This window comes from Rhipicephalus microplus, chromosome 6, assembly GCF_043290135.1.
Source record: "Rhipicephalus microplus isolate Deutch F79 chromosome 6, USDA_Rmic, whole genome shotgun sequence".
Taxonomy (NCBI): Eukaryota; Metazoa; Arthropoda; class Arachnida; order Ixodida; family Ixodidae; genus Rhipicephalus; species Rhipicephalus microplus.
In genome coordinates, this window is record NC_134705.1 from 62,118,819 (window position 1) to 62,262,997 (window position 144,179).

Sequence of the window (144,179 nt, forward strand, 5' to 3'; positions counted from 1 at the left end):
CTGAATTGTTGGGAAGAAATGTTACCGCATTACTCAGCCCTAATTGACGCCCGTTGTCCGCTGAGTTCTGTACACATTATTGATGCTTGGTATCTCGTTGACCAATCCATTCATAGCCAGCGAGAGTATTCCATCAATAAAACGAGATCACTGGCTTCTTACAGCATGGCTATTAGTGTGAACCTTTTGCAAATGTGTGCATTCGCTTTGTGCACATATTGATATGTAGCTCGAAACAAACAAAACAAACGCGCGAATCACTGGGCCCATCGTTCTTGCCTTTTTATGTACGCATGAACTGTCAGGAACGGACCATTATTCTGTTTTGTACTTCATGACGATAGTGTAGGTCACGAAAACTTTGTGCTTGAAGGTTCACTCAGAATAAAGGTGTGTTTTACTTGCTGCTACCTTCTTTGAATTGCCTTTACCCATTGAAAGTGACGCTCCAATTTATTTATGTCGAAAAACATTGAATGCTCCACAATCCCCGTGATACACGACTCTTGACCATCAATAAATAGGGTGAGATCACCTCGTGTGCATCCGAACACTTTTTTTCGCTGTCGCTTAGTTTCAGCATGCCAGCCTAGAGCCGAATACAAGCAATGTGGAAAAAAAAACTGCGCCAAAAAATCTTGCCTGGAAATCCTTAAGCCACAAGAAAAAAAGCTCTAACACTGTGAAGTTTATTGCCGAATGAAGCCTTGAAGCTAGAAATTCGACAGCATGCTGATTCCACTTTGAGATATGCTAACGCTAAAAAGCAGTGAAGAGGAAACTTGGGATAGGCGAAAGTCGGATGTATGTGCTAAGGGACAAAGAAGGCAAAATAACTACCAATATGAATAGGATAGTTAAAATAGCAGAGGAGTTTGACAGATATCTGTACAGTAGCCGAGACAACCACGACCTTGACATTATAAGAACTAGCAGTAACCCAGATGACACCCCACCAGTAATGATAGAAGAAGTCAGAAAAGCTTTGGAGAGCATGCAAAGAAGCAGAGCTGCTGGTGAGGATCAGGTAACATCAGATCTGCTGAAATATGGAGGACAGATTGTGTTAGAAAAACTAACCACCCTGTTTACGAGGTGTCTCCTGACGGGAAGAGCACCAGAGTCTTGGATGAATGCTAACATAATCTTAATACATAAGAAAGGAGATGACAAGGACTTGAAGATTTACAGGCTGATCAGCTTGCTCTCTGTACCTTCCTCCTGAGGGATATACAAGCTATTTACAAGGGTAATTGCTAACAGAGTAAACAAAACATTATAATTCAATAAACCAAAGGAACAAGCAGGATTTAGAACAGGCTACTCAACAATTGACCACATTCATACTATCAATCAGGTAATAGAGAAATGCTCGGAGTGTAACCAACCACTATACATAGCCTTCATAGATTACGAGAAGGCGTTTGATTCAGTAGAAATATCAGCCGTCATGCAGACACTGCGGAATCAGGGCGTAGATGAAGTATATATAAACATTCTGGAAGAAATCTACAGGGGATCAACTGCTATCATAGTGCTTCATAAAGAAAGCAACAGAATATCAATGAAGAAGGGTGTAAGGCAGGGGGACACAATCTCCCCAATGCTATTTACCGTGTGCTTACAGGAGGTTTTCAAAAGCCTAGTATGGGAACAGTTAGGGATAAGAGTTAATGTAGAATACCTTAGTAACCTGCGCTTCGCCAATGACATTTCATTGCTGAGTAACTCAGGGGACGAACTGCAACTCATGATTACGGAGTTAGACAAGGAGAGCAGAAAGGTGGGTCTTAAAATTAATCTGCAGAAAACGAAAGTATTGTACAACAACCTCGGAAAGGAGCAGCGCTTCGAGATAGGTAATAGTGCGCTTGTAGTTGTAAAATACTATGTCTACTTAGGGCAGGTAATAACCGCAGAGCCGAACCACGAGATTGAAGTAACTAAAAGAGTAAAAATGGGGTGGAGCACATTTGGCAAGCACTCTCAAATTATGACAGGTAGATTGCCACTATCCCTCAGGAGGAAGGTATATAACAGCTGTATCTTGCCGGTACTTAGCTACGGAGCAGAAACCTGGAGACTTACAAAGAGGGTTCAGCTTAAATTGAGGACGACGCAGCGAGCAATGGAAAGAAAAATGGTAGGTGTAACCTTAAGAGACAAGACGAGAGCAGGGTGGATTAGGCGACAAACGGGGGTTAAGGATATCATAGTTGAAGTAAAGAAGAGGAAATGGACATGGGCCGGGCTTGTAGCGCGTAGACAGGACAACCGCTGGTCATTAAGGGCAACTAACTGGATTTCCAGAGAAGGGAAGCGGGTTAGGGGGAGGCAGAAGGTTAGGTGGGCAGATGAGATTAAGAAGTTCGCGGGTATAAATTGGCAGCAGCAAGCACAGGACCGGGTTAACTGGCGGAACATGGGAGAGGCCTTTGTCCTGCAGTGGACGTAGTCAGGCTGATGGTGATGGTGATGGTGGTCATGTTTATCTGTATCTGCGAGTACGCTTCGTGCGTGATTCATGCGTGAACAACGCAGGGCATGTTTGTGTTGTGTATGTGTGTATGTGCGTTGTATGTGTGCGTGTGCACGCGCGCGTATTTCATGTGCTTGTATTTTACGCCGGCCTTTAGACATGTGACCCTATTCTTTGAGGTTTGTAAGGCATTCGTTTTACTCAGCTAAAATTATAGGTTTATCTTTGCAGTCCCATTGTTCTCCTTCTGCCAGCGTTTAAGGAAATCCCTTTTTATCAACATAAGCTGTGCAGAAGCGTAGAGAAAATCACTGTGCTTATACGCCAACGTGGATGTGAGGGACTGTCACCCAAGTTTATTCAGGAATGTGCTGGTTAACGGAGAACAGAGTGTGCTTTTTTTTTGCTTCCGCTTATATGACAATGAGAACTTCCTCTTTCATCTCCTTTGGCGAAGTGCTGCAGCCGTCTTGTGCCACTAAAAGTGCGTCATTTCAAGAACATATATTTGCTGAGGTTCGGTGTTTCCGGTGACAGCGACTCTGCAAAAATAATAAAGTGACAGCAATGTGAAAATACAGCTTATTTAGTTGAAACATATAATTACCCTTGTATACATTTTCGGTTAGTGTCTTTGTCTTCGTGTTAACAAAGTAATAACAACTTAAAATAATGATCTCAGTGTCTCGTATATATTCGGAATTTCACGGGAGACTCAACATTATTGTTATCAGCCAGACGTGCATCAACGTGACACGATTATCCCTAAACTAAAGAAAAGCCAGTCGCGTTTACCTTTGTTTGTATTGTACGGTGCTGTTATTGCCAGGTCAATTCCCAGCTTATTGTGCCTCTTTTCCTTTAGCATGGATCAATAGCAAAACGCTCCCTCATTGGGTACGCCAGCGCGCATTTAGCGCCTACATCCTCGTTATCTTCGCTGCAACATGATTATAGCTTAAAACCATCCTGCGTTCACACAACGTAGCATTACGTTGAGATAGCCAAAAATCATGTGCTTGCATTCATCCACAAATGAAAAAAGAGTTCTATATTTTATGGCGCACAACATAAGCGTGAGTGAGCTGTCGATGTCAACGAGCGAAAGGGAACAACAAGCTAAGTGCACCGAACGCTGGAGCATTTGTCGAGTATTCCAAGACAAAACTTCCTTCTCATTATCGATCTACAACATCTATTACCTAACATGTATAAAAACACTACAAAAGAATGAGGTAGAGACAACGGCACAGGGCAGCAGCAAGAAGCTGTAGCCACTGAAGACACCGTGGCGGGTCGCCTGAGATTTGGCTGCATAAATTTCAAATGACAAAGTATAACTCTAGCAGAACTCGTTGTTAGCCTATAGTGTGTTAAGGGTGCTTGAAAGTCGAGGTTATGCGAAGGAAGAACACGTTTACATGGAAGGGGAAAGGAACAAGCGCAAGTACGCATGCCCCTTGCCCCATATTGTTCTATTCGAACGTATTCGTTTCCCGTGCAACCTTTTACTTTCAGGTATTAGAAGGGCTGCCGTGAACTCCGGCTCACTTTAAACATTCAGGTTTTGCCACTGAATAGTTTTCAGAGTGATGTCATTGATGAGCGCATACACACAAAACAGTTATTGATCTTACTTGTTCTCTGTGGCTTCATGCTTGGAGAACCCGTCCTCTAGCGTCTTCTCGAAGCTCTCTGGAAGCAGCCAGGATGCGCCGGCGCCCGCCAAGCAAAGGCCTGCCGACACGATGCTCGGCACCCACGATTGCGTCGCTTCACCCTGTGAGCGATCAAGAAAAGTAGAACGCGACAAAGTCAAGAAAAGACGGACTTGGTACTGTTTGATGCGAGAAAAAAATTCACAGGTGATAGGAATGATATGGCTCAGTGCAAAAGGATTCGTCGGCGGTGGCACTGAGCGCGGGCTCTTCGTTTAGCAGCGACGACAAAGAACAGCGACCTACTACTTCACAAAGAATGCGTGAATGCAGCAACATGCAGGTCGCGCGGTGCCGAATGGGCGCGATTGGTATACACATACGTGTATACGTTGGTAGGCCCTCACATTAACGGGGCCCACAGTGCCATAGTGTCGGTCTAAACGACGTCCGTTAAAGAACTACAGGAAATAAGGAGATCTTGTAGTGCCACGCCGCACATAGAAGACAGTTTGCTGACATCAGAAACATATAAAGACACACAGCCACCGTAACGTGGTTAGTACAAGAAAGGTCTTCTGTAAGAAATAAATCTCAGTAATTGTATCATGACTCTAAGTTAGATGAAACGCAAAGAATGGTTCAAGAAGCTGCATGACTTGAGCCAATTCGTGAAAGATGTCACGACTGTTTTAGCACAAGTAATGTGCATTTGCCATGTTTTAGACAAGTCGTTAAAAAAAGTGAGCTATTCCGCGATACGGCGACGACCATTAAAAATGCCACAGAAAAGTGCCGGGCCACTAAAAAATAAACTGCGTTAAATATTAATATGAGACTTACAGTTTATCGCATCACATGTTCGTTGGACCATGGCGGCTTAGTGGCTGTGTTGGCTTGCTTCCTCGCGGGTTTGATTCGTGACCGCGGCAGCAGCATTCTCATAAAGACGAAATTCAGAAGCAGTTACGTAGATTTTGGTGCAATATAAAGATGCCTGGGCGGTCGAAACTGATCGCACTGCGGCGTGTTTAAATCTCTAGGTAGTTTCGGCACGCGAACCCCCAGTAATCAATATGTAGCCATTATTTTTTTTTGCTGTGATTTCCGTGCGCAGACAACCACGCCAATTGAATGCTTGACAACACTTACCAAGTCATCGAAAAACGGCGCAAGAGCCGAGCCAAGCCTTCCCAGTGTGTAGCAGAAGCCCATGGCTACAGAGCGCACCACGGTCGGGTACGTCTCGCTCAACTGGACGCGAAGCACCGCACCATTCACTGACGTGCCCACTTTTCCCAGCATGAGCAGGCCCAGCCGCAGCCACGAGTATTCTGCGGAAATGAAATGTCGCGCTACATTTGCAACGCCACACGCGCGCAGTGAAGTGGCGTTGGATGTGTAGCCAGCTCATTTGCGAGGAGTTGAATGCGGAGAGTTGAATGTGTAGTCACCTCCTTAGCAAACATTTGGATGATGGATGTGTAGTCAGCTAATTTGCAAAGATCTCAATTTGACGTCACAAATTCAGCACTTGAGTCATGACTGCGACACTCTCTGGCAAGCAGACCATCGCACACTCACTACGAATGGCGTTGGATCAAACGCCCAAAAATTACACGCTCAGAAATACCAAACCAACTGGGCAGACAAGAGCCTTCCATCGTAGATCAATAGTAGTGCACCCTACGTGTAATTTGAAAGGTGTGGGTTCGAATCTTATTCTCATGATGCGGGCACATCTGTACGTGGCTTCAACTCTCGGTCGCAGGAGCAGCGTTTTGCTATATCTGAACGGAAAATCGGCGAGGCAAATCACATATCTGAAAAAAAGCTAGTTATCAAAAATGAATCCAGGTTGCATACAGCAGACACCTACTTGAACATTTTGACAAAATTGCAGCGCCGCACTACAAAGCGTGTTGCTTCCCAGGAGAACTATCGGAAGCCACGCAGTTCGTGGTATGTCACGGCCGCCTTAATAAAATCTTCAAATGACTCTTTGCTGTACAGAACTGCGGGTCGTTTTGACAACTGATTTATTTTCTTCAGATATGATTATGTTTTATTGTACTTCGGATTCAGTTAAGGCACGCCACGGCACCAACCGACAATCAGTGGCGCTATGTCCCCAAATTCTTGTGATTCCCACTAATGGAAGGTGATCTTGGTCCCTTTTATTTCCTTTGAACTTACGGTATTTATAATTAGTACATTGCGGTCGAAGGCACCACCTAATGTACGAACCAATGTACCTTGGGCAGATTTTCTGCTGGTTTCATTCAGTTGTTCCTTGCGTACAGTAAGATTTGCAATTCAAATATCAGTGCTGCCCTCGTCTTTCTTCCCCGGTGTCAGTCCCTGTATGAAGGCGTAGTTTTTTCCTTGAATTAACACCACTTGGAATTCAGAGACGTGTCTCTTCAGCTCTAGTGAGGAGTGATAGTAGTCACTCCTCACCAGAGCAGAATCTCACGTATTTAGTGATACTAATCACTCCTCACTATAGAGCCTGAGTTCACATACATGCACTTACAAAGTTCTCAGGAAAATATACGACCAACAACGGCACTAGACACATCCGAAGTAAATGCCTCGAGCCAATCGACGGACGAGATATTCAGCCCCTTACTCCTGGATAACTTCCTGCTTCTTCTGACAAGGTATTTCACTTTGTGTCACACAATTTGGAAGCAAAACTGCTTTGTCCCCATGTGCCTGCGCAAATACTTCAAGACAGACAATCTGGAAGTTCATCTATCGTACACCTCGAGTGCTTCATAACTTCCAGCTCCGCCGCGGGTTCGAGATATTGATAAAGCTGCACTCATAATGACCAGCGTCATTCCCTTGGTATATAACCTTTACTAAGCCCATAACAGCTCTATAATACCGTAGTTACGACGCCTCTCAACGAACAAAAAGCACGGAATTATCTATTTTTCATCCCAGCAACATTAGTTTAGTGTGCTTTGTTTATCATAAACATTTATTGCTGCGCCAGCTGCTTCATGTACCTGTACTTACCAGCTGGCACAAGCCAGAGGGCGACCATAACTAGCGCCGAGAAGCACATGGTGCCACAAATGGTGTACCGGCGACGGCAATACTTGATCAGCACCACGTTGATCAGCTTTACCGGGTACTCGGAGGACGCACCGATTGTGAAGCTCACGTATGGATTTCCTCCTGCGGCTGCCGTGGAGACCGTCATGTGGTACCATACTATGCTGGAGATTATCCTGCATGAGCGGCCAAGACACGCAGTGTGCATTTAACGGCGTTGTGTTTTTGGCAAAGACACACACAGTAACAATAGAAAGAAGACATGACGTTTCTCGTCTGCTTGTGAGCTTCCCACGAATAACTTATAGCGCGTTGCTCTCGGTGCAGTTAGTTGCGATACACAGAGTAAATTTAGCATGAAACTCATCGATGGTTTATGCCGGTTCGGCTGAGTCACTTTAGTAGACTTGCGTGGGCGCCAAAAATACAAGTGTATGGTGAGCGGGTAACTTTTAACTGCAAGCTAATCAAGAGAGACCGTATTTTGAGCTATAGTACCGACAAACTGACAAAAGGCTTCATTTTAGAAGGAATACCGTGAGAAGTACCAAGCTCGTTGTGTCAGTACTCATGAAATTGCACTGACAAAGAAGCCCTTTGTTGAAATTTTTCGCCAAGAAATGTCAGGTGAAAAAAGCCAAGCATCTGCCAGCTTTCATTGAGATATTTTCTTTCGCGACAGGAAGCTAGGGCCAGGCTTGAGGATGAAATGACGTAAAGAATGGTTTGCCAACGTCAAAGACCAGTTACAGAGCCTGATTTTTCGCATGCGGCCGCTCAAGTGGTCAGCAAAATGCACTGCACTTGGCACATCTATTGAGAGGCGTACTTTGTGTCTTCTTTGCGCGACCATTTTCTACGGTTGCGAAACCTGTTACAGTATCGCCGAAGCACAGCGTGCCTTCGCGCTTCGGAAAAGCGCCAAATAGAAGTCTGGCTGTTGCTCTTCGAGCAGCTTAACATGAACGAACGCAAAACCACATATAGCCTTGAGCACGAGCTCGCTCGCGCCCAAGAGGTCTTTTTTCTTATGTTCTTCAAACGCCTTGATGATGACGAAATTGAACCGAGAAAAACAGAAAAACTAGATAACAAAAAAAGAAAGAGAGTATTAAAGAAAGAGAAAAACTAAGAAGGCTGCCCAGCTCCATCCTTTCTTCAGAATTCCAACGAGTAATGCGCATGTACTTTAATTTTTTGTCAGAGCGCCACCAGGTGACTGAAATTTGCGCCTCCCACTTTCGCACCACGGCGCGACGTGTTAAACCGTTTGGCCACCAAAGCATTCTTTCTTCACCATAATAATGAAGAGCTATACATATACACTATTTAGCACTGGTGGTACGCAGATCCCTGAGATGTCTTAGCGTGGTAGAAGCTTGTTCACCATCACGCAACAGCCGGCGTCCAAGTCCAACGGTCGCGAGAGTGCCTCGATGCGCGCGCCTCCATTTCGAGTGTGGCCATTTTTTGAATGGGTCGACGTCGTCTCGCCTCACGCGCCCGCCATCGTTTTCGCCCACGCTGTGCTATGTTTAAACGGGAACAGACACCTGCCGCCTTGTCGCCCGTCCTTAAAGAAGACCTTCATATACAGTGAGGATAAAGCGTGACAAGTGACAGCCGATGAATACCTCTCGTGTATGCAGTGTGAGTACTGCAAACTCTGTTGTTTCCTTTCAGATTTCATTTGCTACGTGACGTACTTTTGGTATAATTTTTATAACAGCGCGTAGCAACGTACTCAGAGATTGGGCACGTGTTTTGTTTTAACGGAGGGTTATAGCCTCTTTAGCGCGCACTTATCACACATTATAATCGAACGTTGACCTAACTGCTAACGCAAAATGGTTTTATCATGTTTGAAAAATTCTCATAAATTTGGTGTTGTTTTCGGTGCGTGCCAGGAAATCATAATTTCACTGTCACGGGCATCTACTTTCTTTTCCTCTTTCTTTTTTAAGCGTCAAGGTGTCAATATGTAAATTGTCGCGTATAAAATGAACGCGACAGTTCACTCCGAGTTTTGTTTTCTTGAGGAACAGGAATGACAAATAATTTTTTTATGTTATCCGGAGAAATATGTTTCCAGAATGACCTCTCTGAAAGAACGCCTTTTTTGTGCACTATACGCAGTCATTAATTTTAACGGGGAATTAGTGTCCTTAAAATCCGGCCGCAGACTCACAAAGTGAATGCAGATAATGAAGCGGCATTCCCAAGGTCTATTATGTCTACGTTGAGCTCACCAACTAGAATAAAGGACGGACGGAGGGATCCACGGACAGATGAACGAATCCACGAAAGGATGAACATATGGATAGATGCACGGACGGACGGGCGGGCGGACATATACAACAAGGACGGTTGGACGAACAGATACAAGGACGGACGGGTGGACGCGGACGGACGCACGGATGGACACGCATAGTCGAAGGAACAGATTCACGGACGAACGCACGGATGGACTGACGCATGGACGCACGGAAGGACAGATACACGGATGGATGGACGTACGGACAGATGGACCGAACGAGCGGATGAATGGACGGACTCTGGCACGGATAGACGCGGACGCATGCAAGGAAAAACAGACGGACGCATGGTCGCATAAATGCGTGGACGGACGTACTTATCGACCGACAGATGGACGGATAGATGCAGGGATGGTCGGACGGACAGAGTATGGTCTATTTTTAAACCTGTATGCACGCCATGAACGCTCTATGTACAGGATAAGTAACACCTTTGTTTCGCTCGTTGAGGTCCGTCGGTGACGACGACGTCAATGGCGGACATCATGAGAGCCTAAGGAGCTTCGCGCCTAAAATTGATGCATCACATGAGTACAGTCGCTTCCGCTGCGACTGCTAAACAACATTTTGATGCTTACTGAATTGAGCTGGCATTTTCTCGAAATGGGAAATGCAGCCACTCTACCACAGCCAGCAGCCAACTGGACACGCCCGGCAGTGAGGGTTATTACGTAATGCAACACCTTCAGGCAGGAAACATTTAAATAGTTTTATTGATGCGTGCCTACAAACCTCTAACTAGCATACATGAACGAATATGCGTTTTCGAGGCCAAGTCCAGCAGAAAGTGCCTTTCTTCATGAGCAAAAAGCTACCGATTCGAGCGCTGGTAGTGCGCGCATTGAGGAGTGGGATCAGTAATGGCGACCACTCTAGCTAGCATATACGATGCGCTTGTCTCCACCCTGAACAGAGCGGAAGCGAACGAGCACATCGAGGCACTCTAATGCCGCATTGACACTTGGTCTTGAAGGAAGCCAAAGCGGCCAAACTCACTGGCAATGCGCTAGCCGCACAGCCGCAACGCACGTGCCGGCACACCTGCCGCACCCAAGCGGAGGGTTGAAGAGCGTCGCCAATTGGCTTATTTGTCTCCCGCTTGCGTGAGGCAGGGGTCCCGACGGGGCAAGAGCCCTTCGAGACTGATTTTTCCGCCACGCGAAAGTGGATCCTCTTACCGTTTAGCGACTTTGGCTGCACGAGGCAATACCACTAGATCTAAACAGCTGTCCGCAGATTCAACATGACAGCAAAGGCGTGGGCGGTGGCTCGCATGAGCTCAAATATCAAAGTGCGCGCGCAGCACGATAAATCTTGACACCCTCCAGCAGGACGCGTTCATCGAGAGCTTGGTTTATATTACAATCACCGACAACACTGGAAGTGGACGGTGGAGCAGCAGCGAGTCAGCATGCCCCAACTGTCTCACTTTTGTGCACAGCCAACTGAATCCGCCTTTGCCGCTGCCGGTGCATTTGCTCATGTTGTTTATGCTGGCGTATCTGCCAAAACAACCTTTGAAAATTGCGAGCTGTTTCATTTGAATACTTTGCGTGAGTAACCAAAATTTGGAACGAAATTGAGGGCTCAGAAAGCACGCAAAATCGAATTCATTATCAAGGTAGCGACGACAGCGGCGGCGTTAGGATACATCAGAGGCTGAAAGAATGTGAACAGTTCTACACGCATAGTCGCGAGTTTCCGGCCACTCTGGCATTTTTGTTTTTGCTCGATTTGTCAAGCGTGTATGTGGCCTCAAGGGCGCACTTTAAAGGCCAACCGCGGCGATTTTTCGACCCTGTCGAATAATTTTTAGGGAGTTTTAGAATACCGTTTGCAAGCGCTGCGGGCGATGCGAGCGAAGCGGCCGCCATAAGAGCTTTAGAATAGCGTTTGCCCTGCTGCGAAACACAACGCACGATCGCAGCGACACCGTAGCCTCGAAACCAGCGCTTGCGGGCCACATGCGGGCCGCCATCACCGCACGCAATTACGGATTTTCTGCGTGCGGTCCGCGAACGCGAACGCCGACTCGCGTTACGACGAATGCGCAGTGGCAGCGACCGCACCACAAGGGCTCGCGGTGCGATTCTAAAACCCCCTTTTAATTACCGAAAAAGCGCAATACCCAAACCGAAACCCAACCGAGTGCGCTTCTACGTGTGACAGAGACTTACCTGACGCTGCCGAAACTTCCCTGATTGCACATAATGCCTGCCAGATGGCACTACCCGTCCACGCCGTCCGCAGCGATCGGCTAAAACGCTTACGCTGTTACGGTGATTGATTGGTTGATTGATTGATTGATTGATTGATTGATTGATTGATTGATATGTGGGGTTTAACGTCCCAAAACCACCATATGATTATGAGAAACGCCGTAGTGGAGGACTCCGGAATTTTGGACCACCTGATGTTCTTTAACGTGCACCCAAATCTGAGCACACGGGCCTACAACATTTCCGCCTCCATCGGAAATGTAGCCGCCGCAGCCGGGATTCGATCCCGCGACCTGCGGGCCAGCAGCCGAGTACCTTAGCCACTAGACCACCGCGGCGTGGCACTGTTATGGTGAATGAATGTATGGCGAATTGTGTATGGCTCACAACGCAACAACACTTCGCACCTATCACACGCCCACCCACGCAGAAAAAGGAAATCCGGCACTCAACCAAGGAAGCGCCGGCCAAACCCGACAAGCAGACGCAGCAGCGGCACATTCATTCGGAATTCGCTCGCTGAATTCCGTGCTGACCGGTTGTGCCCTCGCGATCTCCGACGACAGCGCAGCTCTGGCCGACTGAGATGGTCCTACGCTACCTAATGCTGCCGGTCTCCAACGACGACGACAGCGTAGCTCTGGCCTACTGGATTAGCCCTACGCCATCTCCTGGTGCCGACAAGAGCTCTCGCCAGTGCTGCCTCGTCCTCGAACTACTGTGACCGTGTTTCATCTTACCTATCTTCTCTTTACTTCCGTCATCACTCACCGTCCCTGCGCATTTCTCTCTATATATATTGTCACGTGATTACAGAGAGACCACAACGTCTCTTCACAGGAGCAACAGCATTGGACGTCGAGTCGAACCGAACGTTAGACCAAGAGCACAACAAACAGTTCTCTTCTTTTTCAGAAAATGGCACATACTCGCATTGTCGTGGCTCAACCTTGTTCCATGCCTGTGGCATTACCCCCCTTCCAAAAAGAAGTACCGCCCTGATTATCAATGCCGAATAAAAGTTAAAGTAATCACGTACACGCACAAAGACGCATGATGAAGCAGTGTCATGTTGCTCAGGGTTAGTGTGGCTTCATCCGTGATACATGGACAATGTCCGCCTGCTGGGAACATAGAGATCGCCGAGCTGTGTCTTCAAGCAGGATTTCGTAGTTGACATCTATGAGGCGCCGTAGTACTCTATAAGGACCGATGTAGCGGTGAAGCAACTTTTACGAGCGGCCCCTTTAGCGAACGGGGATCCAAAGCCACACCATATCGCCAGTTTGTAAATAACATGGCGATGACGGGAGTGGTACCTCTGCGAGTCGATGCGTTGTTGTTTTCGGATCCGCTCGAGTGCAAGCTGGCGGGCCGCGTCAGCGAGCCGGATAAAGTCGTTGGCATCAGTAGCAATACCGGTCATGTCAGGCAAGAGCATGGCATCCAGCATCGTAATTGCTTCTCGGCCGTGAAGCAACCGGAAAGCAGTGAAACCCGTAGTCTCTTGAAGCGCAGTGTTGCAAGCGAACGTTACGTATGGCAAAACTTCATCCTAGTTTTTGTGATCGCGGTCGACGTACATAGTTAGCATGTCAGCGAGCGTCTTGTTTAATCTCTCTGTCAGACCATTGGTTTGTAGACGGTATGCAGTCGTTTTGCGATGGGCTGTTCCACTAAGCCTCATGACGTCTTGCATTACTTGGGCTGTAAAAGTTGTTCCATTGTCAGTTATAAGAACTGTTTGCGCTCCATGGCGGAGGACAATGTTGTTGATGAAAAAATACGCAATTTCTTTGGCGGTGCCTCGTTGTGGGGCTTTCGTTTCGCAGTACCTTGTTAAATAGTTAGTAGCGACTTCGATCCAGCGGTTGCCATCATGTGACTTCGGGAACGGCCCAAGCAAGTCCATGCCGATTAGTTCAAACGGTTGTGACGGGAGTGCGACAGGCTGCAATAAGCTAGCAGAACGCACAGGTGGGGCTTTACGGCGCTGGCAATGATTACACGTTTTAACGTAATGCTTGTCATCCTGGGTGAGCTTTGGCCAGTCGTAGTGAGTCAGAATCAGGGCAAGGTTTTGTGCGAATCCTAGGTGGCCGGAGGAAGGATCGTCGTGGCAGGCAGGTCAAATGTCAGCACGTAGTCCTGGTGGAACGACGAAAAGGTATTCAGTCGCATAAGGTTCAAACTTCTTTTTGTAGACTATGTCATTGCGGAGACAAAATGACCCTGAACGTCCGAATGCCGATGGTGGACTTGAGCTCTCACCCTGAAGGTATTTGATAAGTTGTTGGATCTCTGAATCTGTTGTTGGGCCAAGTCAGATTCACTAACTGCGCAAAGAAAATGGCCATCGGCATCATCATAGCTCGATGTCGTCGCGAAGGGAGCGTGCGAAAGGCAATCGGCATCAGTGTGCCTGCGGCCCGACTTGTCGACGTGTGTAACCTCAAATTCTTGAAGGCGCAAGCTCCACCTCGCGAGGCGCCCTGAAGGGTCCTTGAGATTGGCTAGCCAACAGAGGGCATGATGGTCCGTAACTACTCTGAATGGACGGCCATATAGATGTTGTTTGTGTCAATGCGAAGTTTGGTGGCGGCATTTTCATCAAATTTCCCTAGTAAGGGTTCACTCTGAAAGCAAAGTTGAAGCTTGGAGAAAGCGGCTCTCTTCTCTGGACCCCATACAAAAGGAGTATGCGCCTTTGTTAAGCGGGTAAGAGGTTATGCGATGTTAACAAAGCTCTGCACAAAGCGCCGGTAGTAAGTCCAGAGACCCTGAAATCGGTAAAAATCCCGTTTGTTAGAAGGTGGAGGAAATGTAGCAACGGCCATGGTCTTTTCTGGGTCTGGTCTAATGCCATCGTGACTGACAAGGTGGCCGAGGAACTTTAGTTCTTCGTAGCCAAAATGACACTTCTCCGGTTTTAGCGATAGGCCTGTGGATTGAATAGCGACGAAGACGGACTGAAGTCGTTGTAAATGTTGCTCAAATGCTTTGGAAAAAACAACGTCGTCTAAAAAGACGAGGCAGAATTCCCTCTTCAGACCGGACAGGACGGTGTCCATCATCCTTTTGAACATTGCCGGTGCAGAGCACAATCCATACGGTAACACTCTCAATTTGTAGAGGCCATCGGGAGTTATGAACGCTGTTTTATGCCTGTCGCGTTCATCGACCTCGATCTGCCTCTATCCGCTGCGTAAATTCATTGATGAAAATTATCGTGCATGTCGAAGTCGATCCAAAGAGTCATCTATGCGTGGGAGAGGGTAGACGTCTCTCTTCGTCACTTTATTGAGCTTCCGGTTGTTAGCGTCCTCTATCCCACTTTTGGTAAATATTAGGCTGTCGCAAATATGGCCATAAAAAGCTGAAATATGATAGAAGACAGAACACACGACTCACGCACTGGTAAGAAAATGTAAACAAAAGAAGCTTCTATTCAAATAAGAAAACTAGGTTACAATATTGTTCGCACAACTACTCAATACCGCACAACGCACAACCGCTCAAGTCACGCAGACTCCTGTTCGCTCGCCGTTCCCGCTTCGTCTCTGGCTCTTCCCGCGCTTTTTCGCTCTGCTCTCTCTACCACAGATCCGAGTACACATACGCGCACGCTGACACAAACACGCACACATCACACACGCACACGAGCACAAATGGTTCCACGAAGTCAGTGGGGAAGGTCCGTCGCTTCGCCATTCGGGGAAGCAGTGTCGAACGTCATGCTGACCACGAATGCGCAAAGCGGCATGTTTCCCCCTTCTTGCATCTGAACTCGCAAAGTGCAATAAAGCGGGGCCGCCGCCTCTGTGTTGACTCGGCGCACGCAGCACTGGGAGGCTCGCCGATCACAGCTGCCCACAAACAAGGAAAACGGCCCCTTCGAGAGACCAACAGACACTCGCACGACACAACACACGCAAAAAGAAGGAAATAAAACAAAACTTAGAAGATTTCAAACAGTCGCGTACCCTCGGTCGTCCTGACAGTCATTAACGTCCTCGTTAACGGCAAAAAATCATAAACGAATTCACACACCAATACACAAACAGAATTGCTTCCTTCGTCGAAAAAGACAAGGAAAGAAAAAGAAAGAGCAAGTGTTTACGTTCGCACAGTTCACTCGGTAAATCTCCGCACGCACTGAAGTTCTCAACAAGACGCCAACGCAACTATGGCGCCCTCGCATAGGGATGGGTTTTGGCGCAGCTACGGGCCAAACGTCTCAGTCACTCCACCTCACATTCGGGATTGTCCGACTCCTCCGCAGACTCTCCGTCGTCATCAAGGTGTGAATGCTGGTTGGTCGTTGTCCAGCACTTCAACTGCGACACGTGTGTAGTGGTCGCGAAGCGGCTCGCCCTTGTTTCGTCAAGGTCGGCAACTCGATAGGTGGCAGCTGGCAACACTGCCGTGAGTACCAGGGGGCCCCTGTATTTTGGCTGCGCTTTGGCAGGCATTCCTGTCTGTTCCGGAGCCCTCGCCATGAAGATCACGTCACTGACACCGTACATTTAGCCGGGCGCTTGTCGTAAGCGGCCTTCATCTTCTTCTGCTGGCTCATGAGGCGCTGCGTACACGTTCGCGCAGCCCGCCAGGCTCCTCCCACGCTGACGCTTCAGATTCAACCAAGTTCTTCAGTGCCACGCTGTGAAATGCCGGTCGATAACCGTGTAACATCTCGAAGGGAGTCTTCCGGGTCGTCTTGTTTACAGCGTTGTTCAAGCTGCACTCCGCCCCACTGAGCCTTTCGTCCCAATCTCGCTGTTCTGCATCGACCATCGATGTAGTAATGACTGGTAGCAGTGTACGGTTCACTCGCTGGACCAGGTCCTTAGCTTGAGGATGTCGAGTGGAGTTGAGCACATGATTTATCCCTCTGACACTGCAAAAGTCTTCAAACGCTCTTGATGTGAAACAGCTGCCCCTGTCAGTAATGATCCGCTCAGGTAAGCCTCTCTCTAATATGAATTCCCGTATCGCTGCGAGCACCAGCTTCGTCGACGTGTCGCACCTCGGGAACACCCTCACGAACTTTCTCAGGCTGTCCACAATCACCAAAAGGTACTGGTTGCGTCGCTTGTTTGGCACAAAGGGTCCTAGTTGGTCCATGTGAGCCACTTCAAATGGCCTCTTCCCACGAGGGATAGGGTTAAAAAGTCCGTCCCGCTTCCCGGAAGGAAGCTTGTTGCTTATACACTGGAAGCACTGCGTTATATGCTTACGAACATAGTTACGCATGCGTAGAAATCAAAAGTTCTCTTGTATCTTTGCTACTGTTCGGTCAAGTGCGAAATGCCCCATCAAGTCGCGGGACTGCACAACTAATGCCTTCCGCATGCTCTTTGGCAGTACAAAATTGTGCCTCGCTTGCTCGCCTTGCCCTATCTTCCGCACAAGCCGTCCGTCCATAATCGAGTAACCTTCGGTTCTTCATCTTTCATCTTTGGTGCGGCATTCTTGTGGCTTTTTCAGTATGGTTATGATCGCTCTTAGCTCCTCGTCTCCCCTCTGCAGGACCAAGACCTGATCGGCAACAGTGAAAGTGATACACACTTCAAAACGGTCCGCAAGGAGTGTACTCAACGTGTCAGTTGGGTCATCGACGGCCCCTCTGCTCAGCGAGTCCACATGAAGCATTCGTGCTCCTGGGCGATGCTTGATTGTAAATGTGAACTCCTGGATTAAGTCGCACCAACGCGTGATTTGCGGTTTAAGCGTTCGCTGTGCGTTGAGGTACACAAGCACCTGACAGTCGGTCACGATTGTAAATTATATTGTAAGTAACAACGGCATAAGTCGGTCCACAGCCCACACTATTGTCATTAGTTTCAACTTTGATGAGTGGTAGCTGCTTTCAGCGTCGGTCATCTTTTTACTCACGCAGTAAACAAGGTGCCACTCGCCGCCTTTCTCTGCAGGTGCATGGCTGCCAAACCCTTGGTGCTGGTGTCAGTATGCAGCTCCGTTTCCGCATTTGGATCGTACAACTGTAGCACTGGTTCGCACGCCAGCTTGACCTTCAAAGCCGCGAAACGCTCATTTTGCTCAGTACTCCACTGAAACACCGTGTTCTTCCTGGTCAATCTAGAAAGGGGCTCGGCAACCAAGGCGTACCGCGGTAGGAAACGTCAAAAGAAACTTGTTAGACCAAAGAATCTCCTGATGCCGTGAACACTTTTTGGCGTTGGAGATTCGGCTATTGCTCGCACCTTCGTGTCGCCCGGCTGCACAGTTCCACTTTTCAGTCGGAATCCGAGGAAGTCAACAGAATCTATCACGAAAGCACACTTGCTGAGCCGGAGTTTCAGATTAGCTCTTCGTAATGTCTCAAGTACCAGGCGCAGACGCGTTATGAGCTCATCCTAGTCTTTGGCTAGTATTAAAACGTCATCAAGGTAGCACATAGCAACCTCACCTCTCAGTGGTCCCAACACACGATTCATGAGACGCTACAGAAGATAATTTGTAAGTCCGAACATCATGCGTTCGAATTGCCCTGTCTCATCAGGAGTTATAAATGCAGTTTTTCTTTTGGCATCTTCGGTCAAAGGGACTTGGAGGTACCCATGTAGTTTGGCCCCGGCAAGGCCCTCGAGCTGGCAAGGGATACTTCTCTTTTATCGTCTGAGCGTTCAGCCGATGATAGTCAACAACCACGCGCTGCTCTCTATTTTTTTGACGAGAATTACTGGGCTCGCATACTCGGAATGTGTCTTAGTTACGATTCCTTCTCTTTTCCACTCTCTGACGATGTCACGTATAGCCTCTCGCTTTGCTGCATTCGTGCGGTAGGGCCGAACAGCCACGGGTGCGTTACCAGGTATCTCCTGTATGTTCATCGAAAGGGCAGGTGTGCAGCCAAGTTCGCTGATATTGACGGCGAAACAATCCTGGTACTCATTTAGGAAGGCAAGCGAGCTCACGACGCTGCTCCTTCGTAACGGAGGGGCCCATTCTAATTTCCTCGCACCCAAACGGCCGTCGCGCCTCCGTAACCAGAATTTGCTCTGGCTTCGCCACGCCACACTCCTCTCTGCTTTCATTTATTTCCATAATCTCGCATCCCGGGATGTCCACCTCTGTCGCGTGGCCAAGTCTTTGTCCTTCACGTAAAACCATGTCATCGTTCCCGCTCGTAAATACCGATACAGTAACCTCTCGGTCCTCCATGCTAACAAGAATTGTGCACCCACAGTTGTTGAAGAGCACTGCACCAGTGACGTTAGACTGCGATGACAGTCTCACCCAATATATAACATTGGCCTGCAGTGGGGTCTCTTCAGCAGTTTTCAAACGTAATTTCGGAGATGAAACAAAGGGTTGGAGGTGTGAGAATGGACACTCGTCTCTAGGCCAGAATTTCAAGCTGCCACCCAGCCTAGCGTAGGTCACATATGGCAGCTTGGTAAACGTGCAACCGACAAGCAAGTCGACCGACTGGGCTCGTCGGGTACAACAAGTATCGGTATATTCTTGCCAACGACGCCATCTATCAGCAAGTCGGCCCAGCCCTTGCCATTCGCACAAGCAGCCGGAACACCCAGGCTGCCGAAACCATACAGAGCGGTAGCATCTTCCAGCATTTCCGCTCCGCACCGCACCGCCGCTGATTCTCGCAGTAAGCAACCGGAACTGCCTGTTTCTATCATGCCAATCAAAGTCTCATTGCCATTCCATTTAACGTGCTTCAAGAGCACGTCAGGGTCAATTTTTTCTCCAGAGACAGCGTTAGTCTCATTTTGGGGCCTTTTTCTTGGCTGTGTTTCCGGATGTGCCCAGTCTTCCCATATTTTAGGCATTTTTCTACTCGTCTTTCCTCTGGGCAATCCCGCGTAATGTGTCCAAATTTGAAACAATTGTAACATTTTTGCTCGCCGTTTTGATTTGTGACAGGTGGCCGCTGATCCCGCCTGTCGTACGCGGACGCACCCTGCAGTAGCGCCTTGGGTACAGGTTGCATACGAGGTGCATCGCTCATCATTCTTCGTTCAGCCGCTGTCCCGAAGTGTTCTCGTCGCTCATGGTCGATCATCTCAAATTCCTGAATATTATGCAGAAGGTCATCCGCGTCTTCGTGCGACCTTCCAAGAAGCATCGTGCATAACTCCAGCGATCGGAGACCGGTCGGCACCTGCTCCCTCGTGTCACAGAAATTCAAGGGCTCCTCTCTGCAAAGCCGCACCTTCTCGTAGAAGTACGCAACCGTGTTCTCATTTCGCTGCTGCATGCGCTCTTGCATGCGCCTTCATCGCTCCGCCGCCCGAGTCTGGCTGTAGAAAGTCCGCCCGAACATCTGCTCGAAATCGTCCCTCAATGAAATTTGGGCAGCTCTCGAACGGTACCAATCTTTTTCTGCCCCGACCAGGTGACACTTGGCAGTTTCGAGCAGGAATGGCGTCGGCCACCGGTGAAGCGTAGCCGTCTGCCGCAAACTTTCCATTCATTCCCGGGCTGCTGACGCGCAACCATCACCGGAAAAGTCTGGAATATTCCTGCTCAAATCGGGCATCACCTGAAACGTGTTGATGTCCGCCTGGCGTGGAGCCCCCGACGATTCCGGCTGAGGAAGCCGCCGCAGCAGGTCCGCCAACAAGCGGTCTTTCTCGCGCAAAGCATCGAAAAGTTCCTGCTTGGTGAGCCCGGCACAGTCGTCGTCATCATGGTGACCACTCAACTCCGGCGATGATCCGTCCAACATGGCTGATGTTATCTCACTGAAAGTGCACGCTCACTGGAAGTCCACCATTGCTTCGTTCTCGCACTGACGCAATCGCACTCCTCGCTAAGATTTTTCAAACTCATTCTGAATGATTTCTAATATCGGTCCAATCCAACTTCAGATGAATATTAGGGTCCTCTATCCCGCTTTTGGTAAATATTAGGGTGTAGTAGATATGGCCGTAAAAAGGTAAAATATGATAGAAGACGCAACACACGACTCACGCACTGTTTAGAAAGTGTAAACAAAACAAGCTTGTATTTCAATAAGAAAACTAGGTTACAATATTGTTCGCACAACCGCTCAATACCGCACATCGCACAACCGCTCAAGTCGCTCGCAATTCGCAAACTCCTCTTCGCTCGCCGTTCTCGCTGCGTCTCTGGCTCTTTGTGCTGACCCGGTGCCCGCAGCACTAGGAGGCTCGCCGATCGCAGTTGCCCATAAACAAGGAAGACGGCCCCTATGAGTGACCAGCGGACACTCGCACAATACAAAACACGCAAAAAGAAGGAAATAAAACAAAACTTAGAAGATTTGAAGCAGTCGCGTGCACGGTAACCGACGCAAAATTGAAGAGTGCTGTTTTGCTTTTTAACAAATACGGCGGGTGACGCCCATGGACTGTTTGAGGGTTGGATGACGTCGTCGTCGAGCATCTGTTTCACCTGAAAACGTATTGCCTCTTGTTAGTTTTGCGACACGTGGTAGGCGTTCTGTCGTAGAGGCCGTTCGATAGGGTGCGTTATAATGCGGTGCTTCACGGTTGGGGTCTGCTTGATTTTGGAAGTGGACACAAAGCAGTCACTATACGTTCGTAAAATCATGCGTATCTGCTGCTGCTGCGTAGTGGATAGCTGGCAAATCACGTCAACTGTACTGGCTAATGCAGTGTTACCTTCGGCAGCAGTGACAATGGAGCGACAGTGGAACATTTTTCGTCATCAATGACTTCAAAGTTGGCGATCGCTGTTCGCTTTGCCAAGTGTTGGTACTGGCCGCTGAAAGTCGTGATCGGAAGCTGAGTTTTTTGATGTTTCAGTTGGACGATAGCGTGCGCCACACAAATCTGCCGAGCCAAGAGCACCGAGAGGATAGTTTCCGCGATGCCATGACTCTTGTAGTCACAGTCACTCTCCACAGTTACCAACATACTGGCTCGCGGCGAAAGTGCAATGGTGTCGTCAGCAATTCGAAGTGTTGTGGTCTGCACAACTGCATCCTTTTGTCTGGCTGTGCGGTTGTTAGAGAACGTTATGAGCAAGTCGCGAAGGTTAATAATGGCTCCATGCTCGCGGTCAAAATGCATTCCGAGAATCCAGGTTTCGGAGCATTCGTGCAATACGACGAAGAAAGCAATGCATGTCGACTCACGAATTTGGAGCCGGGGAGTGCATACTCCCAGCGGTGTCAATAAGTGACGTCCCGCAGTCCGGAGGTTGGGTCCATGTCATCAAGGTGTCATTACCTTTCTTAGCTGTGCAGCGAGCTCAGCGCTTATCACGGAATAATCAGCACCCGTATCTACCAGAGCGGTTAGCGGGTGGTTGTCGACAAGGAGGAGATGCGAGCAGAGACACGTTTGTCGTCGATGGCACACGTCGGTGAAAGTATGTCGTCGGATGTCGGCAGGAAGTTCGGGGGAGTGTCTTGTAACGGTCTATCAACTGCGACCTCACCACCAGAGGTCACTGTTCTCAGTTTCTCCGGCGTGGGCTCGTAAATCTAGGCGATTTCCCTGCAAGGATGTCCGCAAATCTCGATTGTTGGCCAGGTGACATGGAGCGCCGTGGAGATGGTGAGCGGGATTGGCGACGCGAAAGGGTTGGGGACTGCTGGCTTACCAAGTATTTGGCGATAGCACGGGCCCGCTCACCATCTCTGAGTCGACGAACATACAGACGAAAGCCAGGAAGACCCATGTGCCTGTATGCGCACTCATGCTAGATGTGACCTGTTTCACCACAGTGATAACAGAGAGGTTGTTTGTCGGGAGCACGCCATACACTGGATTTCCGTGGAAATGGTGGGTTGCCGTACTGCGGCGATCCTGAGTAGAATGACGGCGCCGTCTGCAGGGTGGACGAACGGGACGGATAGCCAACAGCAGGTGCAGGAGTATGCAATGCTTCCGCGTACGTTAATAGCGGAGCTTCGGCTGGACGCGGGGCCGTCCTGGGTTAGACCTCGGCTGGACGCAGAGTCGTCATGAGGTGCATCAGCTGCCGGACCTCTTTGCGGACGACATTCGTTAGAGCAGTGACATGGGGCTGAGAAGACACCGCGTGCAGCTTTTGCAGCTTCTCGCGCACAATACTGCGCACGAGTTCCATCAGGCCTCTTATAGTCGTTACGTCAGGTGTTGGCAGGGCCAATGACACTGACGAAAGACTGCCAGGATGCTCATACTGATACGAACGCTGCCTTAGCAATCTCTCCGTCACCATGGCTTCGCGGAGGAAATCTTCTACAGTGCTGGGAGGGTCGCGCACTAGTTCAGCTAACAACTGCTTTTTCACTCCCCGCATCAGGAGGCGTACCTTCTTCTCTTCCGTCAATGAGGAGTCAGCTCACCTGAACAGCCGCGACATATCCTCAACGAACATTGCAACACTATCGTTCGGACGCTGATTTCGGGAATCGAGGAGCCGTTCCGCTTGCTCCTTTCGGTCAGAGCTTCGGAAGGTATTCCGCAACTGGTTGCAAAAATCTCCAGGTTGTCATAGTGGCTTCATGGTTTTTGAACCAAGTGCGCGCAGAGTCCTCGAGGTAAAAGTAGACATACCGAAGCTTTCGCTGCTCGTTCCACTCATTGACGCTGACACAACGGTTGTAGTCGTCAAGGCAGTCGTCGACGTCCTCGTAAGGGTCACCGTGGAACGGATTCGGGGTTCGCGGGGCGTTAAAGAACCATGGAGGAGGCAGCATCGATGTCTCTTGGGTGTGCGTTCCTGCCCTACCCAGTACTGCCGAGGTGTGGAAATGGTCCGAATTCAGAAGGTAGACCTATTTGTCGCCTGCTACGCCGTAGGTCAGCTGGTTCTTCCAAGTCGCGACTAGTGTCGGGATCTTGCTGCTGATTGCATTGCATACAACACTACCCCGTACCTCCACCAGAGAATGTCACGTGATTACAGAGAGACCACAACGTCTGTTCACAGGAGCGGCAGCACTGGACGTCAAGCCAAACCGAACGTTAGACCACGAGCAAAAGAAACAGTTCTCTTCTTTTTCACAAAATGGCACATACTCGCATTGGCATGGCTCAACCTCGTTCCATGCCTGTGGCATTATATATGGCTTTATTCCTATCATTTTAATCCCTCCTTACCCCGATACCTTGTGAGCTACTGTTGAGGTGTCGCACCAGATGCAGACAGTTACGGGACTCCCTTTTCTTTTCCCTTTTATAACCACAATCTCTCACATCCATTCGTCACTTGTGACAGGCAAAACTCAACGTCACACACACATTGTTGCCGCAAAACGTGCAAATGAACGTACCCAGTGAATTTAATTGAGATGACCTCAAAAAAGCGCCGGAGTTGACCTTAAAAAGCATTGCCCCCCCCCCACGTATTTAACTGGTGTGTGGTTGCTGCCTCAGGCCGTGAACTTTGACCAACAGGGCGTGTTCCCATGTGCATGCACGCGTACCCATGGAGGGGAGAGGGGTGAGCTGCTGCTAGTTTTTCTTCGCATGAAGTGCGCGTCTATTGCTGTCAAATTCACTCACCCTTGCGGAAGAAATTACGTTTTTCAACTTCATATGCGCACCGGTTATTTTTTTTCGCGGGGTAATATGCTCAGGCAATAGAAGTCGCTAATAGAAGTTTTGCAAACGAACCACGGGGGTACGGTATATCCTGAAAGAGACTGCGGTAAACCGGCACTGCTAACAGGCCCAAACCAAATGCGCAGCAACGAAAGTGACGCAAAATACTTGTTAACAACAGTGTTTATGTACGACTGGTAGCACAGGAATGGGGTATGGGGAATAAAAGATATAGGGAGTGAAAGATTGGAACAGAGAAAATAAAAAGAGAGGCGAGGGTCATTCAATCTGCTTCCCGCAACGAACTCACAAGCCCCCACGCGCCATGCGCAGCTGACTAGGAAAGCTCCCAAGGGCCGGAGAAGGATCGTCATCGAGAAGTGGACAATGGGTTGGATTGGCGCGTCGTAGAAAGCGCGTAAAGCACTCGCCGAACCGTGTAATGTCTGTACGGAAAAAAGTGTGGTACGCAGCACTCACTAATACGAGTTCAGTGGACCTTGATGGGCCCCGCCGCGGTGGTCTAGTGGTTAAGGTACTCGGCTGCTGACCCGCAGGGCGCGGGCTCGAATCCCGGCTGCGGCGGCTGCATTTCCGATGGAGGCGGAAATGTTGTAGGCCCGTGTGCTCAGATTTCGGTGCACGTTAAAGAACCCCAGGTGGTCTAAATTTCCGGAGCCCTCCACTACGGCGTCTCTCATAATCATATTGCTACCTGTAGGCTGCCACAAACCATAGTGCGAATGCGCGTGTGCGCCCGACGAGGAAGATGAGGCTCGCTGGCTGCTCGAGCTCGGAGCCAGACTGGCCAGTGCTGCAACCGCTCTTGCAAATATATTTTTCGAATATATTCGCAATACTTTGTCTCGTTACTCACGTAACATATTTGGTGGAGGTGGAACGATCCCCGTCCTCACCACGCAGCTCCGCAGTGGCCGCATCCTCCAGCTTTCCGCCATGGCTTCCAGTGACAACGCGTCCGCTTCATCATCTGCGGCTTCTCCGACAACCTTTGTCGCCGTCCAAACACCACGTGATCCCGGGACATTTTCTGCGCAACCTGGCCTCGACGTCGACAAATGGCTTCGCCTTTATGAACGGGTCAGTCAAACTCACCGTTGGGACCCTACCATGATGCTCGCTAATGTTCTCTTCTACTTGGACGGAACCCCGCGTGTCTGGTACGAGACAAATGAGTCCGAACTCACCAGCTGGGACACGTTCAAGGAGAAGCTACGTGACATCTTTGGGGACCCGACCGGTCGCCACGCAGCTGCACGACAGGAGCTGGCTACCCGTGTCCAGTCGCCAACTGAATCGTATGTGTCATACATCCAAGAAGTTCTCGCTCTTTGCCGAAAAGTGGACGAGGCGATGTCTGAGGCTGAAAAGGTTGGACACGTTTTGAAGGGGATCGCGGACGACGCCTTCAATTTGCTGGTGTACACTAACGTCTCGACCATCGACCGTGTAATTCAAGAATGCCGCCGTTTCGAAACAGCAAAAAGCCGTCGGGTGCGCCCTCCTTTTTCTCGGTTGCCAAACACGGCGGCTACGTCCACCTGCTCCGATTCTACCGTCACACCGCCCTTTGAGCAGAGTGTAACGCGTATCGTTCGACGGGAACTTGAAGCAGCAAGTCCAGCGCCGCTTCAGCCCACTTCTTTCGAACATACGATACCGACAACCCCTGCGATCTCCGTTATTCAGGCGGTCGTACGACAAGAATTCGCCAACCGCGGGTTCCCTGATGCTTGCCCCATCTCTTGCCCCTCCTCCAGACCAATTCCCACTAATGCACCTCGACGTGACCCATTTGTTGCTCCACGATCTCGCAACCCGGCGGAATGGCGAACTCCTGACGACAAACCGATCTGCTTCCGGTGCCACCGCGTTGGACATGTCTCCCGCTACTGCCGTGCCTCCTGGACGCCGCCACATAGGAGCCAGTTTTTCGCACCTTATAGCCCATATGAAGATCTTCGCCGGTATTCGTCCAGCCGTACCGCCCCTGCTTTCGACACGTCTAACAGCCGCCTTCCTGCTCGTTCTCCGTCCCCTCAACGCCGTCGTTCCCCGTCGCCCCAGCCACGCCGCCATCACTCGCCGCCTAACTTTTCATCGTACCCGACGGAAAACTAGACAGTGCAGCCCCTGGAGGTAGTGCTGCATCATCCCTGTCTGAACCAAACCCTCCATTGACGCTTCATACGAACAAAAATCTTGTCGATGTACACGTGGACGGTATTTCTCTGTCGGCACTAGTCGATACTGGCGCTCATGTGTCCATCATCAGCGTTCATCTTTGTCGCCGCTTAAGAAAAGTACTCACGCCCCCTGCTACCGAAGCTGTACGTGTGGCCGATGGCGGCACTGTTCCTGTCATTGGCATGTGTACGGCTCGCATACGCATCGCCGACCGTTACATCCCTGTTCTATTCACGGTGCTCCAGAACTGTCCTCATGACCTCATCTTAGGGATGGACTTCCTGTCGACCCATTCTGCTCTCATCGACTGTTCCGCTGGTACTCTTTGCTTAGACCTTCCTCTTCAGCCGGATATTCACCCTGAACCTCAACACGGCCTTTCTGCCACAGACTTCCTCCGCTTACCGCCTAAAGCCCTCACATTCACCGAATTTGCCACGACCTCACCCGTATTGGATGGGAATTACATCGTCACGCCGATTCCTGATGTCCTACTGGCACGTGACGTCACCGTCCCTCACTGCATCGTAACTGTAGCCTCCAACCGGACCCGTCTACCCGTCATAAATTTCGGCTTCACAAAGCAAGTCCTCCCTGAAGGCATCCTAATTGACACGTTGCGGTCCTTAGCCGATGATCACGTCACCACTTTCGCAGCCGACGCATGCCCCAATTTTCCTTGTCGCCCACTCGATGCCACATGCCTCGACATGTCAATACGTCCCATGATCGACCCTGACCTTCCCCCAGCGCAATCAGCCGCTCTCGCACGCCTTCTAGCTTCCTACCGTGACATCTTCGACCTTGACGACCGCCCACTCGGCCAAACTTCTCTTGTAAAGCACCGCATCAACACCGGTGATGCTGCTCCCATTCACCGTCGACCGTATCGCGTGTCCGCGTCGGAGCGCCAGATTATTCAAGCTGAAGTGAATAAGATGTTAACTAAAGGCATTATTGAGCCCTCATCAAGCCCATGGGCGTCACCCGTCGTCCTGGTTAAAAAGAAGGACAACACATGGCGTTTTTGCATCGATTACCGGCATCTAAATCGAATCACCAAAAAGGACGTGTATCCTTTACCACGTATTGATGACGCCCTCGATTGTCTCCACGGCGCACGCTACTTTTCATCCATCGACCTTCGTTCTGGTTATTGGCAGATTGCCGTAGACGAGAAAGACCAAGAAAAGACCGCCTTCATCACTCCAGATGGCCTATACCAATTCAAGGTTATGCCCTTCGGTCTATGCAATGCCCCCGCCACGTTCGAACGTATGATGGACTCTCTGCTACACGGGTTCAAATGGTCAACATGCCTGTGTTACCTAGACGACGTCCTCGTATTTGCACCTACGTTTGAGACCCACCTTGAGCGTCTGTCGGCCATTCTCGACGTCTTCCGCAAAGCTGGCCTCCAGTTGAACTCCTCGAAGTGTCACTTCGGCCGCCGACAGATTACCGTGCTGGGCCACCTTGTCGATGCTTCTGGTGTGAGACCGGACCCTGAGAAAATTCGTGCCGTCACGAGTTTCCCAGTACCCCAATCCGCCAAAGATGTCCGGAGCTTTGTGGGACTTTGCTCCTACTTTAGGCGGTTCGTGAAAGATTTTGCGGCAATCGCCCAACCACTTACCGATCTTTTGAAGAAAGGCGTTCCATTTTCGTGGGGGTCCACTCAAGCTGCCGCCTTCTCTCACCTCATAACACTTTTGACGACGCCCCCTATCCTCGCCCACTTTGACCCATCTGCCCGAACTGAGGTCCGAACTGATGCCAGTGGTCACGGTATCGGAGCCGTTCTCGCCCAATGCCAACAGGGACACGACCGCGTTATCGCGTATGCTAGCCGCCTCCTTACACCTGCAGAGCGTAACTATTCGATCACGGAGCGAGAATGCCTTGCTCTTGTCTGGGCGGTCTCAAAATTCCGTCCATATTTATATGGCACTCACTTTTCCGTCGTCACCGACCACCACGCGCTCTGCTGGCTTTCATCCTTAAGAGATCCTACAGGTCGACTTGGTCGCTGGGCTCTGCGACTGCAAGAATACACCTTTTCTGTGATATACAAGTCTGGACGCCTGCACCAGGACGCCGATTGCCTTTCTCGCTATCCAGTTGACCCATCGGCCACCATACCTGACAACGACGCCTGCGTATGCTCCGTTTCTCAACTGAACCACATAGCCGACGAGCAACGCCGTGATGCAGCCCTACGAGCTATCATTGAGCGCCTCGACTCCTCCCCATCGAACCGATCCTATCGCTCGTTCGTACTCCAGAATGGCACATTATACCGGCATAACTTCCATCCAGACGGCCCATCTCTGCTGCTTGCCATACCCAAACACCTCCGCTTGGCTGTACTCCACGAACTTCATGACGTTCCTACTGCCGGTCACCTGGGTGTGTCCCGCACATACGACCGGATTCGCCGTCGCTTCTATTGGCCAGGTCTGGCACGGTCCGTCAGAAGATACGTCGCGGCGTGTGAGGAATGTCAGCGCCGCAAAACACCATCGACGCTTCCGGCTGGGCGCCTTCAACCACTCGATATTTCTACGGAACCTTTCTTTCGCGTCGGCTTGGACTTACTCGGCCCTTTTCCTCTGTCTTCTGCTGGCAACAGGTGGATAGCTGTGGCCACAGACTACGCCACACGCTACGCAATCACACGCGCCCTTCCAACAAGTTGCGCCACTGACGTCGCCGATTTTCTTCTACACGACGTGATCTTACAACATGGTGCTCCACGCCAGCTGCTCACGGACCGAGGCCGCACATTTCTATCGAAAGTCATAGCGGACATCCTACGCTCTTGTGCAACACGCCACAAGCTCACTACGTCGTACCATCCGCAAACAAATGGCCTCACAGAACGCCTGAACCGAACCCTAACTGACATGCTTGCAAAGTACGTTTCCTCAGATCACTCTGACTGGGACATCGCTTTACCATACGTGACATTTGCCTACAATTCTTCGCGCCACGACACGGCTGGTTACTCCCCTTTTTTCTTGCTGTTCGGCCGCGAACCCACATTACCCCTCGATACGACGATTCCGTTACCAGCAGCTCCAACTTCACAATATGCTCTGGACGCCATCAGCCGGGCCGCCCACGCACGCGAAACCGCTCGTGCTCGCCTTCTGACCTCCCAAGCAAACCAACGGCGTCGGTACGACCAACGACACCGCGATGTGCACTTTTCGCCCGGTTCGTTGGTTCTGCTGTGGTCTCCGACCAGGCACGTTGGCCTGTCTGACAAGCTGCTCTCTCGGTACACAGGGCCCTACAGAGTGCTTCGTGAGGTGACTCCCGTCACTTATGAAATCACTCCTGCTGCCTCGCCGTCTTCATCCACCCCTAGGGCCACCGACATCGTACACGTCGCACGCCTGAAGCAGTACCACTCGCCCAATGATCTTGACATCTAGATGCGCCGAGACGGCGCCTTTGCCGACGGGGGTTATGCTACCTGTAGGCTGCCACAAACCATAGTGCGAATGCGCGTGTGCGCCCGACGAGGAAGATGAGGCTCGCTGGCTGCTCGAGCTCGGAGCCAGACTGGCCAGTGCTGCAACCGCTCTTGCAAATATATTTTTCGAATATATTCGCAATACTTTGTCTCGTTACTCACGTAACAATATAGTGGTTTTGGGACGTTAAACCCCACATATCAATCAAATCATGGACCTTGATGGGAAGGCACTAATGTTCCTTCAGTTCACAAGCGCTCAAATAGTGCAGAAGTCTTGAGGAAGGTGATAAGGGCCGCTTGCGCGTGCTTCACCAGGCATGCGTGCGCACGGGGAAAGAGAATCACATCAACAGTGCTGGTGGAGAGTCCCAGTTTGCTGTAAGCACCGAAGAGTGATCTGCGCGTGTCCGAATACTCCTCACAATTGAAGATAATGTGATGGAGTGTTCCAGGCTGCGGGCAATGACGGCAGTTTGGGTCTCCTCGTCCCGACTGTCTGTGAACCCGTTCCGCTGTGCGGTAACAGCCGATGCGCAGGTGGAGAAGGAGGGCACACTCCTCTCTCGAAAATCCAGTTTTTGGGAGTGGGCGTGGTGGCTGCGCTGCCGCAACTCGTGGGTCCGGGTGGCGAGCGGTGACAGAGCACCGTGTGCGAAGCCGCGCGACGTCGAATGTGTTCACCGCTGTAGTCACAGGGGTTTCCGGAGAGTGCGCTTCCTTGGTGAGCTCGTCGGCCGCTTCGTTGCCAGATATTCCAACGTGCGCCGGTATCCATTGCAGCACAAGATCACACCCGAGGTCCTGCACTGCTTCGAGCTTTCGCGCAATGCGCGTGGCAACCGGAGGCCTGCGGGAGTCCTGCACGAGTAGTTGGAGAGCAGAACTTGAGTCCGAGAGAACGGCAGCCGACGGAACTCTCAGTTGAAGGAGGGCATCGGCGGCGAGGTCAAGCGCGACGAGTTCGGCTATCGTCGACGATGCCTCGCAGGTGAGGCGGCACTGATTGTGAAGCTCCAGTGAAGGCACCACACACGCAGCCGCGGCACAACCGTCGTTCAACACTGAACCGTCAGTAAAGACGAGGAGTCGCCCCGCGAGAAGTTCGTCGAAAGTGGCGGCAGTTTTGTGCTGAAGCGCACACACTGGCGTCGTCCGCTTGCTTGCCACTCCCGGTAACCATGTCCGTATCTTGAGAGGGCGATGGTGGCAGGGCGGGGCACTATAGTCATTCACATCCGGTGAGCTCGGGACGAGGGCGTAGAATGCCGCAGCGCATTGCCCCATCCGTGAGTGCGTAAGTGAGGAGAGCCAAAATACCAGCTGCTGTCCGTGGCGCGAGCGTTTCATACGCTCTATGTGATTTAGCGCTCGAAGATCGCCCCGGAGTGACAGTGGCATGTCTCCCACCTCAGCGAGTGTTGGGCCGATTTGAGATGATCTGGGCAAGCTGACACGATGCGCTGCGTCAAGTGTCTCCCAGTTAGAACACGTAAGCGCCGCGAGAGGAAGGCCGTACAAAATGTGCGCCGCAGCCATTCCGTTGTAGATGTGGAGAGCTAGGGGTGTTGTGCATCCTTTGCCGTGAGCAAGGAGCGCTCGAGTGGCGGAGGTAACCCTGCGCGCGTTTCGAAGCTGGTCGCTGACCGCTGGTGACCAGTTGAGGCGCTGGTCTAGCTGCAATCCGAGGTAGGTCACTCGCCTCTTCCAAGGGATGGGGATTGTTTGGAGAGTGAACTTCGGTGTGTAGCGCTGGGCGCCATAACTGGGGTGCAGCAGCATCGCCTGCGTCTTCGCCGGTGAAAGCGTCATCCCCCTGCCCGTGATGAACGCGTCAATTGAATCCAGGACGGTTTTGACACTGGTGCGAATACCCCGGCCACTGGTCACAGGTCCCGTCGCGAACACCGCAATGTCGTCCTCGTAGACCGCCACGCGCACATCACATGGAAGAGCACGGGGAATGTAATCGTCGATGTCAGCCAGGGCGAGATTGAACAAGAAAGGGCTAAGTACACTGCCCTGCGGTACACCAACACTCACGGACGCGGCTCACTAAGGACTCCACCGACGCGCACACGCATGGTTCTGCCGCCAAGGAAGGAAGCGATGTACGTGAAGAGGAGACCGGTCACTCCGAGATCACGCACCGCGTTCAGGATGGTGGAATGTGGCAGGGAGTCGAATGCCACCTTGATGTCTAACAGGATGAGGTACCCGGCCTCTCCTTTGTGCTGTGCCTCCTTTAGCGTTGCGATGACGTCGGCAAGGGCGTCGGCTGTGGCACGCGAACGGCGGAAGTCACACGGCGAAGGTGAGAAAACATCCAGTGCCTCGGCAATCTATTCAAGTCTCCTCAGTGCCATGACCTCGAAGAGCTTGCCCGCTGTGGAGGTAAGGGAAACAGGGCGATGGGACGCTCGCTCCGAGGCGGGTTTGCCCTCCTTGAGCACGGGCATTACGATGACTTCGCGCCACTCTTGCGGCACTATCCCCGTGCGCCACATGTCGTTGTAGGCGACCAAGAGCACTGTGAGCTGGGACTGATAGATGTTGCGAAGCATCTGGTATGTCACGCCGTCAGCGCCAGGCGCTTAGCGCCGTTTGCGCGACGCCAAAACCAGGTGCAACTCCCCGAAAATGAAATCATCAGTGCATAAAGCGCGTACTTGTTTGCGCATGCCGGTGGTGAGGAAAAAGCGGCGAGGTTTGTACCACTCTCGGCGATGGTGCAGCGGGAGTCGGGGAACCTCGGGCAAGCTTTCGGGAGCGCTGAGGCAGAGTGTGTCAGCCAGTAGCTCGGCCATTTGCTGGTAAGTGAGACAATGTGCAACAGCAATAGTGAGGTCTAGAAAACGTAACTTAACGGGGCAGAGGATGGCACTGAATATCCTTCACGCACGCGCGGAGCGTCGTGGGTCGTCCAGCGTGACGCATAGACTGCCCCAGGAGTGGTCGTGCCTTTCCCGTGCGTGTCGGCGACACACGACGTCAAGGCGATTATAAAGTGTCCAGTGCTCTTTGCAGTCACTTTTAGTCGCACGGCGCTGGAGCCTCCAGCGAGCCGCGCGTAGGTCAAGAAGTTTTATCTCCAGAACTGGTGTTCCCACTGGCACAGTGCACTTGCGCGAGGCCGCTTCGACGCAGCGGGCGACGTGCGAGAAGTAGGTGACACCGGAAGGTGGGCAGGCAGGCGAGAGTTGCCGAAAACGCGGCCAGTCAGTGACAGTGTATGTGCGCGTGCCCGCTCGGCGCCGATCAAGTGGCTCTGGGTTGAGGAGGTAATGATCTGAGCCCCACGTGCCTGCCTCCCTCTTCCATTCGTACCGGCAATGGTCACTCACAAGTGATAGGTCTATGGCACTGCTCTTTACGCCGCAACGGACGAAAGTCAGACAGCCCGTATTTATAATAAGCAAGCCTGTCCCAGCAATGGTATCCAACAGGTCTCTGCCTCTACAGTCTATGTGGTCACTCCCCCAAGCCGTATGGTGCGAGTTGAAGTCTCCACAAATCACACAGTCACCTTGTAGGCGTCGCACCAAACGGGTCACGAATGCCGTGTCCCACCTGTGGACAGGATGTACATAAACACACGCCACTGCCGTGTCGCACTGCCCGATGCGCACTTTAAGCGCCAAACATTCAACCTGACTGCACAAGGTGTCAGGAACATCAACAGTGCAACGTGCGAGTTCATTGCGCACGTAGATGGAGGCGTAAGAGCGGGCGGGAGGATGTGTGGGGTCGCAGCACACATCTAAGTCGCAATTGCGCACTTGACACCTCGTTGTACAATGGTAGCTTGAGTAACCAGTAAGTCTACATTCACTTCCGCGTACATAAGCCTCCTGTAGTGCGACGATGTCATACTCGTTGAGCCGTAAGTACTCAGCGAGCTCACTGTGACGGCGGCGCAAAGAACGACAGTTCCACTGAAGGATGCGCGGCCGCCATGCACAGTTGTTACTCACCATGCTGTGTCAGAGCTTGTTGCGTAGCCAGCGCTGCTATGCAGAGCGGGCGAACCGCACAGTCGCGAGGGAGGAAGTCCAACGCGACACGAACTGCGGCCGTGAGCACCGAGATCGCCGAGGCATTCTCTGAAGCGGTGGTGGTGTTCGTTGATGCATGGGCAGTAGAGCCACCAGCGGCCGCCGCATATGAAAACCCCTCTCGAGTGGCCGAATTCGGTGCCGTGGGGTCGTTCTTGCGAACAACTGCAAAGGCCTCGCGGCGTGTCATGGGGCGGGCCAATTGCGCGCGGACCTCTAGTAGCTGACACTCTTGTTGCCAGCGAGGACAGCGGGGTTCTGTGGCCAGATGGGTGGCGCCACAGAATATGCAACGGGGGCACTGCACGGTGCAATCGGCACGCAGATGTGGCCCGCCACAGCGCACACAACGTTCACGTGTGGTGCAGGTGATGTCTCTGTGGCCGTACCGACCGCATCGTTCGCACTGCACAGGACGAGGGCGGCGAGCACGGACCGGGCGTCGTTGTTTGTAAAGTTCGATGTCCTGCGGAGGTTTCCGTCCAGAGAACATGATCACGGCATTGCGTCCGGATCGCGTGCATTGCAGTACAGGGAGCTGCGATGCGATGTTGTCGCGTAGTTTCTCCTCTGTGAGCGCTGGGTTGACGTTGTGGATAACCCCACTGCAGGTGTAGGTTTACGCCTGCCTAGCACGCACGGGAATCTCGCAGATGTCGGAAACTGCGAGGAGGGGCGCGAGCGGTGCTTCCACGGCAACGTCGACAGCGATAACATTGCGGCCGAAGTTCATTCACACGCGGTGTGCTCCTTCAACTGTCACTAATTGTGCGCAGATCGTTTCTTGTGTCGCAGACCGAATGGAATTTTTCCTGGCGGTTGGCCTGTAGAGGACGGTCTCCAGCTGGGAAGTGGACCGAGGGCTCGCAGGTAGCTGAGAGGGTGGGGCACATTTTTGGGCTGAAACCGCAGGTTTTCGTACCCCGTGGTTCTTCTGCCGTGTGTTGGTGGTAGGAACCTGTGGTTCGCAGAGTTTGGTGCTGTTTGGAGCACCTGTGAATGGCAGTGAAGGAAATGGTTCCTCGGGCGGCCCCAGCCCACAGCTCTTGCGAGCAAGGGGGCGCGGCTGGGTTTCTCGAGATGCGCTGGATTTGTTTACATCCCGGCGTGGATGAGAAGACGGCCTTGAAAGAGGTGTACTCGGGACCGAGAGGAAAACTTGTTTTTCTCCCTCGGCTTGCGGGGTAGAGAGGACTGCCTTTTCAAGTGTCCCTTTGTCGTCAGTCACCAAAGGGGAGGTGGAGCCCTGCTCCTTCTGTTCCGGGCTGCTCTCTTCTACAGATGCGTTGGGAGATGAGGCCGGCGTGTTGTGTCACTACGACGAGGAGGAGGTGGGGGACGACGTTTCAGTGATGGGGGAAGAACCACTGCTGGCTGGGTCGCTCTTCTGAGGGGAGGGAGACAGCTCACATTCTGTCTTTTCTGGGTAGCCCACCTCATTACTTCTGCTGGCTTGAATTCCTGTCTCCTGGCACGGAGACCGGTTCTGCAGGATGGCGGGCGTCCCTAAAATGGCGGCGGCGGCTGTCTGCCTTCTTGTTACTGGGCGATTGTTCGGTAGGAAGTTTTTCACTCTTCGTGCCCGTGTCTTGAACCAGCGTTGCTCGCGGTCTGCTGCAGAGGTTTGGACAGCACGCTCGTGGCTGCCTTGAGTCTCCGTGCCCTAGTACGTGCGCTGGAGGTAGGTGAGGGACGCGGCGGGCTTGGTCCGCCGGCCGTTCCTGTGTGCAAGACCTGTGCCGCGGTTTTGAGCAGTAGGTCGCAGGCCTTGGCTCTTTCTGCCAAGTCGAAGGCATAACCTGACGGGAAGCCCTCAGTCAGGCCGTCTGCCAGTAGCGATGGGATCGAGGGACCGTCCAGGGTGGTGCCATAAAAATAAAGTAAACAATAATAAAAAAGGGGGATTGAGAAATCACATGCTAAACCTTGGAGCCCTAAAAAGGGCTGCACTCGAAAGTGCTATTCAAGGTTTAGACGAGAAAGAAATACGCACACGGGAGTGAGAAAGAACTGCCAAAATCAAATTACTGAGGACGAGGAAAAACACGTCTGCTCCGTGCGAGGCTCTCCCGACTCCGAGGCTCTCCGCGAGGCTCTCCGCGAGGCTCTCCGCGACCACAAGCAAAGAAGAATCGTGACGTTCCACAAAAGAAGCGAGTATTGTCGACGTCAGAGAACATTTGCGGGGCGCATGCAAAAGCACAACTGTACCTCACAATGTCGCGTTGTTATCGGGCTGCTCACAAGGTCGTTCTGGCTGCTTGCGCCAGCGAACGCTTTTTTTAGAGGACACGCTCTTTAACGCTTGACCTATAGCTATCAGACAGTCAGTCAGACGAACTTATATTAAACTACGGGCAGATCCTAAAAGCCCATCGAGGGCCTCGCCTGCGACAGGGGCGAAAGGCTGGGGCTCCCGGCGAATTCAAAGACCTGAGTTGGTCGACCAAGGCAGTGCTAGACATGCATTGGTAAACGTTGACCTCGGTGATATGGTGTTTTCATCTTGTGACACATAAGCTGAGGCACCGCCACATAGTGGACTAAAATGTAGCCAATCGGCCACAATCATAGTATCAACTTGCATATTCTACCGCAAGCGGGTCCTCCAATTTGAAACTGCGCTATCAACGCCACCAAAGCTTTAGCACACACGACTTGGTGCGCTAGTTTGCTCTGCTATTAAGTGGGTGCCTAAGTTTCATAACAACTATCAAGGCTAGGATTAATCATACGATATGTGGGCGCTTCAAATTGAATTCGGGTATTACCAGACACAACGCTACAAATTACACAATAAAACTCGCGTACGAAAGTTAGCTGTCAGGGGTCTATTAAGCTGAACCCCCCTAAAAGTCAAGCATGGGTGGAGGCGCATATGACCGGCACATCAAATTTTGATTTGAAAAAAGCCCCTGATCAGCCGCTTCATGCGTTATCTTTATTTGGCTGTAGAGAAGTTTGTCGTACTTAGGTATCTCCTTTACCAATGGTCTTTAGAATCTTAGTTCTCAGCTTAACGGCAGCAAAACTATTGCATTGTCTAAGTGAAATAGATCAGTCGGTATTAGTGGGACGCAATTAGAGTATCATTAAGTAGTTTTTTTCGAAGAAATATTCCTGTTACTGTGGTGGCTCCTCCATACTTATTCAACTTCCTTCACTTCGGCGCAATCCGCTATTTTGTTTTGAATCTTCACATAAAATACATAGCGTTGGGAAGGACTTGTCAATTTCCCAAAATACTTTCTTCTGGGACACTGAGTGTTCAACTTCTGTCTATCGTTCGAAACCTGCGTTTTGTACGTACTTCTGCTTTCTTATTAGACTGGTGCTCTAGCTTGGGACATAGCGTCTTTGTGTGTTCTCAAAACTCCGACATTTTGCTTCGTTTGATAGGCACAGTTTCTGCCAATTGTCACATTTATCTACAATAATAAACATGACTTACAAGTTATGCTGACTAAACCTTCACACGTGTAATTTAATGTTATATCAACAGCTGTTTAAATACCACCATCAGAAGAATGTAATGGGAGCCTGACAGTCATGCAAGCGAACTAATAATCGGTTAGCTTGGCGTTTCAAGGAGCTACCATTGTAATCAAACACACATGCTAGGCCTACGCGCTGTTAAGACTGTGTACCTGCACAAAACGCAGGTGTAGTCGGATGAGATACAACAACACCAGGGTTCAATACGCAACGTGTGTCAGCGATAGACTTACAACTGGAAGCTGAAGAGTGTCGTTATTTTGGTCCACACCTTCGTTGCGAACAAGTCAGCGACGCTTGCTCTGCCAATGTCCCGCGCCTGAAAAGAAGCATTTCGGAGTGGAGGTGACTCCCTGGGCACAGTGCGTCATGGTACTGATGGAAAACACAGAGTATAAGCAGGGCAGCACGAAAGCAACAAGAACACACAGACACAGGAATATGGCGTTCGGTCATATCGTTGCTTTCCTTTGTGGGGCGTGTTCAGTGTTTGCGCTGTTATTTTAGTACAAGAATATAGAGCTCGCATCTGTTGCGAAGCGCTCTATATAGCTAGCTTGTCGAAAGCTCCTTAGCCGTTTTTAACTTGGCTTTACTGCAATGATTTGGTAAGGCATGTACGAAAAATTTCTGTACATTGTAAACAAAGAACCTAAAACTTTGTTTACGAAACAAAAGCAAAGTCAGTACATAGAATAAGCTGAAAACTAACCTGGCTTGACAGCTGAACCCGTAAGCTGTCACGACGCTGACCCTGATTGCGTAGGTTCGATTCCACCCCAAGACGGCAGCATTTGATAGAGGCGAAATGCACGGAACACCCGTGAACCTACATTTATTTGCAAATCAAAAACACCCAGCTAGTCAAGTTAATCCAGAGTTCCGCCCTGCGCTTAACACATAATCTTATCGAGGTATTGGTGCGGCAAACCCCAGCAGCTTTTGTTATTTTTCATGATCAGCATAACGGCTCGTTAATTAGTGCTAACAAAGTTTCAATGCCAGAGATGATGAGCTCATCTGGGCAGATATAACCTGAAAACGCACTTCCAAAGCAAATCCATTTGTTAGGGTGAGCTTGGCTAAAAGCATTGCACAGGCGTCCGAACAATCATGGTGCCGCCAGGAGTCGGCCTCGATAAATCGGTGAACGAGAACACTACAAATTTAAATGAGTTTTCTCCCATGTCTCTCAGAAGTAGGGCGCATAAGAAATTCAGAAGAAAAAGTTCGATCAGTCTAAGATAGTTTTGTCAACTCAGTTTGTTTTTTTTAATAACCAGCTTCGCTTGAATCACGCAAATTAGAGACGTCTTTCGCTTCTTGAGTCCTGTGTGTTGGTGCTCGTATTCTATTACCGCGGGCATTTCTTATTTCCACTTTTGCTTCATTCGGTTTTCGCTTACAATGCCTGTCAGAAGGCTTCGCGCCAACTGCCCCTCATTGTTGGAGAAGGTTCGCTATTATTGTAGAGATTATTGTGGAGCGTTCTGTTAAGATTGCACGCATGATGAGAACACTCTAGCTTATTGTAGAGCTTGCGCGACGACCACGGGATTAAACGGGAATATTCGACGGCACACGTGCAAATGCCGACGCGCTTCACCTTGTCAGTTGATTGACGGCCGACGCTCCGTTCACCGCTATCAGTGTTAGTGTATATCGCTGTAATCTGACGTTCAGTTTAAGGGCCTCAAATTCAGCTAAATAGGCAGTTTTATCGGGGATGTACAGTCTGCTCGCTTTGTTCACGCCCCGCCGCGGCGGTCTTGTTTGAAAGTGCGTTTCTAGCTGGAATATCTTGCCACTTTTAAGCGAAAAAATCTGTACAGGAATCTCCGTGATGTCTTTATCCCAACACCTTTGTACCGATTTATGTTCAATGGAGGACCCGGACAGGATGTATCAAAAGGGCCAAAAGGATGAAAGTAAAAGCAGGGGCAAAAAACTTTCTTTTTTAAATTGCATTCCGGGACACTCCCCGTTAAGCAGTGGCTAGCGGACAAGGTAATCAATGCACCATGGACAAGCAATTGTTTACTTTGTAAAACACCTTAGACAATAGACCATATGTTTATTCACTGCTGGGACGCTGTCTTTCATCGGGACATCCTTCAAAGAACATCAAAAAATATCTCCTCATTACAAGCCGTGGCATGCGTTTTCTCTGTGTGGATGATGAGGACGGCATACCATACGACATGGTTATGTTAATTAGCCTTCACAGCATCTGGCAGACCACAATGGCTTACAGACCTCTTGACCAGAACATACGTCCTGTCCGGGAGAACTTCATTGCGAATATGCGGTACATCACTGAGGCGTATAAACAACAAGAAGAACCTCCCAGCTGGTTAACATTGTTAGAGGAATTGTGCAACCTGAAAAAATTTAATGTGAGCACTTCGGATCAAATACTGGTCCAAGTGTATTTTATCATTCATTTTTCTGTGTGAACACCTGTAAAGAAAAAGAAGTAATAAAAAAAATTACGGCATATTCACGGGGTGAATGATGATGAATAGGCGAAGCTCCGGAGGGATTCATCGATAAACTGTGAATCTTCCGTGTAATTCGCCCAGTCGATCATCATGTAAAGACGTGAGAAACGCTGTGTGTGTATATACACAAATCAACTTTTATTTGTTCTTAGACGATGGATGGCTTGCGATGTCCCTTGCCTCGCGCGCTCGCACATCGGGATTCTGTCTGCGAGCGCGCGCTGCTGCCGCCTTGCGCTCTCTCCGCTGTGCAGCCTTATCCATCCGGCGACTCTGAGCGCGCGCCAACAGCGAACGGATTTTATTACAACGCTCTCCCTAGCGTACGTCGCCGCACTAAATCGAACGATTGCCTTCAACCAATGACACGCGCCATATGTGACATCATTCCTATTTTATAAGATCTCGCGTCTTTCATCAACTACAAGTACCGCTTTCTAGTTTATAACATCTTGCATCTTTTCATCATCAGCTACAAGTACCACCATCTAGTAAACACTACAAGAACTAAACGAGAGGTGGCTACATACAGGAGACGGTACCGCCATCTAGTGAACACTGCAAGAACTAAACTAGAGGTGGCTACATACAGGGGACGGTACCGCCATCTAGTGAACACTGCAAGAACTAAACTAGAGGTGGCTACATACAGGCTACAGGGGACGCACAGCCCACGCCCTAAGGAGCTTCGCTCTAAAAGCCGCGATGGTATAGTGGCTAAGGTACTCGGCTGCTGACCCGCAGGTCGCGGGATCGAATCCCGGCCGCAGCGGCTGCATTTCCGATGGAGGCGGAAATGTTGTAGGCCCGTGTGCTCAGATTTGGGTGCACGTTGAAGAACCCCAAGTGGTTGAAGTTTCCGGAGCCCTCCACTACGGCGTATCTCATAATCATATGATGATTTTGGAACGTTTAAACCCCCACATATTATTTATTCAATCAATCAATCGTTTTGTTTACGTTACGACGTTGTGACACTACACACGGCTTTGATATACCAGTACTTGAGAAGTCGCGGAAACCTTTCACATTTGAATCATAGGAACCCACAGCGCTGTATCTCGCTTCCATTTATTTTAGTCGTAAATTTTGCGCTGATGTTCAAGTGCCACGCATTTTAACCTACTCGGCCACTCTGAGATCCTATTTAATTCTGCTCCGTAGTTCAACAAAACAGGAGTTCACGAGAAGCTTAATCTTCCTGCGAGTCAGTAAGTTGGTCGTAAAGCAAATTTGAAGTCCTTTGCAGCTGAGGAACAATTATAATAGGATCTTTTCACTTGTACATTTTCCACCCGATAAGCGCTGCATACATCCTTCAGCATATGTTTTGATCAACAGGCACTCAGCGCAGGCTAAGCTACAGGATAACGATGGCAAGCGTATACGAGTATGTTGTGGCATGCATTCTTAGTATCTAATAATATCACAGTGTTCTCTAAGACGATAGCCACTGTCAACTAATGAACTATAGAATAATGTAAGGAATTGGAATGTCATTAATGCCTGTGCTTGAAAGCCATCTATAGTGCATAAAAAGTACACAGGTACAGTTTCAGTGAGCTAGGTACGATAAATTCATGACTGATTCCTGTTGGTCCACTTAAGCAGCGTGCTTTTAGATACCTGCCCATTACTGCAATGCAGCTACCTGTCTTTGAGAATGAAGCAACCTCTACGACTACAGATGTCCAGAAGAGTAAAGATGAAGGGAGTTTGACGAAAATGGGCCCTCACTTTGTCAACAGGGCGCACGGTGCGGGTGCGGCCACAGTGAATAGGTCACAACCGCTCAACAATGGTGGTACGGCCTGGAAATGGGAATGGCTAGCGAGCACTCCAGATCACACGGGCAGTGGCATCGATGGGAAAAGAAAGTGGTTATCTTACGCGCAAGAGCAAAGACTGACCTCTGCTTTCTTGCGCTTGGCCTCTTCAATGATGTCGTCAACGACGTGCTTCGGGGCGTTCCTGGCAAACTTTGCGACCACTTGCTTGGCTGCTGGGAATCGGCCGACAGCCATCAGCCACCTGGGAGACTCTGGCAAAAAACTGGGCTGCGCGGTTAAACGCTGGTCTCGATGATCGCCACTCATCTACTGTACTTTTCTACATTGAGGTGAATACCCTCTAGTGACCGCTTAGTAATTAAACATATTATTACGAAAGTTTTTTATTCAGGGCTCCACTAATACCTAAGTGGCGTATTTCTTTACGTCACGGAAATGACGTCAAAAAAGCACACAATCAGATTGCCAAGAAAAAAAAACGTGTCAAGAGGAGCCGAAACCACGGTCCCTAGGTCCGCGACAGCGAATGTCGGACACGCTGTCCAATGCGCCACGGTCACTTTTTTTCTTCATTGCACCATGTCACATCCACACAAAAGCAAGTACATCATAAGCTACTGCACCACGTTGACACTCTTTGGAGGCACCATGTCACATCCAAACAAAAGCTAGTACATCCCAAGCTACTGCACCACGTTGACACTCTCTGGAGGCCTTACAAACGGTCTGTTATATCTAACATTTTCCTCTCACAGAGACAAATTCCCAATGAAACTAAAGTAGTGCTAACTGCACTTATTCTCCTCTGCCTTCTCTCTCATCGGCTGCAGCAGCACCCCTACAACATTCAGCAAGGAACTACAGACATAGGCATACCCTCTCCCGGCGTACCGGGGACGGTAAGTTGGTGCAGCCAACGAGTTTATTCTAGTAACGTTGGGTGCAGCGCCTCCTCCTCGCCGGTGTCATTCTGGAAGCAAAAAAAATAATAACGCGACCGATGAAAGACAAGATGGCGCTTGCACTAACAAGGCGACACGAATGGTTAATTCTAAAAACTTTCCTCCGGGTGAACGGCGCCCCACCGTGATGGTCTAGTGGCTAAGGTACTCAGCCACTCAGCAGGTCGGGGCATGGAATACCGGCTGCGACAGCTTCATTTCTGATGGAGGCGAAAATGATGTAAGCCTGAGTGCTCAGATTTCAGTGCACGATAAAGAACCCCAGGAGGTCGAAATTTCCGGAGCTCTCTACTAAGGCGGCTTTTGTAATCATATGGTGGATTTCTGGCGTTAAAACCCACATATCAATCAATCAGTCCTGGTCGGCGGGCATGGAGGAAGGAAAGCTAAGGATAGGTCCTCGCAAAGCGAGCTGCAGAGCGAAAAGCGTGGAAGAAGTCATGTGCTTTTGCAGGGGGTTATGGGACAAGGTGGGCACGCCGGCGTCTCGCGTCGTCTGCATCGCAACTCGTATGACCGCGTTGTTGATAGCCGGCTGGATTTCTGAATGTGCATTCTTATGCAGCTTATGCACTTCAAAGACGATGCGATGTGTTAGAAACCTACAGTGAGCGTTGGTCTTCACAGTTGTGAGTTCAGTTTACATCGCTTGAGGTTGAACGCGGTCGTTTTCGAAGCTCTCGATCGCAAGCTCCGAAAATGTTTGGCACCGCAGCTTCACTGTTTTCCTTCGGCACTGTGTTGTTGTGTGCCTGAGTGAAGGAAGCCCAGATTTTCAAGACGAGAACGGCAGCGTCTACGGCTCTTAATGCGAGTGGCGGCAGTGAGCTGTTCTTGTGTATGACGGTCACAACTATGGGAAAGCACTACTTCACCCACTGTTCTCACCGGAGCTTCCCGAGTCAAGAAATAGACGTTCCTAAACACAGTAGGATGATTTATTGATTTATTGTGACCCCATCTTTGCTCTAGAAGTGAAAGTTGTGCTACTCGGTGGTGCATGCTTGGATGTAAAAACAGCGCAAAAGTAGACAAAGACCTCATTTTTGTCCAAGTTTTTTTTTATATGATCGCCGTCGCCCGACCGCACTGCTGCGAACGATACTGGTGCGGGTGTTTCGTGACACAAATATTTAAAAAAAATGATTAGGAGGGGCCTCATCTGGCTAAATAGCCACAGAAGTAACATTTCACTGTTACATTGAGTTTCGTACCACGAACTAACCCTCTATGTTGAAGAAAAGAGCCTGTTGTGGAGGCCGATTCGGGCCGCTGCTGTTTTGTGGAAAAAACGCGAAGCGCAAAGCTGCATGTTTATTGTTAATTCACAATATCAGCCGCCATGAGACTGCGAATTGCACACAGGGACTCCAAAAGCGAGTATCGCGACACGTTTGCTCATAATCTGCGCAAACGTTTCGCTTTTGCAGCTCGTCTATCAGATGGCGGCGGCGGTGCCACTCGGCGCGTTCGAAATTGACTCGCGCGGCTCGCCTCCCTCTCTGGCGGCCGTTGCGCATGCGCGAACCCCCGAAGCGTGACCACCATCGTGAGGAGTCCTCTACGCTTCCCTACTTTCGGCTTCACAAAATGAGACATAACGGCCTCTGTTTAAAGTATTCCTTCATTCATGTCGGCGGGTGTCGCCCTCTGGTAGCACTAAAGTGCTAAACATGTGCTAAACTAAGAATATCCAGCAAAGCGACCTGAACAAAATCTATTGAGAAGCGGAGGAACATCAAAGGACGAGCTAAAATCTGTAACTAGTACATCTGGAGTGCGTACCTACCAGCCAAGCAGAAACAGTGGCGCAAGTGGCAGCGTCGCATACAGTTGGGTGGCGCGCCACTCCTTAGTCAAATAGTGGAGCCACGGCAGAAGAAGCATTCCAGTCGTCCAGCCGTTGCCCATCGTCATTGTTGGCATGTAGCGGAACCGCGGTGACACCGTCTCCATAACTTAGTTAGCAAACGACAAAGAAACGCATTCCAGGCATATCATAAGCAAGAACATCAGAACAGACAAACGTCTATCAGCCTTTTCAACAGGCAACTAAACTTCACGAGTGCCAAGTTGACGCGGGGAGCACTGCTTACTTTGCATGAAGCGCGTGCCATTGTTCTTATGTAAACACTTCTCAGAGCGATAAAGCACCCAGTTTGACATAAAACAGCGGTACTATGTACGGATAACTCAGCCACTCGCTGGCGTTCACTTCGTACAAGTGCCTCGCCCGGCAGCACTCGCTTATGATGCGGACACGCTCGTTAGTGGTTACAAGAGCTCAAGTAAGTATTCGACTTTTTTTTTCTGGCAGCGGGTTGGTGTTTTCGTTATGACCGAGTGATTCTTCATAGTATGTTTTCCAATGGCTATCGTGTTTTCGGATTTAGTGAACCTGTTAATGGGCTGAGGCCTTCTTAATATTGCTTGAATGAAAATAAATAAAGAGTAATAATTTTCTCACTTAAGGTGTAAATGACATCTGCGTATCCCGCGACACCCAGGGCCACGACGAATCGGGATACGTAGTACATCGTGACTGAGGTTGACAAGGCAGTCATGGCACTTGCGGCCACCGAGAGTAGAATTCCCCCCAGTATGGTCTTCTTGCGGCCGAACCTGCGCAGATGTGTCATGTGGTTAAAGCGCCCCGAAGAAAACAAGCGAATATTTTGCAAAAGAAAAAATGACTGCTGTCAGATATTGCTGCACACTGTAATCTCCGACTTAAAATATTTTTGAAATGTAATGGCTAAGCAGCGGTTGTCGGTATGTACCTCCCGAATCGCGCAACGGCTTGCCGAGTCATGAGACTGCATAGAAGTAATGTCCATTACATTGCTAATAAAACGGGTAATAAGCACACCAACCATGACTGGCTTTGCGCAGAGACGACGTCTGTAAAGGGCATCTTTACCGGCAAAGTTTCAAGTGCTGGTGTGGCCGTGCGGTAGAATACTCCACTGCCACGCGGAATGCCTGGGTTCGATTTCAGCGCAAACAACAATATCTCTTCTTTGAGTCCATCTGGTGTTTTGCTCACACTAATATAGCTCTCTACGCAGGCACCACATGTTTTGCGACTCGGGCATTTAGCGCCACCACGTTAATATTTGCGAATTTTTAATTCTCTACATTTTGATTTCCTAATCAGCGTAGATTACATGTGTACCGGTACTGCAAGGGCCATACGAGTAAGGGTTCCATCACATACACGACAGGCCTTTCGCGTCGTTCACGGATGTCATGACCTGTTAATCGTGGTCGCAATATATGCCAATTTCGATATTTGTCAGTCATGAAGATCACGGAAACGTGCAGACGTGGGCGGCTAGATAGATAGATAGATAGATAGATAGATAGATAGATAGATAGATAGATAGATAGATAGATAGATAGATAGATAGATAGATAGATAGATAGATAGATACTTCGCGTTCAAAAAGTTCCGGCTACTTACATTACATATGTCAAAGACAAATATAGAAATTGAGCCTAGGCTATTGTTTCTTTTTCTTTTAAGCACTGCACGCAGTACATCAATGTGCGCTAAAGACTCGTCCCGTCATTTCCGTCATATTATGCAGAAGCGAACGTTTATAACAATCTTGTTTGAAGAAAATTTCGGAATAGAGTCTGATAAAATCCGAAACCCTATGCCATTTTGTGGGTCTTTCGTTCTCTATACCAAAGTTGCCTTTGCTCAATTCAGTTGCAGCGCTTTTAGCATGATAGGCCAACGCAAGAGCGGGAAGTACCCATGCCCGAGCACGGCCTCAAGTATGCTCAACCCACCAGTCCGAAGTATGAGATGCTGCCACTGTTCCGACAACCATGCCAGCGAGGTAAAGGCTTTGGGAAGAGGATACCATCCACCTGTTGCCGCAAACCATGTTAAACTGCAAAACAAGTGCGCATAGTTTAGATATAACACGAATTTTCACCAGGCGCTGTTTGCCTTGTTTCTATTTTACAAGGCTTCAGTCCAACTACTGAATGTACTAAGGAGGGAAGAAGGATGAAACAAGCCCAAAGAAAAAAAGGTTCACCAGTCATTGGCGTAAATATAGCGGTCATCAGGAGGGTTCGGACACTGTTCAGGTTGAGGGGATGGGCCCAGCCTTTGCAAGTGTCCCCTTTTTAAATTTAGCTTTGAACGATATACGTTTAGGTTATTTGACATATGAAAGATATAAAAAAGTTACTTGACATATGAAAAAAACTAGCATATGAAACCTTAAAGGCCTACTTATTTCTAGTTTGTATCTGTGTTCAGTCTGCGCGTTACAATAGAAACTGCGAAAGCTTTTCGACCGGTTCAAAAAAGACTAAAGAGAACAATGCTATTCTTCGAAGCATGAGTTGCTTTTTATGTATATAAAAATAGAATACGTATTTAAAAATAAATTAGCTGACATATCTGATTGTGTAACCCCTTGTAATTTTTCTGGATTTACGCCACTGTAGCCACCGCCAGGCGAGCCCTTTCAGTGTAAGAGGGTAAGGGGAATGAAAGACAATAGAGGAAAATAATTACAAAATAAAGGAATTAAAAAAGATGAAAACCATGTTTTCTATATCTTGTCTCTAACGACAGTTTTACACGAGGAGCGAAATAATGCTTTCAAAGCCTATGCCGTGAAATGATTCTGCCAGCGTCTCACAACCTTTTTTTCCGACAAAGAGCGATTGTCAAGTCTGTCTAACCCATTGAAATGTTATTGTCTGGGTGCATTTATACAGAGACAGTCACACAGACGATAATCAGCCATAATTTATTTGTACCTGCAGTTCTTACACGTGAAGCAGTTAGTTATTTCAATTGAAAAAGAGGAAACATCGGCGAACTTCATGCTAGGCCAGAGGCGGGGCAGAAACGACTGCTCAGCTCGCGACATTCCTGACGTAAGGAGCTGAGATTCACTATCCAGGCAGTGTAGACGAGAGTTGGTAAATTTTAATAGTATTGAAAGTTGGGCTATTCAGGGAGTTAGTGCTCGTCTCTGTCCCTGCTGTGATCTTCCGTCTTCGTCGGTCTCGCACTATACTAACAAATGTTGGCGAATTCCGCCGAGTTCCACTACACGAGTGTGACTCTACGGGATAGTTGGTAAGGCAGCGCTCGTCTGGATCCCTGCTGTACTCTTCGAACCGGTATCGCGCTGTACCCAAAAATGTTGGTAAATCCGCTGAGTATTCTGTGCACGTGGGAGTGCATGGGTTTGTTGGTAAGGCAGCGCTAGTACTCTTCCAACTTCTGTATCACACTGTACCCAAAAACGTTGGTAAATTCCGCCAAGTACCCCTGTGCAAGTGGGAGTACATGGGTTTGTTGGTAAGGCAGCACTCCTCTCTATCCCTGCTGTGCTCCTCTGCCTTCGTCGGTCTCGCGCTGTACTAACAAACGTTGGTGAATCCCGCCACTGTGCAAGTGTGACCGCACGGAATAGAATTCCGCCGAGTACCTCTGTGAAAGTGGGAGTGCGTGGGTTTGTAGGTAAGGCAGCACTCGTCTCTGTCCCTGCTGTGCTCTTCCGTCTTCGTCGGTCTCGTGCTGTACTAACAAACGCTGGTGAATTCCGCCACTGTGCAAGTGTGACTGCACGGAATGGTTGGTAAGGCAGCGCTCGTCTGGGTTCCTGCTGTACTCCTCCAACTTCTGTATCACGCTGTACCCAAAAACGTTGGTAAATTCCGCCGAGTACCCCTGTGCAAGTGGGAGTGCATGGGTTTGTTGGTAAGGCAGCACTCGTCTCTGTCCCTGCTGTGCTCTTCGGTCTTCGTCGGTCTCGCGCTGTACTAACAAACGCTGGTGAATTCCGCCACTGTGCAAGTGTGACTGCACGGAATGGTTGGTAAGGCAGCGCTCGTCTGGGTTCCTGCTGTACTCCTCCAACTTCTGTATCACGCTGTACCCAAAAACGTTGGTAAATTCCGCCGAGTACCCCTGTGCAAGTGGGAGTGCATGGGTTTGTTGGTAAAGCAGCACTCGTCTTTGTCCCTGCTGTGCTCTTCGGTCTTCGTCGGTCTCGCGCTGTACTAACAAACGCTGGTGAATTCCGCCACTGTGCAAGTGTGACTGCACGGAATGGTTGGTAAGGCAGCGCTCGTCTGGGTTCCTGCTGTACTCCTCCAACTTCTGTATCACGCTGTACCCAAAAACGTTGGTAAATTCCGCCGAGTACCCCTGTGCAAGTGGGAGTGCATGGGTTTGTTGGTAAAGCAGCACTCGTCTTTGTCCCTGCTGTGCTCTTCGGTCTTCGTCGGTCTCGCGCTGTACTAACAAACGTTGGTGAATCCCGCCACTGTGCAAGTGTGACTGCACGGAATGGTTGGTACGGCAGCGCTCGTCTGGGTTCCTGCTGTACGCTTCCAACTTCGGTATCGCACTGTACCCAAAAATGTTGGTAAATTCCGTTGAGTACCCCTGTGCAAGTGGAAGTGCATGGGTTTGTTGTTAAGGCAGCACTCGTCTCTGTCCCTGCTGTGCTCTTCCGTCTTCTGTCTCGCGCTGTACTAACAATATTGGTGAATTCCACCACTGTGCAAGTGTGACTGCACGGAATAGTTGGTAAGGCAGCGCTCGTCTGGGTTTCTGCTGTCCTCTTCCAACTTCGGTATTGCACTATACCCAAAAATGTTGGTAAATTCTGCCAAGTACCACTGTGAAAGTGGGAGTGCATGGGTTTGTTGACTAGGCAGCGCTCGTCTCTGTCCCTGCTGTGCTCCTTCGTCTTCGTCGGTCTCTCACTGTACTAACAAATGTTGGTGACTTCCGCTGAGTACCACTGTGTGAGTGCAGATGCGACGCTTTTTAAATACATGGGTTCTGGAGAATGGTATAGCTGTCCGTTGGAGTGGGCACTGCCATGTGCATCTTCATTAATTGCAAGTGAAGACACAAACTATATTGTTTCATACAAGAAAAAAGCCAACATGAAAATTAAACACTTCTAAAACAAACTACTCCAAAAATAAGTTATTCTACATGGTGTATATGTTAGTTAAGGAATATGTGAAAGTTGGCATATATTTTCTACACAGACCCAATTGCGCGAAATACGGATGTTCAGTTTTTGATCATTTCATGCAGTTCCTATAATGCTATAAGTGTTGTTATTTTACTTCTTTGGCAGTTTTGGCTTTGTTTTGTGTTGTTTAACGTTATTTGAGTTTGTGGTGCAGTGCTGACTGTAGCCACTGCTGTCGTGTTGAAAGCTCACTGTTCAAGCTGCCTCTTTCAGAAGGCAGCTTTTACCTGTCCGTCATCAAATACATTGATGAGAATGAAACAATAATAATATTATTGATATTATAGTTAATATCATAATAATAATATTGATCCTGTATTATTATTATTATTATTGTTGTTGTTGTTGTTGTTGTTGTTGTTGTTGTTGGCAGAACATAGTGCAGGTATTTCGAATATGGTGGGCTGTTTTTCGTGTGCTTTGATTCATTTACATTTAGAGTGTAGTTATCGCACTACATTTCAAGACCTGAAGTAGTGCCTCCCGGGCATTCCTAAGTTTCAGGATGTCAAGTTTAAACAATGAGACAAGGTGCTAGAACTTCTACAGTTTTATGAATAGCTGAATTACGTGTATTTATGATATTTTTTTGTGTTTCTTCTCTTCGTGTATGTGTGTATATTCATCGACCCCACTTATGTAATGCCCCTGCACGAAGACACTTAGAGCTATTGTAAATTAGTTTAATGAAACACAGAAGTGATATTTTTCTTAGTTGCTACGAGGAGTCACGTGCCGCATGGGTAAGGTCACTCGGAGATCCGTAATATGCTGCGTTCATTGGAAGTAACGCGAAGCACATATTACGTATGACTTGATTTTAGCGCTTCAGTGCATGGGTGCGCAAGCACTTTAGGAAACTGTCATACCGATGCATAAACCAGGCGCATGAGAAGGTGCACTGCAATGGCGGAAGCACGAGAACATAACCTGATATCAGCTCAGTATTATTATTAACAGTGCGCACCACACCAAATCGGAGCGAAATACATACGTAGCAGCGCCATAGAGCATGTAAACAAAAACTTGCTGATTGTCAGCTATCCCAGAACGTCAATTCCGGTTCTTCATTCATCATACATAGCTGACAAAAAGTTTTTGCAGTTCGAGGATTTCTATCCACGGTGAGCATGCATTTTCATTCAGCTAACTTTGTGCAACGAACAGACGACTATGCTTTTTTATGAGCCCTTCTCCACACAGGGGAGTTGCGCTTAGTTCATGCGTGATATCGAGCGTGTATGAGAATTACAACTCACTTTTCTGCAGCAGCATTGGCATGAACGCGCTCTTGGAAGTTGTGTAAAAAAAACGTTCAGTGGGAGTAATGAAAGCAGCATCGACAGACTTTTTAATAACCTCTACGTACGTCATGTATCAGCGTCAACCCTTCGAGAATTTCACCTTATTGTACGGCATTGCCTGTATGTTGAAAATGCTCACCTTTTTTCAATCATTTCTCTTGCTTGGCATGTGCTACCACACTTCGGAGATACGTGGAATTATTTCAAGCCTGGATCTTTCTCCATTGTAATTTTTTTTCTTTTTTAGCTTCCCAAAGTGGCGGGGAAGCTCTCGCGAGCGCATCCGAGCGCGTTTGCGCTGCGGCTGGTTTAAAACGTGCTCCTTTTTAGATCAATTATATTGCTTCGGACATGCTACGGCCCTTCAAGAATACATGGAATTTTTTTCATGCGCGATGTTTCTCCGTTTTTTTTTTTTTTGGTTTCACCCGAGCGCGCGCATGCGTTGCCGATAGTCTCAGTTTTGTCCTGCGGTGTCAATTGCTTCTGACAACTGCAAAGCTGATGGCTGCCTCGTTTTTAATTTCCCAAAGGGTGACAGCTTGTTACTCGCTTGTTTATTGCTCCCCAAGCCACGATAACACCTGTTTCCACGCGGCGCTCAATTACACATACACAACGCCGCCGCGATCGCGTTCCACGTTTTGGCGACTTGGAAAAACTAACGCCGTCGCGTTGGCGATAAGACGAAGGATCATCATTATAGCCTTTTAAATGGTTCTGCTTTACCGGCGGGCGTACAGCCCCACAGTTTTCTTGCGTGCGCTTGCTCGCGCAGTTCGCTTACGCCAAGGACGTGCGCGGCAGTTGCTCTGGGGCTAAGTTGTCGAACGGCAATTTCCCGAATGTAGAGTATTCTTCTATTTACGAAACAGATTCTAAATATTTGAATTTCAGTTCGTCAGACAAAGATTTGCTTATGAGCTCAAACTCGGATGATGATGAAGGAGCGACATCTTTAAAGCGTGCGCAGCGAAACGACCCGGATCGGATCAAAAGCGACTATTCCCCAGTGTTTTGTGTTCGAACAAAAACATTTTTGCCAGAAAATCACTCTGACACCCTTATTTTTGTATGTCTGTGAGTTATCTTTATTACAATGCCTAATTATTTACATAAAAAGCCGTATAAGTGCTAATATAGGATTTTGTTAGGTGTTATTAGGAATAAACCATGTGTACATAACAATAAATCTTATGTTTTGGTTGTTTTAAAGTACAGCAATAAATTAGAGATTGTTTTTTTAAAATTGACTAGTACGAAGAATTTATTTGAGAAAACAATTACACAATTTTCAACTGCATTTAGCAAAAACGAAATTCCACTCCCAGAGATTTAAGGGCATTCCATCTTCACAAATTCAGAGAAGCTAGCTCTCTTAATATTAGTATGCGAGTTCGCTTGATAACAGAACCCTGCAGTAAAACTAGGACAACGTAGGTATTTGACTTCGAAGTGGAAAAGCGCCCGATGAACGATAAAACAATCCTATTGTTTCTTTACAACAAGGTGAGCCCCGTCTATAAGAATGCGGACTAAAAAGATGCGAGGGAGCAGTCGGACAATGAATTAGTGAGAAAATACATTGGTTAAAACAGACAAAATTAGGAAAGTAAAAAAAAACGCACACAATGAAAGAAAGCGAATATGCGCGGACTTTCAAGTGATTTGAAGTAGTTCAGATTACAGTGAAACAACAAATGAATATTAAGAAAAAATACATAAACAAAAACAATTAAATTGACAGTCGCAATGGCCTGCTTTACATATTTGGACACTGTCAGAAACTGCGTTCTCCGTCAGTGTCACTGACGTTTATTCACTCAGCCGCTACTCATCGTAACCATCTCAGCTGCCTCGCTTACTATACGCGCTTGCTCATCATTCACCTTTTTGACCACCGTGGTACGCTAAAACAGCGGGGTGCACCCACTCGTACTAATATGCAGCCCTAAAAAACCCTTCCTACTACGGCAGACATTACTAGCATATTCACACAATCCGCTCGTTCGGGCATCTGCCTGTTTGGTCATCGTAACACACTCTGCAAGAGAAAGGAATCCTGTATTTCTGACAGTGCACCGTGTTACATGCCAGTTTTTTTTCTTGATTAAATTCGCCGGTTCTCTGCCAGTGCAGCTGTTCTGATTTCAGCTGTTCTCACAATTGCACATTTAATGCATTATTATCAGCAAATTGGTGTGTTAGAAGTCGGAGTTTTAGTCCACTTTTCATTACGAAATTTCCGGCGCTGTTAGTAGTAAAGGAGAGAAAAAAAACTATTCAAGCCAGCTACCTCACTAAATCTACGTGTGTAAGGCACGATACCTCTTCTGTGACAGTTTTGCCGTACACACTACGGTCGTAGATCCATGACTCGCATGGTTCGCTGCCATTGGTTGCAGCCGACCTGAAGCATTGCGCCGTGTTGTTCGTCCACACGTGGTGGTCACTGCCGCTGAATGTATCCACGGTGTGGTTCAATGCGTCATTATTGCACCGGAAGTCGACTGCAGACGGCGCCACGAAGACCGGCATCATCAGGTTCCACGTGACAGGCAAGCCCCGGATGAACGCGAACACGAAGATGACCACATGGCAGCGAGAGAGCTTGTCTAGCACGGTGTCCACTGTGGGGGCAGTCATGATCAGGCCCTGAAACAGAGTACAGAAACTTGCGTCTCTTATGCGTGCGCTGGAATATAGGTTCAGAAGCATGTTTAAGGCTAACACGCATGTTCTGAGAGTGTAGGCAATGCACACTAACCCCGATACTACTTCAGCCAGGTGGGAAGCGGCCCTCTGTAGCTCTCTCCTTTCCGACAAACTCTGGGCCGTCCAGCAGGCCTGTGGAGAGGCCAATAGGCTGTCGATTCCAACGTGAGAGTCACCCACTGCGCGCTAACGTGCGTCTTGCCGAACACCAATAAAGTTTCCCACCCACCCACCCCTCTGAAACGGCGAGTGCCGCAAAAGATACATCATTGGCTACGATGAATGGTGGCTTTTATTGTTATTTTGGAGGAAAATGCACTTCGGCACTACGTAGACAGATAGCTCACCAAGGTGTGCAGCACGCTGTCAGTGATGAAAAATGTAGTCGGCCTTCCCATTTCAAGAAGCTCAAAAAAGCAGTTTTGCCCAATACTTGCGTGAAGGATAAGGTCATCTCCACATTTTTCACTGTTGCTCCATCGCTTCTCCACGCAGACACGAAGCCTCATGATTCGAACACTTAACTGCGGATGTGAAATCACTTCTATAGCTATAGCTATCGCACAACGATGACTTTTCAGTGTTCATCTGGGCGTATTTTTGTTTTAAATTTGTGGCGCACCTGCGTGGTCACTTATTAAATACACCAAGGGCCACACCGCCTGCTACTGATGCAAGAAATGTAACCAGCAAGGTGTTTACTGGAGTGCCAACAACAAGGTTATTTTCACAGGCTGTGCAAGTTTCCTGCAAACTAATGACACCGTTAGGCTATTGGAAAAGCGTATACACCACCGTTTGGAATCGCTTTCTGGTGTCGATGCGTAAAGCTAGTGAACCAAGTGCCATTAGACTAAATGCACTTTGTTTGTTTAGACGTGATGCAAACACGCCTTGTTAATTATTGAATGCGAAGTTGGCCGTGCCACTCACAGTTACGAACGTACTGCAAAGTGGCCATATCTTCAGACATTGAGCATTTTAATGTACACGTTCCCTATCCCATGAAGCGCTCACCTGTGGCTCTATTTCTAGAGCAGTGAAAGGCTATAGAGTTAAGAAACGTCCTCACATATTTAATACGGGCATGTTGTTTTGAAGTGGAACATGGCCAGTGTGTTCTTGTTCCTCAACCAGCTGAGTTTTCTCATAACAATTCGCCAGTGAGATATTTTTAGCAACTCATATGAGTACTGCGGAGCGTCTCCTGGGGGAGTTCGTTGCCGTAGCACGTGGGCTTTATGGGCGTAGGATTTACTATACAATAATTGCAATCAGAGCCTGCTTCTGAGAGAGTTGGTGAAGTAATATTTCAAAAAGTAGTAGGCGCGAAAAGACGAAGAGAGGAAGGCAACACTCATCGCCTTCTGCGGTATTCAACACAAAACAAGAGGACGACACAAGCACTATCTGTGTCTTTATGTTCTTATCTCCATGAGCATACTAGTTTCAACATATATAATGCGCATTTCTTGCTGTGCATTGCTGACGACGCCTGACCCCTCCGACATCCAGATGCGTATTCAGTATTTATGCTTTAAACTTAAATGCGCGAGGTACAAACGTCGCTGAAGACTCATGCACGAGCTGCGCAGTTTGTCAAGCATACTGTTTTTCAGGTCTGACTTCAAAGAGGAAACCACCAAAAGCCATCGTTGTAGCTTTAAAACCAGTCCATTCCAGATAATGTGGATGGACATTCACAATAGATGATAGAGAAATTCAGCAACCTTTGTTTGTTTTCGGTGAAAGAAAGAAAGTACCTTCCGTCCGCACCCCTTTCAAGGTACGAGATAACGTGTTGTTAGTTGAAGCAGCCTTCCATAGGGGCTTCATTAGCAAAATAGTGTGTTCAAGAGCACGTCTGTTTGCTGATGAATCGCAACAGCACAGGGGCGTCTGCGCAAGCAGGCGTTGGGTGTGTGGCGACATCACGGACCCTAGATAACGGGGGGGGGGGGGGGGACGGTTCTGACTTTCTCCCACGCTCAGCCGTGCGTGGCTTTGCCGTGTCCAGGGAAAAGGGGATCCTGCGGGTTGAGCTGACGCTAGGTGACTGGACCTTCAAGGCCCCCGGCAGAGGTAACACATCCAAAACTTTTGGCCCGGGCTTCACATAGACGGCACCCCTGGGCTGACCCACCCAGGGGGAATTGGCAGTTGCATCTTCCTATCTCTCTCCCCTAATTTTCGTCTTTATCTTTCACTTTTCGTGGCTGGCGCCTCCAAGTGTTTCTTTCAAACCTTGTAGCGTCCTCATGTTGGGCTCGGTGGTGGGTGGCCACCATCGCCGCCGAACTTTATAGTATTTTATGGCAAAAGTTTCCCCCCCCCCTTCCTGATCGCTCCCTGAAAAGGTGGCCAAAGACACTTTCCTGCCTAAAACACCAAAGCCGACATTCCCAAAGTACCATGTCATCCAAAGTCAAAACGAAAGAACACAGTTCGAGCCATTTCACTTTTTCTCGTTTCCAAAACTCTCACAGAAGGAATAGGCCCGGGTTATAAAGTGACAAAGATGGGAAGTGGCGATCTTCTTCTAGAGGTTCGTGACAAAGCTCAGTATGAGAAGCTGTCTAAGCTTGTAGCATTAGCGGAAACCCCTGATTCAATGGGCCCACACAGGTCCATGAACACTGTACGTGGCGTAATTTCCGATGATGATCTTACTGAGCTTTCTGAAAGTGAGCTGTTCGAAGGTAGGCAGGACCAGAACGTCGTCAAAGTCCAACGAATAACAATAAGGCGCAACAATGAACTGACCCCTACAAAACACGTAATAATTACCTTCAAGGCCAGTGACTTACCAGCATCAATTGAAACCGGCTATTGCAAGCTCCGTGTAAGACCATACAATCCCAATCCTCGTCGATGTTTCAAGTGTCAACGTTTCGGTCATGGATTGCAGAGTTGCAGAGGGCGTGCCACTTGTGCAAAGTCTGCATCTATTTAACACATATCGGTCAACTGGACCTCAGAAACAACTCATTGTTCGAACTGTGAAGGAGATCACGCTGCCTACTCACGATCATGCCCCACATGGAAAAAAAGAGAAACAAATAGTAGAACTTAAAGTCAAATTCAATCTCTCATTCCAAAAAGCACGCCAACGTTTCGCACTACACAACCCATATTATCCCTCCTTCGCAAGTGTGACACGCCGGGGTGCCGCGCATGTCACACAGTGTGTGGCCGCGGTCGTGCTACTAGCGCCCCCGGTTGGAGCAGCCTGTACTGCTCCACCACCTGACAAAAAGGGCCGGCAGACCCCCGTGTCTGCTGAACCTCGGACCACTGCAAGCGCAGTTAGGTCCGAAAGTTCTGTGAATGTGCCTGCCGCGCAGGCACCATCACACACTTGAGGCACCACCTGACAGGAGGTGATGGATACGAGTCCCACTCCTCCGGCGCCTTAGACGCCGAAGGATAGGCGCAACTCCTTGGAGTGCGCCAAAAAAAGAAAAACCTCGAATCACAACACTTTTGTACACACAGCACCACACGACATAAAATGACACAAATACTACAGTGGAACGTCAGAGGACTGCTGAGAAACCTCGATGATATCCAGAAACTTTTAGACAAACATACACCTATGGCGTTGTTCGTACAAGAAGCACACCTGAAACCTAAACACACCAACTTTTTACGTGACCACGTTATCTTTCGGAAAGACCACAATGATGCCATTGTGTCATCCGGTGGTGTTGCCATTATAGTCAATCAAGGGATCGCATGCACACACCTACCACTACAAACATCCCTTGAGGCGGTGGCTGTTCGAGCAGTTCTTTTGAATAAGCTCGTCACCATCTGCTCTCTCTACATACCTCCACAACACCGTCTTGAAAAGCATGAATTCGAGTCCCTCATAGAGGAACTTCCAGAACCTTATATTCTCCTTGGAGATTTCAATGCACATAGCAATCTATGGGGTGACTCTCGCTGCGATGCTCGAGGTCACCTGATTGAAGAGTTCCTTTTTTCTTCCGGTGCGTGCCTCCTGAATCGGAGAAAGCACACATACTACAACTTCGCTAACAATACGTACTCAACAATATACCTCAGCATATCATCCCCATCACTCCTGCCTTTACTTAAATGGGAAGTCGTTATAATTCATACGGTAGTGACCATCTTCCTATTGTTATCAGCACATCAGTAACAAATACATGTTTTGCACAGGTTCCCAAATGGCTCACCTACAAAGCCGATTGAGAAAAATTTCAAAAAATGACTGTAATTACTTGGACTGACATGGCGGCGTTAGGCATAGAGGATGCTGTGTGCTACTTTACAGCTTTCTTGGTTGATGCAGCAACGAAATGTATTCCCCGAACATGTCAGCCGTCAGCAAACGACAAGTCCCGTGGTGGAATAATTAGTACCGTGATGCGCGAAAAGAACAAAATAAGGCATGCAAGTTGCTTAGAGACACTCGCCAACAACTCATCATCATTATCATCATCATCATTGATGAATCGCAAGCATAATTCAATGAATATGACCATTTCTGCACACCTTCCCACGTCAAATTATGATAGAGTGCCTGCAAACGTGTCATATTGACATAACAAAAACAAAATGGCGCAATACACTTGTGTGCGAGTTTCAATAATTATTGTAACCAGCATGTGATTACGTATAAAATATACTGTGGGCAGTATTGTTTCATTATAGGAGAAAGAAGATCGACATCATGGGTTAAAAATGCATAAACAATTTACTGCTGGTTGTGTTCCCTTCGAGAAAAAAAGAAAATCCTCGTGGTGTCGGCCGGAGAACAACCCAATATGAATGACCTAACGAACGTAGCCGTGTATTTGCCAAAGTCATATGCAGCACATTGATGTTACATAGGACACATTTCAGAAGGTTCAGTTCATTCTGCAGAATTTATTTGGTCACTAGTCCAAAGAACTGAAAAAAAAACTCCCAAGCATTTCCCCGAGGGTGAACATGGTTAAGTGCGAATACACGGGGTGATGCTATGAGGGGTATTTATTAATTCGCACTATTATATTTATTTATCACACTATGGTGCCTTTATGGTGTAATGGTTCCTGGCAATCGCAATTTGATCGCACGGGGGAGTTTACGTTAACTCACTGGCGGATGCCAACGGATTTTAACTTTATGCCCCTGACACACGGGCACCCTGAAGTCCTTTAGACAAGGGGACATCTTTCGGAAAGGCGTTCGGGCACAGTGACACACGACGAAGGAGTAACACCTTTCCGGCAAAGATCCTTTTCGCAAAAGCAGATCCCGCATCTACTTTTTTGGCAGGAAGGGAGTACTCTCGCATACAGTGTGCATAATTTATCAATAGAAGAAAACGTGTCGCAACACTGCGGTGCCCTGTCAGTATTTTTTTGCGCTGAGAAAATGTTTTCATTTTCAGCAGCAGTGCGATTTGTTCAAAAGTGAAGGCCTATAGTCTGTCCATACTCTCAAACGCCTGCATTACGTCACTAGCGCGATTATGTTAGGGTTGGCAGCGGCAGTTGCTGTGTCGGGCTCACTCGAAAACACTGCTTAAAGTGGCCGTCGCTAATAACGGCAATGTGTCTTCGAACCAGCGTTCGTTGCGCACATAGGCCCAACTTTCGCGGTTGATGGCTCGGGGTGACAGTGCGGAAGCAGTCAAAATGAAGCTGTTCATGACGAGTCTTTGTTTGAGGCTCATCACTCTTGCCTTTGCAGCGTTTAGCTCATCTTCGATGGAGCCGAGGGCAACAAGAGTCAGGCTCACCTCAACTATTGCTTTATCTCTGTCTCTGCGCTGAGACATCGCAGGACCACAATGAAACGCGGCACGCCGTCACTGACCCCACTGGACGCAGCCATGTAAAAAGCACTACAAAAAACAAAAACAGCAAAACATCGACTGCTCATAGTTGCCAGACGAACTTAAGTTGCTGCTAAAAACGCAAAAAAGCGAAAAAAATTACAGGTATGCGCATTATAAGCCACCAGACAATAAAAAAACGGTTTTATGCTCCGGCGTCGCTGAATGAGATGTACATGCGCAGATTTTTTTAATATTTCCAATCTTGCTGCTTCCACAAACAGCGCCATTTTTTCTGCAGCGTTCTTCTGAGGCACCACCTAAAGCAGTAGTCCGGTGCCGTCTGTCATCAGTTCCACTCCTTTCTGCAAATGGTCCCCTTAGGTGACAAAAGGGGTTTGCTTCAAAGTACTTTACTTTTGCCCGTGTGTCACGGGTATTACTCCCCCTCACGACCCGCTCTCGACGGGAAACTGAGAGCAGAGGAGCTGCAGCGAGCGCAGCTGCAGCGAGCGAGGAGAGCAGAGGAGCGAGCGAAGGGGGAGGGGGTATAAGGCGCTGACACCGATATCAGCGTCGCGTCCGTGGCTTATTCGGTAGAGCGTCGCGCTGCGGCCCACCAAGTCCTCTTTCTTTTAAAGATAGAGAGAAGACTGTGGACGCCGCCGACGGCCGTGGATGGTTTGGGGTCGCTTATAAAGTGTATTCACACTTAAAAAACAAGTCGAGTTCACTCAAGGTCTCTGGGATTTCTTTTATTCTGGCGGCTTGGGTTGTTCCTGCTAAAATGTTGACGGCCCCCCTGAAATCGAGATTGAGCGTGAAGCGTGTCACAAAGGCGAAGAAACTCAGACGTCGAAGTTGTCGCCTGGTCTCAACGCCTTCAGCGCAGAATACACAGCCGAGCAGAACAACGAGGTTCTCGGAAATGACAAAAGCCACCCTCTGGACGGCGAAAGGGTAACCGCTTCTCCGGAAGGCAAACAAGAAACATACAAGACCATCGGTATGCCTCGTGACAGTGACCGAACAAAGGTCACTGTCACTGAGAGCTTCAAACATGTTTGCTATATGGCGGTCTGGCCCATCGACAGCTGTTGTATGCGCGTGCGCCCAGAGCCCGTCTCAAAGGGTTTCCTCTAATGTTTCGGACAGTGTAAGCATGCCAAGGATTTCTCTTGTATCCAGTTTTGAACTGCTTTACTTTTTATGTTTGCATGTCTGGCGATGAGCAAGGAGTATATCGATTTTCGAAAGTTTTATTTTTCTCATCTTAACAGCAGCCGTTGCGAGATTTATTGGTTTCCTTACATTTAAGAAATACTTGCGCTCGAGAAAAGGGCTTTTGCGCTGAGTTAAACAGAGAAGAAGGCTGAATAAAAACTTCTGTTTAAACGTTATGTTTTTGCAGTGTAGTATAGGTTTTCATTTCCCTAGTTATTATATGTTTTACGCGCAAGTGAAACTTAACGGAGAAGTAGGCTGAAGGTAAAATGCCTCTGTCTAAACCTTCTGTTTTTGCACAGTGGCGTAGGTGTTTCTTTCTGTTTGTTTTATAATATACGCGCAAGTTTGCTTTTGAGATTTAATTACGCCATGAGAAGCGTCTTTGATTAATTACTTCCTGTCGTTTTTGTGCTGCCAGTAGCCACTGTGTGCCTTAAACGCTCTGGGAAATGATACAAAACGTTAGGCTGTATTTCCTTCGCACGTAGCAGGTCTGAGTTTGTTATGGCTTCGTTTTCTGAATCTTGATTTTCACGAGTGAGCGCATCGATTGTAAATTTCTAATGAGTTTTACCGGAACTGTAACCTGGCATTTCTCGTGGTCAGTTGAGTGCTCTCTGTTTGTTGTGTCCCTGGTCTTGCGTGGTTCGTTTCTGGCGTTTGCTTGACATGGATCAGGTCCAGAGATTAGTGCAGCCCGCGTTAACGTGTACAAGGGAGCAGATATACGGTCTCTGCGGAGTGCTTTGGTGCTGCCACCGCTTCGAGACCTCCTGTGGCGATAGACGAACTGTTATGATCGGCCTGCCTGGCTTGACGCCGCTTTGTCGCATGAGACATTGTGGCTGAGCCTACCCTGATTTTTTCCGAGTCAGCGCTCCCAGTTATCCCAGGTCGTCGGTGCCCCTCGTAAAACTCTTTGGAGACGCCTGACCAACTGACAGATTTGGAAGAGTTGTTGGCCGTCGAGGCGGCTTGCTCTGTCGTCAAGGTGCCCCGGGCAAAAGGCCCAGCGTCTGAAAACCGTCTGCGGACGCATTTCCCAAGTTCTCCGTGGCGCCTTGATACCGCTGTTTCCACAAGCCGTGGTCTGCCTGGCGCCACATACTCATCCCTGCAACGGTCTACAGAGTTGATTTCCACGTGGGACTCATTGTCATCGTGCTGTGCTGTGTTGTGAGCAGTGTGCAATGTTTTCTCCCTTGCCATGGGCTGAACTGGGCGTGCCTCTTCCCCTTTTGGTGGGTTCAGAAGGAAGCGGTGTTTCACTTTCCCCTTTCGGGGGCGAAGGTGAATATGGCAATTTTCATCGGACTGTTCTGGCCTCCATTGTTTTCTTCCAGAGAAAGCTGTGAAGAACAGGTTATAAAATGCTAGTGCCGAGGCGCTCCCGAGAAGCTTTCACAAGCTCCGAGAAGCTCCCAGAAGCTCGAGGGCTTTCATGATGCTAACCCCATCATGTAGCAACACGCTACCTTTAAATAGTGTAAATAAAAGTTACTGTTAGCAGCTCCCGGCTCGTCTCTTTGACATCTCCCCGAGACTCTGGCTGGCTCCGGTCCTCAGAGACGGAGCAAGCCAGAGCCCCCGAACACATCAAAATAAGATAGTGATTAGTAATATGGACATGCAATGGATATTGCCACAATCTCGTCGCACGTTGTCAAACCCTTTCTGCCAGATGTTTGGCACATACCGATCCGCAGGCATGCGCGACAGGTATGCGGGTATGTAATTTTCGTGATACGTCCATTTTGGTTGTACTGATGGCTATCCGATTTCACCAACATTACATATGTAGATTTTAGACTAGATATGTAGCTTCTAGACAAGCGAAGGGAATATCTGAGGTTGAAACTTTTTCACAACGTATTCATAGCCGAACAGGTCCGCACCACTCACGATACTTTTGCTGACGGCACTACGTTTCACAGCCAATATCATGCCATAAGATAGGGTAAATAAGCTGCCGCACTGACACATTTAAAATCTCATTTTTTCCCAGGACGATAGCGCGATGAAATAGGTTGCCTTCTAAAGTAGCCTACTCACGAGAATGCGTAAGGACAAAACGGTACTATGAAGCTGCTTTGTATTGTTTACTCCCACGTGCCACTAAGTAGTTGACAATGAATTGCGTCATTATTGTAATGTGTAGAAGTGTGAGTATCTGTATTCTGTGTTGACATTTTGTATTTTTTTCCACCCCGTTGTAATACCCTTTTTTTGCTCTGGGTACTGTGATAAATAAATAATTAAGTAGATACTACAGCCAACGCGTCGGGTTAACGTCAATTAAAGTTAAGCGCCATCCGCTGAAGTTGGTTTATGTGGCAGTGTCCAGGGCTACCATCCTCGTGAGCACCAGCGCTTCATGTCAGGTTACCGCTTCTTGTGTTGTTATATTCCATGTTGCTGTTGGTATCGTTACGCAACTCTAAACATCTACTTATAAGAAACATATGCGACTGCTTAAAGTGTGTCCGTGCGTGTACTTGCACACATATTGAGCGCCATTTTGTAACTTCCAGTCTTCGGCAGATATGTTTTTTTTCTTGCCTATTTCCCCTTCAGTGTCTGCAAGCCACAGTTTGGTCGATGAGAGATGGCGCTATGTGCGCATGTCCCCAAATCCTGGTCAGGAGGACACAAGCCGCTTTCAACATTAAGAATTACGCTGTTGTAATCCGCAATTTTAACTTCCCAAATAACATCACACACGAAAAGTATGGACTTCGTGGTTGAAGTACACACAAGGGACAGGACAATTCTATTGCTTTCAGCTCAAAAGCTAACCTTTTGAGTTGAACGCAATATATTAGCTGATTCAAGAAATGTCATTATATTAGGTGTTTCAAGAAATGTCTCCGAAATCCTGCTCAGGGAAATACTATATTTGTTCGATGCCTTCAGTGATGATTAGTATTTTTTAATGGCGCAGAGGCCAATTGATGGTGAAAAAGCGCCATATCAGCTGACTAGAGATATGAACATTGGTATGGTACAAGGGTGTAAAGGGGCCTTAAAATTCCTCGCGCTAACGCGGGTTAAAACTTGGAAGTGATAAAATCATGACGGTGGCGTGAGATATGTACAGTGAAAGTGGATGGCAAAATGTCATGATATTAAAATCATGATGACAATTTACTAACCGCATCCACGACCACAGTACAGAGGTCGTGCTAAGGCCGACCTCGAAATATCAGATGAAAGCTATGAACATCTTTTAAAAACGTGAAAATTGTTTGCAGTTTAAAAAGCGGGTCCCTACCGATGAGCATCCCAGGGTATAGTGGGAGCTGCTGCCGGTATGGCAGTAAAAAATGCTTTTTTTCTTAGAGCATCTAGCTCATTGCACTGGACGAGAATGTAAAGAACCGTGAGGGGTTCTCCCCATCTCTCACAGTATGGTGGATTGCCGGTAGATACAAGAAATGAATATGTAGAGTGTGTATGTCTGGTTCTAAGCCTTGTTATTGTTACTTCTGTGTGTCATGATTTTGATAGTGGTGGCCAATAACCTAGTTGCGGCTTAATGGCATGGAGTTTATTATCTATGTGTTCATCCCACGTGATCTGCCAATACCCCCTGATCTTTCTTTTTAGAAAAGATTTTAAGTCAAGTGCAGGGATTGTATTGATGCATTGGGAGTGGTGTAGTAGGCGGAAGCAGCCAGATTGTCGGCCAAAACGTTCCCTTGTATTTCACGGTACCTTGGAACCCAGCAAACAACGACATGCTGCTTTGATGTGTACAGTGTGCACAGAAGTGAATAAAGTAACACCAGCACGGGGTTCTTGTGTTTTTAGGAGTTTTCAAGGCTTTGACCACGCTTACGGAATCTGTGTATATTACCGCCTTTTGTAATTTTATCTGTTTGATGTGTTCTATGACCGCCAGAATTGCGTGAATTTCTCCCGTGAAAATGCTTGCATCAGGATGAAGAACGCCGGCCTCGGAAAAGGATTGGCCTACCACTGCATATGGCACAGAAGTGTTTGACTTTGACGCATCGGTAAAGAACTCGGGGCATGTGTATTTATGTTGTAGTTCTAGGAGGTATGTATGTATGTGTACAAGTGGTGCGTGCTTTGTGACTTCAACAGAGACGTCACAGTCTATAAGCTGCCACTGCCACGGTGGCAGATATGTTGCAGGAGCCATCAATCTGTGATCAAGAAGAGGCACACCTGTTTCGTTGACCAGGCCTCTTTTACGGAGCGCGTAAGGCTGCCTAAAGGAAGGACGGTTCTAGAACAAGCCAGAACAAGACCAATCATTAATTGTGAAATGGAAAGGGTGTTTCTTATCTGCCTTCACATTCAAAAAGTATAAAAAGAACAGGAAACATCTTTGTAGGTGGAGCGACCATTCATTCAAATCCACGTACAGGCTCTCCACAGGGCTAGTTCGGAAAGCACTTGTAGAGAGGCGAATGCCTAGATGGTGGACGGGGTCGAGAATCTTCAAGGCTGATGGTGTTGCCGTATGATAGATTATAGCACCGTAATCTAGGCGTGTGCGTACGAGGCTTTTATATAAATTTATTAGACATTTCGTGTCACTACCCCATGTAGTGCGTGACAACACTTTCAAAATGTTCATTGTTTTTAAGCACCTGTCCTTTAAATACTTGATGCGTGGGATGAATGTTAGTTCAGTGTCTAATATGAGACCAACAAACTTGTGCTCGGTCTTTACTGACAGATATTGACTATGCAGGTCAATGTCGGGGTCAGGATGGAGGCCCCTCTTTCGGCTGAACAAGACACAAGTGCTCTTTTGCGCGTTGAGTATAAAACCATTCTCATCTGCCCACTGAGATACCTTGTTCAACCCGAGTTGAACCTGACATTGGCACAATGAGATGTTGCATGATTTGAAACCAATTTGTACATCATCGACATATATGCAATAAAAATGTTACGTTGGAGAAACAGGTGCAAGAAATTCATTTTAACTATGAAAAGTGTGCAGCTCAATACACCTCCTTGTGGCACTCCTGTTTCGTGAACAAATATTCGAGATAAGACAGTGCTAACTCGGACACGGAATGTTCGGTTGGACAAGTAGCTTTCGATGATTGACAGCATTCTACCCCGCACACCTAAATGTGAAAGGTCTCGCAATATGCCAAAGCGCCATGTAGTGTCATATGCCTTTTCCATATTGAGGAACACAGAAAGAAAAAATTGCTTATGAACAAAGGCGTCATGAATGCGTGCCTCGATACGAACAAGGGGGTCATTAGTGGACCGAGCCTCTCGGAACCCACACTGGTGTGGGTCAAGTAGATTATTAATTTCAAGGAAGTGCATCAGGCGCCTGTTAATCATTTTTTCAAAGACCTTGTAAAGACAGCTGGTTAAAGCTATTGGCCTGTAGCTGAAAACTGAGGCTGGGTCCTTGCCTTGTTTCCAAATTGGGAAAACGATAGCTTCCTTCCAGGCTGAGGGTAGCTCGCCAGAAGTTCATATCGCATTATACAGATAGGGGAGAGCTTTGTGGGTTTCAGTGGGCAGGTGTTTTAACATTTCATATGCCACACGGTCCGGGCCTGGGGTAGATTTATTGCAGCAGGTAAGTGAGGCTTGTAGTTCAGCGAAACAAAAAGGTTCATTATATGCCTCATGTGTTGTGGGTTTGCGCTCTAATCTTTGCTTTTCTATTGTGGGTTTGCATCTTCGGAACGCTTCACTATAGTGTGATGAGCTGGAGACCTGTTCGAAGGGCGCTCCGAGAGTGCCTGGTCTTCTAAACTCTCCCCTTGTGTGTTCACTAGAGGAAGTGAGTGTGATTTTCGTCCTGCCACCTTACTAACCATGTTCCAGACTTTCGACTCATCTTTGTATGAGTTAATGCCTGATGAAAATTTGTGCCAACTTTCCCTTCTGGCCTGTCGGCGCGTCCTCCTAGCTTGCGACTTGACGTTCCTAATGTTTACAAGATTACCTGCTGTGGGCGAGTCTCTAAGCAGCTTCCATGCCCTATTTTTTTTTCGAGCATCACGGCACTCATTATTCCACCATGGGACTCGTCGTTTGCTTGACGGTCCAAATGTTTGGGGAATACATTTTGTTGCTGCTTCAACCAAGAAAGCTGTAAAGTAGCATACAGCATCCTCAATGCACAAGGCTGCCATGTCAGTCCAAGTTAATACAGTAATTTTGTGAAACATTTCCCAATCAGCTTTGTCGGTGAGCCATTTAGAAACTTGTGCAGGACATGTATTTGTTATTGATGTGCTGATAACTATAAGAAAATGGTCACTACCATATAGAATATTAATGACTTCCCATTTAAGTGGAGGCAGGAGTGATGGGGATGTCATGCTGAGTTCTATCTGTTGAATGCAAAGCGCTCGTTAAAGCACTCGTGAAACTAAAACGGAACTCCGGTTGCTATTTTCCCTACTTCAACAAGGATTAGACACATTGACTCAGAAATATTTCGGCACATATGAAGTCTGTAATTATTAACGCCAGTTTGAAATCGCAGTTATTTTGGGCTGGCTAGCGACAATGCGGGAACATTGGTCACTATAGACGAATTACACCGGACACACGTCAAAAGAATAAGGTGGCGTTGTTGTCGGCCGTTTGGCTTCGCAGAGTAGGCAAAAGCCACTGCGCCTATCGCAGTTGCTTGCTGCTATGTTTTCGCTGGTGCGTCCGTTGTTTGTGGCCGTGCAAATAAGAAAGAAATGAGTACCGGCGAGCATTCGCTATGATTTGCGCGGGAAGGTACAAGAAAGATGTGCCAGATCATTTTTCGTTCTTCTTCAGTTTTTTTGTGGGAGACGACGACGAAGTGATTCTCTCCCAGTATGCTTGTGCCTGTGTTTCAGCATTTTCAATTTGCTTTCCTGCAAATCCTGAGAGCTACCGCTCCGTTCTTTACGGTGACGCTTCAAGACACACCTGCGAATATTCCTGGCATACAACCGTCACGCCGGTCTTCATCATCCAGGAAGCGTGACAACGCGTCGAGCGACGCGGACAGCGAGGCAACCGATTTGTACTCGGATGGCTTCGAGTCATCGGATGATGACTTCACGGTCGTCCTGAATCGAACTACAAAACGAAGACTGCTGCGGACGGCGTTGTTTGCAAGTGTTTCTACCGTTAAGACTGCACCACCATGCTGTTCGTGCCCGAAGACCCTGCGTCCAACTTGTGACTCCTCAACAGGCAAGTTCTTTCTGTGCTTCTAGAGGAAACCGCGCCGAATGAGATCAAAGACGTGAGGATCAATGCACGAAAAAATCCCCTTGCCGTGGAGGTTATGCATTGTATTGCGCTGCAAAGCCTTCGGCACATAACAGAAATCAGCAACGTGAACGTTCGGCTAATGGTCACTACAAGTTGTAATGGCACTGTAGGCGTCATTTACGACGTGGTTCTCTCTATCCCAGCTAACTACTTGCCAATATTAATAAAGCCAGCTACAGGAGGCACTCGCATCCCGCACATCATCAGACTCGGCAACTCACGCTGCTTGAGGCTTGTGTTCGAGAGAGACAGCCTTCCCTCGTATGTCAAAGTTGGCCATGTGCGCCACTCGGTACGACTGTACGCACCGAAGCCACTGCAATGCTACAAGTGTTTCAAGACGGGACACGTAAAAAGTGTCTGTGAGAACAAAGTTGTGTGTCCGTGGCGCGCTAAATTTCACTAAAAAGACGCCTGCGGTGCCCCTGTTTTGCGATGTACAAACTGCCACGGTGCTAATGAAGCCTCATCCAAAGATTGCCTGCGGGTGCGAAACGAGCACGTGGTACTCAAGCGTATGGTGCGGGACAATTCAACGTACAGGGAAGCTGCCACTACACTTTGCCGATGACGGCATCGAGGGCGAAGACGATCACGAAAAGACTGCTCTACAGATAGAGACATGCCATGCTCTATCGAAGTGGCTGACCCACAAACACCGAAATCACTGAGGATGGATACTGCCAAACAGAAGAAAGGGACAGCAGTCACACCTTCCCAACAGTGGCCCTCACTTCCACGAAGTCAACCTATTTCTTAGTTGCATGAAATCCCGCCGCCCTCAATGACCCCTCGAACCTGTGATGCGACGAATTAAGATCAAATGATAAGCTTGCTGCAATCGCTGATGAGTGTCATGCGTGTCCTGCTGAGCAATATAAGATTTCGTCTGCGCCAACCGCCCTGCAAGGGCTGGACACCCTGAGTCCGGTGCTTGCAGCTCTACGGTAAAACCACGGCCAGCGAGGCACCGTCGTTTCGAGTGGAAGTCAAGAATACATCTGTATTTCAGTGGAATGCCAGAGGACTTAAGTCACGCATGTCTGAATTTAGACAGTTTGCATTTGTCAACCGTTTCCTCATCATTGTGATTTGCGAACCCAACCTGTCTGCGTCAATCAAACTGTAGGGATACGAGTGCGTCATGTCCTCCACTCACGAAGACTGCAGCAAGGGGCTATTGTATTCAATACGTGTGCCTTATTAGCTGTGAAGAAAGATAGGGTTACTTTCACAATTCTCGGAGCTTACTTATCTCCATCAAGCTGCCTTGACTGCGAGCGCATACGCGGTATTCTGACATCGACTCCAAGCCTATGGGTGATTACTGGTGACTTTATTGTCCATCATTTTCTATGGGAAAACTCCAGGGTCAACTCTAGAGGAAGAAAATTGGTGTCCTTAGCCTCGGAGTATGAACTCTGCATTTATAATGATGGAAGCCGTACATATTTACGCGGACCAGCCTATAGCAGCTGTCTGGACCTTACATTGGTTTATCACTCACTTAGCAGGAAAGTGCACTGGTTTTTGGATCTGTAAATGCGGGGCGGCGACCATATTTCAATTTACCTGCACATAGACGGTTTCACCAGCTCCAAGTCCTCAAGAGACTTGAAATACACCGATTGGCTGAAATTCAAAGTGTTAATGGAAGACTGTTGTACCAATGGCTTATCGTATAACCTAGAGGAGTCGATGAAGGATGTCGCATTCACTTTTGACTAGCCACATGCGCAGCGATTTCGACATCCAGCTTGATTTGAAGCTGGCTAGACACATTCAAAAGCAAACGCAGTGGCGCAAGAATAAACTGGCTTGGCGTCATTGGAGATCCTTCTACGAGTCGTTGGATTCGCGAAAGCCCCTATCACTGAGATGACGAACTGTCCGGGATCTTACCAGAACCTTTGGTCAGCGACACCTATTTACATCTCTGGCACTTCACCTACAATGCAGAGAGATTGAGGTCGCAGAATTCTTCTGTAGACGAATTGTCGGTGATTCCAATTTCACGGAATCAACAAAGGAAACACTTGACAACCCAACGCCCTCACGTGATCCCCGTATGGAATGCCAGTTTTCTATGGGTGAGCCAGAGACGGCACTGGCACTGTGCAGACGTTCTTCAGCACCCGGACCTGACGGCATTACCTATCGTGCCCTTTGAAATTTTTGAGACAAAGCTAGGAAGGCACTCTTACGCTTATACAGCGATTTCTGGCAGACTGGTACGGTTCCTCAAGCTTGGAAGTCAAGTCGCCTCATTCCACTTCTAAGGGCTGGTAAATCTTTGGAGTTATTTGACGTAAGCATGTGGGAGGTAGTGGCCAGATACTGCACCAGGGTGGCCAATCCTTCTCTGGTGAGGGAGTGCGTTCTCGGCGGTGTTTGCCGATGAGGCCGCACCCCAGGCCTCTTATTGCAGTTCCATCAACACGCGGATTTTTTTTTTTTAATCCGGTTGGGAACTGCGCGGTACCGGGATTTGAACCACGGACCTCTTGCATGCGAGGCGGATGCTCTAACCACTACGCCATCGCCGCAAATCTTTGGATATTGCCTCAAACCGTCCTATCGCGCTTGCCAGTTGTGTGGGAAAAACAATAGAACGAATTATTCTAACACCAATGGAGTGGTATTTAGAGCACTACGAAATCTATCCAGTATCCATGACCGGATTCAGGCGCGGCCATTCATCAATCGACAACGTTGTTGGTCTGGTGACATATGTTGAACACCAGAAAGCCTGTAAGAGACTGTGCGCCGCCCTGTTTCTGGACGTTAGGGGGCTTACGACAATGTCACTCATGAAGCCATCTTTAGTGCTTTAGAAACAGTAGGCCTTGGTGGCAAGATATATATGTGGGTGTACAGCTACTTACAGCTGAGGTCATTCGACGTGATGACAGCGAACGGCCTAACACCTGATTATTACAGCAGCCGAGGAGTTCCTCAGGGAGGTGTGCTAAGCCTTACACATTTCAATCAAACTCTCATTGGACTAGTCAAGCACCTACCTAGCACTGTAGAACTTTCTGTCTACGAAGATGATATCTACATTTGGACATCAGGTGTGACAAGGCCTCAGCTACGCTCGCGCCTTCAGAAGGCTGCTTCAACGACGTCATGCTTCCTTTGTAAACAAAGTCTTGAGGTGTCCTGCGGAAAATGTGCAGTGGTAGCGTCACGCGGGAACCAATGTCTGCTTACAACATATCAATTAATGACGAACACATATCGTTCAGCAGCAGACACAGGTTCTTATGAGTCATAGTAAACAGAAACCTGTCGTGGACTCCACACGTTAACTATGTGAAGAAGCGGCTGACCGCAACATGTCACATGTTGAAATTCCTTGCAGGAAAGAATTGGGGAGTGCCCATACCATCCATGCTACAGAGTGCTGTTCATCGAATTCTTATGGTGCAGCTTACCTGCATTATCTAACACCGCCAAGACCAACCTGCGCACAAATCGGAGCATTCAAGCCAAAGCACTTAAGATATGTCTTGGATTACCCCGCAGTGCTTCAACGGCGGAAACCATTGCCATCGCTCAATATCACTTAACCAAGACGCATGTTATTAACGAGCCATTGCGCATGCACCTCAGGCATTATGCCAGGACCCCTTCGCATCACCTGGCGAGCGTCGCTGCTGAAAGGCCCCGCACGACGTACGGTGCCACTGTCTGCAAGCATCGTTCATCGTTTACTGAGGCGTACGCACCTGCATCAAAGCCACTGCTTCCTCCTTGAAGCTTGAGCTGGCCACGAGTTACTTAATGATTCCAGGAATGCGGAGAAAATCGGACTTACCGACACATACCCTGAAACAACTAAGTCTATTCCTACTGGAACAAAACCACAGTAACTACGAGCACATTAGGCCACGCTCCCGGACTTCTACTTTTTCTGCCTCGTTTTTTTCACGTACCGCACCAGACTGGAACGGCCTTCCCAGTGAAATTGCAACCATTCTCTGCCCATCATCGTTCATAGAAAATATCAATAAGCACTTTTTATGTTAAATCTTTGGCTTCTATGTTTTGTGTTTATAATTACCCACCCCTTATGCAATGCCCCCTCGCGGGTCTTTAAAGAAATAATATGAAATGAAATGAAATTTACACGGATGGCTAGACTACGCCATCTAGTTCAGGTGGAGCAGTGGTTATACCATCACAACGGTTAACTCGGCATTTTAAGGCTTCACATGCGACAACGTGCACGACGGCAGAACTAGAGGCTATGCGTAGTGCACTGCAACGCATCAGTTCTGAAGAAAGACCAAGTAAATGGGCCGTGTTTTCTGACTCAAAACCAGCGTTACGGTGCCTGCACTCAGTTCTACGACGTGTATGCCACGACCAGTTGACCTACCACACCGTGAAGCTCCACCACCTCTTAATGCAAAAAGGCCAGGACATCGTCTTTCAATGGTTACCTGGCCATTGTGGCATAAGCGGAAATTATTCTGCAGATAATGCTGCTCGCACGTGACATGACGAAACAAACAGCGTTCCGATTCCTCTTTCAAGAGCGGGCGCGGCGAGGCAGATTCGATAACTGGCCCGCAGTCTCTCACTGACTGAGTGGAACACACCAAGCATACGACGTACAAGACTGCACGAGCTTGACCCTTCACTACAACTCCGGCCTCCAACCGGCCTACATCGACGTGAAGCTACGCTTCTCTGTCGCAGTTGACTGGGAGTTGCTTTCACGAAAACTTTCACCACGTTAGTCAGAATGACTGACTGTGCGGCATGTGATGTTTGTGGTGCCGGTGAAAATATCGAACACCTGCAGTGCCTCTGTCCACGATTTGCCTCAGGCAGACAAGTACTTGCCAACGCAATGCGGCGACTGGATCATCGGCCTCTTTCTGTGCAGGTGCAATTACAGCAAAGTCCACATGCCTAGACAGCCCACAAGGCAGTGAAAGCCCTGCTGTGTTTGTTGAGAAAGACGGGTTTGTGTAAACGCCTCAGACATGCGGTGGAGTTCTACACGCTGCAGTGCAATAACTGTCAGTCTCTTTTTTTCTTTTCCTTCTCTTCCCTCTTTCTCATCTTTCTGGTCCCCTTCCCTGATCACCCAGTGTTGGGTAGCCAACCGGATGCCTTTCTGGTTAACCTCCCTCCCTCCCTCCTTTCCTTCTTCCTTCCTTCCTTCAATCCTCCAATCCTTCAATCCTTCCTTTCTTCCTTCCTTTTTTCCCTTTTTTCCTTCCTTCCCTTTTTCCTTTCTCCTTTTTTTCCTTTTTTCATTCCTTCCTTCCTTTCTTCCTTCCCTTCTTTCTTTCTTCCTTCCCTTCTTTCTTTCTTTCTTTCTTTCACGCTTTCTCGCTTTCTTCCTTTCTCGCTTTCTTCCTTTCTTCCTTTCTTCCTTCCTTCCTTCCTTCTATAAAGGAGATTTGCTAGCCTGGCAATGCACCAGCCGCAGTTCATGATCTCGAGCCTCGTTTGCACGCTCGGAGCTGCTGCCTCTGCGCGAGAGCCCTTCCTCTTCTTTACAATGACCCCGCGAAAAAAAAAGAGCAATCCTGGCGACTAAGTCCTGTGCAGGCGGCATAGAACCATGGTACTGCTGGAGTCTCTGAACGTGTACAACCTCGCGGTTGCAACGTCGCAAGTCTGACGGTGGCATAAGAGGCTCAATGAGGTAATTTACTGCAGAAGTCTGTTCGAGAATACGAAATGGCCCATCGTACTTTGGCAGGAGTTAGAAAGAGAGCCCTGGTGTGCGATGCGGCACTGACAGCCACACAAGGGCACTCGGAAAAAAACTGGAGTTGCGGTCTGGGCATCATGAATTGCTTTTTGCCGCTTTTGGTGATTGGAGGTAAAGCTACGAGCTAACTGGCGAGATTCTTTTGCGTGTCTGGTGGCGTTCAAGATCGGCAGGCACTCGGACGCGTCCGGTTGATAGGGCAGAATGGTGTCAATGGTGTGGGAGGGGTGACGGCCGTAGAGGAAGTAAAAAAATTGCCCGCAGCTTCCCTCGGGGGAACACTGAGGAGGATGCGGACCATATAATTGGTTAACGGGGTGTTAAAGTGCGACTTACTTGGGTCGATGGCTAAATTGGTTAACGTGGTTGTGAAATGGGGTGTTAAATTGCGACTTACTTGGGTCGATGGCTAAATTGGTTAACGTGGTTGTAGGAGGGGGTGTTAAATGAGTGAACACGTACACACGTATGCGAAAGGGCGGCGCTGGTCGAAGGGACGTCGATCATTGTGTTTGTGGATTCGTTGGAATTCATTTCACCACGACCTTGGACGTCGACGCGCCGTACAAACCAACCGACGAGCGGCAACTGAGCGAGCGAGCGCCGACCTTGAGTATATATACAGCACGACGGCGCATGCACTGTCAGCTGTTGAATGTTCTCGAAGCGCGACGCCACATGCGCGTCCACTGGAGAATCAGGAGAATTGTAGATGTCGAACGCGGTGTGTAGAGGAGGAAGGGTGCACAGATGGTGGAGGAGTGAAGCGCGCGCGGTGTGTAGAGGAGGAAGGGATGCACAGATGGTGGAAGAGTGGGCGACGGCGCGACGGCGCATGCGCGCGCGTCAGCTGTCGAATGTTCGAGAAGCGGTGCGGACGGCGCGGACGGCGCACTACAAGGCGCGAGTATAAGATGCTCCGCATCTAAAAGGGGAGAAACCTGTTACTGCTTGGGTTGCCGTATTAGAGTCATATGTAATGAATGGGAGAACTAAGTCCCAGTTAGAGTGATCAGGCGTCACGTACATAGAGAGCATATCACCGAGGGTACGATTAAAGCGCTCGGTAGCCCCATTGGTTTCAGAGTGGTAAGCAGTACATGTGCGATGTACAATAGCACAATCAGCGAGCAATTGTTCAATGACCTCGGACAACAAGGCGCGGCCACGGTCGCTGAGGAGTTCTTGAGGGCCTCTATGACGCAACACAAAACGACGCAGTAGGAAAGTGGCAACCTCCTGTGCTGTAGCCGTTTGAAGAGCAGCGGTCTCAGTAGCGCGTTAGGTGGTCGATTGCAACTATTATTCACCTGCTGCCAGTAGGAGTCAACGGGGGACCATAAAGATCTATTCCGAGCCATTCGAAAGTCGAGAGCCAATCTTCAACGTCGTTGCCATCTGTTCAGCTGAAGATTGGAGGCTCCAGCGAGGAACATTGCCTGGACAGGTGGCCGGAGGAGATGGAAGCGTCTGCTGATCAGCGTCCAGCATAGCAGAAGGTAGCCGTCGAGAACGGAGTTCCAGGATGGTAGCGCAAAGGTATATAGGAAGGTACCCAACACCTCCACCAGATATAAAGGAGATTTATTCAGCGGAAAGGTTGTTGCTAGTCTGGCGATGCGCCAGCCGCAGTTCACGAGCTCGAGCCTCTGCTGCACGTTCGATGCTCCTGCCTCTGCGCCGGAGTACTTTTTCTTCTTTACACTTCCTTCATATTTCTGTTGAAGAAAAGCCGTCGTAGATTAACCGCAGCCATGAAACGCGGGACTTTACTTCAACGCCACTCCATCAGGTATGTTTTGGAGCAGGTCACCCAGAAAAAACGATTAGCTTTCTCAGGCGTTGCAATAAGTGGCGAAATTGAAATTTCTTTTTTAAATAAGCCGTGCAGGCGTATGGAGCACGTTTACGTCAAAGCACGTTAACGCGTTGGATAGCATTATCAAATGCGAACCATTTTTCATGGTTGCCATTGTTGACATAGCTATGTCTTCCACACGTCAAAAGAATGTTGTCATACTCGCGCGAACTAAAAATGTCACTCGGTCGTCGAGCCAACGATCGAACATGTGTTTCTACGTAGGTACGGTTCATTAAAATAGCAGCGAATGAAAGGCCTGGTCACAAATGTATGCTTTTTAGTGCGATACTAATTAAATGGACACTCTCGGCTGGATTTTGTCGCCGGTGTCAGCACACATAATATATATGTCGCCGGCACACATAATATATATATATATATTATGTGTGCGTGCGTGTCTGTGTGTAAGACAACGCAATAAAGTAAAATAGCCCAGAAAAGGACTCTGGCGCACGGAATCAAACCTTCGACCTCGACCTCTCAACCGTGAGTGCGGGGCGTTAGCCACTGAGCCACGAAGGGAGCACCTCCTTAAACGTCGAAACGGCAAGCTATTTATATTTACCACTTTCCGCTGGTTATGTGGTAAAACCTAGGGCAAACCAAAGTGTTTTGAGCATTACCAGCAAGATAACGCAATGAACGCGCGTCGCCAGAACGTCAGGACGCGTTGGTGCGCGCTGTCATCTCCCACGCATACTTTTGTCGTGGAGAAGAGGCGCTCCCGCGCACGTGCGCTCGCTTACCTCGCGGTAGAGACAATCGTAAACCTTGGGTTTTCACCGGAACGATCCTGCTGTTGTTTCCAGGCGCACAATGGTAACTGCACTCGTTGCACTGTCTCCGTTTGCTAAAAGGGTGCGCTTTTCAGACACAGCGAAGTATCAACGAAGACGTTTATTCACGTTTATCTGTATCTGTGAGTACGCTTCGTGAGGCAATTGTGCGTGAGCAACGCGGGGCGCGTTTTTTGCTGCTTTCCATTCTTCGCGTGACCTTCCAATTTGTTGCTATCGCGTTCATTGCATCGCTTTTCCGCAACGCTGTGACTTTACTGATTGATTATACGTGGCTGCGATGACACACCTGACGTAATATCGAGCAGGGCTGTTCTGGCTGTAGTGCGGTTCACGAGATTTTCACGTCTGTTTCAATTCACAGAAAAGCATCACTCGGGAAAACTTGCCAACTCTGTTTGCGAACCGTACGCGTTTCGTAGCGTCGGCTTGAACGTACGAATTGAGCCGCAGACCTTACAGGTACGTAACCGCTTTGCCCAGAGCATATTGTTGAAGCTTTAGAGCAAGCGTATTGCGAATGATCGTGTCGCCGAGGTTGCTCTTGTCTTTCGCATCAATAACTTCTCCGGCACGTTTTTTAAATGCGAGGATTTACCATAGCGATTCGTGGCTGCGTATTTTGACATCACACATTTTTATATTGTACCCTAGAGCCTCTTACGGAACTGGGTCTGTATTTGGATTAGTACGAATCAAATTGTGCACGTGTGCCGTAGGCTGCAGCGACGACGATGAGATTTCGCAAATCTGCTACATTGCCGCCATTAAGATATCTCATATGTTTTGCTGAGGCTTGCAACACTACAGCTACACGGCAACATAACTCATATGTTCATTTCAGAACACCTCTACAGCCTCTAAAACATCCTTGGTTCCTGTCGCCACTTGTAAATATGCGAGAGGCGTCCCGACGCGTGTTCTCGAAGGCAGCTTGTGATCTTCTGCGCTCGTCGTGACGTAATCACAGAGGCTGGTGGCGCGCTGTTAATTGGAACGACTGGCCAGAGCCAACGAGCCGTGACGCCACTCGGCGCCTACCATGTTTCCAAACCTTGAGTATGTCTATAGGCACTAACATGTGACGTCACTGAAACGTCAGAGTAAGATAGGTTACAAACAGCGTTACCTTTACTTTGCTCTAAAGTAGCAGACATAAAAGAACCTAGAAAAGCAAAAATAACAAAGCAGTTTTCGTGTTATCCGTTGTACGCTGTGCAATAACAGTGAGTGCACGTGATCTGCTAGCTTCCGCTTCAAGTACATCCGGGCTTTGTCAGCTGTGTATCCTCGCCTTCATGCCGGTTACCTTGGCTCGATCAGTGCAGCCAGTGAAGCGTCCCAGTCGCCAAAGCGCGTTCTTGGCAAGTTCGAATTGGTGGGAGAAGCAGCGAGCCATGTAAGTAAGAATAATTGAAATACAGTTTGTGGAATAAACAAAGGCGTGCTATTTTTCGTCTAATATCCAGAGAGGGGAGAGACAGTGATGATTTTATAGTAGTAAAACATGTGTGGAAATTGTATTGGGAGGTTGTAAAACGAGCCGCGAGATTTTGAATGGCTTTAAGGACGTCTATTAAATATGATTGGTGTGGATTCCGAATTGGAGAGGCATACTCGGGTTCACTACGGACGTAGGTTTCGTAGGCGAGTTTGCGAACTGAGGCCGGTGAGCAGGACAGGGATCTTCTGATGAATCTAATGTTTTGGATGCATCGGCAGTAAACTGTGCGATATGGTCAGTCCATGATAGTTTGCTGTTGATGAGATCACCCAGGTATCAGTACAATTCTGCTAGAGCGAGATGGTTAGACTTCAGGGAATAAGTAAAATTTAGGTTTGAACGCTTACGAGAAACTTGCATAGATTTACACCTAGAAATATTAAGTTGCATCATCCATAAAGAACACCAATTTTCAATTACACTTAAATCAACTTAGAGGGCAAGTTGATCAGAGCCATCACATATACGGCGGTAAACGACACAATCGTCGGCAAAGAGACGTATCGCAGATTTAACACTTGAGGGAAGGTCGTTAAAAAATCAAAGGAGAGGGCCAAGGACGGAATTTTGAGATACGCCAGATACTACATTTGTAGTCGAGGAATGGTGACCTCCGATGACTGTGTATTGGAATCGATTAGTGAGGGAGGCTTGTATCCATGACAGTATGAGCAGGTCGAGATTAAAAGGGGAAAGTTTAAGCATAAATCTTTGATGAGGAATGTGATCGAACGCCTTAGAAAAATCGAGGAAGATGACATCGGTTTCGAATGAAGAGACGAGGTGTAAGTGAAGATCCGCCGTAAACTTAAAAAGTTTCACTCAGAAAAAACCTGAGTGAAAGCGTGCTGATTTTTTTAACAGGAGTTGTTGTCAAGATGGGTTACCACGCTAGAGTAAATTATGTGCTCAAGCAGTAAGGTGTAGAAGTTAAGGAAATTGGACGATAATTTGAATGAGCGGACTGATTACCCGCTTCCAATATTTTAGATATGCTACTTAGCTTCCAGACATGCGGAAGCGTAGTGTCTTTTATCGTTTGCATGAATATTATTTCTAATATTTTACTGGAACACGTTAGCGTACCTTTAAGCATTTCATCTCTGATTTTAGCTAGTCCCGGGGCACAAGGTATATTTTTTTAATTTCCTACTAGTTTAGCGATGCCCGAAGCAGTAATGCTTGTACACATATGGCGAAGCACCCGCTATATCGCAATTTCTAATGGTAACGCCCACTATACCGTCCTTGACTTGACTGACGGTGTAATCAATGTTCTATCGTCATCTTTGGTGATTTAACGAGCTGCCCAATGACGCGTGCTTTCTTACTTTTGTTTCTACATAGAATTCGCATGAAAACAAAAGCAGGCGTATGGCCACACGCTGTGCAACGGGTTTCCAAATGTGATGTACCACCGTTCCTTAGTTTGAAAGACTTTCATCATAGTTCACAACATTGCAATAGTCACATTAAGTATAGGAAGGAAAGGCGCCTAATGGACGAGCATTGCTATATCAATAATAGTTGAAGCCAGCTACCGATTAACTTGGATGTTGACGAAATGAAACGCCCACGTGAACTCTCGCGTAATACTGCGCGTATCTGATTGGCAAATGAAGTTCCATGCCTGGACATGCGCAGTCCACTTTTCAATTTTTACAGCTGCTGTTAGTGCGCACGTTGAGCTCGTAGGCGGCGTTTGTTTAGTTTTATGTTTACGCCAGAGTAACACGATGCCCAGCCTCTTTTGTAAACGAACTTGCGTACTCTTCAAAAGACACTGTGACAAGGCGCGCAGCTTGGTGAGGAACGATGCTTCCGATTATTCTAGAGCGAAAGCTGTTATGAGATCACGATTCGCGCGTCACGCGCAGTTGTCCGCCACCGCCGGTGTCCATAACCACATAGTGGGGCTCGATCCCGGGCCCGCTGGGTGCCAGCCCAGTATTCTACCGCTGAGCTACGCCGGTGCTTGCGACTTGTAGGCAAACTTACCTGAGGCAAGCTTGATGTTGGGAAAGCAATGGCGATATTACGGCTTATAAACCGTTTTAATACAGCGAAATAACAATCAGTCGTCGTACAATGCGAATAGCGTAACGAGTGAGCCGTCCAATGCTCCAAACCATTACAAAAGCTTGTTCTTGTTCCCCTAGTAACTGTACAGCATACCTACTTCAGCCATAATCCCTCATCGTCGTCAGCCACTGCATGAACAATTGGCACAAAATTCTTTGGAGTGTTTAGCGGATACCACGCTTCTCAGAAGAATGCTCAATCTGGCAGTCACCTCATTCAATAAACAAGCAAGCAAGCATACGTCACCATTCCAGAATTTATCGAGGGGCGTCATCTTTTTTGCCTATATAAGAAACCACGCAGCTGGCTTGTACACTTCAGAGCGGTCCTGGCATCTGTGTTTCACGTCTGCTAAATCGTCCAATTGCGCCATTTCAGGTAGGCAAATACGCATCTACCCTAACTAGAGATTTCTCAAATTTTATAGCTGCAGGACCACGCTGAAAAACGTACTTGTTCACGGTCTTTCGCGTGCAATCATGTCAAGTTCAACAGATTCTTTGTCTGACTTTAGAAGTTTTTAGCGGACTAACCCCTGGCATCATCAAGGGAGTGACAAAAGTATTGATGAAAATGACTGCGCAGTTTGATAAGGCTATGTCTGACCTTACTGCAACAATTAGGAACTAGGGCGCATCTATCGGTGCTTGAAGGCCGCATCCAGAGCTGTCAGAAAGTTAATGGGACACATAAATGACTCCTTTGAAGATTTTAGAAAAGAAATGAAAAGCATGCGCTCGGAACTTTTGGAGGTAAAGACACGCAGCATAAAATGTAAAGAGAAAATTCAAGGCTAAATAAGAAGTTGAAGGAAACTAGCAAGCAAATAACTGAGCTGAAACAGTACAGTCGAAGCAAAAATATTGAACTGAAGGGAATCCCACAGGTACCTAATGAGGACCTACCGTCAAGTGTTAACAAAATTGCGTAATTTGGTATAACGCTTGATAACACCGCACTTGATGCTGTTCATCGTCTACGAATGCGTGGGAGTGGCCCTCCAAACGTGGTGGTGAAGTTTTTGTCTAGATCGACGCAAGAAAGTCTTGGGAGCCGCCCAAAAACACAGACTGAACAGGTCGACCCTTGGCTTTGAGGGAAGTGAGCCGGTGTTCGTAAACGAACACCTGTGTCCCGAGAAGAAGGTTCTGTTTGGGAAGGCAATACAGCTAAAACAAGAAAAAAAGGAAGTACGTGTGGGTGGCTGACGGCACGATCCTGATGCGTCAAAGTGAAAATTCGCGCGTGTTATATGTCACATGCGATGACGGCCTTGGCAGTGTGGCTTAGGTATATGCGTGTTCCTATACCCAGAGCGCATACCCAGTTCAAACAGAATGTCTCGCCTAAATTAACAAGACAACTACACTAGCAGAGGCATATTGATATTTCATAGCAACATTCGCAGCATACAAAAAACTTTGATCAGCTCCTCGCACCTATTTCCCAGCTACCACAACGTTTTGACGTGATCGTTTTAAGTGAAACTTGGCTAGAAAGAAATGAGAACATTGTTATTCCCGATTGCACAATGCTATCTCAGCCACGTGATTCTAATTCTCGATGGGGAGGTGTTGCTTTTTTTGTTAAAAATTAGCATTCGTATGTTATTCTTCCTTCACTATCGTTCATTACACCTGCCATGGAGTCACTTTTCGTAAGGATGGAATCTTCACTTACAGAAGGCGTAGTTTATCTTCCCCTTAATGCGTGTTTTCCCTCCCTTTTTGAAACACTTGAAATGATTCTTAGTCACCTAACAAACAGCGTCAAACAATCTACTGTTGTTGATGGTGATATGAACATTACCCGTAGTTCAGTCCACGACGACTGCATGTACTTTCTGAAATCATTTCGTTTTCGCGATCTCATCACCACACCAACTCGAACAACAGCAACGTCTGCTACAATGATTGAACACGCGCTGACGAATTCCGATAAAAAAATACTAGTGCTGGAGTATATGACAAACCCATCACCAATAATTTCCTCATACGTGTCTCTGTTGATCGCATCAAGAGTAAAAAAACGTGATGGGCCGAAGTTTGTAACAAAATTAGACTACGTAGCATTAAGAAATATTCTTTTTGCATCTAGTTTTGATTGAATGTACAATGATGACGTTAATATTAAATTTCATAAGTTTATTTCTCTCCTCATAAACGCGAATAAGCAGTACAAAAGTTTCGATTCATTCACGGGAAACACTGTTATGTCCCTGGATGAATAAAGAAGTGTTGGAGGTCATAAGGACCAAGGATTACTGGCACGACAAATGAAAACGACATAAGCAGATGGGATTCTTTTTGAGCCAATTCAAAGCGATGCGTGACAGATCAGTGGCTTTGATGAGAATTAGTAAAAAGAATTATTATGCCCGAAAAATAGAACAGGCGATTCGAAAAAATTTTTGGCAAATTGTAAATGGCGTTGTCGGCCACCCTCCGCCTTTTCAGGTACTTTCTGATATCATCGGCTCCACTTACAGTTTAATCGTTTTCAACACTTACTTCGCCTCCATTGGTTCAACACTAGCTGAAAAATTCTAGGCACCCAGCCTCGATCATGTTTTTTTTTTTTTCAGATTTCAATACGAATCATTTTGTCATGTACGACTAGACCTTAAAAAAATCAGGTATATTATGTCGGAAATGCCAATGAATAAATCGGCAGGCCTTGACGGAATAACTATAAGGCTTTTTAAAGAAAATTTAGACGTCGTAGGATCGGTTTTGTGTCGCCTTTTTAACCATTCTGTGAGAGCAGTCATTACCCTTGTTTAAACATTTCAATGGTTATTCCAATATATAAAAGTGGCGATCATTCTCAACCGTTCAACTAAAGGCCAATCTCTGTTTTGAGCATAATTATATTATCATCGAAAAAATTCCTGACAATCATTTCTATAAATTTATTGCAAAGTATAACATGCTCTCCTATCAGCAACTCGTATTTAGACCAAACTATTCTACTTGCACCACTGTTTTGACCCTTAAGTTATTTATAAACAGAGCATTGAATGAAAACAAGTTAGTAGCTGTTATCTTTTTAGACCTAAAAAAGCATTTGACACCATAGACCACAGAATACTGCTAAATAAATTATCACATTATGGTTTCTGTGGAACCATTTTAGAACTTCTTTCAGACTACCAGAAAGGTCAACAGACTGTATTAATTAATGGTTTCATGTCGTCTATGAGTTCCCTAAATACTAGTGTTCCCCAGGGTTCGGTACTGGGAATTGCTGTTCACCTTGTATATAAATGGCCTTCCGAGGATATTACAGTCTTCTAACATACCGATGTACGCTGACAATACTTGTGTCATAGTAAAAGGTCAAAATCTAGGTGATCTTGAGTCGTAGTTTAGCAACTAATTAAATAAGGTTGCTTATTGCTTATCGAATAGTAAACTATCTATGAATTTGGATAAGACCAAATGTATTACATTTCACTCTAGAATAATATACATTAGTGCTAGTGATATACGCATTAAAATTAACGATTATGTCATAGAGCAAGTCAGCAAAAGTAAATATCTTAGTGTCACTATATATATTAACTTGCATTGGCAGATGCAGATTTAGAATATGTGTTCCAAATTAGCCTCAGGGTGTCATGCACTTACTCAGGCTCGTCAACATTATAATAGAAATATTCTCCAAATACTTTAATATGCTTTCATTCAATGTCTTATCACATATTGCATTGAGTTTGGGGCGGCACGTATACAACTTACCTGGACCCAGTTAGACGACTTCAAAAGCGGGCAGTAAGAATTATTACTCATTCCACGTACAATGACCCCAGTAAACCTCTGTTTCCCCGAATACTCATCTTGCCATTCGATAAGCTAGGGAAATTGAAACTAGCCAAATATGTATACACGCTTATTAATTACAACCATCCTTTGAATGTGTCGCTGTTCTCCGCCCCTTCCCGTTCTACCAAACAACCAACCTATGGTAAATGGAATATTCCACGAACTAACAATGTATATAGTGAACGAATTTTACAGTTTGCTGGTATTAGGATCTGGAGTGCTATTGATTAATTCATATGTGGGGTTTAACGTCCCAAAACCGCCATATGATTGTAAGAGACGCCTAGGAGGGGGCTCCGGAAATTTTGACCACCTGGTGTTCTTTAACTTGCGCCCAAATCGAAACACACCGGCCTACAACATTTCCGCCTCCATCGGAAATGTAGCCGCCGCAGCCGGGATTCGATCCCGCGACCTGTAGGTTAGCAGCCGAGTACCTTAGCCACTAGACCACCGCGGCGGGGCAAGATCTGGAATGCTATACCTTTTGAAATAAAAGTGTGTTCAAATTTAACTAAGGCACTAGAAAAAACGCGATTTAGATAAATGCTCTGATTTTAATCACAGGTCATCTTTAGTGTGATGGCTGTCCTAATTTTAGTATGTAAGTAAACGTTGTTATTTCTTTCATTTCTAGCTCTTTGTGTGGGTATTTCATGTACTGTTCTGCTTATTTTCGTATTATTTATTGATATTATATAACTTCTTTAGTTACGCTTTTTCGAAGTGCCCTTATAAAATGCACCTTTCTGCACCCAAACTAGCCAATGGCTAAGGGTCCACACAGTGTGTGCCAACTTTATGAAAAAAATTGTGAACAATAAAATTCTGATTTCAATTCAAATGACGAAAAACAGCATACCGAATGCCAGCATGCTACCCAAAAAAATCATTATTAATGCCCTAGTGGGTATTACGCAACTGGCTGCAATAGTTGGCCAATGAGTGTTTTGAAAAAGCTCTGAAAGGCCACCCTTCTAGCTTTCGCTGTGATTGAGCTGCGCCTTTCGCGCAGGCCTGTTTTTTTTTTACTTTAGTACTGCAGAACTAATCGGTTTACGCATTGGCTGCCATCAACTCGGGCGGCTTAGTAGGAGTTGGTCGCGGTGAACTTCTCTCTCAACTAAAATTTAGCGCATATTCTGCAGGTGAAATTCGACGGAGAAGTGCCTGAAGTTACCACAACAATGCAGAATCAGTGTTGACAAAAGTCCAGCTGAGGCTGCCTAACGGACACCACATTAGTCGCCATTTCATAGCGCGCCACCGTCGTCGACAACACAACGTCCCGTCCTACGTTATCTTACTTCCTGCATGAGTCCCCACGAACACGGGCGTTCAGAAAAGTTTGAAGAAATGACTAAGTCAGGGAAGCAACAAAAAATTAATCTGCAAGAATTAATGAATCAGGGCATGGGAATCGTCAAGGAAAAAGAAAAAGCGGGAAACTGTTTACCACATATAAAGGTGCTTTATTCCTAACCCAACAGCACTAACTGGCCTGAAAATGTTATCACGACGCATGGGCTCAAAAGTAGAAGACCATATAAGAGTTGCGAAAATTCGATAAAATTGTATATAAAATCTTGCATAATAGATAAATTGGAGTACGCAGTAGAGCTTTTTTGCTGTAAAAGTGTGACAAGCTTCAGCTCGCCCAAATCTTTATAGGTGATGGACAACAATCGTCTGAGCTTGTCGTTCAAGCTTAGAAACGCGCTCCCTCCAGTAATGCACACTGAGCAACGCCGGTTTTTGGAACGCGTTTTAAAACTGGTCTTAGGCAGGTTTGATTTCTGGAAAAGAATCAGAGTATTATGAGTAATAAAGCGTTTTAGAACATCAAAGCGACAAACAGGCATCACATAATGCGAATAGCCTAACGAGTGGGTTTTGCAATCATAAAACATGTTCAACCCGTCAGAAAACGTGTTCTTGACCACTCATTAACTGTAGTGCATACCAACTTCAAGCAAAACTGTTCATTGTCAACAGGCGCAGCGTAAAAAAAACTGCAAAAAATTCTTAGCAACTGTGTAGCCTATACCACTTTTATCCGAAGAATGTAAAAGAATGGCATAGTGAACGTCGGCCTACTACACAAAAATTTTTTATTTATCGCGCAGTGGGTACCCGAAATTGTGCCTGTAGCAGTTACCCAAATAGTTTAGAAAAGGCTATGAAAGGCCGCTCTTCTAACTTCCATTATGACTGTGCTGCGCGTTCCGTGAAGGCCTGGCGGGGTTTCTTTGTTTGTTTTTTTTGTCCACACTGGTTCGCTCAGCTTTATATGCTTAGTTCCTCCATATCCAGATTTTTGTTTTGTTTATCAGCATACTTGAATGACTACAACAAGGTGAATTCAATTTTTCGCTCTAAGAGCAGTCAATCAATCAACGTAATGCGGTAATCGCTAAAGTCTTAAAGCACTGATCTGAAAGCCCTATTAAAGTAGAACCAATCGGAAAATGCCAACTTATAGCCAGGTCATCAGTAGCTAAGGAACGTCAGAAAGTTTATATTCCTGGGCAGGCACTGCAAAACAATGTTCATAAGCCTATTTAATCGATGTGCCAAATAACCATGCCAGCGATTCCGGGTCTTCTTCAGTAGTGACTTGATCGCGAAGCCTCGCCTATACTCACAAACACATTATTTCTGTAAGAGCAACAACGTTTCATAAAATTACAAAGCTTTCCTCTTGTTCGATCGCTACCTTTTTAAGAAAAAAGTGTTCATTGCACCGCAATGGTTATATTGCATCATTCGGTCAAATGAACAGTTCAGACAGATTAAGTAGGACACATCTTATAAGGCCGCTTTACATTCATGTTATTTTCGCTAGGCCTACGACGCAACGTAGACAGCTGTTGTGGTTTTGTAATGAGTCCAAAACGTTATTTCAGCATTATGAATGTCAAATAAGAAATACGCACGATATGCAAAAACCATTTATGACGCGGATTTTGACTAAATATTCGTACTTCGAAGAACAAGGTATGTTGCAATGCGCCCCCCCCCCCTGTTTTTTTTTCGCAATATTATGCTTCTCGAAAGGTACATTACAGCTTACAGTAGCAGCGCACAGATGTGGCGTAATGCGTCGCAAAAAAAAAGAGTGCTTTTCACTTAACGAAAGACCCACTCACCTTGTTGACGTCCGGCCACGGCGCGGTCAGTTATCGTAAAAGAAAGTACGTCGCTGGCTGCCCCACCGACAATACGTTTTATGACTGCACTCCCCACATCTCTTCCTCCGTGGTCGTTTATCTAAACGTTATCGTGAAATCCTTGCTTTCTAACAGCGTGACCCATGATTCACACCTGAGCAGCGCGACTCCGTTTTCGTTGAGTTCGGGTCGTCAATAACGCCTTGATTTAAATCGCAGCGCTAAAAGACGATGCACAAGATGAAGTTAAACCAACTCGCCCAGTTTTGTACACTGTTGTCATTATTGCCGTCCTTATTTCTACAAGCCGCACGGGACACGGAGATAACGTCGCTTACATATATATCCAGTTTAGTGACAGAACCTTAGGTAAACAGATTAAGCGTAAGTGGTTTTTCAAAACACGGTACAATGCGTGCAGTTTTTTTTATTTGTTAGCAACGTTGCGTTTACTTACGGAAAAGCAAACTTCAATACTGCGCGTGTAATTCGCCAAATCTATCAGCAGTCAAACTCACCGGATTGTTTCATTATTTTTCTGTAACCCTGCACTGTGGTGTATTGATTACAATGCTCGACCGCTGACCCGATGATGGTCGCGGGATCAAATCCCGGCACTGGCAGTCGACTTTCGATGGAAGTAAATATTTGCTATTATTACTACATTTTTTTTATTTTAACGTCAGGTTACAAGGGAACCTGCAAAAAAGTTTTTCATCATGCTCAGAAAAGGCTGTTGATCGATAGTCGAGGCTTCCGAGAACACGCGAGCCAAGTAAAATATGGCGCAGCTCGCAGGCTGGAATTTGCAATACATTCTGACTCACCTGATAAACGTTTTCTATTCTATCGTAAAATGACGCAGCATACCCAAAATCATTGCGTAAAAGCCCTAGGTATCACGCCGTTAAACATCGAACATTAATCGTCACACTTCCAGTTTCTATCGATCTCTCCCGGTCTCTATCGATGGCTCGTCTGCACAAAGTTGCGTTTTGTTTTTTCGTTTTGTTTTCACCACGCGTAGTGACGAAATCGTGAATAGTTCTGTGATTTCGGCAATAGCCACTTGTCGCATTGAGTTAAAGCTACTCGAGTGACAACTTGACAGCTGGAAACTGAATTGCCAGCACGTTCTCGAGGTTCACCCAGGCAGATGCGCAGTGTTTCTCCCACTGCACACTTCTGTATTTTCCTGTAGCACTGTTGTCTTTTTCGCCCCAGAAAAGCTATCAAATCTTTGTAAGTTGGTGATTCAACCAGCTGCGAATACAGTAAGATGCTCAGTGAAACACGGAACGCGCTTTGTACCTTGTGCTATTTTTTCGTATGTCTTAATCTGCTATCCTGCGGTAACATACACACAGGGCATCCCGGAAGGTGCTTCAATGGTCATTTAAAACGCAATAATACAGTGCACAATGCGGTTCAAGGACTGTAAAAAAAGCTTGTTGTTGGGCTAGTTGGTATAACATTTCAAAAAATAAGCGCAAACACACGACACATTCTTGTGCTGTGCGTGTTTTATGCCTGGTTGTGTGTGTGCGTGAATGTGTCGTGTGTTCGCGCTAAAAGTAATTTTTGAAACAGTTCAACGACACTTCAGAATACATTGCCGAGACTTCGGCTGCGTGTCCCGCTTTGAGCGTTGCGAGGGAACAGGCAAGCACCACATATGTGATAATTGAAGAGTATCACATAAATAAGTTTGACAATACAAGTTCGATTTGCCCGTCAGTTCCACTGTTGCAAAAAAAAAAGATTGCGCATCTCGATCCTTTTTAAGCTGTGGATTTCTTTCCAGTTCAATCAAGAAAAACTTATCTGACATTGTATCGCAGTTGTTGTTAACTGCCCCCTTCTACGACTGCCATTCTCTTCTTTTTTCGTCTATCTATAAAGAGTTTTCTTTCTAAAAGAGCCGAATGCCCATTGAGGGAAACTGAAGAAAACGCACTTTATTTTTCTTCTCCAGTATGTTCCGCTCCCCTAAATACGAGAAATCTATATTGTGGCTAAAATCTACATAGCGAAATATCATCAGTATTGTGGAGTGAAGTTTGTATTTTATAGATTGAAACATTTCCTTTGGACATGACTTAGCTCGTAAAATAATTGTAAAATGGCTCTGATTTACGATATAGCAATATTTTGCGATAGAATTGACGTCATACTTGTGCTTCCACGCATGGGCGTAATGACAATACTAGAATTGAAGAGCGAGTGGTCCTTAGTGGCAAAGGGCGCACTATGTTGGACAGTCATCAGTGTTTTCTTGTTCCTGGCATCAATTTAAGGCCTTGAAAAGTTTTCCAGTTTGTTTTCTGCCATGCCATTTCTCACCACTTCTTCATCTTTAGAGAATAGTAGACGCCCATTATCTTTATTTCGTGCCTACATTATTTCAAACAGATTGTGTTGAAGTCAAGTGAGGACAAGATACTGTTGCACTGAAGTCGAAAAGACTCACTAAGATGCAAAAAGAAGTAGGCAAGTCAACCTCTTACTGTTTACAACCAAGTTTTGTCATTAAGCATCGTGTCCTTCAGTAAGTGCCAACTCGCGCTAGAAAACCTAATTGTGGAACGTAAACACGATAACAAAGCTACTAAGACACAAACGAAGCTTATAGGGTGGGACCATGTTGGTTGTTTTGATCATGTTTTGCCGCAGTGCTTGTTTAATGATTGTGGCTCACTTTGATTGAAACGGTTGGAGTACTCATGTTACAATACTGAATAGCCCCATTTTGATTTTAACTGTTCTAGAAATGGAATATACTCAGGCATGGTTCAAGTTCCATAGAAATTTAGCCTAGTTTCGGTCTCTGCATTTGGATGTTTGATGTTCGGTGGCGCAAGGGCCATTTCATGGCTAAAGAGCGCCAGTTCATCCTATTAGATATAAGGACAATGATTGTGATAAGCGGCTGTATAAGGGCCATAAAATTCCTCGCGCTAAGCGGGTAAAAATATAGAAGTTATAAAATCATGACCATGCCGTGAAAAGTGTGTGGTGTTAATGGATGACAAAAGTTTGTGATAATAAAAACGATGGTGGACATGTATGATATTAGCACATAGGCCTCACTCGTTCACACCCTTCCGTCCAAGTGCCGTGAGGCAAGTGCTTTGTTGAGTGTAGCCACCACAGCGGAGACCTCTTAGGAGAGGTCAAGCTACGGAATGCCTGGGTACATGATATGAAAAGAACGAACTTCTATAAAAAGCTAATTATTTATGTGTAATAAGTGGTTTCCTATACCGACGAACATTGCAGGATGGAATGGTATCTGTTGTCGGTAGGGTAACGGAAAGTGTTCTCAGCGTGTCTAATTGTTTACACTGGTTTAGATAGAATGTGAAGTACGGTGAGTGCTTCTCCACATCTATCATACAAAGGTGGATCGCCCCCAGACAAAAGAAATTAATGTGTTGTGTGTGTATGTCCTGTTCTTAACCTTGTAAGGATTACTTTTGTGTGGCGTGATTTTGATACTGGCGGCCAATGACCAAGTTGCGGCTTGATGACATGCGATTCATTACCTGTGCGTGTGTTCTATTTGCACTGCCACTAGCCCCTGAGCCTTCGTTTTAGAGAATGTTTCAAGTCGAGTACAGGAACTCGTATCGATGTATTCGAAGCGGTTTTGTTGGCGGATCCAGCTAGCTGGTCCACCAGAACGTTGCCTTGAATTTCGCGGTGTCCTGGCACCCAGCAGATTACAAGAGTAGACTGCCTAGATGAGTAGACTGTGCATAAGAGCGAAAAAAGTGAGACAAAGACAGGGTTTTTGTGCTTTTTAGGTGTTTGAGAACTTTTACTACGCGTAGGGAATCTGTATATATTGTAACGGTGCATCATCGACAGGAGCAAGCATGGCATTTTGCGAAGACGACGAAGACGCCTGTGCGTTAGACGCTAGCGCGAGAGGGGACTCAGCCAACTTGTTCGGCTGCTGATTCTCTGTGGACGCCATACTATAAGCCTAGATCTCGCCCCGTCACATTTGATCGACGTGCTGGGTAACCGCCTCGCAACGGAACTTCACAGCAGCCGTCGTTTGAAGGGTCATTTTGCAAGGATGGTGGAAAATACGGCATCTGCATCTGCCCCTGGTGTTCCTGCGCCTGGAGACGATGCGGCGACCACATCTCTTCCTGCGACCACAACATTCATGCTCGAACACCCGTGAGATCCTGGCACGTTTTACGATTCCGGTGATTCAGATGAAGTGGACTTTAAAGATTGGCTGGCAGAGTACGAACGTGATAGTACTCAATACCGATGGCGCCCGATTCTTATGCTGGAATGCCTGTTTTTTCTATCTTAGGGGAACCACCAAATCGTGGTATGAGAACCATGAAGCAGAACTTGGGAGTTGGGCAATGTGCAGGGAGAAAATGGTGGAGCTGTTCGGGAAGCCGATTGGAATAAAAATGGCCGCGAACAAAATGCTCTCGTCTCGGGCGCAGGCCTCGACAACTTCATACGTCTCGTATATAAAAGATGTGTTAGCATTGTGTTGCAAAGCCAATTACGAGATGCCGGAGGCTGCCAAGGTCTCACATAATGTCACGACGTCAAAACAGAGGTCTTGCCATAGAGATTGAGACACCAGAATCAGGTCGGTTCTTTTTAATAGAACGCGCAAGGGAGTTCTTTTTCATTCATTTCATTCTACTTTATGGCACAAGCACAACTGCCATTGTCTTTCTTTTTGACAAGCACGTGACATTCGTCTCCCTCCGAATAGGGCATCGTCCCGATGCGCAACTTAGGTGCTCTACCACGCGTATGAAGTGGTCGCGTCAACTAGATAAATACGGTTTCATACGCACGACGTGTACGACTTCGGGTAAATGCTCTTGGCGCTTGGAACTACAGTCAGTGTCGGGAACAACTTCATAGTACACGTGGTTCAAGCGCCACCTGATGCTTTATGTGCCAAAGTACCATCCTAGCAGTTTTTCCGACAGTCCACGTCGACGTATCGGAATCCAGACCCAGACCTTGTCGCCTGGTGTGTAGCTAATAAACTTGTGTCGGGGGTCGTACCGTTGTGCATCTTGATGCTGTTGATGACAGATGCGCACACGCGCAAGCTGTCTGGCTTTCTCGGCGTGCTGAGTGAACTCTTCGACGTCTACATGAATGTCGTCACACTCATGCGGCAACATAGCGTCCAACGTTGTCGTGACTTCGCGGCCATAGATCTGACTGAACGGCGTCATTCCAGTGGTTTCTTGTCGAGCGGTACTATAGGAAAAGGTCACGTACGGCAATATCTGATCCCAGTTTTTATGTTCCGTGTCAACGTACATGCTGATCATGTCTGTGAGGGTCCTGTTGAGGCGCTCCGTCAGTCCGTTTGTCTGCGGATGGTATGCAGTTGTTCTCCACTGAGCTGTACCGCTGAGTCTGAGAACCGACTCCAAAAGCTCTGTGGTGAAGGCAGGTCCTCTGTCTGGTATAACTGCTGTCGGAGCTCCATGCCGAAGGACGATCTTTTCGATGAAGAACAGAGCGGCTTCGGCTGCTGTGCCACGCTGCATAGCTTTAGTCTCCGCATAACGGGAGAGGTAATCAGTGGCCACGATTATCCATCTGTTCCCTGTTTTGGAAGTTGGAAAGGGACCCAGTAAAGCAATTGCAATCTGGGTGACCAGCTTCGCTGGTGCTTCGACTGGATGTAAAAGACCGGCTGGCTTGCTGGGAGGTGCTCTGCGTATTTGGCAGTCGGTGCAAGTTCGCACGTGATGGTTAACAGCAGCGGGTAACTTTGGCCAGTAGTACTAGCATCGTAGTCGGCACAATGTTCGGGTGTGAAGTTGCTTCATCATAGCGTGCTTTCATAATTTCTTTTCGAAGAGAGGCAGGCACGACGAGCAAGTGCGGGTTGCCGGTTGGTGAGAAGTTTTTCTTACAGAGAACATCGTTTCGCAAGCATAAAGATGGCAGTCCTCTGGCAATTGACCGCGGCACGTCCTTACATCGTCCTTCTAAATATTCAATGAGTGGTCACTGCTCGGGGTCACTGCGCTGCTCCCATGCAATAGTGGCCGTGTTGACAACTCCCAAGAATGCCGCGTCGATGTTTTCATCATCACGAGTGACAGTCTCCACTGGCGACCGTGAGAGACAGCCGGCGTCGGTGTGCTGCTTCCCAGATTTATGGACAGTGGTCATGTCGAACTCTTGAAGCCTTAGGCTTCAGCGCACCAAACGTCCAGATGATCTTTAAAGTTGGTGAGCCAGCGCAAAGAGTGACGGTCGCTAACAACCTTGAAGGAGCGGCCGTACAAATATGGACGAAATTTGATGACTCCCCACACCACGGCGAGACACTTCTTCTCGGTGGTCGAGTAGTTCTCCTCCGTGCGAGAGAGAGTTCTGCTGGCGTAGGCTGTAACTCTATCACAGCCGTCTTGCCACTGCACCAGAACGGCACCCAGACCTACATTGCTAGCGTCAGTGTTAAGGGCTGTAGGGTCTTCCTGGTCGAAGTGCGCGAGGACTGGAGTTGTTCGCAGGCGTCCTCGATAAATCACCGGTAATAGGCGCGCAACCCTAAGAAGCAACTCACGGCCTTTTTGTCGCGTGGTGCAGGAAATTGCGCTACGGCGTCTATTTTGGCCGGGTCAGGTCGAACACCCTCGTGATTGACGACGTGGCCTAAGAAGCTGAGTTCGTTAAAACCAAAATGACATTTTTCTGGTTTTAAAGTAAGGCCGGCCGAGCGTATGGCTTGAGGACGGTGAATAAACGGCTGAGATGTTCCTCGAATGTTGCTAATAATACAATAACATCGTCCCGATAGACCAAGCATGTTTGCCACTTCAAGCCTGATAGTACGGAGTCCATGAGATGCTGAAAAGTGACTGGCGCCAAGCACAACCCAAAAAGAAGCCCCTTAAATTCGTATAGTCCATCGGGCGTCACGAAGGCCGATTTTTCACGATCTCTCTCGTCAACTTTTATCTGCCAGTAGCCGTTTTGGAGGTCCATTGAAGATGAATAGCGCGCATGACACAGCCGATCGAGTGACTCGTCTATGCGGGGCAGTGGATAGACGTCTTTCTTCGCGACTTGGTTCAACTTGCGATAATCAATACAGAAGCGCAAGCTGCCGGCTTTTTTCTTGACCAAAACCACGGGGGACGCCCAAGGACTTTTCGATCGTTGTATGACGTCATCCGCGAGCATCTTGTGTACTTGCTTCTGAATCTCCTCGCGCTTTTTCGGAGCCACACGGTAAGGTTCTGCTGAATCGGTCGCGTGTTGTCTTTAGTAGTGATGCGGTGCTTGGTCAAAAGTGTTTGCTGCACCTTTGACGTACGCAAAAAGCAGTCTTCGAATTGGTGTATAAATTCAAGCAGGCGCTTCTAATCAGAGGGCGGTAGCGTAGAGCAGATGTTCACCGACAAAGTTGTCGAGAAGGGGACAGCCGCGTCATCTAGTTGCAAGGCAAAACAATCCCCGGCTTTGTCTACATCATCGAAGATTGCGGTACCCTTCTTGATTTGACGGCGCTCGTTGCTGAAGTTTGTGAGGAGCACTTCTGCCTGTCCACCAGTAAGCGTCAGGACGCCCCTCACGATGGAAATGTCTTACGTGAACCAAAAATTGACTATGTGCTCCGCTATCACATCTTTATAGCAAGGACACCCACTGGACACCGACACAAGGCAGCAGGATCTCGGTAGGAGTGTCACATCGTCGGCTATTCGCAAACGGCCGCGTGGTTCTTCGCTGCTGTTGTCGGCATACGGATGTGCGCAAAACGTCACCATACGTTGAGGGATGTTGATAACAGCACCGTGACCTTGAAGAAAATATATGCCCAAAGTTAACTCTTTACAGCAGTCTCTAAACAGGACGAAAGTGGCCACGAAGCTAGAATCTACGATGCGAAGTCTGGTGGTGCATTCACCCGTGGGAGTAATCAGCTGACAACCAGCACTCCTTATGTGCGGCCATGTCCACGGTGTCTTGACCTTTCTAAGGCGGTCGGCGAGCTCTTGTCGCATGATTGAGAAGTCGGCACCAGAGTCGACCAGTGCTGTAACGTGATGTCCATCAATGAGAACGCTCAGATCGGCACGTACTACTTCATCGGCATCAGTATTCGTCGTCATATTCATCGTCGTTGTCGTCATACCTTCTTGCGATGATTGGGGGAACTTTTCAGTGTCTCGACGATTGGCAACCTTGCCCCCTGAGGTCGCATCAGTTAGTTTCCCCGGTGCGGGCTAGGCGAACGGCCTCTGGTGATGTCCGCGTAGCTCTGAGGGAAGTCAAGGTGACGCGCAGGTGATGGAGATCACCAGCGACGCGGTGCGGTTGCTTGGGCAGGCGATAGTTGATCGGCATCGTGGGCACGACGGTCTTTGGAGTGGAAAGAAGCGGGACGAGAATAGTTCCCGAACTCGGAATCGCCATGACGGCAATAGCGGGCAATGTAACCGGGTTCTGCGCAGCGGAAGCAAATAGGTTGACGGTCGGCCATGCGCTTTAAGTCAGTTCGGCGATTGGTGGTCGTCTCGCAGAATTCCGTTGCCACCAAGGTACGGCAGCGGGTCGTGGCTGGAAGGGCGTCGCCACAAATGTCGGTGGATGGCGATGAACCACATCAGTGTAGCTCGCAGGAAGTGGCTCAGGACATGGCGCGGGTGTTGTATTGGCTTGCCTCAACTCCTGGCGGACGATTTCGGAAACAGATGCGACTGGCGGTCGGGCAAGGGGAACGCAGAGAGCCCGAAGTTCCTCACGCAGTATTTCCCTAATCATTTTGTCGCAGGGAGTTTTCGCATACGGCAGTGTTCTGAGCTGCAGCACTTACTGCCGTGTGGTTCTGCAGGCAGTCAAAGTGTCGGCGTCGTTGTTGCAGTGCGCGCTAGATGACAGTCGCCTCTCTTATGAATTCATCTACTGTTGTAGGTGGATTTAGTACGAGGCCCGCAAACACCTGTTCCTTAACACCCTGCATTAAGTGACGCACCTTCTTCGCCTCGGGCATGTCAGGGTCAGCTCGTCGAAACAGACGGATCATACCCTTTGCGTACATGGCGGCTGTTTCGTTGGGTTTTTGCACGCGGGCCTCAATCGCTTGCTGTGCGCGATCCCATCGGTCCGAGTTCAAAAATGTAACGAGGAGCTTTCGACGGAAGTCTCCCAAGATTAGAATGTAGCCTCGCGGTTCTCATACCACGTGCAAGTGCTATCTTTCAGTGCGAAATATGCACGGCCAAGTTTGTGCTGTTCGCTCTAGTGGTTGAATACAGCGACCCGTTCGAACTCTTCGAGCCAGTCCTCGACATCCTCGTACTCTTTCCTACGGAAAACATCAGGAACGTGAGGATGCTCAAGAGTCACCTGCGAGAGAAGAGTGGTCTGCAATGGTGGGATAACCGCGGATATCGTAGGAGCTGCCATGCTGGAAAGAGGCGGAACAGGTGCGGACTCTGGTCTTTGGCCTAGTAGGGGCCGACTGAATCAGTGCACTGAAGTCGTGACAAGGGGCTGAGTCTCTGGACGGGGTGAGCGGGTCCGAGCAAGACTGTCCTGCATCAGGCTGTAGGCTCCAGCACCTCCACCAGTGTCACGACCTCAAAACAGAGTTATTGCCGCAGAAATTGACACACCAGAAACAATTCGGTTCTTTTTAACAGAACGCGCAAGAGAGTTCTTCTTTTTCATCCATTTCATTGTACTTCATGGCACATGCACAACTGCCATTGTCTTTCTTTTTGACAAGCACGTGACAATATTCTTAAGGGGATGGTGCCTGGACATAAAGGTTTGTTTCTAAATGAAGTAGCCGATTCCTTAGCTAAGTCGTCAATCAGCGAACCAATTCTACCACTCTGTCCATCATCCGCTTATGTGACTGCTGCTCGATTCTGCAGACGTACGCTTGCAAGTCTTTAAAGGTTCAGCACTAACAAACTCTACAGAATATCGCCATTTATTATATCCCTGGCGAAGAGACTTTTGCCGCACTCGAAAACAAGAAGTAGCTATCACAAAGCTGCGTTGCCGGGTACCAAATCTAAATTTCTATAAACGCAGGTCTGCTCAGGCACCTTCGCCACTGTGTGCATTCTGTGATGAACTGGAAACAATAGACCATTTCTTTTTGACCTGCAGGCGGTTTAACACATTACGAAAAACCCTATTAGAAATACTTTTACGTGGCATTGGTATGAACTTATCTCTGCCTGTCATTTTGTCTATTGGAGCTTCCATTTCTGGTTTCTCTAATGCGACAGTATGCGCGGCCGTCCGGGACTATATTGATGAAGCTAATAGGTTGACTAATTAACCAGTTTCATTATCCTAACAGGTACACATAATTATATACGTATAAAATCATATTATTGCTCTATTCTAAGAATGAATTCGTTTATGTAAATATTTGCATGCATTACATTAAGCAACACACTTTGCTAGACTATCGGTAATCTTTCTGTTAAACCTCCATCATTCAAAATCTGAACAGTAAATTTTGAAACCACTCGTTTTTTGGCCAATCGCCCACAGTGGGTATGCGCCACTTACAATAGTAGAACAAGAACAAGATTGCGGACGACGCATTCAACCTCCTCATCTGCAAATATCATTCTACAGTGGACGCGATTATAAAGGAATGTCGGCGCTTTGAGCAAGCGAAGATCCGGCGGATTGACAGCGTGTTTTCCCGCCTTCAGAATACAATTTCACCGCCATCTTGCGAAGACCATGCAAGAAAATAGAAGCCGCCTCTCGTTTCATCATATCAGGTGACCTGAATTGTGTGGCGCGAACTTAGAGCCATTGTCCTGGCTCCAGCTCACACTGCTGCAAGTGACACGACCCACTCACAGCTAACATGGTTCAAGCCATCGTCCGCCAAGAACTCGCCAGCATAGGTATTCTCTCGGTGTGCGCTTTGCCCAGCCCGCAGCGAGCTCCCTGGCGTCCACCCTCGTCTTACACGGCAGCAGTTTACTGCCCAATCTCGCGACTCCTCTGCGTGGAGAACCGCCGACAATCGACCAATTTATTTTCATTGCCACCGTATCGGTCATGTCGTCCCTTGCTGCAATTATCGCTGGTCCTCGCCACCTCGGACGTCATCTGAACCTCACAACTGTCAGGACAGCACCCGCTTTGCATCTGCCGCGCAGCCGTCTTCGCCAAACAACTACAGAAGATTCAACATCCGATTTCTGCAACCACATGGTCATCAGTCACGTTCGGCTCTAGGACGTCGCCAGTTGTCTCACTCACCACAGACTCGCAGGCCGTCGTCCTCATTCAACCCCCCTCCCGCCTACCCGTATAAATAAACGGTGCAGCGCCCAGAGGTGACACTGCACTTTCGACTCTCTCAACAAAACCTCTCTTGACGCTCCGAAGAGAAAAAGTTTGTTAGACGTTGAAGTTGATGGTGTGGCTATTTCTGCTCTTATAGATACTGTAGCGCACATTTCTGTAATGAGCGCGAATCTTCGCTGACGCCTACATAAAGTGCGCACCCCTGCCACTTCCCCCTCACTCTCAGTCACTGATGCGAAGACTCCTGCCATTCAAGGGATGTGCACGGCCCGTGTGTCCATTGCTGGTCATCCTACATTAGTTCAGTTTGCCGTCATCGGTAGGTGTACTCATGACCTAAAACTTGGCTTGGACTTCCTGTCACGCCATTCTGCGCTTATTCATTGTGCCAATGGTGCTCTTCAGCTTTAGCTGCCGCAGCTTGCCAATTTTCCAGCTGACCATTCTCCACGTTTGTGCTCTCGTCTACACGTTTGCTTGCCTCCGCAAGCTGCTACATGTCACTTTGTCGTGCTCACGTGATGTTCCTGATCGTGACCACCTCGTCACTCCTATAGTCGACGTGCTGATGGTCCGAGACGTCGCCCTTGCTCACACTGCTGTCTCCGTCACTGATAATACAGTGGTTATACCCCTACTCAACGTCAGTCTGATTATGATGATGTTTGATGTTTTGTGGCGTAAGGGCTATTTCACGGCCAAGGAGCGCCAATTCGTCATACTGAACCTATGGACAATGATTGTGATAAGCGGCTGTATAAGGGCCATAAAATTCCTCACAGTAAGGTGGGTAAAACATACAAGTGTAGAGAGGAAGAAGATTATGTGCCGCAGTGGGTCATGCCTTTAGCTAGAGGAGCCAAGCGCGAGCGTTTGCCCCGAGTGCTGTGATTCCTGAGTCCGTTGCTGCCGCCCACTTTCCGCATCAATAGACCTGCTGTGCAAGTACTACTTGTGCCAATAAGCCCCGTTTCAGTGTGGTGGAGGTGCTGGGTATTTCAACATAGAACTCCGCAACAGGAAACTACCTAACATCCCAGAAATGGCTGAAGAAACCACCAAGCAAGGTATGACCCAGCCTCCGATGGTCATCATTCCCACTGCGCTACGCGTGCGTGATCCATCTTTTTTCGACAGTACAGATGAGCAAGACGTAGAAGATTGGCTGTCGACATTTGAAAAGGTAGGCGCAAGCCACAAGTGGGACGACACATCGAAGCTGCAATACGTACCCTTCTACCTGAAATAGGTAGCGAGTCTCTGGTTCAACAACCACCACTCGGAATTCGCCACTTGGATGCTTTCAAGCTACGCGTTACCGATGTATTCAGTCGCCCCGAGGTACGCAAGCTCCGTGCCGAACAGCGTCTACGGGGACGCGCACAGCTTCAGGAGGAAGGCTTCACAAGCTACATCTAGGATGTGCTCGACTTGTGCAAGTGCCTTGACCCTTCAATGATCGAAGCAGACAAGATTAAACACATCTTGAAGGGGATAGACGACGACGCCTTCCAGATGCTGCTGGCCAAGGGCCCCCGTACCATGTCCGAACTCGCCACTCTTTGCCAGAGCTTCGAGGAACTGCGCAAACAATGGGTTATGACACGGCGGCCAGCGGCTACCGATGAAACTCTCGCGGCATTGACCCTAGGTGGAGACCACAACACAATCATGTCGGAAATCAAACGATATGTGCGCGAGGAGATGGCCCGACAACTTTCGTGTCTGTCGTATCAACCGGCAACGGAACCTTCTTCTGAGCGTCTCGCGCCCACCATCAGACAGGTAATACAGGCGCAGGTCTCTGAGGCACTGCCGCCCGTCTCTCAGACAACACCTGTCACCGCGCCATTGACATATGCTGCTGTCGCTGCTACTCCACCACGACCTCCACTTCGGCCGACTCCCCAGCCTCTACGAATACCAGCGACGCCATTTCTATCAACACAACAGCGCTATAACGGAAACCCTTGGCGCACAGTTCACAATCGTCATATCTGTTATGCATGCGGATATCCAGGTCACGTGGCGCGCTTCTGTCGCCGGCGCTTCGCAACGGGCCCGGCTGCTGCCCCAAGGTACTCTGACGACTCTTTCGCGGCCCCGTACAACGCGCAACGAGAAATGCCCCGTCAATGCGACCGACGGTCAGTGCAACGCGACCCGTCCCCATCCGAACAAGACCACCACCCTGCTGCCGACTACCGACCATTCGGTCCCCGTCGCTCATCCTCACTACGCCACTACCGTTCTCCGTCCCCGCTGCGTCGCCGACCGAACCCCGTAGAGACGCAAAACTGACTGCCGCAGCTCCGGAGGCACGAGCTGCGAAATGGTCGCATTGTAGAAGTCCTCGCCCGTCCCCCACAAACGTTCTGGAACTGTTTGTTGAATGTCTACGAACTCTTGCGCTTGTTGACACGAGTGCCGCCATATCTGTGATGAGTCAAACACTCTGCCGTTCAATACGAAAGCTAACGACGCCGCCTTCCGATGTATTGCTGAACACCACGAGCACGCAACCTATTCGACCAGTCGGAGCATGTACAGCGAGAGTAATCATTCAGGACGTCCTGTACGACATCGAGTTTCTCGTGTTGGCCACTTGTTCCCAAGACTTGATACTTGAATGGGATTTTTTGTCACGCCACCATGCTGTAATTGACTGCGCTCACGCGCAGGTAGAATTTTCTGTGTTTTCTGATGCGCTATCTACCAACAATGAGCTCACTCACCTTGCAAAGCTTCTTGTTGCTTCCGGCATATATGTTCCCCCTCTTAGTGCCATCGTTGTCCCCGTCAATCGCACTGAATTGTCCGGCTCTATCGTTGTGTTCTCCCCATCTGATGTTTTCAGTCGCCGCCACGGTACGTCTCTGCCATAAGCCGTTCTGCCACCTCACCAAGATACTTCCGGAATTGTCGTTTGCAATCCTAGCTCATGCCCTCTCACTTTAAGAGCTCACGAAACACTGGGCTATGTTCTTCCTGTTGATGACAACGCTATTGTGCCTACTGATTCCCATGACCCTGGCCAGCTACTTCAACTAAACGCTGTTAGTCCTCCTTTTACGCGGGATGACTACTCCTCGGATATCTTCGATCGTTCCATCGACAGCAAGCTTCCTCTGGATCAACGGAACCAGCTAATAACCCATCTGCATGAATTCCGTGATTGATTCGACCTTCCTCAAATGGCACTGAGTCAAACTAACACCGTCGCTCACACAATGTACACTGGAACGCACCCTCCTTTGCGGCAACGCCCCTGCCGCGTATCACCCAAGAAACGAAGTGTAAATGCAGAGCACGTTGACGATATGCTTCAGCGCGGTGTCATCAAGTCATCTTCTAGCCCCTGGTCTTCACCTGTTGTGCTATTGAAGAAAAAAGACGGTTCGATTAGATTTTGTGTCAACTACCGGCGACTGAACAAAATTACACGGAAAGATGTGTACCCTCTTCCCCGCATCGACGACGCTATCGATTGCCTACAAGGTGCCGAATTCTTTTCTTCGCTGGACTTACGTTCAGGTTACTGGCAGGTTCCGATGGCAGAGTTTGACCATCCCAAAACAGCGCTCGTTACGCCGGATGGCCTATACGAATTCACGGTTATGCCATTCGGTCTGCGCAATGCACCTGCAACTTTTGAACGAATGATGGACAGCGTTTTACGCGGCCTTAAATGGCAGATATGCGTATGCTACCTTGATGATGTTATCGTATTTTCTCTTGATTTCCCTACCCACGTCGCCGTCTGCGCACAATTCTTCAGTGTCTTACTGAGGCAAACCTCCAGCTTAACCTAAAGAAGTGCCGCTTCGGGGCTCGCCAACTTACTATACTTGGTCACGTTGTGTCAAAGGATGGAATTCGCCCCGACACGGACAAACTTCGAGCCGTAGCCAACTTTTCGAAGCCGACTTCACTCTAAGAACTTAGGAGCTTCATCGGCTTGTGCTCGTATTTTCGCCGTTTCGTCCACAACTTTGCATCAATAATATCCCTACTTATGCAACTACTGAATGGTACACTTAATTTTTCTAACTGGACCCCGGCATGTGGCGAAGCCTTCCTTACACTGCGCTGCCTATTTACGTCGCCACCCATTCTACGCCATTACGATCCAAGTGCCCCCACTGAAGTGCACACAGACGCCAGTGGCGTTGGTCTGGGAGCCGTACTCGTGCAACGAAAGCCCGGTATTCCAGAGTACGTCGTCACTTATGCAAGCCGCGCACTCACAAAAGCGGAAATGAACTACTCCGTAACTGAAAAAGAATGCCTCGCAATCGTTTGGGCATTGAGCAAGTTTCGTCCTTACTTGTACGGACAGAGTTTCGACGTTGTGACACACCACCACGCACTTTGTTGGTTGGCGTCGCTAAAAGAACCTTCAGGTTGCCTTGGACGTTGGGCTCTTCGCCTACAAGAATTCGACATTCGTGTCGTCTACCGCTCAGGACGAAAACACTCTGATGCGGACGCCCTCTCACGATCACCAGTGAGATCCAGCGCAGACCTGCATTCGGACGCCAACTTTCCCAGCGCTCCCATTTCCGTCTCGAGTATGTCGTCTGAACAGCGGAAAGACCCATGAATAAAATCTCTCCTCAACATTATTTCCGACTCCTCATTGTCTGCGTACCCACGCGCTTTTCGCCGCCAAGCCACACATTTCGACACACGGGATGCGCAACTATACCACAGAAACTACCATGCCGATGGCCGTAAATGGCTCTTGGTTATACCACGCCACATGCGATCTGATACCTGCGCGTATTTTCATGCCGACCCACAACATGCTCACGCTGGTATGTTAAAAACATATCACCGGATCCGCCAGCGTTACTACTGGCGTGATATGTACACCTTTGTACAAAAATACATTCGGTCCAGTCCATTATGCCAACGACGAAAGACAGCGGCCCATTCACCCGGAATATAACAGCCTCTACCGTGTCCGGCGCGCCCTTTTGACCGCGTTGGAATCGATTTATATGGTCCCCTTCCGTACACTGCCACTGGAAATCGATGAATCATTGTCTCGGTCGACCATCTGACGAGGTATGCTGAAACAGCTCCACTACCTACGACCGGTGCACGTGACGTAGCCAATTTCGTTTTGCGACGCTTCGTACTGCATCATGGGGCACGACGTGAACCGCTGAGTGATCGAGGGCGTGTCTTTTTATTCGAAGTTGTACAACAACTTCTTCGGTAATGCCGCACGGTGCACCACACCTCTACAGCCTACCACTCGCAGACCAACGGTCTAACTGAGCGCTTCAACCAAACACTAGGAGACATGCTCGTCATGTATGTCAATTCCGACCAATCGAACTGGGATGTTATTCTTCCATTTGTGACTTATGCGTACAACACCGCGACGCAGTCAACCACAGGCTTCTCGCCTTTCTTTCTTTTATATGGGCGTGAGCCATGCTCTACCCTTGACATAATTTTGTCGTATCGTCCCGACGTCTCAGAGTTCAACCCTCTCTCTCTGAAATTGTGCACCACGCTGAAGAGTGTCGTCAGTTGGCCCGATCATTCACCTCGGACAAGCAAGCACTCGAAAAAGACCGCCACGACCACGACCAGCAAGTCAAGACTTTTGCCGTGGGCTTGCTCGTCTGGCTCCGACTGCCCTTTCACTCCGCAGGTCTGTCCTCAAAGTTTGGCCCCAAGTTTCATGGTTTTTATCGCGTGGTCGAACGTCCATCTCGTGTAACATACGTGATCGAGCCGGTCACACCATTTACAGACAGGCGACGCCTTGGTCGTGAGACTGTCCACGTGAGTCGTCTCAAGCCCTATCACGACCCACTCCTACTTTCGTCACCTTGACTTGCCAGGATGGCACGTCTTCGCCGCCCGGGCATTGTAGAGAGAAAGAAGATTATGTGCCGCAGTGGGTCACGCCTTTAGCGAGAGGAGCCAAGCGCGAGCGTTTGCCTCTAATGCTGTCATTCCTGAGTTCGTTGCTCCCGCCCGCTTTCCGCATCAATAGACCTGCTGTGCAAGTACTACTTGAGCCAATAAACCCCGTTTCACAAGTAATAAATTCATGACCACGCCGTGAAAGGTGTGTGTGGTGGGAATAGATGACAAAAGTTGGTGATAATAGAAAACGATGGTGGACATGTATGGCATTAGCACAAGTGCCTCACTCGTTCATACCCTTGCGTCCAAGGGCCGTGAGGCAAGTGCTTTGTTGTGTAGCCACCGCAGCCAAAACCTCTCTGGAGTGGTCGTGCTACGGAATGTCCGGGTATATATTGTTACGTGAAAATGACACGAGGCGTGTCTATTCAAAATCTATATTTAAACTGATGCGTATGGCGTCGGCTAGATGGAAGCAGCACGCACAACCAACAGACCACTTCCTCGTTGTCGTCTTCTGACTGCTGATACGTCAGCTACGTAGCATTACCCCCCCCCCCCCCCCCGGCGGTAAAAGCGCCGTCTCGGTGCACATTAACTACGGTCTTCAGTAGGCAGGTGGTAAGGTTTTAGCCTGCTGACGTGCACAACAATACTGGGTGTGGTTGGTTGCAGGCAGGCTTGTGGTTTCAGATGCAGGAATGATCTCATAGGTGACGTCGGTTACCTGGCGAATGATACGGTAAGGACCCATGTAACGAGACAATAACTTCTCTGATAAGCCAACTCGACGAACTGGGCACCACAGGAGAACAAGAGAACAGGGTGAGAAGTAAACGTCAGCATGCCGGCTGTCGTAGATGGCTTTCTGGGTGGCTTGCGAAGCCGAAAGTCTAGATCGGGCGATCTGACGTGCGTGGTCGGCACGAGCAATAGCGTCGCGTGCATATTCGGTTGACGGCGTTGTAGTGGTTGGAAGTAAGGTGTCGAGTGGTAACGTCAGATCACGGCCATAAATCAAATAAAAGGGTGAATAACCAGTGGTGTCGTGGCGCGAAGAATTGTACGCGAAGGTTACGTGAGGTAGCGCCAGGTCCCAGTCATGGTGGTCGGAGGACACATACATCGCGAGCATGTCCGTTAGGGTCCGATTTAGCCGTTCGGTAAGGCCATTCGTTTGGGGATGGTAGGAAGTGGTCAGCTTGTGGTGCGTCGAGGAAGAGCGCAGAAGATCGTCGATCACACGGGACAAAAATGCGCGGCTACGATCCGTGAGTAATTGGCGAGGAGCGCCATGGTGTAGGATGACGTCGTGGAGCAAAAAGTCCGCAACGTCAGTAGCGGTGCTGGTGGGGAGCGCTCGAGTGATGGCATACCTAGTCGCGTAGTCTATAGCAACGGCGACCCACTTGTTGCCCGATTTCGACTCGGGAAAAGGACCGAGAAGATCTATACCAACACGGAAGAAAGGTTCGGTTGGGATGGAGATCGGTTGAAGAAGTCCAGCCGGGGGCGCAGTAGGTCGCTTCCTACGTTGGCATTTATCGCAGGAGGACACGTAACGGCGAACGGACCGGGCGAGACCGCGCCAAAAGAAGCGGCGACACACGCGGTCGTACGTCCGAGATGCACCCAGATGACCAGCAGTTGGTTCATCGTGAAGCTCATGCAGCACGTTTGAACGCAAATTTTTCGGCACGACAAGAAGGAGCTCAGGGCCATCTGGCTGGAGGCTACGACGGTACAGCGTGCCATTCAGGAGGACGTACATGCGAAGTGACGTGTCGTTCGGAGCAGATTCGAGATGGTCAATAAGTTGTCGCAGAGAAGCATCACGACGTTGTTCATCACCAATCTGAAGAAACTGGGACATTGACATGACGCTGAGGCTAGGCTCGATGTCTTGTTCGTCGGGCTGATCAACAGGGTAGCGGGATAAGCAATGAGCGTCCAGATGGAGACGTCCAGACTTATAAGCAACCGAGTAGGAATACTCCTGTAGGCGTAATGCCCAACGACCAAGTCGTCCAGTGGGGTCCTTCAGAGAAGAAAGCCAACACAGTGCGTGATGATCTGTGATGACACGGAAAGGGCGGCCATACAAGTAAGGACTGAATTTCGAATCCGCCCAAACAAGAGCGAGACATTCCCGTTCTGTTATAGAATAATTGCGTTCAGACTTAGAAAGCAGACGGCTTGCGTACGCAATTATACGGTCGTTGCCCCGCTGAATTTGCGCCAAAACTGCACCAATTCCGTGACCACTCGCGTCTGTTCGCACTTCTGTGGGAGCATCGGGGTCGAAATGTGCAAGAATAGGAGGTGTCGTTAGAGCAGTGATTAGCTGAGAGAAGGCGTCAGCTTGAGGCGGGCCCCAAGAAAATGGGACGTCTTGTTTGAGAAGGTCAGTGAGTGACCGTGCGAGTGCCGCAAAGTTTTTCACGAACCGGCGAAAGTAGGAGCAGAGGCCCACAAAACTGCGAACATCATGGACAGAGCGTGGGACTGGAAAGTTTGTTACAGCGCGTACTTTCGCCGGGTCTGGCCGTACGCCGGCAGCGTCAACAAGGTGACTCAATACGGTAATCTGACGAAGACCGAAGTGGCACTTGGAGGAATTGAGCTGCAGGCCGGCCCGTCGAAATATGGATAGAATGGTCGAAAGGCGTTTGAGGTGGGTTGCAAAGGTAGGTGAGAAAATGATCACGTCGTCCAGGTAACACAAACATGTCGACCATTTAAATTCTTGTAGGAGCGTGTCCATCATTCTCTCGAAGGTCGCTGGAGCGTTGCAGAGCCCGAATGACATGACCTCGAATTGGTAAAGACCATCAGGGGTAACGAAGGCGGTCTTTTTTCGATCCATTTCATCTACAGCAATTTGCCAGTAGCCAGATCGGAGGTCGAGAGATGAAAAGAAAGTGGCGCCATGGAGGCAATCAAGGGCATCGTGAATGCGTGGTAGAGGGTACACGTCTTTTTTGGTAATTTTGTTGAGGTGGCGATAATCAACGCAGAAACGCCATGAGCCGTCTTTCTTTTTTACTAATACCACGGGAGATGCCCAAGGGCTCGTTGATGGTTCGATTACGTTTTTCGTAAACATTTTGGCCACTTCTTTCTGAATCACTTCTCGCTGAGACGCTGACACGCGGTATGGCCGACGGTGAATGGGTGCAGAGTCCCCAGTGTTGACTCGGTGAGTGACAATTTTAGTCTGGCCCAAGGGACAACTGTCAGTGTCGAAAATGTCACTGTATGAGGCCAAAACTTGGCAGAGAGCGTCGGCCTGGTGAGGCGACAGCTCCGATCCAATCATGTTTCGAAACATACCATCGTCTGAGCTGGGTGACCGTGAGACTACGCTTCGATCAGGAGCACATACAGCGACAACACTGACATCGTCCTCTGTTATGGCAGTTAGCTGGGCTAGAGACATCTGGCAGGGCAACACTTGAGGGGTGAAACCAAAGTTAAGGAGCGGAAGTAACACACAGTTATCTGCTATGGTCGCAACGGTATAGGGCACAGTAACACTGCGCGTCAGCCGAACGTCAGTGATTGGCGTAACGATATAATCACCGTCAGGAACGGGAGGGTTCGATGACAAAGACACGTACGTGACGGCTTGAGGTGGCAGGTGAACGAAAGTGGTTGGGCTCAAGCGGCTGGTGGGCTTTGCAGAGTAGTCGGCAAAGATTAGTAGATTAAGGCTGAGGGTACCAGACGAACAATCAATTAAGGCCGAGTGTGCCGAAAGGAAATCAAGGCCAAGTATGAGGTCATGAGGGCAGCAGGCTAGCACGCCAAAAAAGACCACAGCGTGACGACCGGCAATGCTGACACGAGCAGTGCACATTCCGATTACTGGTACAGTACCACTATCGGCAACACGTATTGCCTGCGTCGTAGATGGCGTCATAATCTTTTGTAAGCGGGAGCGTAGAGAAGCGCTCATAATAGACAGGTGCGCACCTGTGTCAATGAGGGCGGTCACAGGAACATGGTCGACTTGTACTTCAAGCAGGCTATGGTGCGTGGGAAGCGTCAGTAGAAGATTTTCGGCCGTCATTGGTATTGCAGCTTCACCTCTATAAGCTGCAATATCTAGTTTTCCTGCTGCGGTCGTCCAGAGAAGCTCGGCGAGGAAAAGCGCCGAGGTGGCAGAGAGCGGGATTGGCGACGTAGCGGCGACGGGGAGCGAGAACTGCGGCGACCGGACGAAGGGGCGTCAGGGTAGCGGCGACCGGGCAAAGGGGCGTCAGTGGAAGGCTCGTAAGTGGACGACGAATAGAAATTGAAGGGTGCGGCGACTGAACGTCGAGAGGTCGTCGGATGCATGAGCGCCGAGGTAGAGAAAGTCTGACGTGGTTGGTTTGACCAACCGCGGCGGCAATAGCGAGAAACGTGCCCAGGCTGGTGGCAGGAAAAACAAATAGGCCGGTCGTCGGGTGTTCGCCATTCCGAAGGGTTACGGAAGGGCATTGTTGGAGGTGAACGGCGAGCGTGTCCTCGGTAGTAGGACGGGGCTTCAGGGCGAGTCAAGGGACATGCTGATGGAAGTCCGAGATTCGCAAACTCCTGCCTCACCACAGCTTGTATTAACGCCACTGACGGCTGTTGTTGGTCAGAGGCGAGCGTTGCGAAAACGGGTGGCTCAAGAGGAGCCGGACAGGCGGCTTCGATTTCCCGACGAACAATGCGTGTGACATTGTCTTACGTGGGGGACTGGCGGGCGGCTTCACACGAAGAGGTCGCGGCCGTGTTGGGCAGCCGGGTGAATCGCTGAATAATACGGCAGTTCTTGGCTTCTTCGAACCGCCAGCACTCTTTAATGATGGCGTCGACGGTGGCAACGTTGTTGTAAACTAGAAGAATAAATGCGTCGTCTGCTATGCCTTTCATCACATGGGCCACTTTCTCCGACTCACTCATGTGCTCGTCAATCTGACGGCATAGGGCGATAACGTCGTCAATGTACGCGACGTACGACTCCGTCGACGTCTGTGCACGAGCCGCCAGTTGATTCCGCGCTGTGATCTGCCGCCCAACGGTGTCGCCAAAAAGGTCGCGGATCTTCTCTTTAAAGGAGTCCCAGCTCGTAATCTTCGCTTCGTGCGTCTCGAACCACAATCGCGGTGGGCCATCGAGGTAAAAAAGCACATTGGCAAGCATAAGAGTCGGGTCCCACCTATAGCTTGCGCTGACCCGTTCGTACCGGTTGATCCATTTGTCGACGTCAACGCCATCTTTACCGGAAAATACACCGGGATCACGAGCAGGAGGTAGAACGACGTATGTAGAAGTCATGGTAGGGGCAGGTGGCGTAGACGATGGTTGTTCAACCTGTGACATGGTTGGACCTATGATGATGCGGCCGTTGCGGAGCTTCGTGATGAAGACGGGGAAGTACCCAGCACGTCCACCCAAAAGATGTTACTTGAAAATGACACGAGGCGTGTCTATTTAAAATCTATATTTAAACTGATGCGTATGGCGTCGGCTAAGATGGAAGCAGCACGCACAACCAACAGACCACTTCCTCGTTGTGGTCTTCTGACTGCTGATACGTCAGCTACGTAGCAATATTAAGAAAACTACGAATTTCTTTTAAAAACGCTAACAATGATTTATGACTAAAAAGTGGATCCCTACCGACGAACATTGCAGGGTGTAAAGGTATATGTTGTCGGTAGGATAATTGAAAGTGTTGTTTTCTTGGAGTTTCTAACTGTGCACTGGGTTAAATTGTGAAGAAATGTTAGTGCTTCACCACATCTGTAGCGCAATGGGGGATCACCACCGGAAGAAAGATATGTGTGTGTCGTGTATGTGTGTCCTATCCTGAGCCTCGTTAGTATTACCTCTGTATGACGTGAATTTGATACGGGCAGCCAATGACCAAGTTGTAGCTAAATAATGTGTAGTTTGTTTTGTGTGCGACTATCCCACTTGCTCTGCCAGTAGTCTCTGAGGCTTCGTTTGAGAGACGGCTTAAGATCAAGGGCCGGGATTGATATGGGTGTAGTGGCAGTGCTTTCGGGGACGGAAGCAGCAAGCTGATCTGCCATCACGTTGTCTTGGATCTCAAGGTGCCCTGGCACCCACCACACTACAATATGTTGTTTGAGTGGGTAGAGCCTGCATAAAATGGAGTAAAGTGAGACGAGGACAGGGTTTTTTTTTGTTTTTAGGAGCGTGCAGAGCTGTTACCACACTGAGTCCGTATAAAAATTGCTATTTGTATTTGTCATCAGGAGTTTGATGTGTTCAGCTGCCACAAGTATCGCGTAAGCTTCCGCTGTGAAGATACTTGTGCCTGGATGTAGAGGGCCAGCATCCGAAAAGGATGGGCCGACAGCAGCGTAGGACACAGAGGGGTTGGACTTGGAGGCATTTGGAGGTGGACTTTAAGGCATTTGTAAAGAAATCAGGACGTGTGTATTTGTGTTGAAGTTTCAGGAAGTATGTTTGGATATGGTTAATAGGTGCATGTTTTGTAATTTCGAGAAAAGACATATCGCAGTCTATCGTCTGCCACTGCCATGGTGGCGGGTATTTTACAGGAGCCATTAAAATGTGTTCAAGTGACACTCCAGTTTCCTCAGCTAGACCCTTCAGGCAAACTGAGAAGGGCTGCCTCAGAAGGGCTGCCTCATCGAAGGCCTGTTTTCAAACAGAATGGAGCTCGACGAATTTATAATAGTAGAGTATGAGGGGTGTTTCTTGTCTGCTTTCACCTTAAGGAAATATACAAAGGACATGTAAGTTCTCGGCAGATGAAGCGACCCCAAATTTGACTCAACGTAAAGGCTTTCTACGGGGCTGGTGCGAAAAGCATCCGTAGAAAGGCGGATGCCCGAATGATGCACGGGATCCAGCATCTTCAAAGCACTTTGAGTCGCTGACTGATAAACAATGGCCCCATAATCTACGCGGGTGCGAATAAGGCTTCTATACAGGTTCATGAGGCATTTCCTGTCACTACCCCACGTAGTACGTGACAACACTTTTATAACATTCATGGCTTTTAAACATTTTGTTTTTAAATACTTTATGTGGGGTACGAAGGTCAGCTTGTTGTCCATGATTAAGCCTAAGAATTTATGCTCGGTTTTGACGGACAGTTGTTGCCCGTTCAGTTGAATGTCGGGTTCCGAGTGCATGCCTCTCTTTCGAGAGAACAAGGCACACGTGCTTTTTTGTGGATTAAGTCGGAATCCGTTTTCATCTGCCCATCTCGAAACCTTGTTTAAACCCAGCTGAACCTGCCGCTCACATATTGCAAAGTTGCATGACTTGAAGCCAAGATGAACGTCGTCGACATATGTACAATAGAACATATTGCGGGGGATGGACACGTGCGAGGAATTCATTTTCATAATAACTAGCACACAACTAAGCACACCCCCTTGCGGTGCTCCCATCGCCTGGACAAATATTTGGGAGAGAACACTGCCTACACAGACACGGAATGTTCGATTGGACAAGTAACTTTCGATTATAGAAAACATTCTACCGTGCACGCCTAGGTGAGACTAGTCTCCTAATATGCCAAAACACCATGTTGTGTCGTAAGCCTTCACGATATCAAGGAACACAGAGAGGAAATACTGTTTGTGGGCGAACGCGTCTCGGATCTGTGCCTCGACACGAACCAGATGGTAGGTGGTGGATCTACTCTCTCTAAATCTACACTGGAATTGGTCAAGCAGAAGTATGTGTTTCAAAAAGAAGTAAAAGTCGCTGTTTTATGATCTTTTGAAAAAGTTTTCAAAAGCAGCTTGTAAGTATTTGAAACTGAGAAAGGGTCCTTGCCCTCTTTTAAAATGAGGATAATAATACCCTCTTTCCAGGAAGCAGCGATGACGCCAGAAAACCAGATAGCATTGTGTAGGGAGAGTAATGTTTTTCGCGTTTCGTGCGGCAGGTTTTTCAACATTTCATACACGACACGGTCGTAGCCTGGGACAAAATTACTGCAGGAGTTTAGTGACGTTTGTAGCTCAGCTAATTTGCAAGGTTGGTTGTATGCCTCGTAGTTTGTACACTTGTGTTCTAGTTTTTGCTTTTCTCTCCTTGCTTTATATCTTTGAAAAGCTTCAGTATAGTGTGATGAGCTAGACACCTGCTCCTAGTGCGCGCCGAGAAAGTTCGTCTGATCTTCCAGGCTGTCACCCTGTGTGTTAACAAGTGGGAGTGGAAGTACTTGTCTTCCAGCTACCTAACGAACCATTTTCCAGACTTTAGCCTCTTGTGTATATGAATTTATCCCTAATAAAAACTTGTGCCAGCCTTCTCTCCTGGCCTGCCGACGTGTTCTCTTCCCTTGAGACTTTAATTTCTTAAAGCTGACAAGATTTTCGGCTGTCGGCGAATTCCGAAGCAACCTCCATGCCGTGTTTTGCTCCTTTCGCGCAATGCGACACTCAGTGTTCCACCATGGGACGCGTCGCTTGCCTGGCATACCGGATATTTGTGGTATGCACTTTGCTGCAGCATCAGTAAGAAAAGCTGTGAAATAATGCACAGCTTCATGTATGTTTAACCTACATATGTCAAACCAAGTTAAACAAGTAGTGTTGTGAAACTGTTCCCAGTCCGCTTTGTCTGTCTGCCATCTGGGAACAAGTGGAGGATGTTTTTTCTAGTGGAGTACTTAGCATTATCGAAACGTGATCACTTCCGAAAGGATTGTTGATCACTTTCCATTGAAGTAGGGGTACAAGCGTTGGGAACACAATGCTGAGATTTATGCGTGAGTAGGTTTTGTTGGCAAGGCTAATGTATGTTGGCTCTTTCCTATTCCACAGACACGCACCCGAAGAAAAGATGAAATGTTCGATTAGGCGACCTCGTGCATCGCAGCGAGAGTCACCCCATGGACCATTATGTGCATTCAAGTCTCCAAGGACCGCATAACTTTCCGGTAGTTCATGTATCAGTACTGGAATTCGTGTTTTTCGAGACGGTACTGTGGAGGTATGTAAACAAAGCAGATGACGACTAGTTTGTTCAAAAGAACTGCTCGAACAGCCACTACCTCAAGGGCTGTTTGTACCAGCAGATGTGTACATGCTACGCCCTGATCAACTAAATGGCTACACCACCAGATGACGCTACAGCGTCATTGCGGTCCTTTGTGAATGTTACATAATGACGCAGAAAATTGGTGTTTTTGAATTCAAGTGTGTCTCTTTTACACACAGCACTTTTGGGCAATGTTTGTGTAGAAGTTCTTGGACAACGTGTAGGTTTCGAAGCAGTCCTCTGACGTTCCATTGCATAAATTGTGTCTCCATTATGGGAGTAAAAAAGTGCTGTGTGTACGAAATAAGTGTGGCTCGTTGATGATGAATATGATGATGATGATGATGATGATGATATTTGATGTTTTGTGGTGCAAGGGCCATTTCACGGCCAAAGAGCGCCAGTTCATCTTAATAAAAATATGGACAATGATTGTGATAAGCGGATGTATAGGGCCATAAAATTCCTCGCGGTAAGGCGGGTAAAAACATACGAGTAAAAAATCATGACCATACCGTGAAAGGTGTGTGTCATGTGAATAGATGACAAAAGTTGGTGATAATAAATATCGATGGTGGATATGTATGGCGTTAGCGCAAGTGCCTCACTCGCTCATACCCTTGCGTCCAAGGGCCGTGAGGCAAGTGCTTTCATGCGTAGCCACCGCGGCAAAAACTTCTCTGGAGAGGTCGTGCTACGGAATGCCCGGGTATGTGATATGAAAACGATGAATTTCTTTTAAAAACGCTAGCAATGATTTATGACTAAAAGCGGTTTCTTTCCTACCGACGAACATTGTAGGGTGTAAAGGTATATGTTGTCGGTAGGGCAACGGAAAGTGTTGTTTTCTTAGAGTGTCCAATTGTATGCACTGAATTCAAAAATGAAGAACTATTAGTGCTTCACCACATCTGTCACACAATGGCGGATCGCCACCGGACAAAAGATATGAGTGTGTCCTGTATGTGTGTCCCATCCTGAGCCTCATTAGTATTACCTCTATATGACGTGATTTTGATACTGGCGGCCAATGGCCAAAGTTTGACTTGATGATGTGTAGTTTGTTTTGTGTGTGTCTATCCTACTTGCTCTGCCAGTAGTCTCTGAGGTTTCGTTTGAGAGACGGCTTAACATCATTGGCCGGGATTGATATAGGTGTAGGGGCAGTGCTTTTGTGGACGGATGCAGCAAGCTTATCCGCCCTCACGTTGCCTTGGATCTCACGCTGCCCTGGCACCCAGCACACTACAACGTCATGTTTGAGTGCGTAGAGTGTGCATAAAATGGAGTAAAGTGAGACGGGGACAGGTTTTTTTTGTTTTTTAAGAGTGTAAAGAGCCATTAACACACTGAGAGAGTCCTTATAATTTACTGCTTTCTAAATGTAGTTGTTTGATGTGTTTAGCGGCCACAAGTATCGCGTAAGCTTCCGCTGTGAAGATATTTGTGCCTGGTTGTAGAGGGCCAGCATCCGAAAAGGATGGGCCGACAGAAGCGTTGGACACAGAGTAGTTAGACTTAGGGGCATCTGTAAAGAACCCGGGACGTGTGTATTTGTGTTGAAGTGTCAGGAAGTATGTTCGGATATGCGAAATAGGCGCATGTTTTGTAACTTCTAGAAAGGACACAAGACAGTCTATAGTCTGCCACTGCCACAGGGGCGGGTATGCTACCGGAGCCATTACACTGTTTTCTAGTGACACTCCAGTTTCCTCAGCTAGACCCTTCAGGCGAACTGAGAAGGGCTGCCTCATCGAAGGCCTGTTTTGAAACAGAATGGAGCTCGACAAATCATCAATAGTAGAATATGAGGGGTGCTTCTTGTCTGCTTTCACCTTAAGAAAATAAACAAATGACATGTAAGTTCTCTGCTGATAAGCGACCACTTATTTGACTCAACGTAAATGCTTTCTACGGGGCTGGGGCGAAAATCACCCGTAGAAAGGCGGATGCCCAAATGGTGCACGGGATCCAGCATCTTCAAAGTCTTTGATTCGCAGACTGATAAACAACGGCCCCATAATCTAAGCGGGTGCGAATGAGGCTTCTATACAGGTTCATGAGACATTGCCTGTCACTACCCCACGTATACGTGACAACACTTTTATAAGAGTCATGGCTTTTAAACATTTTGTTTTTAAATACTTGATGTGTCGTACGAAGGTTAACTTGTTTTCCAAGAAAAAGCCGAAGAATTAATGGTCTGCATTGACAGGCAGACGTGGACCGTTCAGTTAAATGTCAGGTTCTGAGTGCACGCCTCTTATTCGGGAGAACAAGACAGACGTGCTTTTTTCTGGGTTCAGCCGGAATCCGTTTTCCTCTGCCCATTTGGAGACCTTCCTTAAACCTAACTGTCGCTCACACATTGCTAGGTTGCATGACCTAAAGCCAAGCTGGACGTTATCGACATAAGTGGATTAGAACATGTTGCGGGGGATGGACAGGTGCAAGGAATTTATTTTGATGATAAAAAGTGTACAACTAAGTACACCATCTTGCGGTACTCCCGTTTCTTGCACAAATGTTTGGGAGAGAATACTGCCCACACAGACACGGAATTTACGATTGGACAAGTAACTCTCGATCATGGAAAGCATTGTACCGCGCACACCCAGGTAAGACAAGTCTCTTAATATGCCAAAACACCATGTTGTGTCGTAAGCTTTTTCGATATCGAGAAACACTTAGAGGAAGTATTGCTTGTGGACGAAAGCATCTCAGATCTGTGCCTCGATACGCAGCAGATGGTCGGTGGTGGATCTACGCTCTCGAACTCCACACTGGAACTGGTCAAGCAGATTGTATTTTTCAAGGAAATGTAAAAGTCGGCGGTTTATTATTTTTTCAAAAGCGTTTACAAAGGCAGCTGGTTAGCGCAATGGGGCTATAACTTGAAACGGAGGAAGGGTCCTTGCCCTGTTTAAAAATAGGGATAACAATAGCCTTTTTCCAAGAAGCAGGGATGGTGCCAGAAAGCCAGATAGTCTTGTATAGGGAGAGTAAAGTTTTTCGCGATTTGAGCGGCAGGTTTTTCAACATTACATACGTAACACGGTCGTAGCCTGGGGCAGAATTACTGCAACAGTTTAGTTATGTTTGTACCTCAGCTAAGTTGAAAGGTTGGTTGTATTGCTCGTGATTTGTACACTTGTATTCTAGTTTCTGCTTTTCTATCCTTGCTTTATATCTTTAGAAAGCTTCAGTATAGTGTGACGAGCTAGACACTTGCTCGTAGTGTGCAATAAGGAAGTTCGCCTGATCTTCCAGGCTGCCATCCTTTGTTTTTACGAGTGGGATTGAGTGTACTTGTCTTCATAATGCCCTACGAACCATGTTCCGGACTTTAGCCTCTTGTGTATATGAATTTATCCCTGAAAAAAACTTGTGCAATCTTTCCCTTCTGGCCTGCCGACGCGTTCTCCTGACTCAACATTTTATTTTCCTAATGCTCTCAAGATTTTCTGCTGTCGGCGAGTTCCGCAGCAACCTCCATGCCCTGTTCTGTTCCTTTCGCGCATCCCGACACTCAGTGCTCCACCACGGGACGTGTCTTTTGCCGGGCAGTTCAGATGTTTGTGATATGCACTTGGCTGCTGCGTCAGTAAGAAAATCCGTGAAGTACTGCACAGCTTCATCTTTGCCTAATCCGCATATGTCAGTCCAACTTAAGTGAGTAATCTTTTGAAATTGTTTCCTTTCGGCTTTGTTTACCAGCCATTTGGGAACAAGTGGAGGACACTCATATATTATTGGTGTACTCAAAACTAAAAGAAAATGGTCACTTCCGTATGGATAATTCATGACTTTCCACTGAAGTAATGGTAAAAGCAAAGGAGATGCGATACTGAGGTCTATGGAAAAGTAAGTTTTGTTGGCGAATGTGGCCTCTTTCTTAATAAACAGACAAGCACCTGATGAAATGAGGAATTGTTCAATAGGACGACCTCGTGCATCACAGCGAGAGTCGCCCCACAGACCATTACGTGTGTTCAGGTCAACAAGGACCAGATAAGGTTCAGGTAGTTCGTCTTTTAAAGACTGTAATTGAAGTTTTTCAAGACGGTGGCGCAGAGGTATGTACAAAGAGCAGACAGTGACAAGTTCGTTTAGAATAACTGCTCGGACAGCCACCGCCTCGAGGGAAGTTTGAAGGGGTAATCGTGTACATTCTATACCTTGACTAACTATAACCGCTATACCACTGGATTGTGGCATGGCATCATCTCTGTCCTTTCGGAAGATTGCGTAGTTACATAAAAATTTGTGTTTGTTCATTTTAAGTGTGTCTCGTGTACACACAGCACTCTAGGATTGTGTTCATGAGGGAGTTCTTGTAAGTCATCGAGGTTTCGAAGAATGCATCGGATGTTCCACTGTAATACTTCTGTCTGCATACTAAAAGAAAGGATGCTGCTGTGTGTACAGAGAGTATCCTGTGTTGGAGTGAGCTTGTTAATTCAGGTGGCAGGACGGTCGTCCGGCCCCGCTATTGGTTTCTTTTTTCTTGGCGCGCTGCAAGGAGGCGCGCCAGTCTTTCGGTACCAAGGGTACCGTTGTATCCATTGCCTCCTCAGAGGCACTGGATTCCCGCACATGCGAGCTGGTGGTTTAGATTTAGGCCTCACCAGGTGAGGTGAGGCCTTGAGACTAGAGGACCCTGGAGTCTCCGGCCTCAATTTGCTGGGAAGCGGAGTAGACGGAACTACTGCCGCCTTGGGGGCAGGCGCCACAGCCGATGGCTCGCTCTGCCCTGGCCGAAGGGGTGGCGAGGGCTGGTGCGGCGTTGCCCCCTGACGCGCCGCATCAGCATATGTTGCGCCGTAAAAGGGCGACACTTTTCGTCTTGCTTCTTTGATTGTGATGTTTTCTTTGACTTTGAGAGTGATTATTTCTTTTTCTCTCTTCCAGTTAGGACACGAACGCGAATACGCGGCGTGTTCCCCGTCACAATTCACGCAGTGAGGCGTAGTAACACAGTTATCAGATGTGTGGCCGTGGCTACCACATCTTTCACATGTTTCCTGACCCCGGCAGTTCTGCGAGCCATGACCATATCGTTGACATTTATAACACCGTCTTGGATTGGGAATGTAGAAACGGACAGAGAGTTTGATGTAGCCTGTGCCTATAGATGAAGGCAGTGTGCTAGATGGGAAAATGAGTATTAAAAGTTTGGTAGGTATTTCTTTGTTGTCGCGTCTGATGACGATTTGTTTCACATCCGTGAGATTTTGCTCTTTCCACCCTTCAAGGAGTTCCTGTTCAGACATTTCAAGAAGGTGTATGGCTTGGCTGAAAATTGATATTTTATCGTTGCGTCCCCTCTTAAGCGGAAGACGATCTAGGAGACAGGTAAATGCAGGTGTTCCCATAGTAGTGTACTTCTTTTCGGCAGCAATGGCGACCACCCACCATGGAGTCCAACCAGGGGACGCTGAAGCACTTAATAGCATAAGGCTGCAGACGCCAGCCGTGCATTGCCACTATAACCAAATATAGCTACCCAAGGTTAAGTAATTACACAAGGTTAACCCTTGTCTTCAGGAAAATTGGAAGTAAACAGAAGAGAGAAGTAGACAGTACAGACTAAAAAAGAGAGAGATAAAGACAAAGTTGTAGGGGAGAGAGATAGGAAAAGTTGACTGCCGATTTCCTCTGGGTGGGTCAGCCCAGGGGAGCCGTCTACGTGAAGCCGAGCCAAAGGGGTCTGTTGCCTCTTCCGGCGGGCCTTAAAGGTTCAATCACCCAGCGTCGGCTCAACCCCCAGGATCCCCCTTTCCCCGGACACGGCTCAGCCACGCTCGGCTAGGCGTGCGAGGGAGCCAAAACTCCCTCATTAGCTCGGGTCCGTGGTGTCGCTACACACCAAACGCCTACTTGCACAGGCGCCTACTTGCGCCTGTGCAAACGCCTACTTGCGGGCTGAGTGTGGCTGGTGTCTGAAGAGAATAGTGACTTATCTAATAGAGCCTTTAGAATGCCCTGTAATTACCGTTTTTTCTTTTTAGAGCAGTGTTACATTTGTCCCGGCAACTCGTCTGGGCAGACGCTATTGTGCATAAGGCGGTCTACTGGGGAGGCTCTCAGCCCCTTTGGCGCCTAATCTGCCAGACGCTGTTGAAGATTTCGGCAATTACCCAGGCCATGAGGCAAGCAACGGCGAGTTCCTGACTTTCAAATTCGGATCTTTCGTCGTCCTTTCGAGCTGCAGCGGTGCCTGATGACCTCAACGACTCATCTGTCGAAGGGAAGCTGTGTTGACCGGCGCCAGAGCTGACGGGGGAGCGGCGCTCCTTTTAATCTTCAATCAAGTAGCCGACCGGACGGCTGCCTATGGCCGCCTGGCATTGTCCCTGCTAGCCGAAAGATGAAACGTCATGTCGCCACGACGCCGTAAACCGTTCGAGAGAGGACAACAAAGACAGCATCTTCCTTGGAAGAGACCGTGGTGACCACCGCAAATCGCCCCGCTAATTAAGCGAACAGATCAGTGGGCTCTTTGATGCATGCTGTCAGGAGCTGGGCACCTCTCGACTAGCGGCACACACACGATGAGGGAGAGCCCCTTTGGCGCCACCTTGCAGTGCAGTGGTCACGACTCAATGTTGGATGTTCACGTGGGCCGTGCATGCTCGTACCCCTCGGCTGTTGTATGTGTGTGATTGGTGTTCCACTCAAGAAGGACGAGCGCGACAGGGCTTATAACGACGCCGCAGCGTGCGGCACGTCACTCTGGACCATGTAACGGTTCAACCACCACGATCGTGGTTTGTGAACTCCTAACCTCATGCTGTAAATATTAGTAAATAGTGCCATAAATCTGATTGTTTTTGTATCCTCTTCTTGTCAGCGTTCGTTTCCTCCACCCGAAGTTACACCACGCTACCACAAAAAATCAGGTAGACCCTGGTCCACAACAATTGGTAAGCAGTGCTGCGATCCGCAACAACTGGTGGCAGCGGTGGGATACGAAGCTACAAGAGACGACAACAGTCGGCCCAGGAGAACCAGCTGGCTCGAGACATGGATCACGTATGGGTGAGTGCTTGGCGTTATCTTTGAGTGAACCAGGTTCTAAAAGGGTAAATTTTAGAACTGGTAGTTAAGTTTGCCGAAAGACCTAGTTTCGCCGTTTCGGGAAGTTTATTTTGGAAGTAGCGAGCGCTCAGTACGATCAAGGACTTACGGGAGCTGCAGAAGCCGGACTTGTTGCTGTTGTATGAGTTATTGGGGATAAATACAAAGGGTTTGGCACGAAAACCCATAATCATTCAAGTGATTATTTATTTGGGCGCTGACGACGAGGAAGAGTCCCTCTGGCGCCATCTTGATGTGCAGTGATCACGACTCAATATTGTACGTTCACGTGGACCATGCATGCTCGTCCCCCTCACCTGTTGTGTGTGTGTGTGTGATTGGTGTTCCACTCGGAGAGGAGGAGCCCGACACGGCTTAAAACAACGCCGCAGAGTGCTCGACGTCGCTCTGAACCATGTAACGGTTCAACCACCACGATCGTGGTTTGCGAAACCACTAATTCTTCTTTGCTGTAAATGCGTGTAAATAATGCCATGAACCTGTTTGTTTTTGTATCCTCTTCTTGTTAGCGTTCGTTTCCACCACCCGGTTACACGACGCTACCACAAGACCCCCACTCGCCACAACTGGTGGCAGCGGTGGGATGCCATCATCAGCGACCTTCCTTCCGAGCCGCAAAACTGGTTGGCAGCAGTGAGATGGGCTTCACGACATGGTGCTGTGCTGTGGTGAGTGCTAGGTGTTTGCTATAATTTTCCAGGCTTCATTTTGTGAGTGTGAGTTGATTAGAAGCTGGATTGTGTGTGCGTTAGAGGATTGCCTATTTGTGCGTTAGTTGGATCACCCAATTATGTGTGAAATGCAAGACCAAAGTACAACAGCAATCATGGCGTGGAAGGCCATGCTAAGAGATGAACTTTTGGCTGTGAGTAAGCATCTGGGCGTTGAAGTATAGGAAGGAATGGGCAGGACGGCTATTGTGAGGCTGGTCTCGCAAAAAGCCAGTGAGGAGGAGATTAAACGCGGCAGAGATTTCAGAAAAATATGAAATGGAGGAGCGAGTAAGAGAACGGGAAAGAGAAGAAAATGAAAGAAGGGATAGGAAGGAAAGAGAAGAAACGAAAAGAATGGAACGAGAGCTTGAAAAAGAGCAGTGGAAGGAAAGCCTGTAATTAAAACAGGAAGAGAGAAAAAAATCAATACAGTGCCTTAGATGGTCTCAAGTAAATTCGAGGATCCATGCATTCGAAGAGGGTGAGGATATAGAGAGTTATCTAACCTCTTACGAGAAGGTTTGCACAGAACTAGACCTCGACGAAGACTATTGGTCTATTGCCTTATTGCGCGTTCTCCCATGCAACTTAATGGGTAGGACACACTACATTTCCGAGGAACAGTTCAATAGGTACTATGTAGCTAAGGCAGCTTTACTGCGGTGCTTCGGCATCAGAGTTGAGAGAAAGCGAATTGAGTACAAGCTCACGAATGCTCCCGTGAAGGACGCGCGATGGTGTGCTGGTAGTAAAACCAAGCCTGAGAGAGGTCCACCAAGGTGGATCGTGTGCGAAAACTGGAGATTGAAAAACGGGAGCGAGGTTAAGAGCGTGAGCGAGCACTCAGCCTAGAGATTGAACTGTCGGAACAAAAGGTCGAGGCAATGAGACGGAAGATTCAGCCATCCGCAAGTGTAGCGCACGAGAAGTGCGATGATCAAATAAGTGAGGTGCAGTTTAGGGTCACAGATAAGGCTAGCACGTTCAAAGACAGCAGCAGGTTCGATGAAAAACCAAATGTGAGTGCTGCGAAAGAGGCTGTGCTGATAGGAGAGGCCTACAAAGGCCAGAGCGAGTGCGACGAGGTGCTGTGCCAGTGAAATGCAAGCGAGACAGCTGGGATAGCTGTAGAAAAGCTGGTACAGACCTTAAATGTGTTTGTCGCGACGGTGGATCTTGCAGACAATCTGGAAGTAGTCAACGACGCCAGAGAAAGCTCAGGAGAAGCAGCGAAAGTAGAGAACAGTACTAGTGCAGTTGCAGACAGCTCTCAGCAATGCGATCCAGAGTGTTTAAAGGAAAGCAGCTGCACTCTTCCTAAGAGCGTCAAGCTGTCCGCCAGTCTAGAGTGCAAAAGAGAAGATTCTTTAGAAAATCATTTAGACTGTGTAGATTCTACAGCTGACGAAAGCTTTGACAGAGTTGACAAGCTGGAGTTGCGATCGGGAAGCTCGGAAACGAAACGTAAGAAGCGGCGCAGACGCAAGAGACGTCGGAAAGCCGCGAGAGAGAAAAAAAGTGCTACGCAGGAAAAGGACACAAAATGCTTTACCATAGCAAGTAGGACCAGGAGCTTTGCAGCTGCGTAAAAACTGCGTTGCACGTGTCCGGGCCGCTGGACGAAAAGTAAAAAAAAAAGCGGATTCGCAAATCGTATCACGTATAAAGTGCCAGTGTTGCGATTCTGTCCACAGCAAGTTTCATGATGCGTCTTTGAGCTGTAAAACCATTGATGACTCAATCTGCGACAAATTTCAAAGCGGTGCGGGACAGGTTGGTCGCAGACGTCACCGTAAAAGAGGGAAGCGTACGCGAGCGACAAAGCGAAGGGATGAAAGAGGTGGCGATCAGTCGGGCGAACGACCGAAGAGTAGGTTACCAGCCAGTTCAAAGAAAGGTCCTTTTCGGCATAAAGTAAGGTTCCAACGGCGAAAGGATAGACCATGGCGCAACTTTTCGCGATGGAATGCGCGGTGGAGATTTAGAGCTTTTCGTGGACAAGAGTGTCGACGTGATCCTGGAAGAAAGGCCACAATAGCTAAGCCCCCTACAGAAGCTAGCCCAAAGAGGACACCGCCACTCTTTCCCACGCAGTTGCTCGGATCCGATCCGCCAGACTCACAGAGGCAGACTGAAATCGCGAATGATGCGTGACTGCGCCATTCAACTGGTAACACATACGCGACGTTTGTTCGGGCGTTCCCGAAATCCGCCAAGACCATGACCGCCACGTGTACGATTGAAGTGAGGGATAGCTGTAAGCTAAAGTGTTGGACACAGGAGTTTTATTATAAGCATTCTTGTTTGGTTATTTTTGCTCTTACAGTAGTATGCCTGTGCCATCTCCACGGTTAGTTTGTTCAGCTACAATTTTCACTTCTCGTATTTGTAAGCATTGTAAAAGTCTTAAGTTAGGTTGTTATGCGGAAGCAGTGACCTGGATCAGTCAACCGACTACGTGCAATGAGTTTTTCTTTTGTATAAGAGCACGCTAGTCGAGAATAGAGATTTGTTCGCCCCGCTAATTTTGATGATATATGGTGTTTTTTGGCGCAAGGGCCATTTGTTGGCCAAAGAGCGCCATTTCATCTTACTAAAAATATGTACAATGATTGTGATAGGCGGCTGTATAAGGGCCATAAAATTCCTCGCGATAAGGCGGGTAAGAACATACAAGTAATAAAATGATGACCATGCCGTGAAATATGTGTGTTGTGTGAATGATGACAAAAGTTGGTGATAATAAGACGATGGTGGATATGTATGGCATTAGAAAGTGCCTCACTCGTTCATACCCTTGCGTCCAAGGGCCGTGAGGCAAGTGCTTTCTTGTGTAACCTCCGCAGCAAAAACCTCTCTAGAGAGGTCGTGCTACGGTATGCCCGGGTATATGATATGAAAATTATGAATTTCTTTTAAAAACGCTAACAATGACTTATGACTAAAAAGCGGTTCCCTACCGACGAACATTGCAGGGTGTAAAGGTATATGCTGTTGGTAGGGTAATGGAAAATGTCGTTTTCTTAGAGTTTCTAAGTGTTTGCGCTGGATTAACATGTGAAGGACTGTCAATGCTTCACCACATCTGTCACAAAATGGTGGATCGCCACCAGACAAAAGATATGTGTGTGTCGTGTATGTGTGTCCTATCCTGAGTCTCGTTAGTATTACCTCTGTATGACGCGATTTCGATACGGGCAGCCAATGACGAAGGTGTGGCTTAATAACGTGTAGTTTGTTTTGTGTGTGTGTATCTCACTTGCTCTGCCAGCATACCCTGAGGTTTCGTTTGAGAGACGGCTTAAGATCAAGGGCCGGGATTGATATGGGTGTAGGAGCAGTGCTTTTGTGGACGAATGCAGCGAGCTGATCCGCCCTCACGTTGCCTTGAATCTCACGGTGCCCTGGCACCCAGCACACTACAACATGTTGTTTGAGTGTGTAGAGTGTGCATAAAATGGAGTAAAGTCAAATGAGGACAGGGTTTTTTTTGTTTTTTAAGACTGTGCAGAGCCGTTACCACACTGAGGGAGTCTGTATAAATTACTGCTTTTTGTATTTGTGATTGTTTGATGTGTTTAGCTGCCACAAGTATCGCGTAAGCTTCCGCTGTGAAGATACTTGTGCCCGGATGTAGAGGGCCAGCATCCGAAAAAGAAGGGCCAACAGCAGCGTAGGACACAGAGGAGTGAGACTTAGAGGCATCTGTAAAGAACTCAGGACGTGTGTATTTGTGTTGAAGTTCCAGGAAGTATGTTCCAATATGGGCAATTGGCGCATGTTTAGTAATTTCTAGGAAAGACACATCGCAATCTATAGTCTGCCACTGCCACGGTGGAAGGTATGCTACAGGAGCCATTAAATTGTGTTCGAGTGACACTCCAGTGTCCTCAGCTAGACCCTTCAGGCGAACTGAGAAGGGCTGCCTCATTGAAGGCCTGTTTTGAAACAGAATGGTGCTAGACAAATCATTAATAAAACAGTATGAGGGATGCTTCTTGGCTGCTTTCACCTTAAAAAAATATACAAAGGACATGTAAGTTCTTTGCAGATGAAGCGACCACTCATTTGACTCAACGTAAAGGCTTTCTACGGGGCTGGTGCGAAAAGCACCCGTAGAAAGAAGGATGCCTAAATGGTGCACGGGATCCAGCATCTTCAAAGCACTTTGAGTCGCAGACTGATAAACAATGGCCCCATAATCTAAGTGGGTGCGAATAAGGCTTCTATACAGGTTCATGAGGCATTTCCTGTCAATACCCCACGTAGTACGTGACAACACATTTATAACATTCATGGCTTTCAAACAATTTGTTTTTAAATACTTTATGTGTGGTACGAATGTCAACTTGTTGTCCAAGATTAAGCCTAAGAATTTATGCTCCGCATTGACAGACAGACGTTGACCGTTCAGTTCAATGTCAGGTTCTGAGTGCACGCCTCTCTTTCGGGAGAACAAGACACACGTGCTTTTTTCTGGCTTCAGCCGGAATCCGTTTTCCTCTGCCCATTTGGAGAGCTTGTTTAAACCTAACTGAACCCTCCGCTCACGCATTGCTAGGTTGCATGACTTAAAACCAAGCTGGACGTCATCGACATATGTGGAATAGAACATGTTGCGGGGGATGGACAGGTGCAAGGAATTCATTTTAATAATAAAAAGTGTACAACTAAGTACACCACCTTGCGGTACTCCCGTTTCTTGCACAAATGTTTGGGAGAGAGTACTGCCCACACGGACGCGGAATTTCCGATTGGACAAGTAACTCTCGATTATGGAAAGCATTCTAACGCGCACACCCAGGTGAGACAAGTCTCTTAATATTCCAAAACGCCATGTTGTGTCATAAGCCTTCTCGATATCGAGAAACACTGAGAGGAAGTATTGTTTGTGAACAAAAGCGTCTCGGATCTGTGCCTCGATACGCACCAAATGGTCGGTGGTGGATCTACCCTCTCGAAACCCACACTGGAGCTGGTCGAGCAGATTGTGTGTTTCAAGGAAATGTAAAAGTCGGCGGTTTATCATTTTTTCAAAAAGTTTACTAACGCAGCTGGTTAGTGCAATCGGCCTATAACTTGAAACTGAGAAAGGGTCCTTGCCCTGTTTCAAAATAGAAATAACAATAGCCTCTTTCCAGGAAGCAGGGATGGTGCCTGAAAGCCAGATAGCATTGTATAGAGAGAGTAAAGTTTTTCGCGTTTCGAGCGGAAAGTTTTTCAGCATTTCATATGTGACACGGTCAAAGCCTGGAGCGGAATTATTACAAGAGTTTAGTGATGTTTGTAGCTCAGATAAGTTGAAAGGTTGGTTGTATTCTTCGTAATTTGTGCACTTGGATTCTAGTTTCTGCTTTTCTATCTTTGCTTTGTGTCTTTGGAAAATTTTCAGATTAGTGTGACGAGCTAGACACCTGCTCGTAGTGTGCACCGAGAAAGTTCGCTTGATCTTCCAGGCTATCACCGTGTCTGTTTACGAGTGGGAGTGAGTGTACTTGTCTTCCTGCTACTCTACGAACCATGTTCCAGACTTTAGCCTCTTGTGTATATGAAGTTATCCCTGATAAAAACTTGTGCCAGCTTTCTTTTCTGGCCTGCCGACGCGTTCTCCTGCCTCGAGATTTTATTTTCTTAAAGCTCTCAAGGTTTTCCGCTGTCGGCGAGTTCCGCAGCAACCTCCATGCCCTGTTCTGTTCCTTTCGCGCATTCTGACACTCAGTGTTCCACCACGGAACGTGTCGTTTGCCGGGCAGTCCAGATGTTTGTGGAATGCACTTCGTTGCTGTGTCAGTAAGAAAAGCCGTGAAGTACTGCACAGCTTCATCTATGCCTAACCCGCATATGTCAGTCCAATTTAGGTGAGTAAGTTTTTGAAATCGTTCCCAGTTGGCTTTGTTTACCAGCCATTTGGGAACATGTGGAGGACATTCATTTATTATTGGTGTACTCAAAACTAAAGGGAAATGGTCACTTCCATATGGATTATTTATGACTTTCCACTGAAGTAATGGTACAAGTGAAGGAGATGCGATACTGAGGTCTATAGAAGAGTAAGTTTTGTTGGCAAGGTTATAGTATGTTGCCTCTTTCCTATTCAACAAACAAGCACCCGATGAAATGAGGAATTGTTCAATGAGACGACCTCGGGCATCACAGCGAGAGTCACCCCACAGACCATTATGTGCGTTCAGGTCCCCAAGGACCAGATAAGGTTCAGGTAGTTCGTCTAATAAAGACTGGAATTGAAGTTTTTCGAGACGGTGGTGCTGAGGTATGTACAAAGAGCAAACAGTGACAAGTTTGTTTTGAATAACTGCTCGGACAGCCACCGCCTCGAGGGAAGTTTGAAGGGTAATTGTGTGCATGCTATACCTTGACTTACTATAACCGCTACACCACCGGATGGTAGCATGGTATCATCTCTATCCTTTCGGAAGATTGCGTACTTACGTAAAAAGTTTGTGTTTGTTCGTTTTAAGTGTGTCTCTTGTACACACAGCACTCTTGGATTGTGTTCATGGAGAAGTTCTTGTAAGTGATCAAGGTTTCGAAGAAGACCTCGGATGTTCCACTGTAATATTTCTGTCTGCATATTAGAAGAAGAGATGCTGCTGTGTGTACAGAGAGTATCCTGTGTTAGAGTGAGCTTGTTATTTTAGGTGGCAGGACGGTCGTCCGGTCCCGTTATTGGTTTTTTATTATTCTTGGCGCGCTCCAAGGAGGCGCGCCGCTCTTTCGGTACCAAGGGTACCGTTGTATCCATTGCCTCCTCAGAGGCACTGGATGGCCGCACATGCGAGCTGGTGGTTCGGATTTTAGGCCTCGCCTGGTGAGGGGAGGCCTTGAGACCGGAGGACCCTGGAGTCTCCGACCTCAATTTGCTTGAAGGCGGAGTAGACTGAACTACTGCCACCTTGGGGGCAGGCGCCACAGCCGATGGCTCGCTCTGCGCTGGCCGTAGGGGTGGCGAGGGCTCGTGCGGCGTTGCCCCCTGACGCACCGCATCAGCATATGTTGCGCCGTAAAATGGTGGCACTCTTCGTCTTTCTTCTTTGAATGTGATGTTTTCTTTGACTTTAAGAGTGATTATTTCTTTTTCTTTCTTCCAGTTAGGACACGAACGCGAATACGCGGCGTGTTGCCCGCCACAATTCACGCAGTGAGGCGTAGTAACACAGTTATCAGATGGGTGGCCGTGGCTACCACATCTTGCACAAGTTTCCTGACCCCGGCAGTTCTGCGAGCCATGACCAAATCGTTGACATTTATAACACCGTCTTGGATTGGGAATGTAGGGACGGACAGAGAGTTTGATGTAGCCTGTGTCTATAGATGAAGGCAGTGTGCTAGATGCAAAAGTGAGTATTATATGTTTGGTAGGTATTTCTTTGTTGTCGCGTCTGATGACGATTCGTTTCACATGCGTGACATTTTGCTCTTTCCACCCTTCAAGCAGTGCCTGTTCAGACATTTCTAGAAGGTCTGCTTCTGAAACAACTCCGCGTGAGGTGTTCATTGATCTATGAGGTGAAACAGATACTGGGATATTACCAAATGCTTTGAGACTGCCAAGTTTTTCATAGTGGTGTTTTTCTGGCAGCTCAAGGAGAAGGTATCCGCTAGCCATCTTTGTGACCTTGTATCCTGGGCCAAAGAGCTCAGTCAGAGATTTAGCAACAAGAAATGGAGATATGGCTCTGGCTTGTTTTGTTGGGTTTTCGCTGTGCACAACATGGAATTTCGGAAAGCATTGTCTGGGTTGGTTTAAAAGTAATATTTCATCGGTGCGTCCCCTCTTAAGCGGAAGACGATCTAGGAGATGGGGAAATGCAGGTGTTCCCATAGTAGTGTACTTTTTTTTCGGCAGCAATGGCGACCACCCACCATGGAGTCCAACCATGGGACGCTGAAGCACTTAATAGCATAAGGCTGCAGACGCCAACCGTACATTTCCACTATAACCAAATATAACTACTCAAGGTTGAGTAATTACACAAGGTTAACCCTTGCCTGCATTTCCGATGGAGGCGGAAATGTTGTAGACCCGTGTGCTCAGATTTGGGGGCATGTTAAAGAACCCCAGGTGGTCGAAATTTCCGGAGCCCTCCACTACGGCGTCTCTCATAATCAAATGGTGGTTTTGGTACGTTAAACCGCACATATCTATCATCAGTTTGATCTGTTGTGAGAGAGTTTTCGTTGGCGTCAGAATGTCCTTCAGGCAGGTATTCTCGACTACGCCTCAAAAGTATGTAATTAGAAAGTGAAGAATGCGCACAGTTACCTTGTGTGGGTACAAACAGCAATCCTGTGAAACCATTGCCAATAGTGGTAACTCAATAAGTGATGAAGTTAGCTGATATAAGGTACAACTTAGTCGCGCGGTTGGCGAGAGAAAGCTAGTTTTGAAAGAAAGGAATTACGCTTATATAGGGCCAAATTGTATTTGCCTTCGTGTGGTTTTCTCACACGGCAATACGTTCCAACTTTGGTAAGTATCTCCACGTCCATGATTGTTGTAACTTTGACGGCACCAAATTCTCTCAAAATTTCAGCGTAGAGGTTTTTCTTTTGTTTGTGTTTCTTGAGAAGCCTGGAGGGTTTTAAGCAGATCCAATGTGCTTGACTGCAGCACGGTATTGTGTTGTGTCGTTAGCCTTGCTGTTGTACAGCATTCTGAGCTGGTTTGGGAGTTACAAGTTCGCAGCTGGAGGATCAAAACCAGGCCATCGTCCTCGTCACCAGCCATTCTCTTCGTGCCCAGTGGTAGGGAGCGCTGGCCAGCCGAGATTTTCCGGGCGGCGGAGGAGCTGTTACGTTTGGCCCGGCGATTCGTCTGGGCAGACGACATTGTGCATAAGCCGGCCTACTGGAGAGGCTCTCAGCCCCTAGACGTGGAATCTGCCAAACGCTGTCGAAGATTTCGGCAATAACCCAGACAATACGGGAAGCAACGGCAAATTCCTGACTTTCAGATGCCGACCCTTTCGTCGTCCTTTCGAGCAGCAGTGGTGCCTGATGACCTCGGCGACTCATCTGCCGAAGTGGAAACTGTTGTGACCAGCGGCAGAGTTGACGGAGGAGCGGCGCTCCTTTTAATCCTCAAGCCGACCGGCCGGCTGCCTTTTAATTCTCAGCCGACCGGCCGGCTGCCTATGCCCGCCAGGCATTGTCCCTACTAGACGAAGGATGAGACGTCGTGTCACCACGACGCCGTAAACCGTTCGAGGGAGGACAACAAAGACAGCACCTTCCTTGGAAGAGCCCGTGGTGGCCGCCACAAATCACCCCGCTAATTCAGCAAACAGATCGGCAGGCCCTTTGATGCATGCTGTCAGGAGCTTGGGACCTCTCGACTTGCGGCACACACACGATGAGGAAGAGCCCCGCTGGCGACACCTTGCAGTGCAGTGGCCAAGACTGAATAATGTACGTTCACGTCGACCATGCATGCTCGCCTCCCTCACCTGTTGTGTGTGTGTGTGATTGGTGTTCCACTCGGAGAGGAGGAGCTCGACAGGGCTTAAAACGACGCCGCAGAGTGCTGGACGTCGCTCTGAACCATGTAACGGTTCAACCACCACGATCGTGGTTTGTGAAATCACTAACCCTTGTTTGCTGTAAATACATGTAAATAGTACCGTAAACCTCTTTGTTTTTGTATCCTCTGCTTGTTAGCGTTCGTTTTCTCAACCCGGTTACACCGCGCTACCACAAGACCCCCACTCGCCACAACTGGTGGCAGCGGTGGGATGCCATCATCAGCGACCTTCCTTCCGAGCCGCAACAACTGGTTGGCAGCAGTGAGATGGGCTTCACGACATGGTGCTGTGCTGTGGGGAGTGCTACGTGTTTGGTATGATTTTCCAGGCTTCATTTTGTGAGTGTCAGTTGATTAGAAGCTGGATTGTGTGTGCGTTAGGGGATCACCTATTTGTGCGTTAGATGGATCACCCAATTATGTGTGAAATGCAAGACCAAAGTACAACGGCAATCATGGCGTGGAAGGCCATGCTAAGAGACGAACTTTTGGCTGTGAGTAAGCATCTGGGCATTGAAGTAGAGGAAGGAATGAGCAGGACGGCTATTGTGAGGCTGGTCTCGCAAAACGCCAGTGAGGAAGAGATTAAACGCGGTGGAGATTTCAGAAAAATATGAAATGGAGGAGCGAGTAAGAGAACGGGAAAGAGAAGAAAATGAAGGAAGGGATAGGAAGGAAAGAGAAGAAACGAAAAGAATGGAACGAGAGCTTGAAAAAGAGCAGTGGAAGGAAAGCCTGTAATTAAAACAGGAAGAGAGAAAAAAATCAATACAGTGCCTTAGATGGTCTCAAGTAAATTCGAGGATCCATGCATTCGAAGAGGGTGAGGATATAGAGAGTTATCTAACCTCTTACGAGAAGGTTTGCACAGAACTAGACCTCGACGAAGACTATTGGTCTATTGCCTTATTGCGCGTTCTCCCATGCAACTTAATGGGTAGGACACACTACCTTTCCGAGGAACAGTTCAATAGGTACTATGTAGCTAAGGCAGCTTTACTGCGGTGCTTCGGCATCAGAGTTGAAAGAAAGCGAATTGAGTACAAGCTCACGAATGCTCCCGGGAAGGACGCGCGATGGTGTGCTGGTAGTAAAACCAAGCCTGAGAGAGGTCCACCAAGGTGGATCGTGTGCGAAAACTGGAGATAGAAAAACGGGAGCGAGGTTAAGAGCGTGAGCGAGCACTCAGCCTAGAGATTGAACTGTCGGAACAAAAGGTCGAGGCAATGAGACGGAAGATTCAGCCATCCGCAAGTGTAGCGCACGAGAAGTGCGATGATCAAATAAGTGAGGTGCAGTTTAGGGCCACAGATAAGGCTAGCACGTTTAAAGACAGCAGCAGGTTCGATGAAAAACCAAATGTGAGGGCTGTGAAAGAGGCTGCGCTGATAGGAGAGGCCGACAAAGGCCAGAGCGAGTGCGACGAGGTGCTGTGCCAGTGAAATGCAAGCGAAACAGCTGGGATAGCTGTAGAAAAGCTGGTACAGACCTCAAATGTGTTTGTCACGACGGTGTATCTTGCAGACAATCTGGAAGTAGTCAACGACGCCAGAGAAAGCTCAGGAGAAGCAGCGAAAGTAGAGAACAGTACTAGTGCAGTTGCAGACAGCTCTCAGCAATGCGATCTATAGTGTTTAAAGAAAAGCAGCTGCACTCTTCCTAAGAGCGTCAAGCTGTCCGCCAGTCTAGAGTGAAAAAGAGAAGATTCTTTAGAAAATCATTTAGACTGTGTAGATTCTACAGCTGACGAAAGCTTTGACAGAGTTGGCCAGCTGGAGTTGCGATCGGGAAGCTCGGAAACGAAACGTAAGAAGCGGCGCAGACGCAAGGGACGTCGGAAAGCCACGAGAGAGAAAAAAAGTGCTACGCAGGAAAAGGACACAAAATGCTTTACCATAGCAAGTAGGACCAGAAGCTTTGCCGCAGCGTCAAAACTGCGTTGCACGTGTCCGGGCCGCTGGACGAAAAGCAAAAAAAAAAGCGGATTCGCAAATCGTATCACGTATAAAGTGCCAGTGTTGCGATTCCGTCTACAGCAAGTTTCATGGTGCGCCCTTGAGCTGTAAAACCATTGATGACTCAACCTGCGACAAATTTCAAAGCGGTGCGGGACAGGTTGGTCGCAGACGTCACCGTAAAAGAGGGAAGCGTACGCGAGCGACAAGCGACGGGATGAAAGAGGCGGCGATCAGCCGGGCGAACGACCGAAGAGTAGGTTACCATCCAGTTCAAAGAAAGGTCCTTTTCGGCATAAAGTAAGGTTCCAACGGCGAAAAGATAGACCATGGCGAAGTCCTCGCGATGGAATGCGCGGTGGAGATTTAGAGCTTTTCGTGGACAAGAGTGTCGACGTGATCCTGGAAGAAAGGCCACAACAGCTAAGCCCCATGCAGAAGCTAGCCGAAAGAGGACACCGCCACTCTTTCCCACGTAGTTGCTCGGATCCTATCCGCCAGACTCACAGAGGCAGACTGAAATCGCGAATGATGCGTGACTGCGCCATTCAACTGGTAACACATACGCGACGTTTCCTCGGGCGTTCCCGAAATCCGCCAAGACTACGACCGCCACGTGTACGATTGAAGTGAGGGATAGCTGTAAGCTAAAGTGTTGGAGACAGGAGTTTTATTATAAGCATTCTTGTTTGGTTATTTTTGCTCTTACAGTAGTATGCCTGTGCCATCTCCACGGTTAGTTTGTTCAGCTACAATTTTCACTTCTCGTATTTGTAAGCATTGTAAGAGTCTTAAGTTAGGTTGTTATGCGAAAGCAGTGACCTGAATCAGTCAACCGACTACGTGCAATGAGTTTTTCTTTTGTATAAGAGCACGCTAGTCGACAATAGAGATTTGTGCGCCCCGCTAATTTTGAAAGCGTGGTATTGTTGTCGAGCGGAGCCTAAGTTTGTAGGCTTCGTGCCCTTTTGGTGTAGCGCAAAGGTTAGACCGTCTTCAGAGAGTAAATAAGCATTTCAAGGAAGGTTTTAGAATAAAACCCAAATACAGTTTTCGAGATGCTCATGGTTGCGAACTATTAGATAAAAAGTTTTTAGCATAAAACGCAAGTTTTGTTAGGTGCTCCTGAAGTGTATAGCATCTACAGCATTTTTTTATGTGCGGGACGTTTTTTTGTAAACGTTTACGTTCAGACGCGTGTTTAGTGTTGCCTATTGGTTATATGAATATGACCTTTGGTTAGGTGCATGTGTCTATGCTAGTGCTCTTTGGATGAGAGTATGATGTCGTGCTAGGGCGCACAGCAAAGTCCTGTGCGTTCTTTAAAAACATGGTATAACATGAGGCTACATTCAGCAAATGAGCGTCTTCGTATACGATGCCTATTCCCTTTTGTTATTTTTGTGAGTGCTCAGAGTTCAAAGTGATCTCATGAGAAAAGCGTTACGCTATACGCAATGGTGAGGCTAGAAATACATTTCAGGAATTCATAAAAACGCAGCTTGATCTGTCGTGGCCCCGCCACGGTGGTCTAGTGGCTAAGGTACTCGGCTGCTGATCCGCAGGTCGCGGGTTCGAATCCGGGCTGCGGCGGCTGCATTTCCGATGGAGGCGGAAATGTTGTAGGCCCGTGTTCTCAGATTTGGGGGCACGTTAAAGAACCCCAGGTGGTCGAAATTTCCGGAGCCCTCCACTACGGCGTCTCTCATAATCAAATGGTGGTTTTGGGACGTTAAACCCCACATATCTATCATCAGTTTGATCTGTTGTGAGAGAGTTTTCGTTGGCGTCAGATTGTCCTTCAGGCAGGTATTCTCGACTACGCCTTAAATGTATGTAATTAGAGAGTGATGAATGCGCACAGTTACCTTGTGTGGGTACAAACAGCATTCCTGTGAAACCATTGCCAATAGTGGTAACTCAATAAGTGATGAAGTTAGCTGATATAAGGTGCAACTTAGTCACGCGGATGGTGAGAGAAAGCTAGTTTTGAAAGAAAGGGGTTACGGTTATATAGGGCCAAATTGTATTTGCCTTCGTGTGGTTTTCTCACACGGCAATACGTTCTAACTTTGGTAAGTATCTCCACGTCCATGATTGTTGTAACTTTGACGGCACCAAATCCTCTCTAAATTTCAGCGTAGAGGTTTTTCTTTTGTTTGTGTTTCTTGAGAAGCCTGGAGGCTTTTAAGCAGATCCAATGTGCTTGACTGCAGCACGGTATTGTGTTGTGTCGTTAGCCTTGCTCTTGTACATCATTCTGAGCTGGTTTGGGAGTTGGTTACAAGTTCGCAGCTGGAGGATCAAAACCAGGCCATCGTCCTCGTCACCAGCCATTCTCTTCGTGCCCAGAGGTAGGGAGCGCTGGCCAGCCGAGATTTTCCGGGCGGCGGAGGAGCTGTTACGTTTGGCCCGGCGATTCGTCTGGGCAGACGACATTGTGCATAAGCCGGCCTACTGGAGAGGCTCTCAGCCCCTTCGACGTGTAGTCTGCCAGACGCTGTCGAAGATTTCGGCAATAACCCAGACAATACGGGAAGCAGCAGCGAATTCCTGACTTTCAAATGCCGACCCTTTCGTCGTCCTTCCGAGCAGCAGCGGAGCCTGATGACCTCGGCGACTCATCTGGCGAAGTGGAAGCTGTTGTGACCAGCGCCAGAGTGGACGGAGGAGCGGCGCTCCTTTTAATCCTCAAGCCGACCGGCCGGCTGCCTTTTAATCCTCAGCCGACCGGCCGGCTGCCTATGCCTGCCAGGCATTGTCCCTGCTAGCCGAAGGATGAGACGTCGTGTCGCCACGACGCCGTAAACCATTCGAGAGAGGACAACAAAGACAGCACCTTCCTTGGAAGAGCCCGTGGCGGCCGCCACAAATCACCCCGCTAATTTAGCAAACAGATCGGCAGGCCCTTTGATTCATGCTGTCAGGAGCTTGGGACCTCTCGACTTGCGGCACACACACGATGAGGAAGAGCCCCGCTGGCGACACGTTGCAGTGCAGTGGCCACGACTCAATCGATCGATATGTGGGGTTTAACGTCCCAAAACCACCATATGATTATGAGAGACGCCGTAGTGGAGGGCTCCGGAAATTTTGACCACCTGGGGTTCTTTAACGTGCACCCAAATCTGAGTACACGGGGCCACGACTCAATATTGTACGTTCACGTGGACCATGCATGCTCGCCCCCCTCACCTGTTGTGTGTGTGTGTGATTGGTGTTCCACTCGGAGAGGAGGAGCTCGACAGGGCTTAAAACGACGCCGCAGAGTGTTGGACGTTGCTCTGAACCATGTAACGGTTCAACCACCACGCTCGTGGTTTGTGAAACCACTAACCCTTCTTTGCTGTAAATACATGTAAATAATACCATAAACCTCTTTGCTTTTGTATCCTCTTCTTGTTAGCGTTCGTTTCCTCCACCCGGTTACACCGCGCTACCACAAGAGACCGGGTAGACCCCCATTCGCAACAACTGGTGGCAGCGGTGGGATGCCATCATCAGCGACCTTCCTTCCGAGCCGCAACAGTGGTCGAGGGAACCTCGCCGCTCCTTTGGCGCAGTCTGCGCCGGTGCAGTGGATGTGTCTATTGCCTCAGAAGAGACGACACACAATGTTGTTTTCGTCTTAAGCTTCGTCGTGACAGACGGAGCCTTCAACACCACTGGGCTGAAGGTCGAGGGGACCTCTTTAGTTTGTGTGGTGCCCTGGTTGCTGCCAGGGTTGACAGGGGTCTTCGGTGGGGCTGTGTTCATGCAGGGTGGGGCTGCCGAGGCCACTTCCCCCTTGGGGGCGTGTGGCGTTTGCTTCTGCACGCTAGGCGTGGTCCAAGGCATTGCGGAAAACCGAAGTGGTGCCAACTCCCTCGAACCACTTCGACATATTGTGTGTTCCCAGCACAATGCGGGGAAACGCGCTGCCGCGCTAATGTTCAATTTAAACTTTGTGATAATTATTTCTTTTTATCTTTTCCAGGCCACGCATGACCTGGAATATGCGGGATGGTCACCCTCACAGTTTGCACAGTGGACTTGTAACTGACAGTCATTGTCAGCGGTATGCCCTTCGGTGCCGCATTTCGCGCAGGCAAGCGGTCCTCGGCAGCTCTTGGAGCCGTGCCCGAACCTCTGACACTTAAAGCAGCGCCGTGGGTTGGGTATGTATGGTCTGACTGGAAGTTTAAGATATCCTGTTGCTATTTCAGTGGGGAGAGAGCTAGATGCGAGGGTGAGTATGATGCGTTTTGTCGGGGCTTCTTTATTTTCTCTTCTTATTTTGATACGCTGCACCTGGATGACATTTTCTTCTTTCCAGCCAGTTAGAAGTTCCCCATCAGAGAGGTTCATCAGGTCTCCATCTGATACAACCTCCTTCATGGTGTTGATGGTTCGATGCGGTGTGATTGTGATAGGCTGATCCCCAAATAATATAAGGTTATGCAGTCTCTGGTACAGTGCGTGATCTTTTATTTCGAGCAACAGGTCACCACTGGCGGTCTTTGTGGCTTTGTAGCATGCACCTAGTGTTTCTATAAGGCATCTGGACACAAGGAAAGGTAAAATGCTTCTAGCTTTCATTTCTGTACTTTCAAGGTGGGTGATGTGGTATTTCGAAAAGTCATCTTTCTTGTTTGTAAGAAATTTGAAAAATTCGTCGGTGCGCCAGCTCTTGGAAAGACGATTGGTTGTAAGAGGGCTAGGAGTTCCCATGAATTGGGTATCTTATTCGGCGGCCATGCCAGCCACCCACCACCAAGCCTAACAAGGGGACGCTGCGAGACGCGATGGAGACGCAGGCGCCAGCCGTACATTGCCACTCTAACCTAATAAATCTACCCAAGGTTGGATATCTACACCAAGTTAACCCTTGCCGCCGAGAATTGTGGAAGTAAAAAGAAGTGAGGAGAGGACAGGAAAGAACGAAGAGGGGGAGAGACTGCCGATTTACCTTGGGTGGGTCAGCCCAGGGGTACCGTCTATGTGAAGCCGGGGCCAAAGGGGTGCGTTGCCTCGGCTGGGGGGCCTTAAATGTGCGATCACCTGGCGTCGGCTCAACCCCAGGATTCCCTCTTCCCCGGACACGGCAAAGCCATGCACGGCTAGGCGCGGGAGAGAGTCGAAACTCCCCCGTTAGCTGAGGTCCGTGGTGTCGCTACACACCAAACGCCTGCTTACGCGGACGCCCCTGCGGGGTCAGCGTCAGTCTGTTGACTCAAGTTATTCTGCTAGACATGTTCTTGGCCAACCTATCTCCATTAACAGCTGCAACGTTACTGGTTTCGACACCGATTCTACATCCCCCTGTCTTGGCGGCAATTACACTCTGCCTGCCGATGACATTAACAAGATGATTGCTCCCGATCTCACTCCAGCGCAAGCTGCCGGCCTCCGTCGTCTGCCAACATCATATAGAGACACTTTCGACTTTGACCACCGCCCTCTCGGCCAAACAACTGCATCAACACTGGTGATGCCAGTCCTATACGGCGGCATCTGTATCGTGTATCTCACAAGGAACGCCGAGAAATTCAGAATGAAGTGGACAAAATGGTTACTAAAGACGTCATGGAACCATCATCCAGCCCCTAGGCTTCCCCAGTCATGCTCGTTGAGAAGAAGAATGGCAGCTGGCGCTTTCGCATGAATTATTGCCATATAAACGAAGTCACTCATAAAGATTTCTACCCTTTGCCTCGGATTGATGACGCCCTCGATCGCATTCATGATGCCAAATATTTTTAGTCTATTGACCTTTGGTCCGGCTCTAGACAAATTTCCGTTGACCTCATAGATCGCGAAAAAATCGCTTTCGTTACGCCGGACGGCTTCTACCAGTTCAATTTCATGCCGTTCCGACTACGTATTGCGCCGGCAACTTTCGAGCACAAGATGGAATCTGCTTATGTTACTTAGACGATATCATCGTCTTTTCACCTAACTTTGGCAGCCATATCACACGTCTGTCAGCCGTTCTGGATGTTTTTCGAAGAGCCGCTCTCAAGCTCAGCTGTGCAAAATGCCACTTCGGACGTCGCCAAATCAACATACTCGGCCATCTTGTCAGTGCCGCTGGCGTTCAACTGGATCCCGACAAGGTGCAAGCAGTACAAGAATTTCTTGAACCACGTTCAACAAAGGACGTCCGAAGTTCCTATTTTCGGCAATTTGTCTGCAACTTTGCCAACATCGATTGACCGCTAACGGATCTCCTAAAGAAGGACGTTCCCTTCGCATGGGGTGAAGAAAAAACAGACGCATTTTCGGCTCTTGTTCATCTGTTGACTACGCCAGTAATACTGGCCCATTTCGACCCTGCATCACCTACACAGCTTTGGACCGATGCCAGTGGCCACGGAATTAGGGCAGTTCTCGGCCGACGACTGGCTTACACCAGTCGTCTTCTTTTACCTGCCGAACGAAAGTTCTCCATCACTGAGCATGAATGCCTAGCTTTAGTGAGGGTGTGACTAAATTCAGGCCTTACCTGTATGACCGAACTTTTTCTGTTGTTACTAATCATCACGCTCTCTGCTGGCTCTCATCGCTAAAGAACCAATCTGAACGTCTCGGTTGCTGGGCGCTGCATCTGCAAGAATACTCGTTCGTGGTCCACCACAAGTCAGGACGCCTGCACACAGACGTCATCCGGTTGAAACGCCCGACTTGACAGACCTTGAGTCAGACCCCTGCGTGTTCTTCATCCACGCTTTGAATAACATCTCCCCCGAACAACGGCGTGACCCATCGTTACTCTCCATCATCGAGCGTCTGACCTCTGCTCCAACAGACCCTTCCGTACGCCTGATCGAACTGCACGACAACACTCTGTACCGTCGCAGCTTCAACACCGATGGTCCAGAATTACTACTCGTGCTACCCCATCACCTGCGTGCCAGCGTTCTCGAACAACTACACGACGTACCTACACAGCCGGTCACCTAAGCGTCTCTCGTAACTACGATTGTGTGCGATGTCGCTTTTTCTGGCCCGAACTGTATGGTTCTGTGGTTCGCTACGTCACTGCTTACAACCGCTGCCAACGCCGCAAGCGCCTCTCTGTGCAACCGCCTGGCCTCCTACAGCCCATTGACAAACCGACGGAACCATTATTCCGCGTTGGCCTTGACCTGTTGGGCCCGTTTCCTACATCCACCTACAGAAATAAATGGCTTGCAGTCGCCACAGATTACACCACACGCTTTGCCATCACTCAAGCACTGTCGACAAGCTGTTCCACTGACGTCGCAGGCTTTCTCTTGTATGAAGTCATTCTTCATCCTGGCGCTCCGTGGCAGCTGCTTACTGATCGAGGGAGGTACCTCCTTTCACGTGCTGTGGATGACATTCTCCGCGCCTGCTCCACTGAGCGCAAGCTTACCACCGCTTATCATCCACACACAAATGGATTGACCAATCATCTGAACCGAACGCTGACGCAGATGCTGTCTATGTACGTTTCAATAGATCAGCGTGACTGGGACAAAGCACTCCCCTTTGTCACCTTTGCGTACAACTCCTCACGACACGACACAGCTAGTTATTTTTCTTTATTTGCTATTTGGCCGACATCCAGCGTTACCATTTGACACGCTTCTTTCTTCGGCTGCCCCATTGTCTACTGAGTACGACAGCAATGTCGTTTCTTGAGCCCATGCAGCCCGTCAGCTTGCCTATGATCGGCTGCACTTGTCGCAAGAGCACCAAAATGGCCGGTATGACAGTCGCCACTGAAGCGTGCACTTCTCGGCCGGGGTCTCTAGTACTTCCCTGGACACCCAACCGCCAATTCGGCTTATCAGAGAAGCTACTACTACACTATCATGGCCCCTACAAAGTGATACGACAGTTCAGTGACGTGAGCTACGAGATCACACTCCTAAACAATGCCTCTTCTTCCCCCTCACTCCAGCCGGACGTTGTCCACGTTTTCAGACTCAAACCGTATCACCCTGCTAGTTCGTCGCCACCATACCAAGCGCCGTGACGGCACTTCCACCACGGGGGAGTGATGTTACGGTACATCATCGACAGGAGCAAGCATGGCGCTTTGCGAGGACGACGAAGACGCCTTTGCGTTAGACGCTTGCGCGAGAGGCAACTCAGCCATCTTGTTCGGCTGCCGATTCTCTGTGGACGCTATCCCATAAGCCTAGATATCGCCCCGTCACAATATTATTGCGTTTCTGCATTTGGCTATTTTAGAAGAAAAAAAAACGCCGCATATGCACACACTCTACTATTAAATTATCGATAACAGTATTCTTGGTCTTTTTAGCTTCCGAAGTTACGATGCGACTACTTCTACACCGAAACAGCGTCGCATAGAAAAATATACTACTATATAAAGAGTGAGCCCTAGAGCCTTATACGCCCGAGCAAGAAAGGGTCTGAACAACCGCTAGATGGCGTACCCATGCTCGCTTCTATTCCTGTTTCAAAACATGTACCAGACGCATCATAAAGACAATAAAAACCCAAATTTGGCATCAACTTTTTGCAAAGAAAAAAATTTATTCACCTATGCAATTTTCCGTGTCCGCTTTTTGTCTTGTTCCGCTGAGGACGTTTATTGCTTTACCACAAAAACCATTGAAGTCTGACTAGAAAGCGTGCTGTTTCTAAATTTGTTGTGCACAAAGGATGAACATTCATGTGGTTTAGGTGTACTGTACATGTGTTCCATTTGTGGCAGCATAAGTGCATAGCCTAGCGGTAAAGACAGTCACTTAATTTCGGAGCTTGAGGGTACGGGTACAAATCCCAGCATCGAAAAACAAAACATTTTGATATTTTATTTATGCTGAAGACCTTATTGGATCTGACCAGCCACTTGTGGCACTGAAAGCAGTGCAGTAGCCTGGCCGCAGGGCCCTACGGGAGTGTCCGCTCTTCATGTAAGTTTTTTTTATGGGCGTCGTTTCAGTCCGAGTGGGGACCGAATGTGAATCGCTTGCGTAGCAAGTGCAAGTTCTACCACACGGCCACGCATCTATTTGAGAGTAGTATGAAAAGAATTTCCTCTACTTTTAAGTGCACTGAAAGAAGCTTTCATGCTCTATAAAGACGCACGTCCTGTATGCATGCTTCACAATGCAACATGAAATATTCCAGTAATATTGCGTGGTAGAAGCGCCCGTTGCCAGCGGGTGTCCGAACATGTGATTATCATAGTGACTTCTTGGTTTAAAGCCGGTCGCCCACTACAAAAGGCAGACACCCAACTGCGTCTACTTCTTTAATGCAACGTAGTAGATGCATAGCAAGTTCGAAAAGGTTTCATGCACCAAGTTTTTGAAGTACGCGCAAGGAACAGTATTTCGCTGTTGCATTCAACTCCTAAAGACGCAGATTCTGGACCCCTAATGTTTTATTCGAAACAAAACCGGAACACCGCAATAAACGAAGCCAAAACTGCCACAACTACTCATCATTCTCACGGTCGCTGAATGGTCACAGCACCACAGTTTCCTCTAGTTAAATTTAGAAAACTATATGCTTGAGGTGTGGCCTTCGAGATGGCGGGCGCGCGGCATGTTTTTCTCCGGCCGTCCCAATCGCATGGAGACAGCTTCTTTCCAGAGGTTACATGAGCGTATCTCGTTCGTTTCTCCGCACCGCGGCGCTCCCACAGAACATAGAAAAAGGCTGCCGCACTGTTGGCGACCTGGTAGTCACGCGCGCTCTGATCCCTGTTCTGCGCAAGCACGAGAAAAGAAAACAGAACAAAAATTGTAGTTTAAGGACCTTTCGTCTTAAAACTTTCATCATCAGCCTGACTACGTCCACTGCAGGACAAACGCCTCTCCCATGTTCCGCCAGTTAACCCGGTCCTGTGCCTGCTGCTGCCAATTTATACCCGCAAACTTCTCATTCTCATCTGCCCACCTAATCTTCTGTCTCCCCCTAACCCACTTGCCTTCACTGGGTACCCAGTTAGTTACCCTTATTGACCAGCGGTTATCCTGTCTACGCGCTACATGCCGGGCCCATGTCCATTTCCTCTTCTTGGTTTCAACTATCATATCCTTAACCCGCGTTAGTTCCCTAATCCCCTCTGCTCTCTTCTTGTCTGTTAAGGTTACACCTACCATTTTTCTTTCCATTGCTCGCTGCGTCGTCCTCAATTTATAACCTGAACTTTCTTTGTTAGTCTCCAGGTTTCTGCTCCATAGCTAAGTACCGGCAAGATACAGCTGTTATATACCTTCCTCTTGAGGGCTAGTGGCAATCTAACTGCCATAACTTGAGAGTGCTTGCCAAATGTGCTCCAGCCCATTCTTATTCTTCTAGTCACGTCAATCTCGTGTTTCGGCTCCGCGGTTATTAATACATTAAGTTTTATTCGTGCAAAGGCATCTAAGGACAAAGAGCGCCAGTACAAGTGTTGTTTCATTTCAGGTTATTAGTTTAAAAATTAAAACAAATGATGTGTAGCAATTATCTATGAACCATTTAAAACACGGTGCATTTAAAAGGAATGCCACTTTGTTAAAAACCTTCATTTCGTTGGCTGAAGTCTGTGATGATAAATTAGTCTGCAAGGCCCAAGACCCTCACAGCTGAAGTCCTTGCCTGAGCAAGAACTGCGAAGGCTCAGACATACTTTTTGTGCACCAGGCAGTACCAAACACTTGAGGCACAGCCTGGTGGCTAGGATGGAATGATATCATTGTTAAAATTTGACTTTCCCGAGATAATGAAGAAGTCTCTCAAGGTCAACCATTGCATCAAGTGATAGAAACAGCGCTGGATGAAGTGGGATATGATATCGATAGGGCTGCCTGAAATGGGTCAAGCGTGCTTGGTGAAGCTCAGGACATTGTATGAGGACATGCAAAACGGTTAGACTCTCTCCACAGTGTATACAAGCAGGTGGATCAGTGCCTGTCAAAAAGTGTTTATGTGTGGCATAAGTGTGGCCTATTCTGAATCGTGTTAGAGTGACTTCGGCCAACCTGTTGAGTTTTTGTGGGATAACTTTTCTCAGTTGGGGTTTTACAATGTGGAGTTTGTTGTTGACTTCTGTGTCCCATTCAGCTTGCCAGTGGTTGCGTAGACATCTACGTACAACAAGTTTTAGATCTACACCCAGAACAGAGGTCTTATCTATGGTTTGCCAACCAGTGGCTTCTCGTGCATTCTTGTCCACTACTTCATTGCCCGCAATTCCAGAATGACCTGGAACCCAGCAAATAACAGTAGAAAGTTTTAGGTTATAGGCTGCATAGATTTTGGTAAGGAGCTTGTTGAAAGTGAGGTTCTTGCTGTGCTTGCCACAATACAGGGCCCTGACAACACTTAAAGAATGGGTGTACACTATAGACATTTCTATCTTGTGTTTATTGTGTTGTATAATAAGCAGGATACCATAGGCATTCGCTGTGAAAATGCTGGTATGTGTATGCATGATTCTGGTGTCTGAGTAGTTTTGTTCGTAGGCTGCACAAGATACAGATGTTTGAGACTTTGAGCCATCAGAGAAGAACGCGGTTGAACGATATTTGTGTTCAAGGGCCAAGAAATGTTGCTCAATGAGTGCACTTGAAAATTTTCCTTCATGATGTCTTTGAAAAAC

General features: G+C 48.1%; 1 protein-coding gene across 2 annotated transcripts; it reads right to left on the reverse strand.

The window, feature by feature from the left end:
* Positions 1 to 2,809: 2,809 nt before the first annotated feature.
* LOC119167628 (organic cation transporter protein) lies at positions 2,810 to 87,130 on the reverse strand. 2 transcript variants are annotated; one of them, XM_037419130.2, is made up of 11 exons: positions 87,036 to 87,130; positions 53,405 to 53,731; positions 46,537 to 46,640; positions 45,206 to 45,360; positions 44,528 to 44,696; positions 41,897 to 42,038; positions 37,719 to 37,804; positions 7,165 to 7,379; positions 5,290 to 5,471; positions 4,117 to 4,259; positions 2,810 to 3,021 (listed from the first exon to the last, which is right to left on the reverse strand). In XM_037419130.2, exons 2-11 carry the CDS (start codon positions 53,720 to 53,722, stop codon positions 2,958 to 2,960), a joined length of 1,578 nt encoding a protein of 525 aa, XP_037275027.2. In that variant the 5' UTR covers positions 53,723 to 53,731; positions 87,036 to 87,130; the 3' UTR covers positions 2,810 to 2,957. The 2 variants fall into 2 exon arrangements, with proteins under 2 accessions (XP_037275027.2, XP_075722132.1); XM_075866017.1 differs by lacking the exons at positions 37,719 to 37,804; positions 41,897 to 42,038.
* Between the last annotated feature and the right edge of the window lie 57,049 nt (positions 87,131 to 144,179).

Bases quoted from the DNA above. Each gene is read 5' to 3' on its own strand.
- LOC119167628 (XM_037419130.2), bottom strand. From the start codon at position 53,722: ATGACTGCCCCCACAGTGGACACCGTGCTAGACAAGCTCTCTCGCTGC. The intron at 45,361-46,536 runs GTGGGTTGAGCA...ACATCTGCGCAG, and splicing joins GCATCTCATACTTCGGACTG to GTTCGGCCGCAAGAAGACCA. The intron at 3,022-4,116 runs GTAAGATCAATA...TTATTTTTGCAG, and splicing joins CATGAAGCCACAGAGAACAA to AGTCGCTGTCACCGGAAACA.